Genomic DNA, 144,179 nt, shown 5'->3' with positions numbered 1-144,179 from the left:
TAAGTTTCATTACTGTATTTCCAAATGCCCACTGGACAGCTTTAGTGACTATCCGACAGGTATCTTATACTCATTATAGCTCAAACTCATTAATCTGTTTGCCTCCAAAAAGATACCCCTTTAAAATGTGATTAAATGGTATCATCAGTCATTTAGCTTCCAGAACAAAAATCCCTGATGCTAGCCACATATTAATTATGGTCAGCCCTCAAATCCAATATGCCACTAAATCCAGGTAAGCATAAATCCTAAATATCTATTCGATTTATTATCTTTGTACAAATCCATTGTTACCGTCATAATTCCCATGCTCATCATCCATTTCCTGAACTATTTAAATAGCCTTTTAGTAGATTTCCTTTTCTTCAGTGTCTCTTAACATTAGTTCATTCACATTCCCACAAAATTTATCTCTGTGAAATAATCATTATTTATTGCGTGACTTTTGGTGTTTCTCCTTTGCCTAGAGCTAAACTTCAAGCTTCTAAGAAAAGTATTTAAGGACATTTACGATCTGCTTCCAAATTTATTCCAACATTTCCTATTTTGACCCATTCATTTTAGCCATTCTGTGATTAAGCCCTCATTGTATGTAACTATTCATCCACACTACTTAATTTAGGAGATACACTTTCTCATACAAAACATAATAAACTCACTGTCCCTTGGAATCATTTTGAATGCTGTAATTTCATTCAAAACCATCCTTCTCTCCTTCATAATTAGCCATGCTTAACAGCTCTTAGTTATACATTAATTTACAGCACTTACCACAATGTGTGGCAAGTATGAATGTGCTTGCATTTTGTTTGTTTGTTTTACTTTAAACTCTGCAAAGGATAGGTGGAGTTTTTTATTTTATCTTCCCAGCTTGGGCACAATTGCTAACAGGTAAGAGGGACTCAATTCGTGTTTGTTGAATGAGTTAAATAAATGATAATTCTACTTTATAATCTCCATGTTTTACACTGTTATTTAACCATTATTAAAATTTATCATTCAATCAGTCTATGGTATCTGTCAGCAACTGTGCAAAATTCTAGCATATATTATCGCATTGAATGTTCCGCAGCAGCACTAATAGGTCAGATTTTTATATCCATTGTACAACATTTTACTTGCTAGGAAAGGGGGATTGAGTGTTTAATCCAAGGTCATACCGCTTTCTGATAGCAAAGCCTGTCCTCTTAGCCTCAATACTATACACTGTCCTCATAAATAATAAATCCTATTATGTTTCCAAGGATCAATTTTTCACATCACTAACTTTGATTCGAAAAAAAAAATGATCTAGAGGTGAAAGATTGAATAAGCCATTGAATAACAAACTTAAAATTTATAATCATTGCACTTATTTATTAGAAAAGCAACTTTTGTCATAAGTTAGTTAGCATTTTCTATAGATCTTGGATATGGCTCTTAGACTTTTTGAGCCTCAATTATACATTATCTCACAACAATTCAGAGAATTAAATAAGGTAGTGTAAACTGCAAATATTCATTACATTGGTTTTATTATTATCACATGGGACCTTTTTGTTAAGGGTTTTCATATCAGACAAATATGATTTTGAATTCTATGACTTAGGGCATTAACTTCTTCAAGTTTATTCTCCTCATTTATAAATAAGCATAGTGATAAATAACACTTACCTTGTGAAGTTGTTGTAAGGAGTAATTCACAGTTATTAAAGTTGCAACACATGTTAATGGATATCAAGTAAATAGTAGAAATATGTGAGCTTCTAAGTTGAATATTATTGCTATAGTGTCATAAACATTATTTTTTATTATTCCCCCTTACCCACATAATCTCAGAATTATTATCAACATAAATCATTCTTTATATACAGGAGAAGTTTCAAGTTTTACCATGGGAAGTCACCGAAAAAATTTTTTATAGGACATGATCAGATTTGTGTCTCTATAGAATCACTCTGGCACGTTCCATATGGTTTGCTATGTGAGAGGAAAGAATAGTGGAAGACCAGGATGGAAGCTATTGTAGTTCTCCTAGTAATAATTGACTGTGGTTTGTATTGGAGCGGTCAGAGTGACTATTGTGCTCCCTAGTCCCATTTTTCTGTTATCAGAGACGTTAACATATTACAAGTCCATCTTCTTGTAGGTTCTAGCCAGGAATATTAGGCAATAAAAATAAAGCCATCCAGATTGGAAAGAAAAAAGTAAAACTATCTTTATCTGCAGATAAAATTATTCTGTATAGAAAATCATAAGGAATCCATTAGGCAACTATTAGAATTAATAAATGCAGGATCAGCAAGGTGGCATGATCTAAGACCAACATACACAAGTCAATTTTATTTCTATCCACTTGAAATGGACAATCTGAAAATTTAATTATGAAAACAACTACATTTACAATAGCATCAAAAAATAAAATATCTAGGATAAATTTAACAAAAGAAGTGAGGATTTGCATACTGAATATAACAAAACATTGCTGAAAGAAATTAAAGACCTGAATATGGAGAGAGATCATGTGTTCATGGATTGGAAGACAACATTGCTAAATGGCTTTATCATTCAAGGTTCTCCAGAGAAATAGAACCAAAAAGAGATTAAGTGTATATAAAGAGATTTATTATACGGTGTTGGTTCACTCAATTATGGAGCCTGAGATATCTCAAAATTTGCCCTCTGCAAGCTGGAGATGTAGGAAAGCCAATGGCATAGTTCAAAGGCTTGAGAGGTAGAAAGGCAATGGTGTAAATTCTAGCCTGAGTCTGACGGCCTGAGAATCAGAAATGTTGAAGGCAGGAGAAGATTTATGTCCCAACTCAAGCAATTAGGCAGAGAAAAAGAATCCTCCCTTTTTAAACCTTTCTGTTTTATTCAGGCCCCAAGTGGATTGGATGATGCCCATCCACAATGGGGAGGGCAATTCACTTGACTAAGTCTACGGATTAAAATGCTAATCTCAGCCAGAAACACCCTTGCAGACATACTTGGAAATAATACTTAACAAAGTATCTGGGCATCCTGTGGACCAGGTAAGCTGACACAAAAAATTAACTATCACAATGGCAACGCTAACCAAACCGATTTACGGATTCAACGCAATCCCTTTCAAAATTCTAGCTGCTTCTCTTAAAGAAACTGACAAGCTGATTAAAAAATTCACACGGAATTTTAAGGGACCCTGAACAGCCAAAATAGTCTTCATATAGAACAAAATTGGAGGTGTCACACTTTCCAATTCCAATATTTACTACAAAGCTACAATAATCAAGACATTGTAGTACTGGCATAAGGATAGATACATAGATCAATAGGATTGACTTGAGATCCAGAAATGAAGGGTTAAATGGTTTTGGACAAGTGTGGCCAATAAATTCAATGGAGAAAAATAGTCTATTCAGCAAATAGTCTTGGGGTGACTAGATACCCACAAGTTAAAAAGCAATTTGGATTCCTATCTTACATCATATACAAACATTAACTCAACGTGGATTATAGGCCTAAGTGTAAGAAAAACCTGGTAGAAGACAACATAGGGAGAAATTTGTATGACATTGTATAGACCATTAATTATAATATAAGGCAACAAAAGCATGGCAACTAAATTAAAAATAGATAAAGTGGACTTCATCAAAATTAAAAATCTCAGGACTGGCTCTGTGGCAGAGTGGTTAGTTTTCGCCAGTTTGAATCCTGGGCGTGGACCTACACATTGTTCAGCAAACCATGCTGTGGTGGCATCCCACATGGAAGAACCAGAATGACATACAACTAGGATACACAACTATGTACTGGGGCCTTGGGGAAATAAATAAAATAAAGAGGAAAATTGGAAATCTATGTTAGCTCAGGGCCAATCTTCCTAACCAAAAAAAAAAAAAATACAAAAAAATTAAAAATCTCTGTTTTAAAGAACATTTTTTAATGAAAAGACAACCAAAAGAAAGAAAGAGAATATTTGCAAATAATATATTTTATAAGGGACTTGTAGCTACAATAGATAAAGAACTCTTACAATTCATTAGCATTCAAAGAACTCAATTAAAAAACGGGCAAAGGGGAGTGATGTCAACAGCTTGGCAGTGTGAGTCATTCTCTTAGTCTCTCCTCTTTAAGTTACAATCAATAGTACATCCACAGCCCAACAAGGGATCCCCTGCATATCACACCAGGATGCCTGAGAGATCCATACATCTGTATATCTGAAGGTGAGTAGACAGATCTTGTGGAGGCAGAAGAACCAGAGGAACAGTGGTAGTAGTTCCCAAGACTGGAGACTCCAGGAACTGTGGCAGAACCTGCCATTGGAGGCTCCGGGAATTGTGGAAGCACTCATGACCAAGCACCTCCTCCTCCAGCAGTGACAGCAACCCCTGCAACAACAGCTCTCCCAGCAGCAGGGGCTATCCAAGACTCAAGTGACCCTGGCCATGGTAGCAGTGTCTGTGATCTAAGACTCCAGGAACCACGGCACTCCCTGAGAACAGAGGCTCCAGGAACCATGATGGCACCAGTAACCCAGGTCCCACCCCACTTCTATAACTACAGCAGTGGTGCCTGTGACCCTGGTCCACTAGCAGTGGTGGCAATGCCTACAAACCCAGCACTCCAAGTAGTGGCATTGCCAGCATAAGGTAACAGCAGCAGAGGCAGTGCACATGACTCTGGCACTCCAACCACATCAGTGCCAAAGCCACAGGGAACCAGGCAGCTGCATCAGTGAAACCCATGACTCTGGTCCCCCCAGCCACAGTGGCCCCTGCAACGCTGACTCCCTGACCCATGGGAGAAGCACTGACACAATTAACAACCATGGATCCAGCAAAGGCACCCATGACACCAGCTCTTGCCCTACTCTCCCTCTTACCCTGCCACAGTGGTGGACCCTGTGACCAAGGTAAGCCTAGAAGCAGCAGAGGCACTCATCATCCTAGCAAATCCAGTTATGATGCCTGCAATTGCAGTGACACTGGCAGCAGCAAAGCACAAGTGACCTCTGAGGCACAAGTGGTGACAATGAGGGCACCAATGACAGCTCTGGCAAAGGAAGTGGAAAGTGGAAAGTGCTGACTGTCAAACACAACCAGAGGCAGGTCAGAATCAAAGTAAACAAAGCCTTACCTAAATAAGAAAAGATTTTACTCCTACAAATGTGCTGGCAGAGGAACAATTTATCAAGAACTATGAAAAATTATGATAACATGATATCACAATATAAAATGACAATTCTCAGGGCCGGCCCCACGGCCCAATGGTTATATTCAGTGTGCTTTGCTTCATCAGCCCAGGTTCATCTATTGGGTACACACCTACACCACTTGGCTGCAATGCTGTAGTGGAGACCCACATACAAAATAGAAAAGATTGATATAGATGTTAGCTCAAGGCAAATCTTCCTCAAAAAGAAAAAGAAAGAAAGAAAGAAAAGAAAATGACAATTCTCCAGAAACCAAACTTAAAGTCACAGAAGATTATGACCTAACTGATAGAGAATTTGAAACAGCTGTCTTGAAGAAACTCAACAAGGTACAAGAAAACTCAGAAAGACAGTTTTATGAGCTCAGGAATAAAATTAATAAAACAAGGAACACTTTACCAAAGAGAGTGAAACTAAATAAAAACCAAGGAGAAATTCTTTAGCTTAAAACATCAATAAATGAGATAAAGAATAGAGAAAACAGCACTGGAAATAGAGAAGGCCACATGGAAGAGAGAATTAGCAAGCTGGAAGATAGAAACTTAGAAATAATTCAGATGGAAGAGGAGTGAGAACTAACATATTTTAAAAATTAAGAAACTCTAAGAGAAAGTCTAACTCTATTAGAAAAGCAATATAAGGCTAATGGATATCCCAGAAGGAGAACAGAAGGAGAAGGGAACAGAGACCTTATTTAAAGAAATAGTAGCTGAGGACTTTTCAAACTCGGGAAAGGAAGTGGATAATGTCCATGAAGCTAATAGAACACCTAATTATCTCAATACAAAAAAAAAAAAAAAAACCTTCTCCAAGACACATTATATAAAACTGTCAAAAGTCAATGATAAAGAAAGAATTTTAAAGGCAGCCAGGAAAAAAAAAAAAAGACAGTAACCTACAAAGGAACCCCCATTAAGATATCAGATTTCCGAGCAGAAACTCTATAGAACAGGAGAGAGTGGAACGACATATTCAAGATATTGAAAGAAAAACTGCCAGCCAAGAATATCCAGCAAAATTATCCTTCAGATATGAAATAAAGGCTTTCCCAGACAAATTAAAGCTAATGGAGTTCACCACCACCAGACTTGTCTTACAAGAAATGTTATAAAGAGCTCTTCTTCTACCAGAAACAAAAAGGTAAAAGTACACAAAACTTTGAGTAAGGTGATAGGTAGACAGACAGAACCAGAAAATTGCAAAAGTATTACAGAGTTGGGTGCTAAACACTTAATTATGGCATAAAGATTAAAGGGGGGGGGCATTCAAAACAATTAAACTTACCTCAGTATGGAAACAAACTCAACAAAAAAATGGGTAATTTGTGACAACAAAAACATGAAAAGGGAGGAGGAAACAGACAGAACTTATATAGGCAAATAAAGATAAGGCACTATCAACAGAAAAAGGACTATTTTGTCTATGAGATCTTTTATAAAAATCTCATAATATCCACAAAGATTTATAGTAGAGACATGAAACATAAAAAATTAGGAAACTTGGAAAAACATAGAAAACTACCAAACTAAAAAAGCATACAGAAATACAAGGGAAAAGAACCAATGGAGATATAGAGCAACCAGAAAACAAAAGATAAAATGTCATTAGTAAGTCCTCATATATCAATAATCACAATAAATGAAAATGGATTGAATTTACCAATCCAAAGGCACAAAGTGTCTGGATGGATAAAAACAAGACCCAAATGTATTCCATCTTCAGGAGAATCATCTCAGCTCTAAAGAAAGACATAGGCACAACGTGAAAGGGTGGAAGATGATATTCCAAATAAATGATAGCCAAAACAAAGTGGTGTGGCTATGCTTACTTCAGACAAAATAGACTTCACGCCAAAAAAGAAAACAAGAGACAAGGATGGACATTGTATAATGATAAATGGGACAATCTATCAGGAAGATATAACATTTATTAATACGTATGCACTCAAGATAGGAGCACCAAAATATGTAAAGCAACTTTAACAGACCTAAAAGAAGAAATTGGCAGCAATACAATAAAAGTAGGTAATTTTAATAACCCACTTACATCAATGGATAGATCATCCAGATAGAAAGTAAACGAGGAAACAAGAGCCTTAAATGACACATTAGAGCAGATGGACTTAATAGATATATATAGAACATTCCATGCAAAAGTAGCAGAATACTTGTTCTTCTCAAGCACACACAGAATATTCTCAAGGATAGATCATATTTTGAGACACAAAACAAGTCTCAATAAATTTAATAATATTGAAATCATATCAAGTATCTTTTCCAACCACAACAGTAGGAAACTAGAAATAAACTACCAGAAGAAAACTGAAAAACATCACAAACATGTGGAGATTAAACAGCATGCTACTGAGAAACTATTGGAACAACAAATAAGTCAAAGAAGAAATAAAAAAATATGTGGAGACAAGTGAAAATGACAATACTACATATCAAAATCTATAGGATGCAGCAAAAGTGGTTCTAAGAGGGAAGTTTATAATAATACAAGCCTACCTCAAGAAACATGAAAAATCTCAAATAAACAGTCTAATAATTCATCTAAAGGAACTATAAAAAGAACATATGAAGCCCAATGTCAGTAAAAGGAAGTAAATAATAAAAAATTTGAATGAAATAAATAAAATAGAGACTAAAAAGATAATAGAAGAAATCAATGAACACAACAGCTGGTTCTTTGAAAAAATAAAATGGACAAAACTTTAGCTTGACTCACTATGAAAAAAATAGATAAGGCTCAATCAAACAAAATCAAAAACAAAAGAGAAGTTGCAATGAATACCATAGAAATTCAAAGGTCCGTGATAGACTAATATAAACAGCTTTATGTCAACCTGTTAGAAAACATAAAAGAAATTGATACATTCTTAGAATCATACAACCTTCTAGGACTGAACTATGAAGAAATAGAAAATCACTAATTAGTAGACTAATAGACCAATCAATAGTAAGAAAATTGAAACAGTAATCAAAACCTTCCGAAAAACAAAATTTCAGGACCAGACAGCTTTTCTAGTGAATTCTGACAAACATTCAAAGGACATTTAATAGCTATCCTTCTCAAACTATTCCAAAAAATTCAAGAGGAGGGAATACTTCTTAACTCATTTTCTGAGGCCAACATTACCCTGATACCAAAACAAATCAAGGACAACACAAAATAAGAAAATTATAGGCCAATATCTCTGATGAACATAGATGCAAAAATTCTCAACAAAATATTAGCAAACCAAATACAGCAATACATTAAAAGGACCATACACCATAATCAAGTGGGATTTATTCCAGTGATGCAAGGAAGGTTTGACATCCACAAATAAATCAATGCGATACAACACATTAACAAATTAAAGGGTAAAAATCCTCTCAATAGATGCAGAAAAAGCGTTGGACAAGATTCAACATCCATTTATGAAAAAAATCTCTCAATAAAATTGGTATGGAAAGAAAGTACCTCAACCTAATAAAGGTCATATATGACAAACACACAGGTAAAATTATAGTCAATGGTGAAAATTGAAAACTTCTCCTCTAAGATCAGGAGCAAGACAAGAATGCCTACTCTTACCACTTTTATTCAACATAATATTGGAAGTTCTATCCAGAACAATTAGGTAAGAAAAATAATTAAAATTCATCCAAATTTCAAGAGAAGTAAAGCTGTCACTATGCAGATGGAATGGTTTTATATATAGAAAACCCTAAAGACTCCACCAAAAACTATTAGAAATAATAAATGAATATTGTAAAGTTGCAGGGCACAAAAATCAGCATACAAAAATCCATTGCATTTCTATACACTAACTATGAGAAAGATAAATTATGAAGCAATTCCATTTACAATCTACAGTTACAACAAAAATAATAAGATACCTAGATTTAAGTTTAACCAAGGAGGTGAATGATATGAACAGTAAAACATGTAAGACATTACTGAAAGAAATTGAAAAAGATGCAAAGAAATAAAAAGATATCTCATGCTCATGGTCTGGAAGAATTAACATTGCTAAAATATCCATATTATCTAAAACAATGTACATATTCAATGCAATCAAAATCCCAATGGCATTTTTCACAGAAATAGAACAACAAATTCTAAAATTTGTATGGAACCATAAACTACCCCGAATAGTCAAAATACTCTTGTTGGGGAAAGTACAAAGCCAGAAGTATCACACTCCCTAAATTAAAACTATGCTACAAAGTTATAGTAACCCAAACAGTATGGTACTGGTATAAAAACAGGTACAGAAAGAGATATACAAATCTATGGAACAGAATTGAGAGCCCAGAAATAAATGCACGTATATCTGAACAACTAATTTATGACAAAGCAGCCCAGAACATATAACGGAGAAAGAAAAGTCTCTTCAATAAACGATTTGGGGGAAATTGCACAGTCACATTCAAAAGAATGAAACTAGACCACTATCCTACATCATACACAAAAATTAACTCTTAATGGATTAACAACCTAAGTGTAAGACCTGGAACCATAAAACTCCTAGAAGAACACATAGGCAATATTTTCTTTGACATTGGTCTTAGCAATACTTTTTTTGATATGTTTCCTTAGGCAAGGTAAAAAAAAAAAGCAAAAATGGGACGACCTCAAACCAAAAAGCTTCTGCACAGCAAAGAAAACCATAAGGAAAATGAAAAGACATCCCACCAAATGGGAGAAGATATTTGCAAATCATATATCTGATAAGGGGTTAATATCCAAAATACTCAAAGAACTCATACAACTCAACAACAACAAAAAGACAAAACCATCCAATTAAAACATGGTCAGAGAATCTGAATCAACATTTTTTCAAAGAAGATATACAGAGGGCCAAAAGGCACAGGAAAAAATGTTCAACATCACTGTTTACTAGGGAAATACAAATCAAAATCACAATGAGATATTACTTCAAGACCATTAGAATAGCTATTATCAAAAAGACAAGAAATAAGTCTTGGAGAGGATGTGGAGAAAAGGCAACATTTGTGCACTGTTGGTGGGAATGTGACTTGGTGCAGCCACTGTAAAAAACAGTATGGATATTACTCAAAAAATTAACAATAGAATTACCATATGATCCAGCTTTTCCACTTCTATTTAAAAAATACAAAAACACCAATTCAAAAAGATATGAGCACACTTATGTTCATTACAGCACTATTTACAATAGCCGAGATATAGAAACAATCTAAGTGCTCATCAACAAATGGATAAAGAAGATATGGTGTACAGTCATGCTTCACTTAACGACAGGGATACAGTCTGAAAAATGCATCATCAGGTGATTTCATCACTGTGTGAACATCATAGAGTATACTAAAGGTGAACAAAATTTGCCACCTCATAATGTACCTCTTTAACATGAAGATTACTTTAGAGTGATTATTTTTAAGAAACAAAAGACTCAAAAACTTTTCTTGTTATCTCCCCCTTAATTGCCTAAAAGAATTCAGATAAAATAGTTGTCTCAGGAAGTAAGCTATCACCTTAGCATAGCATGAAGTAGGTAGTAGACAGGGAAGAACCTGGAAAAGCCTGTTCGTTGGCCTCTCCTCTGTGTTCTTCTATTTCTGTGTGGCCAAACACTTGTTTTCCAAATGTGTGTTCCTTTTCACCTACCTGTGAATTGCCTTTCTTTCCTTTGAAGTCCCTGACTCTCCCCACCCTCAACATCATCTTTTGTCTTTAGCTGAGGATGGTTTTTAAGGTGAGGGCTTCAGCCGTTTTGGCAATTCACTGGGTTTTCCTCCCATGTATATGTTATTAAACTTTTGTTTGTTTTTCTCCTATTAATCTGTGTCATGTCAATTTAATTTTTAGGCTAACCAGAAGAACCCAGAAGTGTAGAGGAAAATTTTTTCCTCCTCTACAGTACTTTCACAAACCTAGATGTTGTAGCCTACAACACACCTAAGCTATATGGTACTAATCTTATGGAACCACCATTACATATGTGGTCCCTTGTTGACCAAAACATCCTTATGTGGTGCACGACTGTATATAGACAATGGAATTCTACTCAGTTATAAAAAAAGATAAAATCTTGCCATTTGCAACAACATGGATGAAACTTGAGTGTATTATGCTAAGGGAAAAAAATCAGACAAAAACAAATATGTGAGTATGATTTCACTCACATATGGAATATAAAAACCAAACGAAACCAAACTAAAAACAAATTCATAGAAGCAGATAACAAATTGGCGCTTATCAGAAGGGAAGGGAGGTGGGGAAGGGTGAAATGGATAAAGGGGGTCAATTGTATGGTGATAGATGGAAACTAGACTTTTGTTGGTGAGCACAACTGTAGCATTTACAGATTTCATATTATAAGATTGAACACTTGAAACACATAATGTTATAAACTAACATTATCTCAATAAAAAATAAATTAAATTAAATTAAAAATAGGCAAAGGATACAAATAGATACTTCTCCAAATAAGATATACAAATGGCCAGTAAGCTGATGAAAATATGCTCAGCTTCATTAGTAAATAGGAAAATACAAATCAAAACCATAATGAGACACCTCTCACACCTCCTAGGATGGCTACAATTAAAGATAGACTTTAACAGCTATTTATGGGGATGTGCAAAATTTGGAACACTCATGCATTGCTGGTAGGGATGGAAAAAGGTACAGACATTTTAGAAAACAGGTTGAGACTTTCTCAAAATACTAAACATAGAGTTAACATATATATAACCCAGGAATTCTGCTCCTAGGTGTATACTCACAAGAAAAAATGCCAAATGTCTATGCAAAAACTTGTACACAAATGTTCACAGCAAGATTATTCACAATAGCAAAAAGGTGAAAACAAACCAAATGTCCCTCAATTGATGATTAGATAAACAGAATATGGTATATTCATATGGTACAGTCATAAAAAATAATGAAGTACTGATATATGATACAACATGGATAAATCTCGAAAATGCAATGCTAAGTGAAAAAAGCTAGTCACAATGTATCACATATTTTATGCCTTCATTTATATGAAAGGTCCAGAATAGGCACATCTGCCAAGACATAAAGTAGATTGGCTTTGCCTTTTGGCGTAGTAAGTGGAGAGGGAGCGTTATAAGGCCTCTGTCTGAGGTGATAACAATTTTCTAAAACTATATTGTTGTTATAGTTACACAACTTTGAATGTACTAAAAACCTTTTTACTATGCGTTTTAAACAGAATTATATGGTATTTGGATTATATTTCAATAAATCTGTTTTAAAAACACAACAGAAGACGTTTAATATTTCTCATAAAACATTAGTAGTTTGTGGCTTCTTGTAGGCATTATTTCCAAATACTGAGATTAAATATTTATAGCAACATCTGTATAATTAAATTGCCAATATTAGTCAAAGATTGTATCAGAAATATTTTATTGGTATTTTTGGGAGAATGAATGGCAAAGAAGAGAGTTCAAATATCACTTTGCAGTGACACTACATCTTAATGCATTTAGAAGCTAGCCAGTGATGTGGCAGACCAAGTCACTGAAAAAAATAAAATTAGCGAAGGATTTTTCATTGCCACTGAGTAATGCACAGATATTGTCTCCTTGGAAACGTTGTTTTTTCAGTTGCAATTTTGACCAATGCAACTAGTCTGAATTATATATATATGACTTTACATTGTCTGCATGTATTAAAGGGCATAAAAAGGTATACATGAAAAAGTGACACAGTATACGAAAATAGTATATTATTAAATAAAAGGAAATAAAAATCGAGTCATAAATATAAGGGCTAGGAATGCCCTAAGTTTCTTTGCCGATGTAGTAACCTAAACATTGAGAACAAGGGTGTAAAACTTTGATAGCAATTTGACATTGCTGTGGCATCCTGAGTATAGACCAAGTTAGATTTTTTCTGAAATTATGTGGTGAGGAGCATGTGTCAATAGCCACTTATTAGTCAATCACAGTAAGACCACTATGCAACGTTTAATACTTTAACATTAGTTTATCAATAGTAGTCTCGATAACGGTAAAATCTCCTTGGAGTTTAGGGTTTTTTAATCTAAATATGTCCTGATAGTGCAGCTGCCTGAATCCAAATCAACGCACGGCTTTTCTCAGGAAGTCTTGCTCCTCCCTCCAGGACCTTTCTCCTCCCCTCCAAAAAAAGAAGCAACAGAACAGTGTTTAGTAACTTAGTCAAACTTGTAGCTTATTTTAAACTAATATGTTGTGATTTTTCTTTTATTATGCGAAAGCTAATCATATACACTTGTAGAGGTGTGTGTAGTGTTACCGCGTTTGTTTAGGAGATAATTTATGCTGAGAATCTTGAACTACAAAAAGAACCCATTGTTTTTATGCAAGATAAGAAACCATACTGTTCTTAATACTTTAATGATATGAATTCAACATTCAGATTTGCTTCATTGTCTATCTTTTGCACTTTTAATGATTCTAATACTTTTATGAAAGTAACGGATACAACCTATTTTTTTTAATGGCACGTAAGATCCAGAGACAAAAACAAAAGTTAGAAAAACAGAATTTCTCTAGATTATTATGTGCTCCTTAACTTTTAGCAATAATGTATTATCAAAGAGGGGGTTGATGGTCATGAAAGTTATCAATGAACACCTTACAAATTTGGTGATATATTTTGAATTTTGTTTCCCATTAAAATAACATTTATAGAAATTTTAATTTTTCTATGCATTAAAAGAAAATATACAGAAAATTTATGTATCCAAGATCCATTTCTTTTATTGAAAAGGTATACATTTAAATTTAATTTACAAATTAAATAGTTGTATTTGGCTGTTGACAAAAGTTTGAATACTAATTTTGACAATACAGCATTAATTTCTTCATTGTAAATAAATTATATTCAATCTATTTTTCCAATCCCATCAACATACATGTGTGAGAATTATTTCTCCTCATTGAATGTTATTAAAATAAAGCATAGAAAGTTTAGATATACATTGTCTCCTGTGAATACCATTGTCATCAGTCTATCCAAGATTAGATAAGTCAATGAACAAGAAGTAAGCTTATTTATTCCACTAAACTACTTTAAATATTGACACACAAAGTGTTTGTTCAAAGTGGGTACATCCATTTAATATGAGGAATCATTATTTGTTATAATTTTTAATTATAATGGCAGAAAGATGAAACGTTTCAGTATAATAGTGATTCACTGCATTAACTGCCTATGTGCGCTTGCGCTCTCTCAATGAATGGTGTTTACAGTTTTCTGCAACATTGTACTGATTGTATTTATTGAAATGGAATTTTCTCTTTGTAAAATCTTATAATAAAAAATTCTGCTGGCAATTTATATATCTTTTGTTTTTCAGCTCATGTTTTTGTATGTTACAATAAAAATGAAACAGATGGGAAATTTTTTTAAAATGGCTGTTCACCACAGATGTTTCAACAACAGTGCCTAAGAGGGCCGCTGCTCTGGCATCCTCTTGCCAGTCTTTCTCATAAGATAAAGGAGCAAGGATGTGCCCACCTGAAACCCACACCCCTCTCCAACCTTCAAGAAGCTGGGATCCTGACTTCCACACCAAAAAGTTCCCAGACCACTTGCAGGTCCTCTGCTAGCTTCTTTCCTAGGTCTGACCTCACAAGGTCAAATCACACCCCTGATTTGTGCATCCATCACCCTGAAAGTGATCAACAGGCAGACGTTTCAGGGACTGTTAACAGAGAGTGAATGTGTGGACAAGGATGTGTGTATGTGTGTGGGAGAGGGCGTGATACACAACCCACGTTGATAAGGCAAGTGGGACAAGACATTGGCCTAGGGTCAGGGCAGAAAGTTGTCTTTCCCTATATAGTCATGTACCTAAGGAGCACCTTGCCTCTTAAAAAAAATATTTGTCACCATAGAAGAATAGAACTTATTTTATTTAACAAATTTATTAGCTTAATTATAACTATTAAATGTTTAGACACGTGGAATGTGAGCCTTTATTCGTACCCCTGCCCTGAGTCCCAGAAAATGATCAGGGTAGATCTGACAATCACCATTTATGGTCAGTGTTCAGTCATTCATTCAGCAAATGTTTATTTAATTCCTACCATCTGTCAAGCACTGCTTGAAGTGCTGAGAATACAGCAGTAAAACAAAAGGTATACATTTCATAATATTAAAACAGCAATCAGAGGCATCCCCAAAAATAAAAGTTCAGGACCAGATGACTTCCCTGAAGAATTCTACAAAACTTTCAGAAAGGATTTAATACCTATCCTTCTCAAGTTATTCCAAAAGATTAGGGAAGATGGAACACTTCCTGACACATTCTATAAGGCCAACATGACTCTGATACCAAAGCCTGACACGGACAACACAAAAAAGGAAAACTATAGGCCAATATCGCTTATGAAGATAGATGTAAAAATACTCAACAAAATATTGGCAAACCAAATACAGTAATATATCAAAAAGATCATACATCATAATCAAGTGGGATTTATACCAGGGACACAGGGATGGTTCAACATCCTCAAATCAATCAATGTGATACACCACATTAACAAAATGAGGAATAAAAACTACATGATCATCTCAACAGATGCAGAGAAAGCATTTGACAAGATCCAACAGCAATTTATGATAAAAACTCTTATCAAAATGGGAATAGAAGGAAATTACCTCAACATAATAAAGGCCATATATGACAAACTCACAGCCAACATCATAGTCAATGGGGAAAAACTGAATGCCATCCCTCTGAGAACAGGAACAAAACAAGGATGCCCACTATCACCACTCTTATTCAACATAGTACTGGAGATTTGGGCCAGAGAAATTAGGCAAGAGAAAGGAATAAAAGGAACCCAAATAGGGAGTGAAGAATGAAACTCTCACTGTTTGCAGATGACTTGATCTTATATATAGAAAACCCTAAAGAATCCATTGGAAAACTATTAGAAATAAGTAACAACTACAGTAAAGTTTCAGGGTGCAAAATCAACTTACAAGAATCAGTTGCAGATTAACAGATTTACAGATTTACAGAAAGACAGCTCAAGAATACAATTTCATTTACAATCACAAGAAAAAGAATAAAGTATATAGGAATAAGTTTAACCAAGGAGGAGAAGGACTTATACGATAAACTTTATAAGACATTATTGAAAGAAATAGATGATGACATAAAGAGTTGGAAAGAGATTCCATGCACATGGATTGGAAGAATAAACATAGTTAAAATGTCTACACTACCCAAAGCAATCTACAGATTCAGTACAATCCCAATCAGAATCCCAATGGCATTCTTCATGAAAATAGAACAAAGAATCCTAAAATTCATATGGGGCAACCAAAGACCTCAAATTGCTAAAGCAATCCTGAGAAAAAGAACAAAGCTGGAGGCATCACAATCCCTGACTTCAAAATGTACTACAAAGCCATAGTAATCAAAACAGCATGGTACTGGTACAAAAACAGATATGCAGATGAATCGAAAAGAACTGAAAGCCCAGAAATAAAACTGCACATCTATGGATAGCTAATCTTCAACAAAGGTGCCAAGAACATACAATGGAGAAAAGATAGTCTCTTCAATAAATAGTTTCAAAGAATGAAAGTAGACCATTATCTCACACCATATACAAAAATAAACTCAAAATGGATCAAAGACTTGAAGGTAAGTCCTGAAACCATAAAACTGGAAGATAATATAGGTATTACACTCCTTGACATTGAATTTAAAAGGATCTTTTTGAATACCATGTCTTCTCAGACAAGGGAAGCAAAAGAAAAAATAAACAAATGGGAGGGACTTCATCAGACTAAAGAGCTTCTGAAAGGTAAAAGAAGCTAGGATCAAAACAAAAAGACAACCCACCAACTGGGAGAAAATAATTGCAAATTATATATCTGAAAAGGGGTTAATCCCATAATACATAAGGAACTCATATAACTGAACAAGAAAAAAACAAACAGCCCGATCAAAAACTTGGCAGAGGATATGAACAGAAATTTTTCCAAAGAAGATATACAGATGGCCAATAGACACATGAGAAGATGTTCAACATCACTAATCATCAGGGAAATACAAATCAAAACTACACCAAGATACCACCTTACACTTGTTAAAATGGATATAATCACCAAAGACTAAAAATAAATGTTAGAGAAGGTGTGCAGAAAAGGGAACCCTCATACATTGCTGGTGGGAATGCAAAGTGGTGCAGTCACTATGTAGTATGGAGATTCTCACAAAACTAAAAATAGAAATACCATATGACCCAGGTATCCCACTACTGGGTATCTACCCAAACAACTTGAAATCAACAATCCAAAGTAACATATGTACCCTTATGTTCATTGGAGCACTATTCACAAGAGCCAAGACATGGAAACAATCCAAGTGCCCATCGACTGATGATTGGATAAAGAAGATGTGGTGTATATATATATATATATATAATAGAATACTACTCAGCCATAAAAAAGACAAAATCATCCCGTTTGCAACAATGTGGATGGACCTGGAGGGAATTATGCTGAGTGAAATAAGCCAGACTGAGAAAGACAAACACTATAAGATTTCACTCATATGTGGAATATAAACAAGCACATGGACAAAACAGTTCAGTGGTTACCGGGAGAAGGCAGGTGGCAGGTGAGCACAGGAGGTGAAGAGGAGCACTTCGGTGATGACAGAAAAGAAATAATGTACAACTGAAATTTTATAATCATGTAAACTATTATGAACTCAATTTAAAAAAAAATGCCCATCTGTATCATGCTAAAATAATCTCACATATCACCATTGGTACACATATGTAAGATCATGTGTGGAGAGATTATTTTTCTTGCCACACAATTGTCTATTGTGGCCTAAACCTGAGACAAGTGAGGTTTTAAACATCCCCTCTTATAAAGAGAGATGTAATAGGAGCTGTAAAAACTTGGTTTCAGGCATCTCCCTTAACGCTCATTCAGAGGTGAGTGTACACAGACTGCTAACCCGACACATTTCTCAAACAAAAGCCTGAAAAAGAATCTGGAGTTATGGCCCAAAAGGGAGTTCTCTGGCTCCACCCACCTGCACACTTCATCTGTATCAGGCTAAGAGCAAAATAAGCAGGCTTCAAGAGAACTACTTGTAGAGATTTCCAGTGCCAGTAAAAAATGAAATTGGGTATATTTTTCTCAGCTGGAATTTTGCATGGACACTTGATTGGATAACAGATCCAATACTTATTGGAGCAGTAGGAGAAAGCATTTTTAAAAATGGAGATGGAGGATGCAATGGAGTAGCGCATAAGACGATCTTTTGGCATGGAAATGATGTGAGAGTATTCCATGTGTTAATTTTCCATCTGGGCTTGAGCTACCTTGCTGGCAGCTGGACAAGGAGACTATAGAAAAGTGGACTGCCAGGGTCAGGACTCCAGGGATGCCAGTAGGGTTTGATACAAAGCCAGAAATTCTACAAAGTCATCCAAACAACTCACAACTGCTCCTTCAAAGAAAACTATTTCTGTGCCTGCTACCTAGAGGACAAGAACAGTCCAGTCAACATTAACCCAGGAAGTAACGCAATCAGCAGTCAGCTGAATTGTTTAATGAAAGAACCATTGTTTTTCCTCTCACTTGCCTCCAAGCTTCCAATACCAGGAGAGTTTGCCTTAAAACTGTGGTGTATAGGGTGGTATTAAGCGAGAGCCAGGTCAAGTACAACACCTTTATTCCAAGATGGGAAGGAAATGGAGGAAAAAAGCATACCACATCCTCCTCCTTTCTTCAGGTGCTGAATAGACAAGTTGAACAAGAAGTGGTGGCGTCACAGACTAATTGCCTTGAGCAATTCAAGGGTGGGTTCAGAAGCATTTAATTGTTTAAGAGATGCAAACACCAACCACCTTGATCCAGACCTAGTCCCACCAGTAGAGCATGCCTACGACGTTTGCGTCATTTTTAATGCTAAGATCTCCTCTGCAGGAGGAGCTAAGGCCTTATTACCTTAACCTGCAGTGTTTGTGGAAGCGTGTTTTACCCACCTCTCTTTTGAATGTTCATTCCCCAACTGAAATAAAAGGTCCCTGCTTCCCTTTGTTTGGGGATACCATGACTTTGGAAATGATTCCACATGGCCTCCTATTTGCTGCAAATAAGTTCTACTCTGTGTGACAACTACTCTGGTCGAGAGTCTGATTTTATCTCTGCCAGGAGGGGAGCCCACCTTTGGTTCAGCAATAGTGGTGGTTGGAAATCTGAAAAACAGATTTGAGTTTGGAGTTTAAAACTAGATGCACTTTTATTAATTGAAACGGATGTGAATTTATGGAATATGCTCAAGATGTCATTAAATGGTCTGCTGTCCACTGAGGAAGAGATAGGTTGACATGATACGGTTAAGAAAATGAATGGTGAAAAAGAGAGTCTTCTTGTAATTATATTCCACCAAGTTGGGATAATTAGGTAATTTGGTGGATCTGCTGTGTTAATACTGACAAAGTGAGAAAGAAATTAATAACATAGAAATGGATTATGGTTTTGAGAATCAGATATCCTTGGATTTGAATCTTGGCAATCTAGCTTACAAATTTATTTAAGTATGAACACCTAAATTAGATGGGGAGGGATAGTGGTGGTGATGAGGAACAAATAACAAAATAACTGGAAAAATTCAGTTGAATAACTGTTATATATTAGATACTCTGCCATATTTACTATTTTATTATTATTGCTTATGCTGTTGTTCCTAGAAAATGAAAACAATCATCCCTCATTATCATTGCATAAATAACAATGAATCCATTTAATCCAAAACAGACATCAATAGAGTTTCTGTTATGTCTCTGATGCTGTACTAGGCGCTGTAGCTACAAAAATGACTAAAATATTTCTCTTGAAATTACAAATCTATTATTGGGTGGGAAACAACAATTTTGCCAAAAGAATTGTATCTGGTGTGATCAAATTGAGAACTGACAGAGGTAGACCTACTTGATAAAGTACAAATACTAGGTTCAGGGGTGGGCACGGTGGTGCAGTGGTTAAGCGCGCACATTATGCTTTGTTGGCCCAGGGTCTGCCAGTTTGGATCCCTGGTATGGACATGGCACTGCTTGGCAAGCCATGCTGTGGTAGGCATCCCACATGTAAAGTAGAGGAAGATGGGAGATGGTCATGGATGTTAGCTCAGGGCCAGTCTGCCTCAGAAAAAAAGAGGATGACTGGCAAATGTTAGCTCGGGGCTAATCTTCCTTGGGGGAAAAAAAAAAAACAAAACAAATACTAGGTTCAGATATAGATGAAAGTCGTTTCCTCCATATTTTTGCTTTCAAGTTATTATAAAAGCAAATCTTTTTATGCCAAATTCTTCTACACAAACATATATTAGATAGTAGATACAAAATGGTCATATAATCTTCTCTATAGCATCAATTATGTCTCATATATCTGTCATTTTATGTAACCAATCACACTAAATGGAGGATTCAGAAGAGGCAGATCAAGGACATCCTGGAGGCAGAATTCTATTAGCAAACGGCAATGTCTGAGCACAGGGCAGTTTAGGAATCCAACATCAGGATCATTCCAGAAGGTAAAAAAATTATGAAAGATTCTTATGCCTTGCTTTGTTCAAGGATAAGGAATATCTTCAAAATATTTTAATCCGTTTCCCAAAATATTTTTAATATAGTCCCTTATTTAATTAATGAGAGACTTTTTCTATAAGTAATGATACCCGCAGCTATAGTCATAAGAGATAAAGACAAGTACTTTGAATGATTCTCTCTCTGGATTTTCTGATAAAAGCTGGCTGATCACCCCAACCATAAAGTTTAGTTAGTATATGTGACTCCTCCTAAAATACAGCTTAATTTAAACGAAACCATATATAATACCACACTCTCCATGCTGAAGTGTAAGTTAGATTTCCAATGTCATAACAGGCAGTTCTCTGATATAAGTATGAAATAAATATTAGAAGGTTACAAATGACTGAGCTGAATCAATTTTATGCAGCAAAACCAAGATCCATCTATTTTATTATCCAAATTTCACAACCAGATGATAAAACTGAGATTAGGCAAATAAATAACCTCTCTAAAGTCATACATTTGGCTAACCCAAGAACTGAGTGTCTATGTGTGATCTTTCAAACTCTTATGACCTCACCATATCATTCTTCTTATGAACAGAAACTCCAAAATTGAGCAATTTTTGCATCTTCTCTAGATTTCTTCATTCCAGTACATACTCAAAGCCATGTTTCTAAAAATATATTTTGAATAAAGAGGCCTGTTAAATTCTTAAGCAAAAATAAATAGTAAGATAAAATTTAATTTAGAACTACTTTTGTTAACAGTATATATTCAAAAAATATTTTGCAAAATTTAATAATCAGCTGGTCTATAGTCTTGATCCTAGGAAGCGACTTATTCGTTAATAAAGGCAATTCTGATATCAAAATTCTGGGTTCCTTTAAGCCAGATCAAGAATGTCCTTCTGGTGGCATTTAGTCAGAGGTGCTTAGACTTGTCTAGGTAATAGACAGATTTTATTTCTTTGGCATTAGATAGTTTTTGCTACTATATTGTATAGACCTTATAATATAGAATTCAAGATCATAAACCTCACATATTTTAATTCAGCTTTGATTTAATTGTGAACAATCCACATTTGTTTGAAATGTCGATGAGTTAAAATGTTCCATGTCCCACTACAACAGTCAAATGGGACTATTTTCTTTCTTCCATGCCTTCTCACTAGGGCCCCGTTATGAGAGTTAGGCTCTATTTTATAAATCGTCACACCTGTGGCTTTAAATGTGCAGCAAGTTGCAGGGATGTAAATGATAGGCTTCGATACCCTGAGAAAGTGGTAGTACTATTCTAGCAGTGGTCTGTGTGTCCTGCAATGTCAGTGACTACATACTGAACAGAATTTTTCTACTAAAAATGAATAGCTTATGCTTCTTTCACTTTGGTCTTAAACAGAAGCTTTAGTTCCTGTCTCTTTTCCAAGTGTGACTTCAGTTTCTCCTTGATTCTGAGAACATTTCATATGATTCTAATAATGGGATAATGCCCTAATAATGATATCAAATAGTTTCTATTATTTGCATCCAGAGTACAGGTAGATACGTGGACCCACTTACAAACCTGCTACTCCCTATGTCTTTAGCATTGTCTTTACACACTCTTTCCCACCTCATGCCTATGCCCTAGCTATAGTGAGATACTTTTTATTTATTATTCATCTTCTTTTATTCTCACACCTCTACGCCTTCATACGTTCTGTGAACCTGTAGATTTCTTTATCCCTCTGTTTGCTCTGGTAATTTCTATTGACCGCTAGCACTCATCTCGCTTAATTATCTCTTTCATTTACTATATATTTGCTGAGCACCATTTACCACCATCTATTTTGTTTGCTGTTGACTTAAAAGTAAAGAGCATATTTCCTGTTTTTTTGAATTTTTATAATCTGAATGTGACAACAGTCATGAAAAAAAGCATTTAGATTTCCATAAAGCTTTTGATATTATGGGCTATGAATAAAAGAAAAAATGACTAAAGTGGGATGAAAGGACAAAGGAGGAAATCTATTCAAGGAGAGTCTTTTGGGAACAGTTTCTGCACTCAGGTTCTACCTACAACATCTAGGTTATGTTCTCTACTCTGATCTTCCTTATGATCGTCCTGAGCATCTCTCCATCATAGAATTTAAGAAATGCAAGCATATTTTCTTATCTATCTTATTTTTCAACTGTTTATTGAGAGCAAAAACTAAGTATTATTTATCTTTGTTTCTTCAACCAGTAAAAAATTGTTATAGAACTACTATGTTATAATTCTTTATAAGAAAAGTGTGTGTATGTATATCCACATTCACATCTATCTACACCTATCTCTCCCTTCTTGTTCTCTTTCCATATTTCCAGAGCAAGATTCAGAAAAATACAAAACTTAGACAATTTTGTGCTGCTCCATCAATATTAGCAGCATTTCTTTCTATATTTTGTGGGATGCTTTCAAATATTGGTAGATGTCCTCAGGCCATTCTTCAAGTAAGTGGCTGTAGTCTTTGGGATTAGAAAGCCTCAGGTTACTCTAGCCAGGGTTGACTTCAAGGCCATGTGACTTGTGGAGTTGCACAAGGTCCTGCCCTTGGACAAGTCTTGAGCTTTCTTTCATGTTCTATAACCACTCTCTTGGAATTCTTAATTATTGAGCAAAGGGCCTTGTACTGTTATTTTGTATTGTATCTCTCAAATTACATAACCAGTCCTGAATTTCTGTCTATTACACAGTTTGGAACCACTTGCATTTTCTCCAACGTGATTCTGTCCTTTGCTCTATGAGAAAGCAGAATGATGTGAAGTTTAGTGTCTCAAGCTGCTCATTTTTAACTTGCCAGTTGCGTATAACATTTAGTCACATCATTGGTCATTTTTATTTGGTGGCCCAACAATAGCCATCTTTCATGGGAACTTCTCACCTATACATCATTGCTCAATCTGCAATTCCTTTCAAATGCATTTCATGTGAACAAACCCCTTCTATTTGTCAATCAGAAATCTAACGTGATTTTCTATATGAAGTTTCTAAGTTCTCTGCCTTTGTACACCCAAATGCACCCATAGTATTGTATCTATCCTTATATATTTTACAAAAGCAACGTTTTTTGTGTTTCATTATTATTTGTGTGCAGATATCATCGTTGTTAACTTGATGATAAAGTCCTTGCAGATGCTGTCTCTGTCTTACTTAATCTTTATATTATCAAGAGCACTTGGCATGGAGTTTTGTACATAATATAATGTTAATAAATATATCAATAAAAATTTGTGACCCCGGTGGATGAAAAAAATAACCAACATCATTGAGTTATTACTTTTGCATGGGATGTGAAATGCAACTTGTACTTGATAATTTTATAGCAGACTAGTCAGCATAGATATTAAAAAACAACTCAATGATAATTCCTTACTTTAAGGCAACTAAATTGTTTAACAAAAATGTCACTATGTCCCAAAACCTATTTCTTAAAATTATTTTACTGAGGTCACTTTGGTTTTTAACACTGTGTAAATTGCAGGTATACGTTATTATATCTCAGCTTCTGTATAGACTGCATTGTGTTTGCCACCGAAACCTGTTGTTTAATAAAGGTATTTCTCTAATTTTAAGGACAAATCTGCTGTAATAATGTATAAATGTATACATGTATAAATCTTTGTGTCTATCTTTCTCCAAATCCAACGTGTATTTCCTTCTCTCTCATACTTTATTTAAGTTATATTACAATAGCACTATTTTAATAAAGGGGAATTTCCATTTATTGATTTACTTATGAAACTAAAGTTTACTGAGTGCCTATTAGATGCCAGAAGTACAAAGGAATATTTGGTTTGGATTTATGAATGTCATAGTCCAAAAACAGTGACACATATATCAACGAAAGAAGTGATGAGAGAGCTGTGAATTATACAGAGTAAATGTATCACTACACATTTAATATCACAAAGACCATAGTCAGTGTTGAAAGGAGGAATCAATAAAGACGTTATAAAGGAAATTGTGGCTGAATCTTGAAAGATCAAGAAATTGTGTATTGAGTATTTACTCTTTGCTTTGCATTTTGCTAAGCACTTTCCATGTCATATTTCATTGAAGTCTCTCTAACACCACATAAACTAAGTTTATTTTTACCCTCTGATTTTTAGTTGAAGAAATGGGATCTCATATAGTTTAAATAACCTGCCCAATATTATTTAACTGGTCGATGGCAAAACTAACATCCAACCAAGCTTGACGCTCTCTGAAATCCACATTCTTAACTATTACATGCTATCCCGCCTCATGCATTCCAAAGGGAAATTTCTGTTTTCTTTTTTTTTTTTTTATTGTTGCTTTTTACCCTCAGAAGACAAGAGAGCAAAGTATTCAAGATAGTAGGAAAGTATGCAAATACATTCAAGTAAGTATGGAAAAATTATCTGGTTTGTGTACATACAGGAAAAGATGTGAGCAAGGATATAAGTATATGTTTAACTACTTAACTTGAAGCTTTGTTTTTCTTTTTATGACAAGGTAAGATGCACAAAATATCCAGCACAATGCTTAGCAAGTAGGATTTACTTTAGAAGAGATTATAATAATTATGTAATAAAAAATAGAAACAATGTCTGTCAATAGATGCATGTCTGTCAATGGATGAATGAATGAAGAAAATATGAATAAAGAAAACGTATAATGAAATATTATTCAGCCTTAAAAAAAAAAACAGAAATCCTAGAATTTGTGACAACATGGATGAACCTGGAGGGCATTATGATAAGTGAAATAAGCCAGACAAAGACAAATATTATATGATCTCACTTTTACATGGAAATTGAAAATGTCTATGTCATAGAAGAAGAGTAGAATGGTGGTTACCAGGAGCTAGGGGTGGGAGAAATGTGGAGATGTTGTTCAAAGAGTGCAAACTTTCAGTTATAGGATGAGTAAGTTCTGGGGATCTAAAGTACAGCATGGTGACTAATTAATAATGTTTTATATACCTGAAAGTTGCTGAGAGTAGATCTTCAGTGTTCTCAAAATATGGTAACTATGTGAGGTGATGAATGTGTTAATTAACTGGATCCTGGTAACCATTTCACAATGTATGTGTATACCAAGTCATCGCATTATACACCTTAAATATATACAACTTTTTCTGTCAATTTTACCACAGTAAAGCTGGAAAAAAATAACACAAGCTTTCCCTGGTATTTGAGCTCTTACAACGTACCAGGTACTGTACCAACTACTTTACTTATACAAATTCATTGAATCCCCACAAATCTGTATGAAATAGTGTGGCAACCATTTTACAGAGGAGAAAACTGAGGCACAAAGTTATAGCGTTGTTAAGTAGAAAAATCAATATTTGAAACTACATAGTCTGTTTCTACAAGCCACTTTCGGAACCTTTAAACTATAATGTCTCTCAAATGAGTATTTGTCATCATTATTCTTCATCCATTTTTTTTAAATCTTACATATTTCAATAAATTAGTTCTTTTTTTCCTCTCCTTATTGATCATCATTCTAATACAGGAAAGTGTGCTTAAAAGAGGGAGCTTGATGAGAATGATGTAGAATTGAACTAAATGTGCTGAGGATATACTCAAGAATTACAATGCCATATCGATATACGCCTTAGGACAGAGCATGTGAGAGGTAATGGGTCTTTGAAGAAAAAGATGATTTGATGTCACGATGCCAGAGGTAAAATGATTTTTAAACAAGCAAAAGGCATGAGCTAAATTATCAGCAACCCTGACAATTAAATAATGAAGGCAATGTTTTTTCTATTAATACAGATAAGAAAGACACATAAAGATAAAAATATATCTGGTTTTCATTAAGGCATTGCTACTCTAAATATATGTTAATGCCCAATACATCTATGCAAAGAAGAGACAAATGTAAATGGGAGATTATTTTACTGAATATCTAATAAACGTTCATATATAATGTACACAATGTATAGACACAATTATATTAGTTTCACTGATAATGTTCTGTGAATTCAGGAAACACGGCTGTGTGCACGTGTGTGTGTGTGCACACTTATGCATGCATTATGTCCTATATCTGTTGATTTTCAGTATAGTTCAGTATGGGATTATTTTTGTTATAAACACTCTGCCATAAAAAAATGATGCTGAAAGTTCATCGTTAAATCTCCTTTATATATTGAGTAGTAGTGATTTACACCATGCGATATTTGCATCAATGTAAAAAGCTCAATGCACTAAATACATGTTCCAAGTTTGGTTTCAAATGGTCTCCCTCACCACTACCTGTCTTAAAGGGAAAATTCATGGAGACCAAATGGCCTCGGCTGGCTGTAAATATTTTATGAATTCAATTTAATTGCAGTCATGTTCAACAGTTTCTTTTTGTGAAGGGGAAGAAAAGGAGAGGTGCTGTCACCTTGTTTAGAACTCAGTGGCTTTTTTATCGTTACTATTAAACTTTTCAGACATAATTATCTCCCTGTTTTAGAACAGATGAACTCCTACAACTTTTGATCAGAATTGTTAAACATTCACCTAACCTTCCCCTGCAAGGCTTAAAGAGGACCTGGATTCAAAAGAACAAAGAATCAACACATACTCCATTGAAAGCCCAGTAGGTTTCAAAGTTCTAATAAGCACACAGTGCTGTGTGTTAAAGATTTTCCTACGGAATTTATTATGTCACTTTTAATGAAAGAAACACAGAGACTAATCTTTCAAGCAAGAAAACAAAATGTGATATGCACATTAGATGGCCTTTACTTAATGGTATATCTATAGTTTAATTTTTCCAACTGCCAAAAGTGTATTTTCTGCAAAGAAACTATTTTGTTCACGATCATTGCCAGCACGAGTTCTTCTTTTCCAATAGTGTCCATGTTTTAGAAAAGGTTTATTCAAGATTCTTTTGGACTTAGGAGAAATTTAAAAATCCTTCTCTTATTTCATATTTTATTCCACCACAAAAATCTACTATAATTAAAATAAAGATTTTAAAAATTATGTTGTCAAATTAAGATGTATCTCTCGGATGTTTTCATGAAAAATGATGCTATACTTTCATAATTAGATTTGTTTTTAATTATTATATACCAATGCAATAGCAAGTATTATGTAAATTATCTAATTCATTCTGCTTCTATATTTATTCCTTGAAATGACAAGATATCTAATGAAGCACCTTTTTTGCTAAATAGAATATGTTTTTATTTTTGTCCATACACATAGGTATTAAAAAGCAAAATAACGTAGATCTACTCATCTTAAATAGATAAATTGAAGACTGTAAAGGGTAGCAATAAGAAGTTAGAATATCAGAATGAAAAATCGATTTATTTTTAGTTAGAGCACTTGACCAAATGAGATAACCTGGTCAGAAACCCTAAGAGAATTGAAAGTCAGAACATGGAGCAAGTTTCCAGGATTCATGGACACACTAGTTATGGACCAAGGCTTTGGAGTCAGAGAGACCTGGTTTAAAAGCTTCCCACTGTGCTTTCCTGGATTAAACTTATTTGTCTGATTGTTTGATTAAGAATTGTTTGTCCATAGGACAGGAAGTACTGCTCGTGTAGTGATGGCTTCTGTTTTGCTCATATGACATTTAAGAAATGAGCCAGTGCTAAGAATATCATAAAGCACACAAGATATATTTGTTGAAGAGCTCTAGCTAAAAAAGATTATTTGGAATCTGGACTGTTGAAACAACTAGGACATATTCACATCACACAATCTGTGATATACAAAGGTAGAAATCTGTTTTGTGTCATCTTTTTCTAATATAACAAAACAATTGAGGCATTTCAGTATCAGAGATGGAAATAAAGATTTCAAATTATTTTAAGGATTTTTTGGGTTTTCCCATTCTCTCTTGATGCAAAAGCTCTGTGTTGCAAGCCATTCTACTTACAATCCCCTTTTAAGACATCATATTTCCAATTGACAGGGGATCTAAAACTAAAATTCCCTGGCACATTGGTGTAATTGGCTTTTTAGAAAATCTATAATGTAAAAGGTGACATTTCTTGCTGTGAAGATTTACGAGCACATATATATCCAGAATTCTCACATTTTGTCATGTTTCCTTGTTTGAGGACATTTATGCTCTTTTCATTTTCTAACTTTTTAAAATGTGTATAATGCTTTCTTGTTACATAGAAGTTTATTGCAAACCCTACTGAACAGTGGTACCTGGAATACGGAGATAGTCTTATTCCCAAACAGCCTATTTTGTAGTTGTACTTTCTCCTCTCTATCAAATTTTGGAGCATTTTCTTTAAGCAATTTGGTGAGCTGGACATTCACATTTTACCAGACATGATGGATTTTTTTTTTACCTCATATTTGAGTTTGAGTGAAAGAAGAACTGAATATATTAATATTTGAAATCATTCAATTGAGAACAAGTTTGTTGTTTTATTTGTTCTTTAGTAGATTTTATTACCTTCTGTCTTATGAGGAAATGTGTACATTAACCACAGTTATCTCCCTAAGATCAGGCAGGCAGCTCACTCTTGCTCAATATTTCTTTTGTTCACTGACTCTTTCAATGTTCCAGGTCCCCTTTGAAGAAACATCAAAAATGTCTGAAGTACCAAATAAATTTGCAGTTGGCATGGAATCTCAGAACTTAATTGATTCTCTTAGAAACGGTTTATTTTTCCTTTCATTGGTATTTTAAAAAAGAGTTACAAGAAACAAAAAGGAAAAATGACAACTAACACTTAATGAATCTAAGACAGGAAAACACATAATGCCAAATAAAACTCCATAAAAATGCGACATCAAACAACTAATTATTGTTGTATTATTATTCTTATTGTTGTTAGTGCTGTGGAGTGGATTCCAACTCCTAGCGACCCCGTGTACAGCAAGCGGAACCCTGCCCGGTCTCTTTGTGCCATCCTCTCACTTTCTGGTGCTGTACCAGACAATGTTCCGCTGCTATTCAGAGGGTTTTCAAGGTCAATTTTTTCGGAAGTAGGTGAGAGGTCCTTCTTCCTAATTATTATTCTTATGAATATTTATATACTACTTGCTTCCAAAGAGAAATTTAGATGGCTAAAATGTTGGTATAATATCCATGAACATTTTTTGTTGAATTTAATTTTTCCTCTTTACAAATACTACACTTATTTGTGTTGATAGGCTTTGCACGGTTTGTAAAACACATCAACTGATATTCGTAGCATGATATCCAAATATGAAATTTAAAAGTAAATTGTACTTTCTTTCTCTATTTTTCACTTTTAAGAAAATGAATTATTGAATTAAAGAATATTTATAAATGATGTAATGTTGAAGTCATTTATTTCCTATAGTCTCCCTGTGTTATGTCCAAGAGTTTTGATAGTGAGTTTTTTTTAAAAGAGAAGAGAAAATTTTAAGAATAATGAGTCTTTTTTTTGACAATATCTAGATATGGTCAGAGTTTTTTTTTTTTTGTTCAACTTCTTCCCTCTCCCCCAAAATCAGTAATTTTAATCTTACAAAACAGAGATTTGATAATTGCTATCGTCTTAGCTGAAGATGAGCTTACTCAAATAAAATGTGCTGATATGTATACACTTTGAAACTTAAGAATGTCTACACTAATTAGACTTGTCTATTGATTGTGAACAATTTAGAGACAGACGATTCGAGATAAGCAAATCTTATTCAGTTCCTTTAAATCTTGGTCTTCCCAGGTTAGTCTGTGATTAATTCTTGGTTTCCAGAACACCATATGTTCTTGATTTTTTTTAATTCTTCAGTGACAATCCCTCTCAGGCATCTCTACTGGATCTTCTTCTTTTTCTTTACCTCTTGGTGAAGGACTTTCCAGAACTAACTCAGACCTCTTGTCTTGTTGTTTATTTCCCTCCCCTTTGTGATTTTGTCAACTTTGAAAGCCAGTTGTATGCAAAAAACTTCCAAATTTGTATTTGCAGCACAACCTGAATTCCACACCAGTCAGCTAACTGCTAATCTTATACCTATAATTAGATGCCATATAGATATCTCTAATTTAATTTTCCCAATACCAAACTTCATACATTCAACTATCCCTCAAATCTGTTCCGCCAAAGAATTGCAATAATCATTTATTGCAACTCCATTCTTACAGTTGCTAGACCAAAGTCTGGAATCCTCCTGACTTCCCCTTTCACCTATATCTCCTCTTCAAGCAATTATGACATTCTGTTAGCTCTACTTTCAAAATAAATTACAAATTATATCATTTCTTAATTACCTCCATGGATACCAGACATGTAAGCACCATAATCTTTTCTTTGGACTATTGTAAAAGGCAAAATATCTTCCCATCATCCACTTTTACCTCCCTACAGTATATTCCCAACACAGTTGTCAGAGTGATCCTTCTAAAATCTTTATCACTGGCTGTCATTTCTCTACTCATAAATCTCCAATGGCTGCTCATTTTCCTGAGAGTAAAAACAAACAAACAAAATTGGAACAGCTTGCAATGTTCTGAACAATTTGTTCTATCTTAGTGCTCTGATCTCAGCTCCTACATTTTCTTGAGGTAAGCTGCCCTCCCTATTGTTTTTGGAACATCCCAGGCATAGAAATTTTGTTCCCTCTGCTTGGTATGCTCTTGCACTATACACTCACATGAGAAACACTTTCATTTTCTTCAGTTTTCTGCACAAATCTCAGCTTCTCAATGCAGCTATCCTGCCAATACTATAAACCCCCTTTCTCTGTTCTGATCCTCTTTTCTCTGTTTTTTTCTTTTTTTCCCATAACATCACTTATTCCCTTCTTACAGACCACATGAATCACTTAAATGTTATGCTTACTTTCACTGTTGGTGTCAACCCATTTGAAGTTAAGTCTGATGAGGGCAGAAGTTTTCATCACCCTATTGGTTTTTCCCTCATGCCAAAACCAGTGCCTGGTATTTATTAGATACTGAATATATATGAGTTCAATGGATTAATGAAGGACTTGCTGAAAGCATTTACAAAGTAGACTATTATCTCTATTGAATGCTTCCTTTCCTATAGATATATTGTTCATAACACCTAATGTAATGTCCAGTGTAGTCAAGCCTTTGCATTTAAGCATTATTCTCAAATGTCTATGAAAACATATTACCTAGGCAGTGTAACACGTCTCCTTATTATCATGTACTAATATTTTGTTATCTTACTGCCATAAATTAGAGTAGGCAAACATAGTGAAAAAAATACTACTAGGGGAGAACACTAGAAATATGTTAATGCCACAGTGTAATAATTTATCTCATCTCAATAATCTGAGCAGCACTGGGATACACACAGACACACACACTCACACACATATATGTATACACACTCATGCTATAATGGAGTAAGCTCCAAAAGCAATTGGATGTGTGAATATAAGTTATAAGCCCTTAATATCAGGTGGAAATAAAATTAGTAACTTCAAAATCTGGAGTGTCAGAAATATTTGAAGTCAATGAAATAATGGAGCCTTTACAAAATGAGCACATTAAAATTTTGCCCACTCACTCACGCTATTTACTGAAAAGATGTCACCAAGAAGCATTTTCTACTGAGATGAAATCCACAAAAGCGTCTGCTTTACTCAATTGAAACATGGGTAAAATCAATATATTTCTAGAAATGATAATTAGGAACATAATGCACATCAACAAATAAGTGAAAGCACTTTGATTCCACGGTGATATTTCAAAATGTAGTAGCTTGAGCTCAGTTAAATTACATACAAATCACTAAACAGAAGCGGTCGAGATAAGACTGAAGGGGCAAAGTAGCACACTTACTAAAATGACCCATAACCAATTTGATCAAATAGCTTTTCTCTATTGAGATATTAAAGTGTTGATTGGATTGTGTCTAAAGTTACAGCTATAACCTCACTTTTTTGCAGTGTGTTCTCATTATAGCACAGTACACATGTAAGAGATGTAGCATCTCTGTGTAGTAAAATCGATATTCATAGCACATTTTTAGGCATAATCAGAATTAAAAAGTTGAATACAAAATAAACTATAATTAGCAGGGAGTTTACAATTCATCACATTTTTGAGAAAGTATGAGAAAAGATAAAATGTCATGTAAGTTAGATGTTAATGTTAAGTTAAGACTACGTAGAGCTAACATGCACTAAAAATACTCTGATAAACATTTTATATACATGATCTCATCTAATCTTAATAACATACTCAAAGAGAGGTCTATTATTACTCTTATTGCATGCACAGATGAGAATATTAGGCTTAGAGGGAGTAATAACTTGCCATGATAGCATGTTTTAGAAGAGCTTAGATTTAAACCTGGTAATGTGGCCACTACGTTGCAGCGACTTAAATATTTGTTCCAGAAACTACACAAGGTCAAAAATATTTTTAAAGCAGAAAAGATCTGTCTGCTGTTTTTGAAGGCAGATAAGAAAAATCTATGTCTTCAGATCTGAGGAAATGATGGAATTTGGGTGAAAAGCAAAATCTCTCAGCGCTCAAAAAGAGTGAGAAATTCAAATCAGAATCTTTCTAGACAGTATGCCTGTAATGAAAAGCATCAAAGCTACTACAGAGTTTTAGGACTGCAAAAATTGATAAAAACAGAATTCTGGTTGGAAGGCATTATACCAGGAAATCTGCCTTTTGTCACCAATGGAAGGATAAAATTAAAAATGATCAATACTGATGGAGGAATAGTGAAAGTTTAATCACGAATTGTAGGTAACAACTGTTTTTTAACTTTATATTAAACACTTTATGCTAATAAAATTCACATTTTGCATATTCTTTGGATACATTTTCAATACTTCCACAACTTCACAATCTAATGTTCTCTGGAAATCTTGATTTTTAACTTTATATATTTGATACAATTATGTTTAGATATCCTTTTTATAATATAGTTATAACATTTACATAGTTATGTCTTTATTCTCTTTTTGCACTAACTTATGATGAAATATTTTCTGAAAATTCATTTTTTGTGGACCATTTTGCTTTTATTTTCTTTTTACTTAATTTCTTGTAAGAGCAGATTAAATAGAAAACTCAAGTGTTTGGTGACACTACTGAGTTGTGGATAACTTTGAAGCCTTTGCTCTGTGGCAGATAAGGATCTACATAATACAGTGAAACCACCGTTGCTTAACTTTTAGCAAATCTTTAGAGGCTATTGAATCCTCTAGTTAGATAAAGCGTTAATGTAAAATTTTAGAATGTTGGAGAAAAATACAATTCTATGGGAAAAATATAGTACTGCACTATCTGCACAAAATGTTGGCTATCTCAAATAAACCATGCTGTCAAAGGAAGACCATACTAAAATAATCCCCTATATAAAAGAATACACACAGCAAGAAATGCCCATTTATATAAAACAGTAAAAAATAGGAGGAGTGACATCATTGGATGTGGAAAGGAAGCAATAAAATATTCTCTTAGATTTTCCATTTGCATAAATTATCTCACAGAATGTCCCCTGTATGGTGATGGCTGTGCATTCAGCTGTAAGTAAGTTAACAGTTATCACTACGGCAAAATTGTGCCATTTGTAGTTATACAACACAGAAGAAAAATGACTGAGACGTACAACACTAGGCATTACTAGGAGTAGCAATTTATTACTTTATCCATGAAACGACTTGAAATAATAGAACAATAAGATAAGAGGGAGCTTAAGATTGGTTTTGTGAGGAATTAGGAAATTGAATGGAATCCGTAGAAACACAATGATGGTTAGTAAAAGAAAGAAAGAAGTGAGTTATGGGGAAGAGCTTAGATATAAACCAGTGTTTGCAAAATCTTTGTCAGTTTAGTTTTCTAAATATAATGAAACTTCTGTGGTGGTCTCCATTATAGAAGAAGATCTGGCCTTGACTGATGTTTTAGACCCAAATGAGTTTAAACACAGATGTGGTGACTTTCCACGAATAATAGCATTCTATAAAGCATATTCAAAAAACTATAATTTGTGTGAGATATGTGTGGCAATTGCAAGTGTGAGAAACTTATATTAACAATGCCTGTAGTGAAAATGAGAATGAGAAAATTCACACTGATTATTTTTCTAGAGGTAATTCATCTGCCAATATTTTTTACCCATGACGCTCTCAAGTATTTCTGAGTCTAAGCAGTAAGTTTTATCCCAGATGAGGGTATACAGATATTTAAAATGTCATTTCAGAGAACATTAAATTGGAGGAAGACCACAATTACAGTGGATAAAGGTGAGAGAAGTTTTGCACATTTGCATGTGTAAATATTTATTAAAGAAGAGAAACTAATTTTGTTTTCTTAGCAATAGCATTAATGTTTAATGTCTTCATAGGTACATGATCTATGATTATGATATAATAATTTCAATGTAAATTTATGCTCAGAAAGTTTGAGATAAAGGCAATTCCTAATTTAGGGGGTGCTGGAGAATACAATATTACATTAAAAAACATTCTGAGTTACTTGGGAGAGGCCAAAATAAGTACGGCCATGATTGAGTTCACAGTTGAGGAAAAAGAAAAAGGTGTTTCAATCAAATGTAGGCAAGAGAAGACAATTGCTCCAAGTTCTTAGGAAAGATAATGGTATAGATAATAAATTATGTTCAAATTATAAAAACAACACATTATGTAATGACAACTTATTTTAAATACAGTTAAAATAGTCAAATAAAGGAAGAATTAAAGATATATTTGTCAATATATTGTCAGAGAAGCAGACACCACTCTAAGCATTTGAGAAGGATTGTATTGAATAAAATTAGGCGTAAAAGTTTTGCAAAGAATATAAGTGAAAAAAGCGAGGTAATCCAAGGATGAGAAACTGCAGGGAACTGTACACTCCCTCAGGGAAGAAAAAACAATAGGAATGCTGCCAGGAGCCAATGATCCCTGCCACTGAGGCTTCTGGAGCATCTGTGGGTGCTGGGGCAGTTGGAACCAGACTGCAAGAGCCAGAAGTCTGTAGTCCCACTATGCTGCCCTGGCCTGGCAGTCTAAAATTGCCCAGAGTTTTTCCATGATTGCTACCACAGAAGCCTGTCTACCGGCACTCTGCTCCTGAGATTAACGATTGTTCTGCCACTGTCTGAACCAAGCCTGCTGGAACTATGCTGCTGGCTGAACTGCTGGAGTTCCTTCAGCTCCTCTTATTGGCATCATGTTGTCTAAGCAAGAAGCTACTGTTGCTGGTACTGGACAGATCAGCAGGACCAGAAAGGAAAAACACAATTCTTTCTCCCTTCCTCTCACCTTCAAATCTTCCTTCAGTGCTTCGTATTAGCTGGCAAGGACGTATGGGAAATGTAGTTTCCAGATTTCTACTCTCTGGTGATACAGATGGGAATATGTAAAGGCAGATATGGAGATGAGAGCCAAAGACAAATAGCAAACACATTGTACAGTGCTTTATTACATTTGTGAGTTTGAAACTAAATGAGCAATCTATTATAGCATTTGAGTTGACTGAAATGTTGTCATCTCTAGTAGGCTAGATGTCATGGCTGGCAGAGAGAGAAATTCTGTGGTACAGGGTGAGGAAAACAATTCAGCTGTACATAAAGTTTCTCAAGAGTAAAGGATCAATAGCCTGAGAGACTCAAGATATTCACTATGAATTCTAAAGGAAATCAATCTGAAGAACAGAGCAGAACAAAACAGAAGACAGACCCAGAGGATGAAGAAAATGCTCCTGGAGTTGAGTCACACAAAGCTGATGGTGCACTTACTGGGCTATGAGGAGGTCGCGTGATTAGAGCAAAGCCTTGTCGATTGAGGTCTAGATTATTCAAAGCTTTGAAAAGCCATAGAAAAAAAATTAACTGGAGATCCGGAAATTACTTATACAAAGTAGCTTTATTAATACTCTGCAAAATGGTGGTTCTCATCTTACCTGCCCCGTTAATTCCTGGCATTCCCTTTACCTCCTGTTAAAGTATTTCATAGATTATATAACTTACTTATCTCTATAGATTAAAAAAAAATTCACTATGAAGCCATAAGAAGTGTAAAGGAGAAATAACAGAAAAGGAAATCATAATAAGATAAGATGCGTTTCATATGGAATAGCTCAGGCATGACGGCAGTAGGAGATATAACAAAGATATATCAAAGCCCCCTGTGTTATGTGTCTCCTGTTTGCTGCTCCATATCCACCCTTCCATACCATGCTATATGCCCCACAAGAATGACTGGCACCTTAAATTTAGAATTCCTGGATTATTCTGCTATTCCCATCCCCCCTCCTGAAACCCTGTCCACATTTTTGTAAACTTTGAAAACTTTTATTAAACCCTTTTTCAGTTCCCTACTTTTATTATTCCATCTGTCCTTGCTGTGTCCTGACAGGTCTATCTACTATTGTATCTACTTTGAATGAACACACTTGGATTTATGACAAGTAAGATGATAGGAAGCTATATAATAAAAAATATAGAAGGAGATTATAGAACAGTGGCACAGCTGAAGGCAGACATAAAATTTAATATTAAAATAACTAATTATAGACTAGTCTTATTTTTATATCAGAATACAAATAGCTAAATATCCATAATTGACATAAAGATAAGATTCCAAGATATTGCATATTGTGACAGTGGAAAAAGTGAAGATGTATAATACCTCACAAATGAGTTGGATTTTCTTTATTTGCATCAAAATAATTGCCTATGAATTCATGATTAAGTATTAGAGTATACAGTTAGGATTTGAGATCTTATATGTTGACAAATACATTCAGATTTCACACAAAAAACAACCTTGAAGAACTTTTACATCTTAGGCAACAGGGAATCGAGGATGGACTGGCAAAAGGAAGGGCAGAGCAGGTCATGGAGTGGGTGTAGCATGGATTTCTGGAGAGAGTTTCTGCATCAGGACAAAAACAACAAGCAAACCGAAAAACATAGAGATATAGTCAAGACAGCAAGTGCTAAGCTAGATATTTAAAAGTGTTTACTATTAAATAACTAGTTACATTTTGGAATAATATTTCCAAAATGGATATATTATCATTTGATATTTAAAAAATAATATGTAAAATGGTTAAATATGAAATATTTAAAAATAACCTCTTTATTCGATTATTAGAAAAATCATGTTATAGATTTAAAGTGTCAGAAGGTTCCCTAGTACCCACTACACTTGAAGAAATTGCATTTTTTGTATTTGTCTATCTGCGTTAAAATTAAAAGGAAAATACGTTGCAAAAAGTACAAGCCTTCTATAATAGCCAGCAATAACGGTGAATTTCCCTGCACATACTAGTTCTCACAGTATGAGCCCAAACTCATATTTTGCATTATGCCATTTCCAAGCTTCTCCCTTTCTGTTGCTGTTACATAAGTTTAATGGAGGCTGCCCTAGTGGTATGAGCTTTTTCCCCTTTAAGTTCAAAAAGGCTAATTATAAGCTATCAGCTCACTAAGCCCTCTATAGCTCTTAACAGAGATATAGATATAGGAGGGAAAAATGATTAGCAGTTACTCCACATCACCTCAAAGGGAAATTTGTGCAGTTTAATTGGATAATGTCTGCAAAGTGTTTCAATTCCCAGGAGAAAATAATACATAAGCATATGGAGGAAAAGGCACCACAGTAAAATTATACTATGTAGGTAGCAATAAAGGTAGGTTGTAGTCTGAATTCTGACAGACTAGCAATAGGATACTGATATGAATTGCTCTAAATCTCTCTTTTAAATGTTATCAGCAAACACTCATATAACTGTGAGCTATTATGGAAAGTATAATAGATTGATAGCAGCAGAGGAGGGCAAGTGCATGTCCTTGCTCTTTCGTTATCAATTTCAGGGCTGTAAGATTGTTGTGGAAACTCTCCGAACCAGCTTCCTCAGCTACAAAAATGATGATAATAATTCCTTTCTACCTCACAGGCTTTCTGTGAGGATCATATTTTTAAAAAGTTAAGTGAAAGTACTTGGAAATCTTTAATGTGTTCTATAAATGTTTGCTAAAAAAAAGTTTTCTATAAATTGGATAGCTCAAAACAAGAAATGCAAGTGTATTTATTCTAAAAACATTAAAATGCCTTCAGTTTATGTGTATCATTTTTTTTTTTTTTGAGAGAGAGAGAGAGTCTGTGTCCCAGTTGGGAATTTAGAATTACATTTTCCAAGTGTATTTCTATCCCCAATTTCATCATTGCTTCACAGAGAATGAAGATGATCTTTTCTGCTCTTACTGATCTTTAAATAAAGAGATTCAACATATGAGAAACAGATTGGATAAGACAAGGAAATTTCCTAATAACAAAATCAGTCTCTTCTCCCACCTCCATCCCTATCACACACGACTATTGCTTGAATACTGCAAATTACTACCGTTAGTTGATCCTCTATGGCTAAAATCACTAAGAGCTCGGTTATTTTTACACACAAGTTTGCTGGTAACAAAAACATATTACCATCAGCACTATAGTTTGAATTACTCTATTAATTTCAATTAAATACTTTCACAGTTTTGGCTTTAACATCTGTTCCACAATAGCAGCGATTGTTTTTGTGTTGTTCACTATCATACCTCAGGCTACTGGCTGCCTTTTAACACTGCAGTTACTAATTAAATACATGTTGAGGGGCCAGCCCAGTGGCATGGTGGTTAAGTTAGCATGTTCCACTTCAGTGGGTCAGGGTTTACTGGTTTGGATCCTGGGCACAGACCTACACACTGCTTATCAAGCCATGCTGTGGCCGCATCTCACACAGAAGAACTACAAGGACTTACAACTAGGATACAACTACATACTGGGGCTTTGGGTAGGAGAAGGAAAAAGAGGAAGATTGGCAACAGATGTTAGCTCAGGGCCAATCTTCCTCATGGAAAAGCATAAAAATAAATAAATATTGAATGAATGAAGAAAGGGTCTGTGTGATCATTTCATACCACTAGCACAGTTGCTATCTAGTCCCAAATTCCATCATCTGTTACCTAGAATACTTTAATAACCACCCAAATGGTCTCTGGACCTCCACCTTGGATTTGTGACTTTTGATTTTTTCCAGTTATTAAATCTTTCTATAAGAACTTCTAAGTATCTCCCATTAGTCTCATATGCTCTTACCTATTCTTACTTATATTGGCTACTTTCATTTCTCTTCACGATTCTTTGTAAAATGTAGATATTCTGTGCTATGTCTTCTAGTCACTAATCCTGTGTTCATTTGTATCTAATTACCCATTTTGTTCTTCATTTCAGAAGTATTGTTTCTGTTTTAGAAAAAAAACCTTGCTTGTTTTTTATTGATTCAAATTATCTGTGAAGTTATACATCCATTCATTGTTTTGTCTGACTTTTCTCGTAAATATTAACCATGGTTATCTTGCAGTCAATTTCTGCTAACTGCAACATCTGAATCATCATTGAGTCTGCTCTCCCGACTATCATTCTCTTGATTAACTGTCATATTTTCTTGCCCCTTCCCATGTATTATAATCTTTATCAGTCTTTGTGTATAAAATGCAATATAGAGCCCCCAGATAATGTTATATTCCAACAGAGAGAAGTTGCCTATCCTTCTGTTAGGAAGACTTGGTGAAATGCAAATCCTCTGAACCCTATAAGAGATGAGCAGGATTGTGTCTGACAGCTCCCATCTCCATCTGATCTGACAGTCTTTTTAAGACATGCCTCTATTGGATTTTTGGTTGACAGCATTGAAAGGTTTAACTTCGAAATTCTCAAAGACTGTTCGAAAATTCTTAAATATTATATTTGAATTTACTTCTGCCCTATTCTTTCCTTCCTCTTCATTCTGAGAGTGGAAAACACAGCTCTGCTATTCAGATGTTTCCCAGCCCATTTCTCAAGACCCACACCTTAAGCAGTTTCAAAATACGGCAAATGATTGAAGGAAGAACAGCTATTACTTCAAAAGGGCCCACACCCTGGTGGACTTTTTGGGGCGGGGTGTGGGTGCTAGTAGCACAGCAAGACCGCAGCAGGAGATTTCACATAGTATAATCCCAAGTCCAACTTCCAGACACCTCTGCATAGTTAAAAACTAAGCAAATTTCCAATGGGGAAAACAGGTTGTGCCTTTGATTTGCCTCAATTTTCCAATCTCTTGCTCTAGGAACATACAGCCACTAAAACTTTTGGTATCTTTTCTTTTGTCTGGGAAAATCTCTCCATCTGAGCCAACAAAATTCTCTTTGAACCCAGATATACAAATTTTCTAAGAAGAAAAATAAATAGAAGGCATACGTCAGCTAAACTTGGGAAAGTTTTCCTCTCCTTGTTATTTTAGTTCATATAGTGCTTGCTACCACAGCACCCTGATGCAACAACAACAAAAAATAAATGTGGCTGTAATTTAGTTGATTTTTTCCCCAGTTTTTTCGTGACAAAATTAGCAGCCACCCACTGATACTACCTAAGTAAAATAATAACTTCATATATTTCATTTTGTTATTTATTTATAGTTTATTTTTCGAGGGGCAATTTTCCACATAAAATATACAAATATCACCTCTCTTTTAAATAATTTAAGTTGGGGGTCTTGCCTATAATAAGAGTTATTACCAGAAATCACTTTTTATGACATATCTATATGGTAGGGCAAAATTAGTGAACATCTGCTCTTCTTACCGCCCTGTGAATTACCCTCCTCGCCACTGAAGCATCAAGCCCTTTCTCATTCCTTAGCTCAAGATGGCATATATACTTCATTTTACCTTTTTGTCTCTGAACACTTCATGTATATGGGGTCTCTGACCTTTTCATGCACGTAGGGTTCCCATACATATAAAATTAAATTTGGTTTTCTCCTACTAATCTGCCTCATGTCAATTTAATTCTTAGAACAGCCAGAAGAAACTAGAAGGGTAGTGGAAAATTTCTTCCTTCCCCACACAGAAAATGGAATATTACTCAGCCATAAAGAAGAATAAAATCTTGCCATTTGTGACAACATGGATGGACCTAAAAAGTATTATGGTAAGTGAAATAAATCAGACAGAGAAAAACAAATATGTACGATTTCAGTTATATGTGAAGTTAAACAAAACAAAACAAATGAACAAACCAAACAGAAACAGACTCATAGATACAAGAAATAAACTGGTGTTTACCAGAGTGGGGAGGGGTTGCAGTGAGGGCAAAACAGGTGAAGAGGATTAAGAGATACTAATTTCCAGTTATAAAATGAATAAGTCATGGTTATGTAATGTACAGCATAAGGAATATAGTCAGTAATATTGTAATAACTTTGGATGGTGACAGATGGTGACAGATGGACACTTATGGTGATCATTTTGTAATGTATATAAATATGGAAGCACTATGATATACACTTGAAACTAACAGGATAGTATATGCCAATTATATTTCAGTTAAAAAAAACACTGATAGGAGTCTGCGTGTTGAATGAATAGAACAAAGTTTCTAAGAAATTAAATAAACTTTCTTAAATTGTAGGAATCCAAAATTTTTTACTGTATAAGCTCATGGTTTAGCTTTTAATGTTTTATATCTGTAGCTTTATATGTGTAGAAGTTTATAACTTTAACTCATGATTTTTTATGTATTTTTTCCATAATAGTAATGTCCATTTATGAATTTGACTTGTAGATATCTGTGTCTGTAGGTTCTCTCATAATAATAGTGATAGTATGACAATAACAACAAAAATCACACACAGATCATTTCCTCTGTGTCAGGCATTATTCAAAATGTTTTACATGTATTAACCGAATGAATTCTTACAACAAATTAAAATATAAATACTAGCATTGGTACCATTTACATCCGAGAAAACTTGGGAACAGAGAAATTAAATAACTTGCTCAAATATACACAATAGTTAGTAATTGGTTATGATGGATTTCAACCCAGACAATGTTTCCAAATCCTGTACCCTTACACACTGTGTTATATTTATACTCAAAACACGTAACCTAGATTATGTTGATTTTGAAGGCTTGAAAAGCAGGGATTACCTTTTCTCACCACTGCATAAGTATTCCAACTTGTTATCTTTGTTTTAGCTGGTTTCCCCTACTCAAATGTCTTCTCTGCATTTCTACATATAAAATTCCTACTAAACTAACAAGACCTAGGTCAAATTATATTTCCTTTATGAAGCCAAAGCCAAGCTTGCAACACAACTCTTTATCTCTTTGATTATAAAATGTTTTCCATTGTTGTAAATGCTAAAATACGATCTTGTATTTTAATGGATTTATGTGTGTTTATGTGCATATATGTGTGTATATGCAATAGATTAGAAATTCCTTAAAAAGAGGAGTTTCATTTTATTCCTCTTTTTCCCACATAACATAGTATCCCTGAAATAGTAATAGTACTAATTCGATAAATATTTTAAATTAACAAGCACAATGGCTCTTTACAGAATCTGTGAAGAAGACTGCTGTGAATACATATGTGCACATACTTCTCTGGGAGCCAGCCATTTCTAAGAACTTTGAGTATATCCAATTACAGAAACATAGCTTGCTGGTGGTTTTATTTTTGTCATACGCGCATTTCTATGCTTTTAATTTTTACATGGTATTACCTTATGAATACACAAGAAGAATTGTATGCCAAATCTCTAGTTTCCTATATAAAACATTCTTTTACAAAAATTTTAACTTGGTGGTATCTCTTGGAAGTGAATAATAAAGAAGTTTAATTGTAGGTCATTCACTAAAAGTTAACTAAGTTGAATTAGCTAATCAGATAATATCACTGATCTCCTCCGACTGGTTGATTCTTATCGCAGCAAGGTATATGGATTAAAAGGTTATTCAAATTTAAATCCAAAATGAAAGGTTTTAGAATGATAATAAAGGCAAAAATAAATATAAATGAGAATAAAATTGCATTGTAAACTGTAAAGCTCTCTTTGAACTTGGAGCACTGTCATTTTCAGTCATCTTAGAAGATATATTGCTAGACAGGACAATAGACCAAATATAATCTTCTGTTATCATGTCCTATACTCTGACAATTTTGCTTGACCTTTTCATATGTATTTACTGATCCAATAAATTTTATATTATCGTCATTATCTGGATCCCTAATTTTTTCTAGGACAGTAGCAAGTAATAGTTTGGCATTGTTAGTAGTACTTAACACTAAGCAGACATTTGAAACAGCCCATGCATAATTTCCCCTTGTCTAATTATTTTTATCCTCCTCAACATGATATATTTTTAATGTATTTTTATAATCCCCCTGTACACCTCTTCCTGGATATTGGTACGAGAAAAGGACATTAAATGTATTCCCATAATCAGTAAGATAAAAATGGAATTTTAAGAAGTAGACTTACATGAAGTTCTGACCTATAAACGTGACTTGGGATTTTTATTTCCCAGTTGTTGATGTGAATTAAATTTAAAATTATAACAGATTATAAAATTTACAGTTTTCTCTCCTGTATAATTAACTATGTAAAAACTCAGAGACTAGAGCTATTCAAGATACTTTTAGAGTAGTAAAACAAGACTCAGGCATATTAAACACAAGTCTGAACTCTGTTAACACTGCTTTGTTGGATTAGCTGGAATAAGAAATATTCTCTTTGTCTCTTATTTAATCTTCCGTAAATCAGTCAGTGTATACCCTGTCATTATTCTATACACGTAATAAGAAACTAAAATGAAACCTTGTGAAAATAGCAGTTATGCAGAGTCTTGTACCACTGACTAAGAGGTGAAAGACAAAGGACAAATAAACACAGACCAAAAAAAAATGTGCATGTACATATACATTCATTCTAAGAGTCAATATGAAAAATTTAAGGAACAGAAACATAATAGACAAAAAAACTTGGATACTTCTTCATGGAGGATAAATAGATAGCCAATAATTTAATAAAAAAGATTGTCTGGAATATAGTCTGAAACTTGGAAATAAACCAAAGAGATTATTGGATGCCCCTTAAGCGCAGAGCAGAACTGTGTCTGCAACTTTAGTGGATTTACCATTGGCTAAGTGATTTTGTAAGTCTATAGGATCAGAAGTTAACTTACAAAGTTTAACTGGAAAATCTTCAAATATTTTCTGGCACAGAGAAAGATGATCCAAAAGATTGTTGTTTACTGTCCTGTTGGACATGAAACAGTTTATATCGACCTAGTGATCATCTCTCAATGTGTATTTATTGCACTTTGAACTGGTTTTAACATTTGACCTTTGCCCTTATTAATAAATTATTTAAATAAAACTTTTGAAACATTTTCATCTTATATTTGCAGCTTTAGATGTCCCACTGAGTTACTTTAGTGGACTCGTCTAATGGAGTCAAGCAATTTTTATTGCTTAAGACGTGACCTCACAGGCCACTGCAACCCAGGCACGTCTTTTCTTTCTTGGCTTCCAGAGGAAAATCCAAGAAGCAACAGAATCCACATTTTCCTCATTCTTTGTTTCCTCTTTCCCTCCCTACTCTTATGATTTTCTGCTTTATTTTTTTTATTTGTTTGGTTTTTTTTTGTTTGTTTTGCCAAGAAAGATTATCCCTGAGCTAACATCTGTTACCAATCTTCCTCTGTTTTATATGTGGGTTGCCACCATAGCATGGCTGATGAGTGTTGTAGGCCTATGCCCGGGATCAGAACCCCCGAACCCAGGCCACCAAAATGGAGCATGCTAGCTGAACTTAGCCACTAGCCCATGGGGCCGGCCACCACTGTTTTTATTTTTCTCTGCTGGCTCATTCATGGCCAATAACTTATTTCCCAGTGGTAGCATGACTCAGAATTTGGTTTTCAGTCTGATAAGTTGGAGCTATCTATCAGGAGAATGATGGAGATCTATACCCTACCAAGTAAGAGGTCACAGAAAATCTAGTTTCCAGTCTTTTTTGTTTGTTTTTTCTTTGCCTAGTTGTGAACAGAAATCGATTAACAAAACATTTGTGCCTAATTAGGAAAATAGTTCTTTGATATCTGGAACATTGAGTTTTTGTGTTTCTGTTTCTACTTTTGACACGTGACTGACATTGTAGGAATGAAACTACAAGCATTCTACATTTGTTTGTCTCTTTGTCTACAACTCAGACAATCTTTTACCTCTGTCAAATAAAATGTTAGTGCAAAATGATAATTTAGTTTTTGTTAAAAAGATATGTTGGTTTCAGAGCTCTTAATTAAGATGAAGTAAAAGGTAAGACTTTATGTAACATTTCCTTCATACAATCTGTCCAGAGAGCAGAGATTGTGTATCTCCCCAGAAGAATAGCTTTCTCTGCTTGTGTCGACTTTATCACTCCCTTAATTATTTACAAAACCAAAAAACAGAGAACAAAAGTTTCATGCTTATCAAAGGACTAAGTTTTCTAACATGGATGTTCTCTTCATCTTTTTATTTGAAATGAATTGTCACTTGTGATTCTTAGTCAAGTGGTCACATCTCCTCTAACAACTGTCTTGATGCCATCTTTCCAATAACTGATACTATATTTAGAAAAAAGAAAAAAGAACTTTGCACCAAAAACTACCTTTCAAATTTCCCAGAAGCCCTAGAAATCACAAAGATTTGTTCTTTCACTGTGTAAAAAGAGATGCTAGGAATGTTCCATATGTATTGGGCATATATTATCTCATCACTATTGGAGAAGCTGAATGGGAAGAATTGTGAAATCAGAAGACACAATCAGCCTTTCCTCACTCAGACTTGCAAGGTTAAATGTTCTTAGCAGAAATGCTTCAGAAACTGTATACTTCATGGGAGGGCACTGGATATTTCCCATGTGTTCCCTTGTATACACTTTGTTCTTACCTCTGAGGAAACATTGATCATGACTGATGAAATAGTTATGCATTGTGATTCAAAGATAATTTTACGCTCCTCCATTTTGATATAATTTGTTACTGAAATAAATTAACCACAACCATTTATAATTGTATCAAGCAGATTTCGGCTTCCCTATATAGTCCCTATGTATTCCTGCTATAGTTTGGAAGCTGTTTTCACAGTCCCAGAGCTCTGAGGAAAGAATCGCGTCAGGTTCTTTGAAATATCCATACTTCAGAGAATAGACACTTGGCACAGGCTACCAAGCTGGCATTGTTTCTACAACTTTTGACTGTATAAGTGATTTTTGTTTAGGATTTTAAGATTTTTAGTTCAGAAACAGAGACTGCTGACCCAAGATCCAGAGAGGCAAGAATTAATTACATAAAACTCAATGAACTAATGAGAGAAATGCCATGTTTGTTATTTATTTGGAATATTGGTGGCAATGTTTTTATTGTTTTATTGGCACCTGACATTCAGAACCTCAGTTTCACAGGCGATAAAAAAGTTTATAAACGTCAGCAAATTTTGAGGACCTCAAAAGGACTGCAATTCATACAAATTTAGAAGTACTGAGGGTAAAAACATGTAGAGAGAGTGTTTTATACTTGGTTCTCTAGCCTCAGTATAGAAGAATAAGTAATACAAGATTTTCAAAGTACATTCTAGATTCCTTATGAAAATTTCCAGATGAAAGTTAATTCTCTGGCATTGGTTTGCTCAACATTACATTATCAAAGAAGTCTATGTAATTAATTAACACTTTTGATGAACTCATATATGCAATAATCTGACCAAATATTATGAGATGAGTCTTAATATAATTAAGATTAATCTTTGGAGATTATCATCAAAAGAGCAGTGAGACACTGTCAGAAAAGTTATCTGAAGCTTGGAAATGAAAAGATTACTAGTTATTCCTTTAGGACATTTCTGGTCTTGCACTTTTGATTGATTTTCTGCTGACCAGGTTATTTTGCATTCTGTAAGAATAGATTTATTTTGTAGATTATAAGATACAAAAACTTTCTGTCTGATGGAAAAGATAAGTCTAAAGATTATAACATATTGCTCTAAATGACATCAACTAGCTTTATATCTAAATAAACAATTTTATCCTAACATTCTTTTATTAGATTGCCAAGACTACCTGGCAGCTCAAATAGACTTTGAAGTGGTTTTAACACCCAACTGCTTCTCTCAGTAATTTCTGAAAAAAATAAAATATTTGATATACATCCACTATATAATTTCATGAGTCACTTTTTTTAAGCTTTTAATATTTTATTAAGGAAATGCACATTAAAACCACAATGTCACAGAAGAACACAATAAACAATAATGGCCAAAAGAGGACTGCAAACATCAAACTCAGTTCATGGGAGAATAAATTGGTAACCACTTAGGAAAGTGTTTGGCAGCATCTACTAAACCTTAACCTGTAAATTTATGACCTAGCAATTCCACATATACGTATATATTTATGTAGGTATGTATATGAATATATAGTGAATATCCAAATATTCAACATGTATGCAAGTATATGTTCACCAAAAGAGATGTTTATAGTGACACTACTTGCAATCTCCGAAAAGTGGAAATTATCCAAATATCCATCAAGAGCAGAATGGATAAATTTTGCATACATTTACAAAATGCATTGTATAAAGTAATGAGGATAAATTAGCAACTACATACAATAATATGGATAAATTTCACAAACATGATGTTGAGAGAAGCCAGATATAAACAGAGAGTCTGTAATTCCATTTACATCTAGCGCAAAAATAGTTAAAACTAATCCGTGCTGTTAGAAGTCAGGATGATGGGGTGAGTTGGCTGGAAAATCTCCATTAAGGGAACTTTGAGGGTACTGGTTATTTCTTTGGTGTGTTTAGTTCAGATGTAAAATTTTAAAAATTAAGGCAAGTACAAAGTGTATATTGAAATCACCAGCCCACGCAACAGCAAAATCAAGAAGTGTTAGGTCGTAAGGACAGGAGTGTTTTTCCTGTTGTATAGGTGAACAGAATATCATGGTTCTATGAGAAAAGGCTTTAGGCGAAATATTCACCAACAACAGGTAAACCAGTAGAAATAGAGACCTTAAACTGAAGTATGGGTGACAGAAAGGAAACTGTTTATAATTTGTTTTAACTTTCCAATCAATTCTCATTAAATTGTGGATTCCTTAAGGGAAAGCACTATATTTTCATGCATTTTATTTCATTTTTGATGTTTCTATACCATGTTTGTCTTTTAAGATATTTATTCTGCTTATAATAACGTATAGGCTAGAAGAACAATAGTAAAATGGCTAACATATATTCATTTTGTAGCATGTGTCAAGTACTGTAAAAATTCAACTTAAGTGGACTAGCTCATTTAAAAATTTCAGTAAATATTTGTGAATGGTTTTAGAGTGTTTGTGACATGTAAAAATAAGTTTAAAGCTGTTGCAGGTAGCTATGAAGGCTTAATGATTTCAAAGAGCTCTCGGGCTCTTTTGTGTCTTTCTGTTCCACAATCTTATTGGTTTCCTTGGTCAAGTTTTCAAGATGTGCTTTGTTCCTCCAACCATTGTATAGGCAATCCAGATGGGAGAAAAATAAGATAGAGGGGGAAAAGTCAGAGCACTGTGTTTCTTCTCTTTCTTTTATCACGGAGGCAAGAACTTTCCCAAAATATGAGCCAAGAATACTTTCTTACTTCTCTTTGGCAAAAATCAAATCACAAGTTTATGCCTACATAGTATCACCATAAGTGGTTTAAATCAATCACAGATCTTTTCCTGGATTAACAGAAGAATCTGGGGGTATTATAAATAGGAAGAAAGGGATCGGAAGCAAACACTGTTGAGTAAGCCAAAGATGATATTTGCTGCACAGATTTATTCCTGTGCCAGATTTTTTAATATTAGAAAAGTTTAACTTAGTTTTAAACTTTTATAATATATTTTTTGAATTTGATCTATGTAAATGTATTAGCCAAATCAAATCATCGAAATTAACACCACCAATAATAGGATAAAAAAAAATCCAAAATCCAGTGCTACGTTATAGGATTCAATGAGTAGAATACAGCATCATTTTGCATTGTTACTGCAAAAGATGTATGATCTATATCTAATTATGAAGAAACATCTGACAGGGCCAATCTGAGAGATATTCTACAAATGGCCTGTAATCAATAAAAAGGTCAAGATCATGAAAGACAAAGAAAACTGAGAAACTATTCCATGTTAAAGAAGACACAAGGACACGAAAACTAAACACAAAAATGATTTTGGCTTGGATATTTTGTTTATAATGACATTATTGGGAAAATTTATGAGGCTTTGTTGGCTTTATTATATCAATATTAATTTCCTGACTTTGATGCTTTCATTGTGGTTATGTAGTAGAATGTCCTTGTACATAGGAAATAAACACTAAAACATATTTGAGAATGTTGTGGCATCACGTTAGCAACTTTCTCTGAAATAGTTGAGGAAAAAAGTGTTCTTTGTGCTCTTTTTACAAATTCTTTTCATAAGTTGGATTTTGTTTCAAAGTAAAGAGTTAAAGAAAAAAGAAAAACAAAAGGGGAAACTCCAAGCCTGCTCCTTGAATAGGTTTCGACCCTGATTACCACTTGCCAGCACAGAGATTCTGAATCAAAACTAAAATACAAACAAAACAAGCAAACCAAAATTGGAGAGAGAGAGATCACAACTCATGAAACAAATATGGTCTAGCAAAGTAAATGTAAAATATGAAACTTCTGCATACTAAAACTTTTACCTCTCATCCCAGTTGGCAGGTTGTCTTTTGTTTTTTCATGGTTCCTTTGTCTTGAAGAAGTTTTTTAATTTGATGTAGTCCCATTTGTTTATTTTTGCTTTTGTTTCCCTTGACTTAGCAGACATATTAAAAAAATACTGCTGAGACTAATATCAAAGAGTACGCTGCCTATATTTTCTTCTGGGAGTTTTGTGGTTTCAGATCTTACATTTAAGTCTTTAATCCATTTTGAGTTAATTTTTGTGCATTGGTGTAAAATAATGGTCTACTTTCATTCTTTTGTGTGTATCTGCCTGGTTTTCCCAACATCATTTATTGAAGAAACTTTCTTTTCCCCGTTGTATGTTCTTGGCTCCTTCATCAAAGATTAGCTGTCCATAGATGTGTGGGTTTATTTGTGGGTTCTCAATTCTGTTCTGTTGATCTATGGGTCTGATTTCTGACAATACTATGCTATTTTGATTATTATAGCTTCATGGTATACTTTGAAATCAGAGACTGTGATACCTCCAGCTTTGTTCTTTGTTCTCAGGATTGCTTGTCCAAAATATATAAAGAACTGATACAATTAAACAGCAAAAAACCAAACAACCCAATTTAAAAACTGGGCAAAGAGGGGTCAGCCTAGTGGTGTAGTGATTGAGTTTGCGCACTCCACTTCAGCGGCCCGGGGTTTGCGCGTTCAGATTCTGGGCGCAGACCCACACACCACTCATCAAGCCATGCTGTGGAGGCATCCCACATACAAAATAGAGGAAGATTGACACAGATGTTAGCTCAGGGCCAATCTTCCTCACCATAAAAAATAATAAAAATAACACAAGATGGGCAAAGGATCTGAACAGACATTTTTTAAAAGAAGATATACGGATGACCAATAGCACATGAAAAGATGTTCAGCATCACTAATTATGAGGAAAATGCAATCAAGACCACAATGAGATATTATTTCACATTCATCAGAATGCCCATTATTAAAAAGACAAGAAATAAGTGTTGGAGAGAATGTGGAGAAAAGAGAGCACTTATATACTGCTAGTAGGAGTGTAAATTGGTGCAGCTATGGAGACTCCTCAAAAAATTAAGAATAGGAGGTCAGCCCGGTGACACAGTGGTTAAGTTCACATGTTCCACTTTGGTGGGCTGAGGTTTGCTGGTTCGGATCCTGGGTGCCGACTTATGGACTGTTGGTCAAGCCATGCTATGGCAGGCATCCCACATATAAAGCAGAGGAAGATGGGCATGGATGTTAGCTCAGGGCCAGTCTCCCTCAGCAAAAAGAGGAGGATTGGTGGCAGATCTTAGCTCAGGGCTAATGTTCCTCAAAAAGAAAAAAATTAAAAATAGAACTAACATATGATCTAACTATTCTACCTCTGAACTTTTATCCAGAGAATATGAAAACACTAATTTGAAAAGGTATATGTACCCATATGTTCACTGCAGCCTGCTTATAATAGCCAAGACATGGAAACAATCTAAGTGCCCAGCAATGGATAAATGGAGAAAGAATAAGTGGTGTATATGTGTATGTATGTATGTACATATATATATGTATACATGCATACACACACACACACAATGGGATACTACTCAGCCACAAAAAAAGATGAATTCTTGCTATTTGCAACAAGATGGATGGACCTCGAGGCTATTATGCTAAGTAAAATGTCAGAGGAAGAAAGACAAATAGTGTATCATTTCACTCACATTTGGAAAATAAACAAACAAACAAACACATAGATGTGGAGAAGAGATTGGTGGTTACCAGAGACGAAAGAGGGTGAGTGGAGGGCGTAATGGGTAAAGGTGAACATTTGTACGGTGGTGGATGGAAACTAGACCTTTGGTGGTGAATGCAGTGTAATGTATACAGCAGTTGAATTATAATGACGTACACCTGAAATCTATATAATGTTATAAACCAATGTTACCTTAATAAAAAGTAAATAAATAAATAAGGATAAACAGAAGGCTTTAACATGAAAATAAACGAAAATAAAACCTTCACATCTCATGACATATGGTTGATGTCCATGAAAGTGTTACCAAAAATAAAACCACAGACTCCAAATTTAAGATATATTTTACTATTTACTTAAAAAAACAAATTGCACAAGAAAATTATAAACATGCATATAAACAAGTAACTAGGAAACCTTTCCTTCCACATTTTTAACTCATTATATTTACAGATTTTCTTTTATATATCGGTGCAACCCAAAATGCCCTCCTAAAATCGCCTTAGGGTCAAGAAAGAAGAAGGGATCTCATGGAACGTGGTGGGTGAAGAAGACTTAGGATGCTCACCAAGTGAGGAGTGGTATGTTTTGTAGTCTAATTTAGCAAAATTTTAAAAAGCTGTTTGAAAGGAACTTGAATGGCATAATGTAGAGATTTCAATTTTTGTCCAGTAAAACATTAACAGTCTATCATTTCTCTTTCTAATTACTGATTTGCAATGATGACTTATGGAGGAACTAATTTCTTCATGAGAGCAACTTCCATTAAAATTGATCTTACAGATAAAATGACAAAGCACATTAGGAAACCCACAGACATGAAATAAATTCAAAAGTTGTAAGAAATGAGAATATTAAAAGGGAAGGAACCACACATAATAAAAGCATGTGAAAGCTATGCTAAAATAGTCTGTGATTAAAATGTTCAAAGATTAAAAGAAAGGAATAGAATAAGATTAAGTGAGTGTGAGTAATTTATCCAAGGTCACACAGCTTCAAAGGGCTAGATCTAAATTCAAACTCAGATAAACAAGACTCCACAGCCTCTTCTTTTTTAGTTTTTGTTTTAATCTGTGTTACCTTGCCTCTTTATATTCTAATACTAGTTGGCTAAAGCATAAGACTCAAAAGACGTTTAATCGGTTCCATGGCCCTTCTAAATCTGACGCTCTCATGTACTGGCTAATAGGCTTGGGGTGGTTACAATCTTTCTGGGACTCAGGCTCATAATTCATATTACCGGCCCCATAGGGTAAAAAGGAAGATGAGTAAAACAGCGAATATGAAAATACTCTAAACTCAACAAAACAACAGAAAAAAAACTCAGTTGTTTTATGGCAGATGCGTGCACTCAAATAAAAAAAATCTTGATTAAATGTAGATTTAAGAGCAATTCTTTCCTTTCTTTTCTTTTTTTTTTTTTTTGAGTAAGATTAGCCATGAGCTAACGTCTGTGCCCATCTTCCTCTCTTTTATATGTAGGACGCCTGCCACAGCCTGGCTGGATAAGTGCTGAGTAGATCCATGCCTGAGATCCAGCTAACCAGGGGCCACCAAAGCAGAGCATGAGAAATTAACCACTACACCACTGGGCCAGCCCCTCCAAAAGAAATTCTTGGAAAACAAAATATTTTTTCTTTTGGCAGTCAATTAGCATTTTCCTTGTAGTGCAAAGAAAGTGCACATTGGAACTGCTGATCTGGGGGCCTGGGTATTGACTGGTACTTTAGCCTTGTTTTTGACCTCTGTTATTTTGCATTTAAGAAGTAATTACGGGGCCACCCCATGATGGCTGAGTGGTTAAGTTCTCACCCTCCACTTCAGCTGCCCAGGGTTTCACCTGTTCGGATCCTGGGCACAGACCTACACAAGGCTCATCAGGCCATGGTGAGGTGGTATCTCACATAGCACAACCAGAAGGACCTACAACTAGAATATACAACTATGTACTGGGGGGCTTTGGGGAGAAGAAGAAGAAAAAAAGATTGGCAACATATGTTAGCTCAGGTGCCAATCTTTAGGGGAAAAAAAACAATTAAGTTTTAGACCTTGTGACCAGGTATGAAATATTTATACAGATTATAAAATCCCTCATCGTCAATATTAAATTCTAAAATTTTCTTTTACAAAGTATAAAAGCCTTTAAAAATGCCCTTTCACAGCAAAATCTGACTTGACTGAACTTATTTGGTAGAAAACATAATTTGAAACGATATAAGACTATTTGTACTCTACCTTTAATATTTTAATTAAAGTTTTTATTGAAAAATTTAATATACTTAATTAGGAACTGCTGTCCTAGCCCACGCTGAGGACAGTATGCATTATCATATAAACTGTATTACATTCCAAAAATCTGAAAGTCTCTCAGTTGGAAATATATCTGACCCAAAGTGTTCCAAAAAGAGATCAGTATAAATCAAAAAGTCAATATCTTTAAAAGTCTGTTTCTAAGTCGACAGGAATTAAAGAAGCTCTCAATTATTATATCACTATGGCAAATGAAATATCTGCAACAGAAATGGTGTAATTCACTATTATGTTTATATGAAGCAGAATATATCCTGCAGATGAATTCTTAAAATGGGACTGACTGAGGGACTGCTAGTAATTATTGTGGAAATGTAATTTTTGTTTCTAGATTTATAGGAAACTCTAAAAAATCCAGGAACAAAGGGGTCATCATAAGTTTAAGTAACAGAAAGGGGAGGAAGAAATGGACTGTATTTAGTCCATACACTAGCATTAACACCATTTTAAGGGACACGCTAATTTGTCCTCTGTGTGAAATACTAAATCAACCGGTTTCTACTCTGTAGGCGATATAGATAAAGTCGCATGTCTGAAGGGGAATGACAATGATTATAAACCCCAAAGGCCTTTGAACTGGTACTTAATATGATACATAGTGAGGACAGTTTATAAGGATTTGAGTATCTGAAATTTTTTATTCTGGATTCACTTTATTCAGTGTTTTTCCTGGGAAAACTTCTGATGGCCACTTAAATAGTAACAATTACTCTAATTATACTTAGAATATAGGATAAGCACAAAAGGCTAAAACTTTTAAAAAATCCTTTCATATTTTTATAGTGGGAAGTGGAAAGGCTATCTACACCTATCTGTTACTCAGAGAACTCTCTCGTACATATCAGGCAATATTCAGTCAAGATTAAGAATTTTGGATTCATCCGGGTTTGGATTAATATGTTTCCACGTTTGTAAAATAGACTTGGGTATCCTGTATGTTTGTTGTGTGTAGCAAATGAGATAATTCATTTAGAGTTCATATAACTTACAGTACCAGTACTACTTACTACTACTATTAATAATATATATATGGTAAAGTATTTTTCAGCATATTATGACTACATACCTACCTTTTACTAAGTGTTTGTTCCTTGTCAGACAATATGCTAAGTCCTTTATATGCAACATCTTATCTAATTCTCATAACACTATGAGATAGATGAAATCATTGAAGCAATGTTATGGATAAGAACACTCATATTTAAAAGTGTGGGTGTGAAGTCATCAAAGTTGGTTGTATATTAGGCTATCTCATCTACATACTGGAGAATTTTCACAATAATGTCTGCCTCTTTAATAAGCTAGACTTCAGAGACGCTCCCTGTTAACCAGTAGTAGATAATCACTATCAAACTTACACACTGTGGCTTTTCTATTCCAGACTCATGTGAGCCTTGTTTTATTATCAATTGTTTAGGTACAGCACTCTTAGCCACATTAATTACATATTAGTAGTTGATGCCTCCCTGGAACTATCTATCTTGATTAGATTGGATGCTTTCCTAATTACCATAAATTTCCATTTACACGCTGACATATACCTCCAGCTCCTTAAATTCAGAGTCACTTACAAAAGGCAGAGATAATCTGGATCATAGAAAAAGGACATTTTATTAATTTCACGGTGTCTCTCATACCATAGGTGTTTCTCAAACCTGACTCAGAGAAGGGCAAATTAACAAGGACTTGAATTATAAATTCTCTAGCCTGCTGAAATTGTTCTCCTATGTTCCATGAACAATCTACAGCTGCATTTTTGTCTTATCCAGAGGCATTATCTCTAGAAACTTTATATATAGTGTGAGGATTAGTGGCAAAGGAAAGGCTAGTATGTGTATATGGCAAGACTATTCTAAATAAAATATTAGCCCCCAAAATGGGTCAAAAGTAAAGAAAGTATAATTATAGAATCATTTTGGTCAGAAGAAGAAATGATGAAAGAACAGACAGGAAGGGTTTAAAAGTTGTTTGTATACCTGAGTTTATTCTAGCTCTGTTTTGAAAATAGATATCTTGATATTCATTAATAATATTGATCAGGGCACAATAATGATTTTTAATATTAGGTTTCTGCAGCATTAAGTTCCCTGCAACCTTAAATATCACTTTGTTTGCAAATGAATATTAATTGCACTACAACTCTTTCATTCTCGGAGCTCATGGATCTTAATGATTCTTCTCATGCACTAAGTATAGTTAGCTCACAGCATTCTATGCAAAGTGATGAATAATTATTTTAGTTTATTCTTTTATGATCACTTTGATGTATTCTTAACTACGCAAGTAATTTTTTTCCCAGAAGTTTCTGCACACGAGTAATGATAAGATCACTTACATTTTAAGTGTAAAAACACTGTTTTGAGCAGTTTTTTTTCCCCTCGATACTAACATAATCATAAAGAAAAGAAGTATTTTGTGCTTTATGTGCAATAGCACTTTGATGCATGCTTTCACTAATCAGATGACAAGTAATTCTAGGTCCATTACCTATAAAATTTGATCTGTCTCTTAACTTATTATATATAAGCTGCATTATCTTTCATTAAAATTACAATTTGGAAACTGATATGCATCTATGGATGTTCTTCTACCCATTTTCATTCATTTAGGATATTTATTGGGTGCTTCATTCAAAGCATTGTGCTAGGAATTTAATGATGAATAAGGCTTGGCCTCCTATTTGGGGATATTTTTTGCTCAATTATATGCAACTTTCTCAAACTTTCTCAGTACCAGTTTAACATTTTTGACTCAGCAAAAGTTTAGTGCAACATGAAAATATGGATTATATTGTTCACTCTCATGTAGACTAAGTATACACACATTAAGTAAAAACAATCCAACCATTCTCTTGAATAGTGTTTCATGTTGTATTTTTATCTATAGAATTGCCTTTATCTCATACTTCGTTTCCTACTTAATTGTTAGGAAAAAAGATTTTTTAAAAGGTTGCATTTTAATTATTATGTGTCAACCAAACAAAGCAAATGGATTAATTTTCATTGTTCATATTGATGAAAGCTCCCTATATGATTGCTTCAACTTGCCCAGTTGATAAATTTATATATATAATATGCTATATTATAATTAATATAAATTAATAATTTTAATAATTATTAATCACGCTAATATTGGTGTTAATATGTGATGTATACATATTGTATATTAATCACAATATATATAATTAATGTATCATATATAGTTGTATTATTATTAACATAATATATACATATTATGTATAATATATTATATATGTATATGTACACTTCATTAAAAGCCACATTGCAATGCATGGTTGCCATTCTGAATATCATCTTCTTCAAATATTTTTATTAAAATATATTATATTCCAGAATCTGTAATAAATTACAATGAAAATTAATGTTTTATACTTTTAAAGTTTTTAAAATGCGACTTTTAACCAACAGTAATATATATGACATTTCATAAACTGCAGATTGAGCTAATTACATTTCAAAAGAAAACAAAATTCAACACTAGTCAAACATGTGATTTTGAAAATTCACTTCTATTAAGGGTTAACTCTAGTTAAAAAAGAACTCAAGAGGGTGAGAGGGACATGTGACATCCATGCAATTACTTACATCCTACATTTTAGAAGGAAGTCATTAGAAGAAACAAATGACCTTAACAGATTTAAGTAAGTTTTTATTAATTTAATACAGAAAAATCATTAACTGTAAAGAGCTAAAGCTTTTATATGTAACAATAGATGTATACAATATTTTTTTACCCCAATATCAAAAATATTGCTTAAGAGACTTAAGTCAAGATTCTTTCATTTCTTACTTTATCTTAAGTGGTTTCCCTTCCCTGCTCACAATTTGTTTTGAAATGAAAGTTGTAGCTGCAGGCCACTGCAGCCTTTCCAAACATCATGGACTAGATGTTAAAACAACTTTCTTTCAGATGCTTAATCAGAGCAGTGGTTCAATAAGTTGGAGTCGTTGATGTTGTTTTTTTAATTTCATAAAAATCAAATTGACAAGCCCTGTTTGATATCCTTCGAGAGTTTCTCCACTTGTTTTTCTTCTCTACTATTCTCTACTAAATTTCTTCTCTACTATTTGCTACTAAATTACACTTTCCTAAACGTGTGTAGTGTGTTTATTTCGATGATCATTTGCTTGACAACCTTTACCTCTTGGGTTCACAGTGTTTTACAAAATTAAAATAATATGAATTTTTGCTAAACTATTACTAATTTGTCCTAGAGTTATAATAAAATGGTGCCAGATCTATTGATTATAAACACACACACACTTACTTACAGGCAAGATTCAGTAAACTATTTGAATGCATATAAATGTGCTTAGAAAAAAAATAACAGCTGCCATTAAAGGCATTCTTGGCACAAATGTTGCACTATCTTCTATAGTTTGTAATTAAACTCTAAACAAAAGATATTGCAATCAGTAAGACAGTAAAAAACATATTGTATGGTGGCCTGACAATTGCTATATAGAGCATTACTGGGAACCGACTCAGAATTAAAGTGTAGAAAATTTGACTCCGGAATAATATTTACATTTAACATACAAAGTGTCTGGAATGAAGATTAATTTTGAATACTTTTTTGCATGAAAAGCTTAATATTATGGAAATAAAATGAGAAAGATTTTAAATCAGATTTGATCCTCAAATAATGTGCAGTTTTTTGGGATTTTAAGGCAATCACATTTATTTTTAGAATTCTTCAAAGTAAACTTTCTATCACCAAGGAATAATCCATGTGTATGTATCACTATAACCTTCATATTTCATTGTGCCTATAAATAATTTATTTCATGATAAAGAATAAAACACACACAAAAAAGGGGCTGGCCCTGTGGCAGAGTGGTTAAGTTTGTGCACTCTGCTTCGGTGGCCCATGGTTTCACTGGTTTGGATTCTGGGCACTGACATGGCACTGCTCGTCAGGCCGTGCTGAGGCGGCATCCCACATGCCACAACTAGAAGGACCCACAACTAAAATATACAACGATGTACTGTGGGGATTTGGGGAGAAAAAGCAAAAAAAAAAAAAAGAAAGACTGGCAACAGTTGTTAGCTCAGGTGCTAATCTTTAAAAAAGAAAAAACGAATAACACAGGCATAATCAACAATTTTACTATTTCAACAGAGTGCCATATGACTGCCAGCTCCACATTTGTTCGCTTACGAAATCTAATATGTACTAGCAAACTAACTTTAGTATTTTTGTGTGAAATATAAACTACTTCAAAATGTGCACATATAATTGTACAGCTCACTGAATTTTCATAAACTTTATACCTGCGTAACTTGTAAGTATATCAAAAAATATATATTATCAACACCACAATATCTCATTTATACCAGTGGGAATTTTAATACTGCTTATTTAATCGTATTGATAGAGTTATTGATAGATAAATAGAATTTATCCGGAGCTTTTGTATTAGAACTGGCCAATATTTTTCCATTTCTTTATTCTAGAGACACTTAAGTAATAGTATCTCTGCTATTTAATATGTAGGAACTTTGTCTATTTTGGAAGTTGTAAGTCTATGTGTGTTGCTGATCCTTTGTTCAAAGTTGTAGCTTTGCAAATAGAATTGGCTGAATGTCTATATTTGTATGTAGTTGTAGAACTTTATATGGTAGGAATTTTTTTCTCTGATAATTGGAATAATTTATCTGAAAATTTATCTGGAAACTGGGTTTCAGATACTTTCTACATTTTAAAAAAAGGTTAATATGGCTTGTTTTCAATGCAGAATTTCTACATTTAGTTGACAAATCTGTTGATTGATATTTTTAAAGAAAATCATATAACTTAGATTTTCTCTGTTTTGGTATAGAGATACATTCAATATTATTTTTAAATGTTTTAATATAATTTTTCCAATATTTTACATGCTTAATAATAAGAGTAAAAAAGTGCTTTCCTTGTTGTTCATGCAAATTTTAGAATAAACTTGTTGATTTCTTAAAAATGTTCTGGGATTATGTTTGGAAATGCATCGAATCTGTATATGAATTTGGGGAGAATTGACATCTTATCAAGGTTCTGTCTTCCAATCCATAAACAAGGTTTATCTACATGTTTATTTAGGTTTTTCTGTTTCTTTCACCATTGTTTTATAGTTTTTAACAACAAACTTTGCATATACTCTGTTGGATTTATAACTGAGCATAATTTATCACAATCCCTCTGCCTGGTTTGTTCTTTCCTGATAACCTAAATAAAAAGTCAGTGTCCACTCTCTCAAAACTACACATCCCTTTTCTCTGCTTTGTTTTTCTCCTTAAATCTTATGATTACCTAACATTGTATATGTGTGTGTATGCCCATGATATTTTTTTTCTATCTCTTTCTCCCATTTTTATATAAAATTCTCTCAAGGCAGGTCTTTGTTTGCCTATTTTTTACAGTATGTAGGAGGTGGCCTGAAATGTCATAGTTCCTTGATAGATATTTGTTGAACGAACTAATGAGCTGAGAAAGGGCAAGACAAAGCAGAATTGTTCAGGGCTCATTCAAGAGGTTGGAAAAAATTAATGAGGAGAGATCAGGGTATATCTTGGAGTTTAGAGTGTAGTATCACAGTACAAAAATAGCACTGTAGCATATGGAGTGGTGTCAGTGTCTTCGTTTTGACCAATATATTTTATTTACACTTGAAATGCATCAGTGTTTGGAACAAGTGTGAGCTGTTTATATCTGCATGACCCATGACTGCTATATTTGGAAACAGGGAAATGTATGAATGGACAATCATGCTGAAATATAACGATGAGGGATATTAAAGACTCAGCTCAAATTTGGCTGAACATGCAGGTTGTTTTTAGAGCATGCAAAGCCAGGAAAAATAAATTTAGAATAATGTCTAACATCCTGAAAACAATATATCTTGGAAGCTTTCTTCTACAAAGACTGTGTACTCGTTCAAATAATTGAATTTGATTTAGGCAAATGTATTTGGCGAAATTATTCAGAAATGATTTTCAGAATCATAAATTTCATTGTTGGAGTGAACCTTAAATGATGGCTATTCCACAAACACCTTTTAATCCTATCAAAATTTGGGACAAAATAAGAATCCAATTTACAATAATAATAATTAATGCTTACACTGCAGATAGTTCAGACTCTGTTCTAATTCCTTTACATATACATTATTAATCATTTATTTCTTACTATTTTCCTGTTACACAGAAATGATTATTATTATCACTTTATAGATGAAAAACGGAGGCAAAAAAGGTTGAATGACATACCCAAAGTCACAGTTAGTAAATTATTTACTTGTTCTTAAATATATAAAAATTTAATTTATCCCAGCATTTTTGTAAGCCTAGAGCTATTTTAAACATTTTCCTTCATGATACGCTTGCGTTTTCCTCAATTACATGTCCTACTCCCCCTTTTTATATAACTTTTTCAACAAAACTTGTACAGCTATGTACATTTATATGCTACATTAAAAAAGTAGCTGCATTATTAAAATTACAAGTTTGTGAGCTTCTCAGATTTGATTTTTTTCTTTTCAGAGGGTAAAGCCATGAAATAGTATATGCATATATATATATATATATATATCTACATCTATATCTGTATATCTTTCTATGTATCTATATCTATCTCTCAATCATCTATCCTATCTATCATCTATCTATGTGTATTAGTCAGAGTTCACAAGAAAAACTAAACCAATAGAATGTATATATATAGAAAGAGATTTATCGTAAGGAATTGGCTCATGAGATTATGGAGAATGACAAGTCCTAATCTGCAGTATAGGCTGGCAGGCTTGAGATCCAGGAGAGTCAATAGTGCAGATGAAGTCCAGAGGCATTCTGCTGGAGAATTCCTTCTTACCCAGGGGAAGGTCAGTCATTTTGTTCTATTCAGTCCTTGAAATAACTAGATAAGGCCAATCCACATTATGGAAGGCAATCTGCTTTACTCTACCAATTAAAACTTTAATCTTATCCAAAAATAGTCTCACAGACACTGTGAGAATAATGTTTGGCCAAATATCTAAACACTCTGTGGCCCAGTCAAGTTGACACATAAAATTAACAATCATAGTCTACCAATTATCAACTTAGCATCCATATGTATCTCCAAATAAAGACAGTAACAAGGTCATACTTTTGCCTAACATAATACAACTATGCTGTGTACAACTGAAAACACACTAACCCAGTCCTCAGAAGAGGATGAAAAGTACTTGGATGACGTTTACTCTTTTCCATGATGTCTTATATTTCAAATACTATAATATAAAGTTAACAACACTAAAATACTATGATATAAAGTCAATACATCTTATATTAGATGATAAGGGGATAATAAAGGAATGAAAACAAAGAGATAATATTTATATGCATATATATCACACACGCAAACATATTCATAAAAAATAAGGAGGAAATATTCATTATAATTACAGTTCTCATTTCTGTAGCTGGTCACGTGGTTATAGCTGGTATTTATAACCACTTGCTTCCACTACCCATTCTGCATTCCCTTTGTCTTCAGCAAGCACCTCAGGTGATCGTGGTCCTTTATTGGATGAGGTGACCCAAAACTTCATTCTTGAAGGGTTTGGATCATTAATAGTCCACCTAAATTGGATTGTTGGAGTCTTCCATCAATTTTAATCATAGGGCAAGGTAATACTAAGAGATATATTAAAGTTTCTCCTATATTCCAGACATACTCTTCCTTACCTCTATTGTGGAGGAGCAGCCCAATTTCCCCTGAGTAGTCATGATCCATCACCCAAACCAGCACAGCAAATCCCTTCTTTTTCTATTGATTCAGAGACGTGAGGAGTCAAAAATGGCTGGGTAGCAGTCTTAACTTTCAATTCAATGGAATCGTTGTTGTGTCTCCTGGAGGGAAATTCCTCACTTGGGAACTAAGACCTCTGGGCTAGCAGAGTATAATGGTATGGGGATAGGAAGTAAAAGTTTTGCTAGTGAGGTCACTAGGGATAAAACTGAGTGGTGTCATTCCCATTTCCACCCCTTGATTCCTGGATCCATGAACCTTAGGTATAGAAGAAACATCACCATATATTGGACACTGATTCAGAGCATATATTATCTCCTGTAGAACCTTGTTCCAGCCCTCCAAAGTAATGTTATCTAGCTGGTGCTATAACTGAGTCTTCAAAAGGCTGTTCCACCAATGAATCAAGCCAGCTACTTCAGGATGATGTGAAACATGGAAAGACTGGTGAATTCCATGGGCACTGGCACATTGTTCCACTTTCTTTGTCGTAAAGGGAGTTTCTTGGTGAGAGACAATGCTGTGTGGAATACTGTGATAAGGCATATGCATTCTGTACAGCCTGGATGTTAGTTTTAGAAGAAGCATTGTTTGCAGGGAAGATAAATCCACATCTACAATAAATGTCTGTTCTAGTAAGAACAAAACACCGCTATAACGGAAGAGGTCAAATGTAATCAACTTGTCACCAGGTACCTGGCTGAACACCCTAGGGAATTGTGCCATATCAGGGACTCAATATAGACCTCTTCTTCTGGTAGATTAGGCACTCATCAGCAGCTATCGCAAGGTCGATCTTGGTGAGTGGAAACCCGTTTTGCTGAGCCTACATGTAATCTCCATTCCTGCAACCATGGCTACTTTGTTCATGGGTCCACTAAATGATGAGATGGGTGGCTTGGAAAAGAGGTCAGGATCCACAGGACAGGTCATCCTATCCATTTGATAAACAAAATCCTCCTTTGCTGAGGTGACTCTTTGGTGAGCACTGACAAATATCTTCATGTTTTTGTCCATTCAGCGAGTTCTGTCCACATACCGCTTCCCTAGACTTCCTTGTCATCACTTTTTCAATCATGTTCCTTCCAAGTTCTTACTCTACAGCCAAGCCTTGGGCCACAGCCCATGAATCATTACATAATCATATGTCTGGCCATTTCTGCTTGAAGTAAAATGACAAAGCAGGTGCACCACTCAAAGTTCTGCCCATTGGGAGGATTCTCCTTCACCACTGTCCCTTCACAGATATCCCAGAAAGGGGATGCAGAGCTGCAGCCATCCACTTTTGGTTGGTACCTGCATATTGTGCAGCACCATCTATAAACCAGGCCTGAGTTTTCTTTTCTTCTGTCAACTGATCATAGGAAACTCTACATGAGACCATAGATGCAGGCTGGGAGGCAATGTAGTATAAATGAGGACCATGGGAATTTGGGTAACTTCTTCATGTAGCTTCATTTGTGATTTCAAGACCTTTGGAGGCCGAATCTTGGATATACCACCCTATTTGATGATGGGGTATTGCTGTGAATGCCCAACTTTATGACTTGGTGGGTCAGATAACATTTGATTCATGATGGACAGATCAGGTTTCATGGTAACTTGGTGGTCCATGGTTAAGCATCCAGTCTCTACTACGGCCCAGCAGCAAGCGAAGATTTCTCAAAAGGAGAATAGCTAACTGCAGAGGATCGTAGGGCTTTACTACCAAAGTCCTAAGGGTCTGCCCTGAGATTCACCCATAGGGGCCTGTCAAATGCTCCAAACAGCATTCCCATCTGCCACTGACACTTCAAGCACCATTGGATCTTTCGGATAACATAGCCCAAGTGGCAGAGCAGCTTGCATTGCAGCCTGGACTTGTTGTAGAGACTTTTCTTATTCTGGGTCCCACTTAAAACCACCAGTTTTTCAGGTCACCTGGTAAATGAGCAAAAGTAACACACTCTAGTGAGGAATATGTTGCCTCCAAACTCCAAAGAGGCCCACCAGGCATGTACCTCCTTTTTGGATGTAGGTGGGGCCAGATGCAACAATTTATCCTTCACCTAGAAGGATAGCTCAACTTGCTCCACATCACGGAACCCCTAGAAACTTTGCTAAGGTAAGAGCCCCTTGAATTTTTGTTGGATTTATTTCCTACCCCCTGGCACATGAATGTCTTACCAATAAGTCTAGAATAGTTGCTACTTCTTGCTCACTAGGTCCAGTAAGCATAATTTCAACAGTGTAATAAACCAGTGTGACATCTTATGGAAGGGAAAAGGGATCAAGATCCCTGAAAACTAATTTATGACACAGGACTAGAGAGTTGATAAATCCCTGACGAAGGACAGTAAAAATGTATTGCTGGCTTTACCAGCTGAAGGCAAATAGCTTTTGGTGGTCTTTATTAACAAGGATGGGTGTAAAAAAAAAACCAAAAAAACACTTGCAAGATCAATAGCTGCATACCAGGTACCAGAGGATGTATTAATTTACTTGAGTAATAAAAATGCATCTGATACAGTGGCTGCAAATGGCGTCTCCACCTGGTTAAGCTAGTGATAATCCAGTGTCATTCTGCAAGATCCATCTGTCTTCTACACAGGCCAGAAAGGCCATTTGAATGGGGATGTGGTGGGAATCACCAGACTGCATCGTTCAAGTCCTTCACATTGACACGAATTTATGCAATGCCTAGGAACACAGCATTGTTTTGGGTTTAGTATTTTCCTAGGTTGAGGCAGATCTAATGGCCTCTGCTTGACTTTTCCCACCATAATAGCTTTCACCCCACAGCACAGGAAACTAATGTGAGGATCCTGCTAGCTGCTCAACATGTCTGTTCCAGTAATGCATTCTACAGCTGGGAAAATAACCACAGGATGTGTCTGGAGACCGATCAAGTAAGAATTTGGTAGGTTCCCCATCAATCTCACTTCTAGCAATACCAGAATCAACTAGCCAATGCTGAAGGTCTATGCAAGTCGGAATGTTCTGATTGCTGCTATGACTCTGCTGTCCATTAGGGAAACCGGGACTACGTTGCCTTTGGCGAGTGCCACCACTTGGCCCCTACAACCCGAGGGTCCAATTACTCCCACTGTGTTTAGGTTTTCCAATTCCATGGCTGCAGTTCCCACTATAAAGTCTGGGCCACAGAGACAAGTGACCACAGAGCATTTCAAGATTGCTGGGGCTCCCTTCACAAATTTATTTCTTACAGTTTCAGTGAAAAGTGTGCCTTCTAGGCCTTCTCAGTGTGGGTGAGTAGGTTCTAAATGATAAATTCACTCTGACATTCCAACCCCCATAAGCCTTTGAATTTGTTCTCTACATTAAACTAAGTAAGGTCTGGAATTTCTAACTCACTATCAGCCACTCTTGGGTTCACGTGTCAGTCAACCAACCCGACTGTTAAAGCCCTTAACACTTAGAACATTAAATGCAGAATTCCTGCTCAAACAGCCCATGTCAATAAATTTGGCTTCATTCAACTTTATATTCCTTCCACCATTATCCTACACCTTCAGTATTCATTCCTACATATATTCCTCAAATTTCTGTCTGTCTAAACTTAAAAAATTAACTGTTTCTTTTGGACTATAGTGCATCTCTTAATGGGTCACACTTTGTACCTCACCTTTAGGGGCCCGCTGGGACTTGAGTCTGGTTATAGGTCTAGAAACAAAGAGTGGTGGTGGGATGGGTCCTGAAGAGAAGCAGAATTGTCCTGTAAGACAACTCTTCCATGGGAAGCCATTAGAGTTTCCTCAGATAATGCAAAGTTAATTCCCTCAGAGCGGGTTGCGGGGAGAGGCATCTTCTATTTGGGTGGATTGGTTGTTTCTACTGAGTATGGAGTGGCTGCTTCTACTGGCAAAGAAGATTCATCAGAATTTAGGGACTCAATTCCCCAGCTCTATTAGGTCTTCCCACACATCCGCATTTCAACTTTCAGGTTCTCATTTATTCCCAAACGTTGTCCTCACTTTAACAGTAGACAGACTTTAAGGCTGGGAATTTAATTTGTGTTGTAGTTCAGCAACTTAAAGGATGAGATTTTGAGTTTGGATTCTGTTCATCTCAGCCCTCTCTCTACAGGAGATAAGGGTTTCTTCCATGGCAGACACAGAAGTTTTCAGGTCATTTATGTGATTCTCAAGTTGGGAATTTGAGTCCCAGAGCTTGTCCTTTTCTTTCCCCCATTTTTTCCAGTGACATTAGGAGCAACCAGCCAATCTCATTAAGCTCAACTAGTTTGACAAAAAATATTTGAAAATATTGATCACCAAGAGCCTTGCTGCTTACAAATGTTTGATTGCAAGTACTCAATAGTGAAATTTTGCATATTTCTAGTGTTACCTTATGCCATAAACTATCAATGGTCTCTTTACAACTGGAAATAGAATCATTAGTGTCTTTAAAACTAATCAGATTAGAGACCTAATTCAAGAAATCCAAGAACCAATTCAGAAAATTCTTCCTATATGTACAAATTTAAAGGGCAGGTAACTCCTTTTCTACTCCTTACATCTTAGTGTTTCCACGGAGACTCCACTCAGGGTGCCTACTTCTCTTTGTTATGGAAGTTTTACCAACAAGCCAAAGAGCCTAGAAAGTTAAGATTAATTTTCCCAAGTTAGCATTTATTTAATTTTTAAATGCTGAAATACCGCATACAGATGGAAAATTCCAAATCTAACAATTGTTCACGTCAATGACTTATCACAAAATAAATACTCCTATTTAACCACAATTCATGTTGTTAAAAAAAGAGAAAATTACCTAGGAGTCAGCCAGGTGGCATAGCAGTTAAGTTTATGTGCTCTGTTTTGGCAGCCTGGGGTTCACAAGTTCAGATCCCCAGGACAGAGATACGCACTGCTCATAAAGCCATGCTGTGGCAGGGTCCCTCATACAAAATAGAGGAAGATTGACATAGATGTTAGCCCAAGGGCAATCTTCCTCAAGCAAAAAGAGAAAGAGTGGCAATGGATGTTAGCTCAGGGCCAGTCTTCCTCACCAAAAAAAGCCCCCAAAATAGAAAATTACCAATATCACAAAATCCTCATTTTTCCCTTTACTAACTTCTTCTAATCCTTCCTTCCTCCCCAAAGGTAACCATTATTCTGAGCTAATGGTTACTTTTTCATTAAACTTCTACTTTGTGAGAATTGTAGACTCACATACAGTTAAAAGAAATAATACAGAGAGATACAGTTCACCCTATACTCAGTTTCTCCCAATGGTAACATCTTGAAAACTGATGGTTTAATATCACAACCAGGATATTAACATTGATAAATGCACATGTAGTTAGATATTGCCAAATTTTCCTCCATTGGTGTTTTACTGTTTTTCACTCTCCCAGGGTATGAAAGTGCTTGTTTCCCTACTGTCTCACTAACACAGTTTTATCTCAAGTGTTTGAATATTTCCAAAGAAAGAGTTCAGAAGTGGAACCACAGTGTAATTTAATTTGCTTTTCTTTTATTGAGAATGATGTGGAGTTTACTTTTGATGTATGTAACAGTCTACAATTATAAAAGGAGTATGTTTTATGGCTATGTTTATTTAATTTATGTTTATTAATATAATTTATTATTGATAACCTATATAGGTAATTAATAAAGGATCTTGAGTCAGAATGGACCTTATTCATTATCTTGGTATCTTTTGGCTCAAATATCTAGGACACAATTTTTTATACACATATTAATGATATCCAATGGTGTTGTAAAAAGTAAATCTTTTGACACTCAATCTCCACGTGGATCACTTCCTTAAAAGTACAATTATAAATGTGATCAATAATACCAGGAGTCTCATCATTTAGTCCTTCTCATTTTTGTCCTCTTCTGTTCTCATGAAACCTTCCAGATAAATCAACCCACAGTGTATTGATATGTCGGTATGACAAAATTACACTGTAATTTAAATTGCATGGGATTAGATGGTAGGTCTTGATGTATAGTTCCATTAATGTTCAAAACCACTGGTGGAATATCAAGATGTTATTAAAAGCTACAAATGTGTAGGACCAGAAAATATAGAATTCCATGACTCCAAAATTGATATTAAAATATAGCAGCTTGTGGAAATATTTGTATAAGCTTATATGATTCAGAGTTGAAAAGTAGTTGTAATGATATTATTCCAAAAACAATTCAGGGACATGTTAGGAAGCATTACACCAATTGCTTTAACATTCTGTTATGTTAAAAGTTTTGGCAATTTTTTAAGCATTAACTAGAGAAATATTTGGGAAAACATCCCTTGATTTAAGCTTGTGTGTATTGCCCCATGTAATGAAAGTATAGACCTTATTAATGTATTTTAAATCATTACAGCTTCTATTGCCCCCGAATCTCATAAAGATATTTTTCTTGAATGTGAGAAAAGTTAGAGTTTAAAAGTCAATTTTTAGAAGAGTAGATGAAGAAAATGGACAGTTAATATTTACTATTGCATTTGTTTTCAGAATTTTTCTTCTACTCAAGGATAAATATTTTATACTGTTTAGAAACATGTTAAAATGTTTTCTTTACAGATTCGGAAAGATATCTGACACAACTTTTAAATGGCATATAGTAAAGCAGGAGTCTTTTATTTGTTAAGGAATATTGAATCCAATATATACCCCATTTTAGCAGTCACGAAGAAATGTTCCATTAGATTTTAGCCACTTTTGAAGAAAGTAAGCATGATGATTACTCACCTTCTTACACAGAGGGTCATGGAACTGATTGGCCTATGAAAACTTTTTCCAACACTTGACATTTTCAGCAATATTTCCTTCTTTAATCACTGCTTTTCTCTTCTCTATATAAATATATGATTGTGTTATATTGATGTCTAACTTGGAGCCCAGATGTTATTACAAACTGCTCTTTTCTTACATATAGATAATTGTTAATGATAAAGTGGAAAACTTATGTCTTTGCAAAGGAAGGTGAAAGACATTTAAGTGATCTAGTAAATGGAGAGCTAACTAGAATTTGAGGAGAAAACAAATTTGTCTTCCTAGAATTTTTGCTCTTAAATTAGTTATACAGAAGAAACGGTCATTACCTACAGATTAATGTTAACATTTTAGACATAGTATTTCTTAAAAATCTTCCTAGATTCTACTTAATTGCCTATTTCAGTATTCTTTAGTATTCAAATACACCCAATTAATTGAATGTTCTAGAGTTAAACGTAAACTTGTTAGTTTATGTATCTCACCTTCTGTTACTTAACCGTCTCTCTAGTCTGTCCTTTAACATCTCTATTCCCTTATTTCTATTTTATTTATGTAGCCAATACATTATTTTGACATTTGTAAAAGGTAACTTGCCAAAAATAATTTACAAATTTTCACACTTCTGCACATTTCATAGTAGAAAAATGTCACTCTTCAATGTGTAGTCTCTCTCTGAATTCTCCTGTTACGTTTCGAGAAATGCATTCAGATTTGGATCTAAAAATATGTCATCAATATTTCCTGCTCAGGGATGGATGAAGGCATGAGAGAGGCTGTCAGTTTTCTATTACATATTGGTAAACATATCCTAGACAGGGCAACACATCATGCTTCATATCTAATACCTCAAGTCTCGTATTTTAGCAGCAAAAATCATAAAGTTGATTAACGTCTTCAGTTCACTTTACATCAACCTAAAAGTATAAAAGACACTCTTTCAAGGTAAATTTTGCAAAGGAAATATCAAATAAATAGGCAATATTTGATATTTTTTGTAAAAGAAAATTTTTTCAGTGAATGTTTCTTTTATAAAGTAGGCTTTGTTAGAAATAAAACAAATTAATTGAATTTATATTAACCAGTGTTTGTTCAGTACGCATCAGGCATTTTGATAGGCACATGGCATACATTATTACTTTAACCATTACACTCATGAAAGTTATTGAAGTCCCCTTTACACAGATAAGGAAACAGAGACTTACTTAAGTCCACATAGCTGGTGGGTCAGAATCAGAGTTTGAAATCAATTGCATCTGTTTTGCAAAGAAGAGCTTCTTTACGTTCATTACAAAAGCATGAAAAACATAGAGCCTCCTAACTACCAGGGCAAATTATCACAATTTAGAAATCACCACTTCTCATTTATTGGTTGTGATTTTTCCAGGTTCCCCTCTATGAGAAATTAATTGACTTTTTCAGTTCTTTAATGATTATAAATACTGAATTTGGGTGGCCGGCCTGGTGGCATAGCGGTTAAGCTCGCACATTCCACTTCGGTAGCCTGAGGTCCACTGATTCGGATCCCAGGTGCGAACATGGCACCGCTTGGCAAGCCATGCTGTGGTAGGCGTCCCACATATAAGGTAGAGGAAGATGGGCATGGATGTTAGCTCAGGGCCAGCCTTCCTTAGCAAAAAGAGGTGGATTGGTAGCAGATGTTAGCTCAGGGCTAATCTTCCTCAAAAAAAAAAAAAATACTCAATTTGGCAGTGCTATATAACTCCTCTCCCCCAGTGTATTTTTCCAATTTATGTTGTTTTGTTCTTGCTATATGTATTAATGCTAATTTAAAATAGAAGAGAGTAACTTTTTTGCTACAGATAATAATGCCATAAATCCTGTGAGTCACATGATTTTACATCTGGTGCTATCATAAGTCAGATAAATAATAAATATGCATCTAGACATACCCTTCTAGCGTATAAATCAAAGTTTGTATAAATTGGTAGGGTGTTTGGAATACATGATGGAATGTATAGTCTTCTAGGATACGAATTCACTGACTTCATCTAAGAATTCAAACATGGGTTGTTTCAAGGACTTAGCTGTTGTCTCCATGGTTGGATTAAGAAGACTTATATGTATATTGGTATAGCAAAAATGATAAGTAGCTGACTTTATCTACATAAATATATCTTTTTCTGCTTTCCAGAGAGAAACAAACACAAATGTTGCTAAGGGGAAAGAAGAATTTGGGAACTAAATTAACCTAGATAGTTTCCTCCGTCCGTTGCTTATATTCAGGATTTAGTCATCTATCTCTCTCACTCTTCATATTTAAATTAAGGAAACAGATTATGTAATTCCTAGCTTTGGACAGAATGGCTTACTCATCTTTGAGATTTCTGTTAAAACACTTTATTCATATTCATCAAGACATGGAACATTTCCCTGCACATTTTACTTCTGACAGACCATAGATTCATAAACACCAACATAGATCTCTGATCATCAACAGGACTAGTTCAAGGTAAAATTTTGAAGTCTTAAAGCATTAATTGTTAATTCTTATATTTTCTATTTCTTTATCAATTTAATTGATCCTTTCCCCTCATATTTTTCTTGACACATTCTTTAATCATTAACATTATTATAAATAAAATGGTAAGCATCTGATACCTTAGTTAGACAAATTTTTGATACATTTGGAAGGAAACATTTGAATTTTAAGCTTTCAAATATATGAGCTCATAAGAAAAGGCTGTGTGACCCATAAATGCAATTTCAAAACAAAGAGGACTTCTGAGGGTCTAAGGATCCCTTCTGCTGGCCAAAGTCCTGCATTACACCTGACTCTGGCACTGCAGTAACCTGCTGTTACCTCCTAGGAAGAAAAGGGAGTGGGTGATATTGGATGGAAAGAGGTGCTCACTTATATCTTCTAAACTATTCCTTCTTCTTTGACTCAGGCAATGACTTAAGTGATAGAGACTTATTTTCTAGGGACTAGCAGGCAAAGAGAAGGAGATTGTAAAATTCTTGACATTCTACATTGGATAGTTCAAACATGGATCTTCCCACTCTTGTCATTCCATTTCCCTACTGTTAACTTCAACATCTTTCTTTACGTTCATCCAAGGTTAGATTCAGTGATCTAGCATCTGTTTTCATTCTAAAGTTGACCCTAATATACCATGCTATTCAAGTAGACATTTTGTTCAATAATTATTTGTAATAAAGGTAGTCAGAAGAGTAAACTAGCATGAGGAATAGGACAATCAAGATGTGAGATGGGGGACAGGACATTGTATGAAGGATTTTCAATGTGTGTGTGTGTGTGTATGTGTGTGTATCTCATAACAATGAGAAAGAGAGAGAGATGTTGTTGTAAAATTGATAATGACAAATGGTAAAGAAAGAAACAAGATTTATTAAGCACTGATTACGTGCTAAGGGCCATGGCAAGTATTTTACACGTATTATTTATTTAGTCCTGGTAGCAATTATATTAGATAATCATTAATATTATCTTCATTTTACATGGAAATCAAGGTATATTTAGTAAATAACTTACCTGAATGTATACAGTTAGTAAAGGGAAAGCAATATTGAAACCCAGGTCTGACTCTTGAGACCCGACCAAAGTCACCAGGTTGAGTTAGATACCCTTCCTGGAATATCCATAATGCCTCTTGTTTTCCTTTTTGAGATACCTACATAGTAATTGTCCTTTAATTTTTCCGTCTCACTCCATAGACTCTGATTAATGATTAATAGAGAAATTTTGTTATATCTGTATATTAAAACATAAAAATGCCTATTAATAATAAATATTCAGTATAAGTCTTTTAATCAAGGCAGGGATAAAAAGACACTGTGTTTATTGACCTTATAGGTGTGAATAAACTTGATTCAAGATAGACTATATGTTGAAATTCCTGACATTTAAGCAGACTTTACTTTTAGAGAATTGTATTTTTAAGTTAAAAATATATGGCACTACATGTATACTTCTTTTGCTTATTCTACTCTCTGTATAACTCCTTGAACATTCCCTTTCCCCATATTTCACGTACTTGAATAATAGAAAGGATGGAAATTATCCAGTAAGTGTGTTCATATTTTTCTTATAAAAGTAAATTCAAAAATGTGAAACAAATTTAAAGTTCTTATACTAAAGTCATGTAATAAAGGTATTTTTTATGTCAAGTATCATTTCTATTTGATAATTCAACTTGATAATTCAATTTGATAATGACATTCACATAGGTCTAAAATGTGAATTGATAACTATAAAAACTGTTGCTGAAGAAGTGATTCTCCTTAACACAATTCTTAACTTTTAGACTTGATAAAAGAGTGACAAAAAGCAGTACTCAATTTTCATTTATCAGTAATTTATATATGCAACCTGTCAGAGGTAAAACGTTTTGATAACAAAGGGGTTCAGAACAGCCTCCCCAAGATGTGCCAGTTTGGCATGTGGAAAATTTTGAGCTAAAGGCAACAAAAAGCCTGCAGGCCCAAGAGAAACTTTTACCTCTCCCTTAAAGAATTTAAACTGGGGGTCTTGCCCATAACAATAGTTATGACCAGAAATAAATTTTTATCACATATCTGTGTGGCAGGGCAAACCTCCAATTACTGAACATCTGCTGTTCGTATTATCCTGTGAATTACCCTCCTACCCTTTGAAGCCCAGGCCCCTAGCCCATTCCTTGATTCAAGGTGGAATAAATACTTCATTTTACCTTTCTGTCTCTTAACTTCTCATGTATGTGAAGTCTTTGACCCTGTCATTTATGTGGGGTTCCTGTACATACAAAATTAAATTTGATTTTCTCCTGTTCATCTGTCTCATGTCAATGTAATTCTTAGAGCAGTCAGAAGAAGCTATAAGGGTAGAGGAAATATTTTTCCTTCCCCACAGTTGGTGCAGCTGGCAGGATAAATTCCCCTGGCTAGACTCTGCTCCCCTTGAGGCTGTCGCAGCTGAGAGAATCTGGGACACCTGACAAATGCTGGCAGAAGGTAAGAGTTCTTGTCCCATGAGTCTGCTGGATCTCTACCTACTGCAGGGTCTATTGGAGGTGCCAGTGGTAAGGGTCTTTTTTTTTCCTTTCCTAAATTTGGATTAGTAGGAAAAATATTTGTGAAATTAGTTTCTTGGGCAAAAGTGACTCTGGTAAAGATTTGGGATGAGTACTCTTTTTCTGTTGATTCTGTTCCTCTCAGAGATGGTCAACACTTTCTTTTGTTTCCATCAGCTGGGGGATCCACATGCATCTGCGGTCAGCTGAGTAGGCTGTGTATCCAAGCTTAGGGAATTTAAACACTCTATTCTGTTGAAAAGGTAGAGAAATGTGATTTCCTCTGTTTTGGAATGGCTGTTCGAAAATAGGTCCCCTCATAGTTATTGCCTTTACTTTCTTAGGCTTATCCTTGGAGTGAACTTTTTGGATCTTGGGAGTGTTGCATCCTTTGTTCTCTTCTTTGGGGACACTTCTTGTATCCATAGTTAAGCCATTAAAAGGCTTATTGGTTTGAGTTGCTGTTAAGGTCCTACTCATCAATGGCCAGACAATGGATCCTTTGAATTGTAAAAAGTTCTATATTAAAAAAAAATAGTTAGAGAGCGCTCATATTGGCATAATAGCTAGCCATTGAGACTCCCCTAATAAGATAGAAGAGACAGAAATTAAAACAAAAATCAGTCTACTCAGTCCTTTTCCTATTTGCCTTCAGACAGTTGCAGACATTAAAAAAATAGGACATTGGAAGTACAATTGTCTAGTAGTTGAGAAGAAAAAGGAGAAATATATAGATATATATCATCTAGACTTAGGGACTCCATAACAAGATAAAAGAACAGAAAATTAGACTTAAAACAATAATCCAATGTAAAACCCTCTTTGTAAAATCTGGCCCCATCTGCTTGTTTTAACTTTCTTTTTTTCCCACAAGATTTACAGAGAGCACACCACCCTAATCTCTAAGGGTATATAGGTATACAGTATACTAGCTGACGGCCGGGAAATAAATTTACTAAGACAGGCAATAGGGCTCGCCTTTCTGGACTCTATGATCAGGCTCTTCCAGCTTTAGGCCTTCCTATGCAATCTCTTTTGTGGATATATCTTAGATGCTCACCCAGAGAATTTGTGTTCCTGGAACAATAGCAGATCTTTTGAATTATAAAGCCTTTTACCTCCACTTCCAGAAGATTCTACCAATTGTACAAAGAATTAGAAAGATCAATGGCTATTCACTAGTGCCCAGCCAAGAGAGGTAAATGAAATTTCATGTGGACGTTTTCTGTCCAGATCCAGGCCCATTGGTTATTGACCCTTTTTCTCCTAGAGATAGCTATTGCCTTCTGCTTGTCTCATTTTGTGTTCTAACGGCTTGGTTTTGCCTGCTTGAGACATCCAGGCTGTCAGTTCTTTCTTTGGCTATCTTTGGGAGTGACTCTGGATCTTGGGAAGGTAGTAACCTTCAATGATGCCACTTGTGTCCATGGAGTTGTTTAATACTTCCAGAAATATTTACTGTTTCTCCTGGCTGAAAATTAGCAAGATGTTTAGAAGGAATTTTTTTAGGAGCTCTATAGTTAAAAATTGACCAAATTGGAAGCTGATGCTCAGAGCCTGATAGGAATTTTTTTATAGGCCTTCTTCCCTAAGTTAAAATAAAACTATGTACCCAGAGGAAAAAAAAATAGGAATAATATAGTTGTAAGGTAGATTAACCTGTGATGTCATTTAAGTTACAACCTAACTTCTGAGGAATTACAAGATTGGAAATACAGTTCCAGAGGCAGTTCAGATTCCACCCATTCCCTATCACCAGTCCCAAAAGCCTCTCCTATTTATCTCAAAATGCCTATAATCTCTTCAGGAAATCTTATCTAGACCAATCCACAATTCCTAAGACTGAAAACAAAAACAGACACAATTGGCTATAAAAGCATCCTTGCCAGTAATCCAGCATGTTAAGAGTCTTCTCCACAAAGATTAGCAGAAAAAGTCCTTAGACATCTAAGCAGAGAATCTTTATTCCATCCACCAGAAACATAGCTTGAATCCACCTCTTCTTTTATAAACTAGTGAGTTGTGCATTATCATGGCTAAAAATTTTAAAACAAAAACTATTTAAGGTCTCTGCTTGTATGTGTCTATGTATCTATGTACATCTTTGGATATATGTTATATATATATGATATTTTTCTACGCCTGGATTATATTAGCTAAATTAATTTCTAAAAGAGTTCTACTTAATTGGTTTAAAATAAATGCTCATATAAATTATTTCTAAATGTAATAGAAATTAACTCTAATGTTTTTCAAGTTAATATGATATAAAATAATATTTGGTAAATAAGAGCTTATTTAAATTTGTTGCTTTAATTAAAATAGACATGTCTTCAGAATTATCAGCATCGGTTATAATGCAGACATGCAACTAATAACCTGGGTTATTTGTCAAGTAAGTTCACATTACCTCTGTTAGAAAATTTGTCTCAAGACAAAAAAAAAAATAAGATAATAGCTAACTGCTTTAATGTCTCATGAAATTTTCATAAGTATCAAATATCTAAGTATAATTGCTAAGAACAAATGGATTATATACATGTTAATAAAATAAGGATTCTTAGGTGCAATAATTATGTTTTATGATATGTGTACTTAAAAATAGCTTCCCCAAATCTTTTTGGTAACTAGAAACTTTATAGTTTTGCTAAATTAAATTAAATGATGGTAAATTCATCAAATATTTAGATCATTTCCAGATAAGATAAAATAGTAAAATATTATTATTATTAATTATTTATTTTTCATTTCCTATTGCAGAGAAACTAAAGATAAATTTGAGTCTGTTAATAAATGTCATGTACCACATTGAAAGATTGCACTACAAAGAAACATATATTTCTAGAAATTATATTTATTTTCAAATTTGTTAATCTAAAGAATACAAGTATAACATGCAGCTTATAATTGCTTACTTCTTTTACTTACTAGTTTTTACTGGAAATTAAGGTTTCTGAGGGTTAAAAATTCCAATTAATATATTTAAGGAAAACTACTAAAATAAGGAAAACATCTTAGTATAAAATGTGTGTTTTCATTAAAAAAAAAAGGTGAGGGAAAGTACAGGAGAAAATTTGAATGTGAAAAAATAAATTGTAGAAGCATTATGGAAAAGGACCCTGAAAAATAAGTTTTATGCATGGTCAAGCTGGCTAAGACTGGAATGAATTCAATTAAGTAAATGAGTTATAACTTGAAAAGCTGGTCCAAAATTAGAGTTTGGTTTTCTCTCTGTTAAAATGGCAAGGTTTTCTTGGACTTGTAAGTGTGCTCTTGATAATGAGATTATGAAAGCTTTTTCTTTATTTTTGAATCATCTGCCTTAAAAGCAGCGATTTTATATTTTACCAAAATAATTTCCTATGCTAGTTTGTTCAGGTCTTTGATTTCAAGAGCTAAGTTTTACTTACAACTATTTAATTTTCTATATTTGCCTGTGAAGTCTTAAATTGTCACTGTGGTTAAATGGATAACTCAGTATTTTTTCACAATGACTTATGATCCTATTTGACCAAGCGTTTTAAAACTTTCTGAACAATCTCCACAAATCAAATTGTAAATAAAGTCTTTTTTACATGGAAATAATTTGAGGTTTTCCAGAGGGGCCTGGAACACTTCAAAATGTTTGTTTTCTCTGCTTATAAGAGAGATGTGAACTAGTTAGACTTCTTTGGTATATTAAATTACACGAGAAGTATTGTCAAATAAATGATGATAAATCTGCTTAGGTTATATAATATGGGTGAATATTATTAATATGAGCGTTCTAGAAATCATATAATTTTTTTAAAATTCTGGGATGTCCTGTTATAACATTATTATTTATAATTCTAGTTATTATCATAAAATGTTGGTCATAAAAATAACCAAGCTTCTTTGTCAATTGCATTATAATGTTAGGTCTTTTGTCATTTGTAGTCAGTTATTGTTTTACCCTGATGCTTTTACAAAAGTGCTTCATCTTCAAGAAGATTCATAGAAAGGACTTTTGGACAAGTATATGTTTCTGGTAACTTTCAGATCATTCCAATTTAACTGGTTAAGAAATCACAGAACTTTAAAGGAAATGGCTTCCATAATGGCTTCATAAAACTGCTAACAAAAGATCAAGATCAACAAGAATTAATTATATAGGAATGAATGAACTGATAAATATTATTCTAATTTTTATGACTTTTTGTCTGAGGTATTGCTGTTTTTTTAATCCTTTGTTTTCCAGATAGGAATTTTTTTTTCTCTTAAGCCAACTATGACTATAGCAATCAGTAAATTATACCTTTGGAAACAGGTTGAAATAGTCATCTTTTTCTCTCTATCTGATTCCTCCAGGATTCAGAAATTTAGTGATTACTCTTATTTTCATGGCAATACAGTTATTGGCATAATTCAATAAGAATCTGTTCTCCTTGTAACAGGGCACAACTAGAAACTGAGTATATTGCCAAACTTTGACTGAAATATATTTGAGAGAATGTGCATAAACTCAGATATTACTAGACAGCTTTTACTAGACATTATCAGGGACCAACATTGACTTTATGGAGCCGGTGAAGCCCCTTGGAGATATCAGCCTGATACCTTGCTTATAAGGTTCCAAACAGAACCTGGCAGGTACAGACACCTCAGGATATTTTGGGAACCTCAAGAAGACAAGAATTCCCTCAAATGTATGGGTATTGCAGGTGAGTATGATGGCAAGTCCTTGGCCTGATTTCCTGGCTTTGAGAGGTCTTTAAAGTTCAATCTGGAGATTCCTTATGAAAGGTTCCAGCAAAGCAGATTTAAAGGACCCCGTATGATCGATTGTTATTCTTTCTGTATGTATGAAAATAATAGGCCAAGGTTCTTGAAACTAGACTTATTTTACAAACAAATTAGTTTTACTGTGATTATCTTTGATTGAAATGGGGGTGATTTTAGAGAGAAAAATTGTGCTTCAATAGAAACCATAACACACCTTCATGGTATTAGATTCTAGTGCTGTTCATAGTCTTTTCAGGTTTTGCTTCCTACGTGGAAACTAAACTGGATCCTGAATTCTTCCAGTTTCCTTCAATACTTGGTTACAACCCTCCAAATTAACATATCCAATTTTCTTCCACCTTTTCAACTGCAATCATTGAAAATTAAAACTGGTCTTTTTCCTGAAGCTCTCCAAACTGAACCTTAACCACTTGACATAAATTTCAGAGAAATTACCACAATGGCTTATGCATGGACAATCTTTTTACCCATTGCTGTATGGGTCACTCAGAGATGTTCAAACTGCAAACCAGGAAAATCTGTCAGATTGCCACTGCTTGCCCTCATTCTATCTGAAAATAATTCAAGATGAATATCTAGAAACCTCCGCAACTTGTTACCTTCAGAACTCGGAATCTGGGATTACAGTCCGCTCCAATCATTAACCATTGTTTTTCTTTTGTTTCCATAGAAATTCTCTTATTAAATACTTGATTTCTTGTGCCATAGGCCTAGCTTTGGGAGCCCACCTGCATCGCCACCTCCTGAAATGAGATATAATTGTTTAACTGAATTGACCTGATCTCAGAACAGATTGTTCAATAACATGGGGTACTCTCCCAGCCCCACTTCTGGAATGTGAAACTACTCATGAAGTGTCAAAGGAGGGACTGAAGGGGTTCAGAACAGGCCTTCCCATGATGTGGCAGTTTGGCATGTGGAATATTATGAGCTAAAGGCAATTGAGACCCTCTGAGCTCAAGAGAAACTTTTACCTCTCCCTTAAAGAATTTAAATAATGAGCTATTACGATAAATAAATTTTTATGATATATCTGTGTGACAGTGTAAACCTCTAATTACTGAACATCTGCTGCTGTCATCCTGTGAATTACCCTCCTCTCCTCTGAAGCCTCAGGCCCCATCCCGTTCCTTGGCCCAGGATGGCATGAACACCTCATTTTACCTTTCTGTTTCTGAACCTCTCATTGATGTGGGGGTGTTTGACTTATGTATGTGTGGCTCCCAAATGTACAAAATTAAATTTTGCTTTCTCTTGTTAATCTGTTTCATGTCAATTTAATTCTTAGACCAGCCAGAATAACCCAGAAGGGTAGAGAAAAATTTCTTTCTCCCCCAGAATAGTTAGCATAAAAGCTAAATTATTGATAGATAGTACTACACTAATGTCTGCAATTTAATATACCTCCTTAATTAGGTACCACCATACAAGTGGATCTTCTTAAATACACATTATTCAGATTAAGTTGGAAAATTTTCAGAAACTGCTTTCTGAGCTCAATATTAGAACCAGCTTTCTATGTAACTTTCATTACAAAAGGAAGACACTGGGAAGTTATAAAATATAAAGCATATTTTACCAAATCTTCATTAAATAGGCAAATATATGTAAATATTTTCTACACAATATTGATGATTGACTCATGTTATATGAACAGAAACTCTAGAGAACAAAATAGAAATAGTAAATTTTTAATGTTTTCTAATTGACTGTAAAAATATTCTAGTCATGTCAATTATGAGCTGCATGAAGCTAATTCCCATATGTTTATTTACAAATTTAATTTCATAATACCAATTAGGTATCATCAAATTCATTTACACAAAGTTTCATGCAATTCTTAGGTAATAAAAATGTTTTTTTTAGACTCGATGCTTCATTATGCCACCTAAGGCATAGGGGTAATTGCTCTGCAATGTACTGCTTTTTATTCCATTATTGCCTAACAATTAGCCTATCCCTCCTGGCTAAAGCTGTCATTTATGCCACAAAATAGCAGTAGATTAATTATAGCCTTCAGAATTAATCACCATGAAAATTGTGGGTGATGTCACTCATCATGCGCTCTCCCCTCTGATCCCTCTGTCACACTCATGCCAACTACGACCGATGCTAAGAAAACAGAAAGTGGAAAATTAAAAAAAAAGATTTGATTTTCAAAATATACCATTTGCCCTATTTTATGAAACTCTTCACTGAATTTTCTCTTGTTTTTAAGAACAAATTTTCTATTTTTATTTTAGCTTTTAACAGCAGCCATGCCCTCATACCCAAATAACCATCTCTTCTCATTTTTCTCAATTCTAACATAGCATACTTTCAAATTGCCATTCCTCTTTGCCATATCTGCAACATAACAGAATACTGTAACAGAATACCCAGGAGCTCCAAATACCTGTTCAGGGATTAAAAGCTTCCCTGCTTGTCTTTCATTAATGTTTATGTGAGGCCAAAACACACACAAACATCAAAAATTTATGGGGCAATATATTGTACTGGTTAAAGGTACATACTCTGGAGTCAGACATGGATTTGAGTCCCTCCTGCCTACTTACTAACTACATAAATTTAGAAAAGTTAGTAATTATGCCTTAGTCTCCCTGTAAAATGGGGCCATTATGTTTACTTAATATAATTGCTATGAGGAATAAATTGAGCGATATGTATAAAGCACTCGGCATGGTGTTTGGCACATAATCAGTACTTAATAAATCTTAGTTAATTTGGAGAAGACAGCTTAATATGTTGTTTAAAGATGTTTATGATCCTAATAAAAATGTTTAAAAAACTTTATCAACATCCTTGGCTACCATGTGAAAGGCTGACAGAGGGTAACAATATTGTGATACCTTAGAAATTAGCTATTTTTTAAACATTTTTTGTTATGAAGATAACTCTCTTATCAGTAAATTTTATCCTGTTTGTCATCATTGATTGTTATGAGAAAATTTATGTTTTTAAGTTCTTCAAAGTTGTATACCGCATAGCAAAACCATTGGATAGTTCTTAGCAAATACGCAAACTAGTTGAGAAAACTAAATGCATATAAGAACCAATGAAGAATGTAAACTTTGAAACAAAAATTCAAATACTCATACTCTAGAGACAATGGTTAAGGACTAAGTGGATGTCGAAGTGATGAGTAACCAATCAAGACAAGATTTTAAACATAGCTGTGCAGGATAGGCAGGATAAAGATGCAGACTCATTCACAAGTAAAAGTTATGGATACAGATCTCCAATTATAAATATAACTTAGAAAATTCAAACTGATTAAAAATGTCACAAACTTATCAAAAATAATTTATTATATAAAATTTAAGAAAAAGGGAAAGAATACCTTGGATTTCTCTACCTAGACCGTCATTGAACTTCGTATAATATTAGCCATTTCCTGGCATCTAACTATGCATACGCAGGTAGAAAATGGGTAACAAGATACACATTACATATGAAAATGAACCTGTAATAGAGATAATATTTTATTAAAACTATTAAGTAAAATTAGACTTATTTTTCTCTGTATTTAAAAAAAGAAAAATTAACAATTAAAAATTGAAGGAATTTCTGAACATCAGATAAATAATTTTCACCATGAAAGACAATTTCTGAAAAGATTATTGTAAGATTAAAAGAAGAGATTGTGGAAAACAGCTAAGAATACAAATTATTTAGTTCATTTTTTAAAAATTTTAGACAACATTTATCGTTATTGATTTTAATGGATTAGGATAGTTCATCTTCTAAATTTTTTCTCTCTTCTTCATTCTTCCCTGCTTTTGTTTCAAGAGTTAAGTTATTTCTCTCTCTCAAGTTTCGACTTTATCTTTTGTTCTATATGACATAATTAATAGCATAGACTCTGGGGCCAAACTGTTAAGATCCAATTAGAAATTTGCCATTTATAATTGTGTAACATCACTAAGTCATTAAACTTTTCTTAGTTTCTCTGTCCATTGAACAGAATAATAATAGTATATCTGCCTCACAAAGTAAGCCCTATGAAATAATTAACTGCTGATTTAATTATTATGCTGGTTATTCTGTAACCATAATTAGTGAAATTGTTTAGCATCCCTCCATTTGAATAAAGTCTCTGCTTACCTCTGGTCCTTGCATCATGGCTTTGCTGTTCTTAAATTCTTGATTTTGATTTACATCTTCATTTTGTTGACAGCATCTCAAGTGTTGTATATGTAAATTCTTTCAAGTTTGAGAATTTCTGCCTATTTCTGTTATACTTGAACAACATCTTAGCTGGATATAATAATCTTGGTACACCTTTTCTTACACTCTGAACTCTATAGACATTATTTTCTGATATTGACTATTACTGTGGAAAATTTGAGACTGGCTCATTTTTACCTTTTGCAAGTGATTTCCTCAGTGTGTTTGGATTGCCAAAAGTATTTCCTTGCCTCAAAATTCAGTAACTTAACTCAGATTTGTCTTAGTTTTGAATATTATATAAATAAGAAAATTCATGAAACTGTGCTCTCTGTATCTGCAAATTTAGTTTTCACTAGACAAAAGATCTGAACAGACCATTTTGGGAAAAAAATACAAAATATTAAATAAACATAAAGATATACTCAACTTTACCAGTAATCAAGGATGCAAATTAAAATAACATGAGCTTAACCAAATATTAAAATTGTTATAATGTTTGTTGGAGTTTTAAGAGACCAATTAAAACATCTTTTCTTTCCTACCTGAAGTCTGAACAGGAAATCAAATGACAGATTTCAAGTATTCAACTAAAAGACTGCTAAAGGCTTAAATGAAAGGCATGGTTTGGGTGCATAGCCAAATGGACTTATTAACACACTCTAAATTGGATAATCTTGCCCACCTAGTTACAGGCAGCACTGATCAAAGGCAAGTCACATGCAAAGGAGCAGAGCCTGTTCCACCACGTCTTTCATGTAGCTCTGAGAGATCAGAATTCACTGTCTCTGCATGCAAACAGATCTGACAAGAAAGATCACAGGAGTATGCTTGGTGGGTGCCTTCCCCAGCACTCAGAAATTCTCCAGTGTAAAGGATAATTAATGTAACTGAAATACTTTCACATGAAAAAAGTGAAAGGTCTGAGAAAAGTGTATCTTCATTAAAAATGCCAAGTATCAGTGAGAATATGGGGAACAAGGGGCTCTCAAAAACTATAAATAAGAGATCTACCTATAACCAATTTGGAAATATTTAATGAAGTTGAACATTCGCATACTTGAAGATCTGAACTTCTCTCTCTCTCTCCCTTTCTCTCTATCTCTTTATCATTGGAGAAGGTCATCAAAAGGACATGGCCACCTGTTGGATCATGGGGCTTGGGGTGCAAAAAATTGTTACATATTTTAGGAATCATTATCTCAAACTGCTTTCTCTTGCATCTGCTTATATTGTTGCTGTGGCATCTGCCTTTAATGCAACCAGATAGCCACCAAACAAACTAAATGCTAATTAAAGCCCCTTGCTGACCACTCAGGGCACATTGTGGAAGAAGAGGGCATGCAAGAATGTAAGGGCCAGTCAAGAGGGGTAGAATGTTAGAGGAGGTCATCAAGAGGATGTGACTGCTGGTTGATTCGTGAGCTGGACTCAGCTGGACCTGAGCAATCAGAAGCTCCTTACCCCACTGCCTGTCCTTGGAATGTCCATTCCACCCACCATTCCCATAGCTGGAGCTGTTTCAAGAACACAGCCTTGAGAGAGTAAGGTGTTATTGAGACCATCTGGACAGCACACATGACTGAACCCCCTTAAAGACGCTATATAAACTTAGTATTCTGGCTGGAGGATATGGAGATCCATTCATCTTGCGACCTCCCAAGACAAGCCTCATATGTAAGTTCCCTTTCTTATTAAACTTGTCACCTGACAATCTGTAATGGTCTGCTTCTTTCTTTAGTCTCTCCTTCCCATCTGTATACTGGAACCAGTTAAGAATTTCACCCCAGGAACTCCTGGGTTTGCAAACTAACATTTATATACATGTATACACACACATATATAATGTACATACACATATGTACACATACATGTCTGCACAAATGTGTGTGTGTAGACTACACTGCTCTGATAAAGTAACCTGAAAACAAGTGACTCAAACAACATAGATATATAATCTTCTTTCACATAGTAGTCTGAAGTTAGCCAGGAAATTTAAGGTAAATAGAGAGATCTACTCCATAAGATATTGCAGTAATTCAACCTTTGACCTGGATTGCTTTCATTTCCCCCATCTCAGATCCCCTTAGAGCATTGTCCAATAGAACTTTCCAAGATGATTGGGAATGTTCTCCATCTGCACTGTCCCTTATGGTAGCAAATTTCCACATATGGCTATCAACATGTGAAATGTGGCTAATACAGCTGAAAAACTATAATCTTAATTTTACGTAATTTTAATTCAAATAACCAAACATAGCTAATGGCTAACTATAGAGGTAGAGTGCTATAGTAATCTTCTGTAATGGAGTCAGTCACATCCACTTTTGCACCCATGTTTACAGAAAGCATAGAAGAGAGATATGTAGGCCAGTTAATTTTCTTTTAAACAGTAAATTTGCACGTATTACTCCAGCTCACTTTCCATGGACATACCCAGCCACAAAAGAGATTGGAAAACCTATCTCCAGCTTTGGGAGCTATGTATGTTGTAAAAATTATATGATAGTGGAAGATCATTCTGTTGTCCTAGTATTTGTTCTAGAAAACTTTTTTACTTAAACATGAGGAGACACACCATTTTAAGATTATTACATAAGTAAGAAAACAGATAAAAATGTAGACAGAAAGCTCATACACTAATTTCAGGATATTGTTTGTGAAGCTAATTAAATCATAGAGCAAAAGTCATCTCAATAAATAATATAAGAAAAAGGCATGTGTTCAAGCAGATAGCTCCAATACACATAAAATTATTGTTGCCTGGGTTTCATGAGATCATAATATATTTTAACCTATTTTCTCTAACCCTGACATACTATGCTAAATGCTGTTATAACAGAATGTGAATTAAAGTGACGTTTCCCTCTAAATTTAGCAATCTCCATAACTTTATTACTTTCTGACTCTTGTGACAACCACCCTGAAAATGGTTCTGAAATATTCAAGGTCTCATGATCCTATGTGTCAATATCACTTGATCACTTACTAATTGAGGGAGTAAAAGAAAGAAAGCCTCTCTCCGAGAGAACACTAAATAATACACAAGCATAAAAAGACATAGCATCTCAGATAATCTCTACACTATCAGTTGACAATGACAAAGAGGTTGTCCAGAGACACACATGGCTGCTGAGATTTACTTGAAATTGTCCTTTTGCTTCCCACTGGGAAAATTCTTTACCCTCCATCACAAATACCTTAATATGAAACAATTTCTAAAGGCCCTGAAGTAAATAGAGATGGATATCTAACTGGTACAAATCATATAGACCCAGAATAGTAAGAACTAATTAAGAATACCATAGCACAGCTACATTAATATCAAGAACATTTAAACACAAAAAGGTAGATTTTTAAAAATCACATTGCATATTAATTCCAAAAGAACCATTTCATCAAAACGCAAACATATGCATAATAATAATTTCATAGAAGTGTCATTCTCACTCAAATCTTGATGTATCTCAATTTCCTTAGTAATTCCCAGACCCTTTTGGTACATCAGGAGATGATTTTATTACCATACAAAGCAAATATAGAAAATTCAAAATTTTGGGGGCAAATATCATTTGGTTTTAAAGTACCTTATTCCTGCACCACCACTTTTGCCTTTTATAAGTAATGACATTTTGTTGTAGGTTTCCTGGTAATAGGGTGGAAGAAGTTTCTCAATTATCACATAGTCTTTTACTGCATGTTAAATAAACTTCTCGAAATTTATATTGGAATATAGAAGACGATGTAACAATGGTTTCAAACTTTTGAATGAAAATTAATTCCAACTAAGAAGTCACTATTCAGCCAATCTGTTAATCAACTATGATTAGAATAAAGATATTTTCAAGCACGCTAGTTCTCAAAGTATTTATGTTTCATTCTTTCCTTATCATGATGCTAATAAAAAGTATATCAACAAATTTGTGGCAGAAGACCAAGAAAAAGATTTCTGGTATTCAGAAGATAGGTGTTATAGAACAGAAGAGAGGCAAAGGGAATTCTGAGGACAATGATGAAGAAAAGCCCCAGGAGGAAAGATGATTCCAAGAGAGAATTCTCCAATGGGTTGTCTGATGTAATTGCCAGCACCGAAAAGTAATTTTCAGTTTTATGGGAGAGCTTGGGGAAAACTAATGTAAGTAAATAGAAAATCATGTCCAAAATGTGGGATTATTAACTTCAGGGAAAATAAAAGTACGTACAAGAAAGAATAAAAATTTCAGTATACACAGATTCAAGTGGAAATTACAGTGTCAAGATAATGTAAACACTGAATATCACACTAAACGAAAGATGTTATGTGGCTAATTGGGAAATGCATGTACGTCTGTTGTGGGATGAGAAGAGGAAAATGTAGCATAAGGAAGCAGAATCATTATTAGACAATATCTAAAATTGGATGGAGTAGGGAGTACAGGAAAATTAAGAACAGGTTGTTCATAAATATTAAATCCTCCTTAGAAAATGTCTAAAATTAACAAGATATATTAAAAATATGTTATTTGGAAATGTGGAGAAAAAATCATCATAATCATACAAAAATTTAAAGTTATTTCCTTTTGGGAACAGGAACTGGAGATAGAGAATGAGAGTTAGTAAAACTCTGATTTTTTTTGTTGTTGCCATTGTTAGAAGTTTATAGCAGTATTTATCTTCAAACAAGGAGCAGGCATCATTGGACAGAAATAAATATCAGAATTAAATAAGAGCTTACACAAATATGATAAATTATGAATATAAGTTAAATCTGGGTGGTATTTGCATAGATGTCTCTTAAAATATACCTTGTGTTTTTTTTCTTTTATAATAACCTATAAATTAAGATAAGTATATAAAATACATCATAATGCTGGGCAGATTCACTGTGTAGAAATTGTTGACAAAAAGACAACCTAACAATTGGGAGAAGACATTTGCAAATCATTTTCTGATAAGGGGTTAACACCCAAAATATATAAAGAACTCATAAAACTCAACAACACAAAAACAAAGAACTCAATTAAAAAAATGGGCAAAGGGAGCCAGCTCCAGTGGCTTAGTGATTAAGTTCAGTGTGCTGCGTTTTGGTGGCCTGGGCTCAGTTCCCCATCGCAGACCTATACCACTGATCTGTCAGTGGCCATGCTGTGGCAGCAGCTCATATCCAAAAAGAGGAAGATTGGCAGCAGATTTTAGCTCAAAGCAAAAATTCATCAGAAGAAAAAAATAAAAAAGACAAAGGATCTGAACAGACATTTTTCCAAAGAAGATATACAGATGGCCCACAAGCACATGAAAAAATGTTCAACACCACTAATTATTAGGGAAATACAAATCAAAATTACAATGAGATATCACCTCATGCCCGTCAGAATGGCCATTATTAAAAAGACAAGAAATATTAAGTACTGAACAGGACGTGGAGAAAAGTGAGCTCTCATACACTGCTGGTGGGAATGTAAACTAGTGCAGACACTGTGGAAAACGGTATGAAGATTCCTCAAAAAATTAAGAATAGAACCACCATACAATCCAGCTATTCCACTTCCAAATTATCCAAAGAATATGCAAATACTAATTTGAAGAGATATATGCACTCCTATGTTCATTGCAGCATTATTCACAATAGCCAAGATGTGGAAGAAACTCAAGTTCCCATCAACAGATAAATGGATAAAGAATGTGGTGTATATATATATATATATATATATATATATATATATATATATAATGGAATACTACTCGACCATAAAAAAGATGAAATTGTGGCATTTGCAACAACACAGGTGGACCTTGAGGGTATTATGCTAAGCAAAGTAAGTCAGATGGAGAAAGCTAAATACCATACGATTTCACTTATGTGTGGAAGATAAAAAAACAACAATAAGGGGCCGGCCTGGTGGCTCAGTGTTTAAGTTTGTGTGCTCTGCTTTGGTGGCCCAGGGTTTCTCTGGTTCAAATCCTGGGCGCGGACAAGGCACCGCTCATCAGGCCATGCTGAGGCGGCATCCCACATGCCACAACCAGAAGGACCCACAACTAAGAACATACAACTATATACAGGGGGGATTTGGGAGAAAAAGGAAAAATAAAATCTTAAAGAAAAAACAGCAATAAAAACAAACACATGGATAGAGAGATTGGCTTGGTGGTTACCAGAGGAGAAGGGGGAGGGGGAAGGGCAAAAAGAGTAAAAGGGCACATGTGTACAGTGACAGGTGGTAATTAGACTTTGGGTGGTCAATGTGAGTGTCTACACAGAAACTGAAATATGATGATGTTCATCTGAAACTTACATAATGTTATAAACCAATGTTACCACAATCAAATAAATAAATAAAGTCACTTTAATGGAAAAAAGAGAAATTATTGAGATAGTTTGATCTAATTGCATTTTATAGGAAAACATATGACAAATCTGTACATGTAAACTTTAAAAAAAGTATAGCTATGAAATTTATACTCTTTCATTTGAAACAAAGTGCCCCTGTTCATGTCAAGAAATATTAAATCCCTGAATTAAAACTCTTGAGTATGTTATATGATATTTGGAAATATATTTTCATATCAAGTTATTAGACCAATTTTTTGATTCATTTATATTAAATAATTGTTTATTACCAGATAAGGGTAGAAATCTAGAACAATTTTTTGATGAGAGAAAATATAACATAAATGTGCTTTAAATAGATCCCATATTACTTTTCTGTAATCTGTGAGTGAGAGCTGGAGACTTGCCACTTAGAACTATTAGAGCAAGAAATAGCTATTACAAATTTCGCTAATTAAAACTCTGCATGTCCTTCTTTCACTTGATATGTATTTATGAAAATTTAATACAAAGATGAAAAAACAGTACTTTTGCCTTAGGAGGTTACGGCCCAAAGAGGGAGAGAGATGATCCATAGGCAACAGTGGGATATGATGATGCTATAAAATAGCCTTGGTCAGGATGGAATGGAAGCATATAGAGAGAGTTACCAACCTGGCATCAAGAGTTCAGGGATGTTTTAAAAAGTATTTGATTTTTACCTGAATTCTAAAGAGTGAATAGATGTTAACTTGAAAAAGATCACTGAAAGAGTCTTCTGTTTTTGTTACAAGTCATTCTTCATTACAGTCTTTTTTATTTCAAATTTCTGCCATTTCCGCTTCATACTGCTTTTAGATATTTCAAGTATTTTTAATTAAACACACCTCAAAATTTACTTTGGAGGCCTATCTGCACATTGTATCTGAAATTGGCATAGGACATTGGCTCAATAGTTTGCTAATCAGATTAGTCCAGTGACTGCATTTGATAATTATATAATAACTTGAGATGAGTGGATAATTATAATTAACTATTAATATTGAAATAATGAAGCCACAATACAGGTACTCAATTAACTATCCTAAACTGTTTATAAAATAGTCTGGATAGAAAGGTAAAATTTTTTTAAGGCCTTACAGCTGAGAAATATCTATAAATATAATATCTTAATGCTTTTCAAATACTTGTTGTTTTCCCTATCATAGACCTAAGTTTAGAGAATAGAATACATATGTATATTTGTGTGTATATATATATATTCCCAAAATATATATATTTATGTATATATATCTCTCCAAACATCCCAAGTAAATTTGCTGGAATCTGCAGGTGCACATATATACAGAGTAGATTATAAGATAACAGAGATCTTGTTTACTAGTGTGTTCCCAGTGTCCGTCACATTTCCTAGTATCTTAGGATTTCTTAGTATTTGAGTTTGCTTGGATGAATAGATATAAAAATCATTCTTTCAAATTCAGTTAGTTATCTTAACTATTCACGGTCCGAGCAGACTGAAATTTTCCTCCATTCAAAAACATTCATCATGTCTGAATTTTAACGATGTTAAAATGGAACACTTTTAGTCTCATTTTCAAGTGAGGAGCTGAGATATATATATATTTACTTATATTTTTATATTTATTTATATATATTATATGTAGTATGTATATTTAATTTTATATTATATATATATAATTCTGAAGTGAGACACACGACCACCTTGAAGAATCAGTTTTCCATGATTAACTGATGACCTAACTCCAGCCTCTAATAACTAAGCTTAGAGAGGCAGAGCAGTGGAGAAGTTGAAGAATAGAGGAACATTCTCGAAGTGCAATGCTTTGCTCCCACCTTCCACCATTGGAAAATACAAGCTTTGCATTTCATCTAACTTTCCAAAAGATAAGATTTAAGGAAACTACTTTGATAGCTTAACATTTGTAATCCAGAGTTATTGAAACTCAAAAGTTTGTTTGTGACTCATGTTTAAGAAATATAGATAGGGAATTACTAACTAATGTGCTTTCTGATGCCTTGATGAGAAAAGTTTGATTCTGCATTGGGTTTAGCCTACGTTCCCAATGTTTGTGTTAATATAAGCTGCCATGGAACAAGTGTGGGTCATATGTGAAAGAACCGAGTTTCAATCATCTTGAATCATGACTATTGGGCTAATTGGACAGGCGAAGAGAGCCTCAAAAGAGAGTAAAACAATGCCTTCTCCCAGGCTGGGCAAGAGGACTTAAGTGATCAGCTGGAGGAGAGACATCAGCAGCAAAGGAACTGCAGTTGGGAGAACCCAGAGGAGTGAAATTTGCATATCCTACCTTTGTAGCGCAAGCCAAAGTGTATGTGACGTCTTCAGTCAGCGTCCCATTTTCAGTGAAGGTTAGTGATCTTAATTTTTGAAATTAAATGCATGTAGTAAGAATGATTTAATGTACCTATTCAATCATTGGTGATTAATGGCCCACACTCTTTTACACTGATATTTGTACAAAAATATTGCTTCCTACATGTTTTAATATGAGAAATACTCAGTCTGAACTGATATCATCTGTAGCTTACACAAGTCCTATATTGTGCCATAGTATACCATTGTTTAAAATTCTTCAATGTTCCCCTTATCAACACAGAATAAAATCCAGTTCCCTACAAAGTTCTCTATGATCTGACTTCTGCCTTTTCCTCCAGTTTCTTCTAATTCTCGTTTGTCACCTTGACTTTTCAAGTGCCTCCCCAAATCCTAGCTCTTGTATGCCGTATTCCATTTTTATATTTTGCTATCTTTATATCACTACCCTCCTAACACCTTCTTCAAAATTTACTGTGATACCTCCTTCTGTTTTTCATCTTAAATTCCACTGAGACTTTTCTAACTACACAATAAAAAGATATTTCAGTCCTCCTCCAGTTATTCCGTTTCATCCCTTTACATTTTTTTTAACAGAACTTATTCCACTTTATGATTTTTACTTCGTTTTTCTGCATGCTTTTGTTTGTTTGTTTTCCCCACTAGAATATAAATGATGAGGGCACAAATTCTCACTATATGGTTCATCATTTCTTCACCAGCATGCAGCACTGAACAGTCACTTTATAAATGTTGAAGTAACAGAGAGGAGGAGTGAAGGAAGGAAGAAAGAAAAGGAAGGAGGGAGGGAGAGGGAGAGAAAAAGAAGGAAAGAAGGAGGGAAGGAAAGTGGGAAGGATGGATGAATATATGAGCTTAGAAAGCTCTGTAATACTTTGGTGATAGTGCCAAAGCAGAAACTATTAGGAAATAATAAAAAATAATAGTTTACAAAAAGCCAGTAAAATGATAAATATGCTTATGAAATTCATCATTTCCGATGTCAGAATAATTTTTTCCAAACCCTATATCTTTCCAAACTATTTTTGTGAAAAATAATTTGAAATAGAATTATTTAAGAATAAGAATTAATTACCTTTTATAGATGGAGAATGTGAGATTGAGTGGACTAGAATTCTATTTTTTCCCAGTGTGTTTATACAAATGCCTTACATTATCTATTCTCTGATTATATTCCAGACATTAAAAAATCTTATACTAAATATCTTCATTCTCAATATTTTTAACTACATTTTAAACCTTAAATTTATGTACTGAGGCTTTTCTACATTTCTTTAACAATGATCCATCAAGTATTAATGTTGTTTGTAGAAAAAACCAAAATACTGTGATTTTTTTTCTCCTCTTCTAACAAGTTTCATTGTCCTAAAAAGCATTAGTCAAAGAGGCAACTGCATTTGCTTTTAATAATTCCATTGATGTCTTCCTTAAGCCTGAAATTTGGGAATGTACATTGCATGTGGAACCTTTATCTGTGCTGTTGTTTTCATAGATTAAGTAATTAACATACAGAGGCCCGATTTACCAAAGGTGTTTTAGAAGATAAAGCATTTGATTTGGTTTTAATCCAAGTCTTAACTGAGTCCTACAGGGAGTATCTTTGGAATCATAAAAATTAAAAAACATCACATTATCTGTTTATATACAATTATATAACATTATCTGTTATAAAAAATAAAAAGAACTCTGTCCCCATTATAATAGAGAAACTAGGAATACTAATCAATCATAATATTCTATATTATCCATTTATAAACCATAAACAGGCAAAGCACTTCTTTTCAAGCCATGTGAAAAGAGTTTATTATTGTGTCATTAATATAATATGCTTTGTGTATATTAATATATTATACTTGATAATTTGATGAGGACTAAGATATCACATTAAATACAAAATATTTTGAATGATAATTTTTAAAACACTGTGCGAGCTCCAGAGGAATTATTTGATGCAGGATATGTCATCAAATAGGTCGGAATTTCCTTGCGTAAGTAATTTGATTATAATTAGGGCAACATAATTGGCACATATTATTAGCAGAATATGAAATTACAGGATACAGAGAAGGGTAAGATTAAAATGAACTGTAATAATATGAAAAGTTTTATGGCAGAGTTGGCATGTGCTGAATTTTGAAACAGATGTAAGATTTGAAATGGTAGAGATGAGAGGAGAGAGCAAGCTGAGCCTGAGAGTGTGAGCACAAGATACAGCCTACTGAAAGACACCTCTCTCAGAGTCTGAGTGAATTAAATCTTAATAGTGAATATTGCAAAAGTGATTTTTTAAACCTATAATGATTATGACCTTGTACAAACGACACAAAAGTGATTATTAATGACAAATTATAGAGGCAATATTAATAGTATTGTTTTACTTGTAATGCAATTATCAATGGTGATTCAGGCTTAACAATTAAACCAAAGCTAAATTATATTGATTTAACTAATACTAATGAAAAACTGTTAATTTATTCTTAAACACATTTTATTAAATTTCTATTATGGACCAGTGGAGTGGAACTATATTAGGGACTTGGAGCTCAAAGATGAGTAAGGCATATTACTCAGCTTTAAACACACTACATGGTCTGTTACTCTGTTAAGAAAGGCATTTGCATACACATGTACACTACAACAAAATATAATGCTTTCAGAGACAGATAAAGGGGCTGGGTCAAGAGGAGGATATTTGCATGGTTCCAAAGTGTCTGCCAACAGATCGCTAATTAATTGCAAGGCTAAATAAAATAGTAACAATAGAGTGGAGAAATCAGAAAAACTTTGATTAGGGTGATCATAATTAATAGAGGCATATCATGTTTTCCCAGTAAATGATATCTATAAAAGGACACAACATTGCTTATGTAGTATAATAGCCTAGAATATTATACCCACATTAAAGAAGAAATATAAAGAGGCTGAATAAATGGCCCCAGAATACACAGATAGACAACATCTGTTGAAAACTGAGCAAACTTGAGGTAGTTTATAGTTTTAACATTGGATTGTGCTACATTATAAGCATCTTAATGTAATTTTCTGCTATAATAAATTTGAGTACAGAATATTAAAAAGAAAAAGAATACACAGGTAGAGAGTATCGTGACTAAAATGAAAACTCAGGTATGAGTATCTCCAAATCTGTGTTCCTAACTACTACCGGCAGGGAAGAGAATGAGCCTTCCCTTTTAAATAGAATTCTGTAATATTTTTCGCCTCATTTTGTTCCTCATGTTTATTACCTTTTAACTTCAAAATCCATAGTTTTTCTCACTTTTCATTTTCTTTCTTTTGTTTTCTTTTTGAGGAAGATTAGCCCTGAGCTAACTACTGCCAATCCTCCTTTTTTTGCTGAGGAAGACTGGCCCTGAACTAACATCCAAGCCCATCTTCCTCTACTTTATACACGGGATGCCTACCACAGCATGGCTTTTGCCAAGCGGTGCCATGTCCGCACCCGGGACCCGAACCAGCGAACCCGGGCTGCCGAGAAGCGGAACATGTGAACTTAACCACTGCGCTACCGGACTGGCCCCTCACTTTTCATTTTCAATCCTGTAAGATTGAGGGCAACCAGGGCCTCGGTATTCTTGGTCTGTCATACTGGGTGCTAGGTAGAGGAAATGAGCCCCCTATCTCTCGGCTGCACTTGTCTGGAATTTAACCTCTGCAATATGATCACCAGCGTTTCTCATGTCCCCCTGCAATTCTCTGTTGCAGAGGTTAAAAGCCAGGCAGGTACATCATAACTTTTACTATATGATTGGCTAGAGATTCTACCTTTTCATCCTCCTTCATTATAGCGCTGGAAGAAGGCAATATTAAAATTTAATTTGTCTTAATTATATATCAACTGTGTTTTCCCTGGATGAGGGCCTTCTTGGTTGAGTACTAAGCACCTATTTTAGTACTATCTTTAGAAATCTTGAACTAATCTTTCAGCAAGACCAAAATACCTGACTGTTTTCCAGAAATCTAGGAACTCAGCTAATTACTTTTTCAGATTCCCCATTTCCACTACCAGTCTATATCTCCCTATCTTGACATCAATGATTCTTGACATCAATGAATGTCCATGATATCCATTCATCCAAATATCTAACATTGAACCACAGATGTTGTGATCCTTGACTCTTTCCACTCGATCATCCCTAAAAACCTTACCAAGCACCAAATCTTGTAGATTCTACCTCTAGACTACATGAATTTGTCTTTATTCCAGTGACTGTTACCTAATTTAGGTCACGATCTTCTGTATCCACTTTTTATATTGTACCAGAATGAGGTTTCTAATCAGAAGGAAAGACCTTCGAGTTAGTTCTGAATGAGTTAGTTCGAGTTAGTTAGTTAGCCTTTCCTTTAGTTTCAGCTCTTGAATATTGGACCCTTGTTCAATCATCCTCAAACAAAAATTCAAGGAATTTATAGGAGTATATCTATATTGGATTCGAGACAAATAAGTATCTACCCCATGAACCTATACTTTACAATTTTTTATTAATTACATAGCCAGCTGCCAGAATTGTGGAGATACAGTTAATCTAGAAAATTGGAGCTAATTAATTCTAACACTGCAAAATCTAAAAGCCCAAGTAATCGTAGAAATGATGGTTTCCCTAACTCAAGCGATCCTTATCCATTTAGACTCATTTTTTGATGATTTCTTTCCAAGTCCCAGAGTTACTGGGGCATCAATACCTGCTGAGCTGTTGCCATGAAATCCATATTGCTGCCTATCTTGTATCCTTTACTAAAGATAAGTACTAAGTGAAGCTTCTTCTGCCTTGTGAATTTAATTAAGAAATTGACAAAAGATCACTGTTGTTAGTCAACCAGAGAGGGTGATATACTAACATTTAAATTTCATTTTATTGTACTTTCTTTTTACAAACACTTCAATATCTCCCTAATGTTATCAAGGTAAACTCTAAACATTCTAAAACATCGCTTGCAAGAATTTCACGATTTGGCCTATGCTGATTTCTCTAATACCACTTCTTGCATCAACAGCATGTTGGTTTAAATTCATAAATTCCTTCCTCACAGAAAATATTTTGGAAGTAATCCGTCCCTCCTCTGCAGTACAATATCACTTTATAGCTTTGTCATGTAACTTCTTCCGTGTGTGTGTATTATCATTTGTTTACCCTTATGTTATACGTTATAAGATCCTTAGAAAGATAAAGGTTTCATTTTTTCTTCATTATGGCATACTCACCTTGTACAAAGTAGGAATCGATTAAGAAGGTATAAAGTAAGGAAAATATCATCTAAATGAAAAAATATGCAGTATGTTACACTCACTTTAGATTCCTTTCAGTAATTGCTACATTGCTTAATAGATAGAATGCTAAGGAGGGGAGAATCAAAAAAGGAAGTTGTAAATAAAATTAATACAGAATTTCCACCTAAGAAAAAAGTGAAAGAGAAAGAATTCTAGAATCAGTGGTCTTTTTCTAAATGTAAGTTTAGTTGTCAAAATGAGATATAGGTAATGCATTTAGTTTCCTATACTCTAACTTCACCAAATCCCATAATTCCAGAAGTGTAACCAGCAGAAATCAAGAAAACAGGAGAGAATTTTTTCTGTCTCAGCAGTGTATGAAGAGATTTAAGGTGCACTATTCAGCTTTCGTTTCTGCTCCAGTGCGACCACTCAGGCTAGACTTATTTGTACAGTTGCCCATTATCGATAGGTTTCTCCACAAATGTCTCTCCAGTCCATTTATTTTTCAATTGTCACAGAGCGTCTAGAGCTCACATTAGATTTGCCATTTTTCAGTTATGGCTAAAACATTGAGTTGAAGGCTGTTTCTTTTTCTCCATAAGTTTACTGTTTGTAAAACTCTGTCATTTATAAACAACTCTGATGACAAATATCTGATCATCATGTTCAGATTTCTCACTGAGCTGTTTCAAGACAAGTGAGGTCCTGTACTCTTTATACATAGAATGAAAATTATAGAAAAGCATTCGACAGAGTAGTACTTTTAAGAACAATAGATATACTAGAACACAGACATTGCCAATTCAACTGCAACTTTGTCACTAGAAACTCATAAATACAATTCAGCTTTATTTTTTTGGAAATAAATATTAATAGAGAAACATATGGGTAAATACATTTTGCACTTTTTCTTCTACAATAATAGCATAGCAGGAATTTTGTTACATCCAGCTCTAATTGTTTTATCGATATCCTCAAAATTTCTTATTGTCTAACTTTTGATGAAAGAGGCAAGGCAACATTTTGACCTACTGATTAGTACTAAGAAATTTTCAATGTCTAAGTATTTATAATTTATCAATTATATGATATTTGGTATTATAAATTTTGACATTTATTTATTGTTAAAATAGTTGCACATCCTTAAAATAAAATGAAAATGGTTATTTATTCAATGCTTGCAAACATGGAATAGCATAAGCCCATAATAGTTGCACAATGAATACTTCTTTAATAAATGAACACTAATCCAAAATATTGTTTTCTACAATGTACTCGGAAAGTGTGATGTTCCCTCAATACTGTAATGCATATCTCAAGATCCTGTGCTAAAAGAAATTAAAATTATAATTTTATCACATCACCTATAGTGTGAGAATAGTTGCAAGTAAAGTCAATGTCAGTGCAAATGGTGGTCTCACTATTACAGACCAATAAAAGGTGATTTGCTTTTAACTTAATTAAACAGAAAGAATTCTCACACTTTTTAATGCATCAATACCTTTTGCTCCCAAGAATGACCTGGAGTAATTCCTAGATCTCAGACTGCCTTCCAGATCATCAGAAAAAGGATGAACTAGAGCTAGTGTAGTTTTGATGTCAGCATCTCATTAACTGACTTTTGTAATATTGTCATTAGGTCAAGAGGTTTGGCCATACACCATCTGTCTTTTTATCTACAAAGGTATAGGAATCCAGGAAAATATGCAGCTTTTGTGAAATACTCTGCTGCTAGTGCGGAAGAGGTTGATATGAAGATGCTAAATACTCTAGATATCATTCATATCAATCGAGTCTGAAAAATACATCTTAGTAAGATTTGAAATCTATTGCAACTGCTAGTATTATTTCCAAATTGCATTAATCCTGTCAACTGTGGTATATATAGATGATTATACCTCTAGTTCAAGTCTGTTCTCACATTAGTGTGTTTACTGCAATGAACATTTAGCAGTTCAGGCGGCCAGTAAAAGAATAATGAAAATTGTGCATCCTGAAATTGCGATGTTGCCCAAATACATTTTGTACTTCAACAATTCAATTGTGTTAATGAGATGATTCCCTTAATACATAATGTAGTTTATTGTTGTGCATTTACTTGAAAACTAATATTTTTTTACTCTTCTGAAATTGTTTCTGTCAAGGTAACCAACATTTCACATATTGCCACATGCAATTGTGAAATCTCAGTTGTAAATGTATTTGAATTATAAGAAGCTTTTGACATGATTGATTATACTCTGTTTCTCTCCTCCCTTACTCCTTTACTGCTCTCTGCTCTTCTCTTTGATTTTTTTTAATTTTGGAGTCTTTACATGGCTCAGTCTTTAACCTTTTCTCTTGGAGACCTCCTCCAGTCTCATGGCTTTACATATTGTCTCATACGTGTATATTGTTTTTTGTTTCATTGAAATCTTTGGTGATATCGAAGTTATTTAGCACCTTGATGTCAAAACCTCAGTGCATTTACACAGCTCAGGTTTCTTCCTTGCTCACGTAAAGCCTACTACTTGTTTGGGTGACTCTCTGAACAGCTTTCTTCCATGGGTAGGCTTAGAATCCCGGATCATTTTGATCTTAAAGAACCTCCACATTATCACGTCCCACAGTTCCCATGAGGAGTTGAACTCAGCCAATTAAATAATCCTACCTTCAAGTGAAACAAATTATTTCCACTCACATTTAATTGACCCAAGTGGATCACATGGCCACGCCTAACTTCTAGTTGATGGGGAAATGAAAGCTTCTGTGTGCCTAGAACTATAAAGCTAGCTATTGATGAATAGAAGAAATGCCTGTCAAAGATGCTTCTGTCATAGAGGTTTCTTTTATTAAGATTTAATATGTTTTATATGTAAATTGCTCAGAACAGTGCCTGGCACAAATTAAACAGAAGTATTTTTCAGTAATTCTTATGACTTGGGACAGACAATCCTATCTCTTAGCTGAAGAGTTGAGGAAATAGTCAGGATACAATTCGAGGTAGTGAGTCAGTAATAGAGCAAAGAGCTATGAGACAAGAAAGGAAGCCGGTAGGTTAGCATCTGTAAGGGAAAAGCACTTAGAAGGACTAACTCTTAGGACAGAGGACATGTCTGAAGTGGTGGCTAGAGAAGAAAGGAAATTCGAAAAGATGTTAGCTGCAAAATATAATAGAATAAAGATTTTTTTCTGACAATCTAGGTGCTATAGCTAAATCCATTAAAACTAGACGTTATGGAGAATTATACTATTGCATTCTGCAGTTATGAGATAGAGAAGAATGGCAAACTTCCATTAAGTATTGTAAAATCTCCATTATTAATATGTAATTATGCAACAATTAGAAAAGAGATCAACAGAGACAGAGATTCAAATTACTGTCTTTATGAAATAAAAGAGGAAATTCTACTTGCCACCTTCGTCTTCTATTCTGCAGATAGGCGAAACTTATATCTTCACTCAAGGTTATCAACAATAAATGTTTGCTGATAAGTGTCTGAAAATAACTCACAAGGGAGATGGATAAGAAAATATGGTTAAAAATTTATAAAAATTAATAGTAGCACAATGAAGATAAAACAATATAAAATTACTAGTTGATTACATGAATGAAGAAAGATCTTGTGTTAATGTCTTTACCTCCATTTGTATAGATACCATGAGACATTTATCTTTAGAGAGCAAAATGTTCAAACCCAGACATATAATCAAGATAACCCTGGAGGTGGAGGTAGTTTTAATTTTGAGAACATTTGGAAAAGGGAGGTAGATGGTCAAACAGGGAGACTGCATTTTTGAGAGAACAAGGTGCAAGAAAAAAATGATAGTAAAACAGGCAGTTTCTACCTTCTGTGCTCATAATTTCCCTAAGAAAAAAATCACAGACCACTAATGCTGCCACCACAGCAATTATTTTAAACGTCAGTAAGACAAACCAAACCAGAGTTGAAATAATTCCTTTGAAGGATAATGATCCTCAGTTAAAGGTGGTATAAAGAAATTTTCAAAATTGAATAGGAATAGAAAAGCTGTTAAATGGAAATTCATTCAAGTCTATCCAAATCCTTGTTTCTTTCTCTTTCTTCTCTTTGCTTTTTCTTTGCCATAGTTGCCTATCAGCATCACATCTCTTAAAAAAGCAATTTAATTTTGAGATCATTGTAGAATTGGATGTAGATATAAGAAATACGAGAGAGATCCCCTATATTCTTTGCCCAATTTCCCCCAATGGTACCATCTTACATATCTATAGTACGATATGACAACAAAGAAACTGGCATTGATATAATCCAGCCATCTTATTTCTTGTGTCCTTTTTACAAAACTTCAACCATCTTTGCTTTCTGGTGCAGCAACATGATCAGGGGTCATCTGGCACACTTGGTCCATCACACCTGAAATTAGCCACATTTCTAAGGAGCCCAAATTCTTTTCAGTAATAAATAGTATTAAAGACAAGAATCTAGGCTCTAGGGTCTTCACTGATGCTAGACTGTCATGGCTTCTGAAACTTTCCAGTGCTCAGAGTCAGCAAACGTGCATTATTAAGAAAAATAAATGAGTTCATAGTGATAGTTTCTCAAATATAAGATTACAGGATTTTGTTCTTGCTGTTGCTTCTTAATATCTTTGGCTTTGTATTTATTTTCTCTTTTGCTGATAATCTTGGGTTATGTTGTCATTTATATAACATGTTTAACACATTCTTGTATGTTTTCTATTGTTTCTATATATTCACATTTTAACCATTCTCCATTCTGCTCTTTTTTCCAAGAGGCTGACCTAACAGACTTGCTCTCTGGCTTTCATTTGGGTCCAGCAAATGGAAGTAGCTGGAAAGAAACTGAAGAGTTGAAGGTGTATAAAATAGAGATATTTTTCCTCTGATTCTTAGCTCATAATTCCTATGAGGCAAATCTTGCCACAGAGGTGTTTCCTGGGGTTGACAGCAGCTATGTCCTCCTCTCACCTTTCAGGTATAGTGGGTAAATGGCTTTCTGTTGTTGCCCATCACAAGGTACTGCTCTAATCTTTGTTGTGTTTCCTACGTCTATACAGCTTTGTAAATTGTCCCATGATTAAAAACTTCTGAAATTACCCAACTTAAATGTGACATCTTTTTTTCTGCTGGAACCATGATCAATACAACAGAACAGCCCACAAATTCAAAGAAATGAATATTTATTTAAATCCTGCTATATTCCATCACTTGCTCCAGGTTTTTGGAATTGAAAAAAAAGAGACATAAGGGTGGCATAGTGGCTAAGTTCACGTGCCCGGCTTTGGCAGCCTAGGGTTCATGGGTTAGGATCCCAGGTGCTGACCTACACACCACTCATCAAGCCATGTTGTGGCAGTGCACCATATAAAAAACAAGGAAGATTGGCACAGATGTTACCTCAGTGATAATCTTCCTCAAGCAAAAAGAAGAAGACTGACAACGGATGTTAGCTCAGGGCCAATCTTCGTCAGAAAAAAAAAATGCATAAAATATGTCTTCTGCCTTCAAGAAACCAATAGGTTAGTTGGTAGGACAGACAACAAATAATTCCATGTAATACAATAAATTTATTATAGAACTTCAGATAAGCTTGGAGGTTTTTGTTTTTTTGTTGTTGTTGTTGTCTTGGTGAGGAAGATTGGCCCTGAGCTAACATCTATTGCCAATCTTCCCCTTTTCACTTGAGGAAAATTGTCACTGAGCTAACATCTGTGCCAGTCTTCCTCTATTTTGTATGTGGGACTGCTACAGCATGGCTTGATGAGTGGTATGTAGGTCTGCGCTTGGGATTTGAACCAGCCAAACTTGGGATGCTGAAGTGGAGCATGCAAACTTAACCTCTATGCCACCGGGCTGGCCCCCAAACAAGCTGTCTTGAGAGAACAAAATAAAGCTGCTTAATCCATCCTAGGAACTCAGTGAAGACTTCCTAGTAGATATGTTATTGAGCTATATTTATTAAACTTTTCTTTATGTAGAGAAAGAGTATTTTGAGGGAAGTATATAACTTGTTTATTTTTATAATATACACACAACCTAGAAAGTTTATTGTACATAATAGGTTCAATAGATACATTTTGAATGACTAATTGGTTATATAAGCACAGATAATCAAACACTCAAAAATAGGACATAGTTGTGTGTGTTTTTTAAACCTAACTGAAAAAATCCTCAAGTTTTTCTGCATACTTTCTAATAAATTTTACTGTCTTCCTCTGAATTCAATATCAGGACACGTAACAATAATTTCTTTGTGCCCTCGTTACTTTTATCTAAGTTATATTTGAATAGTTTTAATGACTGTTTGCAAGATTGGCAATGCCTATTTAAATACCAGTTAAATTTTACATATGGTCCATGGAAAGAAGAATCAAGGAACTCAAGGTTAGGGGGCTGGCCTGGTGGCACAGCAGTTAAGTTCGCATGTTCCGATTCGGTGGCCCGGGGTTTGCCAGTTCGGATCCCGGATGCAGGCCATGCTGTGGTAGGCGTCCCACGTATAAAGTAGAGGAAGATGGGCATGGATGTTAGCTCAGGGCCAGTCCTCCTCAGCAAAAAGAGGAGGATTGGCAACAGATGTTAGCTCAGGGCTAATCTTCCTCAAAAAAAAAAAAAAAGAAAGAAAGAAAAGAAACTCAAGATTAAATGGGGCCAATCTTAAAAATAACTAAGATCAACAAAATGGTTAATGATTGGACTGTCCATGAAGCATCAGCCCTGCAATGGCCACAGGCCTATGGTTGAATATCTTTATTTACTGGAACATTATTTTCTTTGGAAGCAGCCAAATCCATTTTATTTCAAGGCTGACATTTCAGAAAATGTGCAGAATTTGTAAATATATCCAAGCCTAATCAGATCTATGGAATAGATTTGTCTACATTATAAAAATTTGATGTGCAATCATTAGAATTGTATTTCAGATTAACTATTAAGGTAGAATTTCAAAGCTTTTCTTTCAACATAGCACATTCATAAGCAATTAAGTTTTTATTTTCTGAACAAAAAGTGTCAGAAACATCACTGCAAGTATTGCTTTTTAACTGAAGCTGAGAACTAATTTAAATCACAATTTCATATTACAGTTATCAATCCATTGTACATCTTGCTTAAAATATCAATAGTGTTTCTAGAATAACATCTTAGTTTTCCCATTCAAGCTCTTAAAACTTTCAAGCATAATTTGAGCACAGTTATTGATGAAAAAAAAGAAAAAATTTTTGACCCAACAACCAAGGGAGAGAATTTCACTAATAATATGGAGTAATATCCTTTGGTCCCATACTTGCCTCCACTCCAGCTTTTATTAGAGACATTAAATTATCATCTTAATAATGGCAGTTTGCTGAGAATTGCAATTTATTAAAATTCCATTTTGCTATAAAAACCCAAAATATATCTGAATACATTGGATGCAAAAGGCTATATATATATGGGGTTTTTTGCAGGACTTGCAAGCTACTTGTATAGCAGTGATCTATTGTGAAAGACTTGTGTGTGTGTGGGCACCTAACTTGAAATCTCAGCAAACTTAAAAAGTTTCATATCAACAAGGGGAACAGAAGAAACCAGCCAGGATGACATGGCAGGGAATATGTTTTCTGATCCCAATCCACTCTGATTCTTCAGTTTCCTACCTCTTCCTCCAAATGACTGAATGCAACCAGAAGCTGGAGAGCAAAGAAGCACACTGATACAGTTAGTATAGGAGCCAAATCTAGGAAAAGGGCAGGGTGGAAAACGGATGGAGAACGCATCTAGAAGGGCAAAAGAAAGATATTCAGCCTATATATCTAAAAGGAATTTTAAGTTGACACATATGGCTATATGTTAACTAAAATCTCTTTCCTATGTACCCTGAGCACGCAGGTGAACTATATTTCTCAAGTTCCCTTCATGTGGCCTGTTATGTTGCCAGATTGAGCAAAAACATTACAGGAGGTCCAGTTAAATTTGAATTTGAAATAAACAAATATATTTTCTAGTATAAGTATGTCCCAGGCAACATTTAGGACATACATAATTATACCAAAAAAGTATTCACTGTTTATCTGAAGATCAAGTATAACTGCGTGTCCTGTATTTTATCTAAGAAGGCTAGATCAATAGGAAGTGGATGGAAGTGATATTAGACTAATTTGCTGTTAAGTAGCTTTCTGTAAAATAAGTAAGTTAATGATACTAGTAGTAATAACAATTTGCATTTGTAGACTTTGCCCAACTCTGTGGTTTAAATAGTCTCACTATGGGCAATTTCAAGCCACCAATATGAACTAACACAGAGTTGGAAGGAGACACGCACGGTTGGCTCTCATGAGCCTTCATAAGCCAAATTCAGCACACCATGGAGTATACGTTACTTTCAACCCTCCCACTTGAAAAAAAAACCTCATACACAAGCTTCCATCCCCTTTTTCCTCTTCTACGTGGCAGAAATGTAATGATATCCTTAGGATAACCTTGGGAGCCATGAGAAGAAGATAGCAAACATCCACAAAATGGAATGTGCCTTAGTCCTATGTCATCTCTTGGAGGCGAGCTGTGGGATCAGGCACACCTGCTTTGGAACGTGTGATGTGAGTAGAAATGAACTTTAATTGTGTGAAGCCACTGATATTTTGAGATTTATCCACTAGAGCAGCTAGCATTTATCATATAGATCATGACCTAACTAAAAATTTCACTATTCTGTGCATTATTTAAAATATGTACTAAACATTTATTAAATGAGAAGCATTGTACTAGATACAGGAGATACAATATTTGTCTGAGTTTAGAAAGTTTAGAGGGTTTATAAGCTTAAAAACATCATAGTAATTACAAAAAAAAAAGTTAAGAAAGTGCAGCGTTTTGGAAGCATAGTGAAGAATTGAATGGCAGGATGCTTAACATTTTGTGTCTTTCTACTTTCTGTTAGGTATACATTGAATGCTATTCTCCCTTTTCTGCCTGACAAATTGTTGTTCATTATTTAAGGTCTATTCAAACATTATTTCTGTGCTTTCTAAATATATTTTCCTTTACGTTTCCTATTTTGAGCAAACCTCACCTATAGCTCTCTTGTAATTATTTCTTTCCATATTTATACTTTATCACTGGAAGTTGTATTCATTTAGTTCTAGACTCTTATATATTTACCTTTATTTTATCCTCAGTGCCCCTAAAATGGTTATGCACATAATATTTAAGAATAATCTCTATTGCCTCTGTTTTGTATGAAATTATTTATTCCGGATTTCTAGTTATATAGCCACAGTTGTCTTCATGATTATTCCCAGGAAGGCAGATCTCCTTTAGAAATAAGTTTCCATGTGTCTGGCTATGGTTTGTCAGATTTTCTGAAACATATTTCCACGTTACCCTTCCTGTCAGTACCGGTGTAAGTGCATAGATGTGGAAATAATCCATATAGTTATTGAATATAGTCATGTGGAAGCCATGCGTTTCCCTTTAGATTGTACTTCAGAATATAGATTGCTTCTTATTTTGATTCCTCCCAAGACCCAGCATAGTGCCTTCTGCATTTAAAATACCAAATAGTATTCCAAACAACCTTTCCCCATCTTTTATGCAATGCTATGCTAACATAATCAATGGGGTAAAGTTCCACAAGAGCCCATGAGAATTGTCCATTGATGCTAGTCACATTTTGCAGAGGCTGCAAGAATTTGCTTTTCTCTGTGCTCTATATCAGTACCTTCCCCAAGTTTCGGATGGTACACAGCTTTGATTGCTGCTCTCTAGACTGTTCCATCTGCTACTCTCTTATTTCCCAGCAGACGAGCCACTATACTGTGCCACTTTAATTTCTGCTTTAGTGCCCTTAAACTGCTTCTCCGACTTACCAGCCAGGCTTTAGCTCACCATAAAGCACCTGCTAGGGAATTCGGCTGCCACGCATGTGGCCAGCCTGGTGATTGTGAGATGTTTTCAGAAATAAGGTGAAAGTGCTTGTGGAATTGAGGTCAAAAACCTCCTCCATTTTTCTTGGCAGTTAATTGACTGTGTTTTTCAAGTAGAAATGTGAGTTATAGTATGCTATTGTTCACAGAGTCGGGGTCAGAAAGCAACAGTTCTGACACTGAAATCTCTAGCTTCATTAAAAGGTCAAACTAAGGCGACAACCCACGTGCACAGGTTTATGGTGCTGTAGTCCTGTTAATGGCGGGTGTTTATTTTGTCAAATTAGGGTATAGGTTACAATGTAACCTATCACCCACTTCAAGCGCTAATTCTTCAGCTCACGTGCTCTTCTTGTAGGGCTTCTGCACAGATCCCAGCCCTGTCTAGTTCAAGTTACCCCGGTCACTCTTTATGCTTGATTGAGCTTTGTGTATAACACCACCTATAGAAGGCTGAACATTCAATTAAAAAATAAATTTTGCTTTTATCAATGACAGAGTAAACTTATAACTGATGGAATTAAATATAAATATTCTGGCAGGATAAAATTGTGTATTTATCATGTTTACATATTTTCAACCCAAAGAAAGTCACCTTTTCACAACTCACGATTCTCAGGATTAGTTATTGTTTCTTTGATATTTAATAATAATATTTATATTCATTAAATATTGAAAATAATTATTCTCTTATTGAAATGTAAGCAAAACCTAGTTAGATGCTTTATCTCTATTCCTCATACTTTGTGGAAGGAAAAAAAGGAAACATTTCATCTTTAGCAAGCTCTTCTCCTGAACATAAATCTAAAAGACTCTTACGTTTTTTTCAGATATGGGCTTTTATCTTTAATGCTATAGAAATCCTACTAACACAGAAGCCCTCCAAGTCTATAATCATGGTTTAAAAAATGGACATATTACACCTGAGGGGTTTTTCTCTTATTTTCTTTTTATTTTTTCCAATTAAAAGCCCTGTGATTGTTTCTATATCTTGCTTAATGCATCTTCTATACAAAGAAAATTGTATTCCTAGAGTTTAGTGTTAGCCCTGCAGACCAAGAGGAAGCTGACATTTTTCAAGCCTGTGATGACTTTGTGCTAGGGTATGGTAAGCTGTAGGTGCCCGCGAACAGCAAGGACATTAATCTTCTAAAATGGTTGATTTTCCAACATTATTTTTCATATGGAAATTCTTTCTTCAAGTAATTCTATGTAAAAGTATAAAAATGAAAAAATAGGTAAAAGACAAGCTGCTCTATTTAAAGGCAGTAAAGATACAGAAGACTACAGGCTGAGCCCCTTACTAACATTCCTATACAAACCTATCAGTTTAGTGTGATATATATGTGTGTATATATACACACGCAAGCGTGTATATGTTCTCTCTCTCTCTATATGTGTGTGCATATATATATATAATGTAAATTCAAATACAGAGCATGGATTCAGAGAATTATAAAATAACATTAACAAAAAGTAGCTATTCTAAACCATCACTTTTAAAAAGTAATCATTTCATGAGAGAGAAAAAATGATTTGAAAGAAAATAATAGAACTTTCAAGAACACAAGTTCAAAGATAGAAGTCCATAAATATGGAACAATTATAGGTTTAGGTAGACATAATACTTTCACCTTTGATTTTAAAACTCATTATTTGGATCAGTGGAAATAGAATATCAAAGTAGTTAGATGCTATATGATTGTAGGCTTTATTATATTGACTACTTTCAGAACTTTCCACATGATATAAAGTATTTTTTAAGTATCTACAATGTGACAGGAGCAGAAGATACAATTTCTCTAAACCTCACAATAGGTAAAATTTTGGAGGCAAAGTACAGACCATTAAATAATCTGAGAGGGGTTAAGTGACTTGCCAACAGCCAAGTAACCAGTATATATTTTAGCCCAAGTTTAACTCTTAAGTTTAACTACTAAGTCTTACAATTATGTGCTAATTTGTGGCATTTCTCTATTGCTGTTTCATGTCAATAAGACTATATGAAAAGGTCCATATATATCTCTCAATCGCCGTAAGGATTTGTTTAATACCCAAAAGGGTAGGGTTAACAGTAAAGAATTAAAGTGTTCTCATGAGAATTTATTTTTACAGATATTTTCTGCATTCTGTGAACAGTCTTTTCACTTTATTCACAGTGCTCTTTGATGCACAGAAATTTTTAATTTTAATAATGTTCATTTTCTCTTTTTGCCTTTTATTGCTTGTGCTTTTTGTATCATATCTAAGAACCCAATCCAATCTAATCCCAGGCTATGCAGATTTACAACTATGTGTCCTACTAAGAATTTTACATTTTAACTTTTATTTTTATATCTTTGATCTATTTAGAGTTAATTTTTGTAAATGGTATGAGATAGCAGTCTAACTTCATTCTTTCGCATGTGGATGTCTGGTTGTCCCAGAAGCATTTGTTACAGACTATTCTTTATTCATTGAGTGCTTTTGGCACGCTTGTTGATAATCGGTTGACTGTAAACATGAGAGCTTATTTATGTAAGAGTAGACTTCTGGACCCTCAGTTCTATTTCATAAATCTAGATGTCTATCCTTACACCAGTACTGCCATGTCTTGATCACTGTAGATTTATAAAATGTTTTGAAATTGGGACATGTGAGTACCCCACCTTTGTCCTTATTTTTTAATTGTTTTGTCTACTCACTGTCCTTTAGTATTCACCTGTATTTTAGTGTCAGCTTGTCTATTTCTGTAAAAAAGGTAGCTGAATTTTGACAGGAATTGTGCTGAGTCTGCAGATCAATTTGGGGATATTGGCCCTTCCACAATATTAAGTCTTCTAATTTATGAACACAGGTGTTTTTCTACTTTTTCACATCTTTGTAAATTTATTTCAAGAAAGTTTTGTAATGTTCAGTGTACAAGTCTTGCAGTTACTTAGTTGAATTTATTCCTAAGCATTTTATTCTTTTTTATGTTATTCTTTTATTAATTTAATATTTATTTCCCAATTGTTCATTGCTAGTGTACAGGAATACAGCTTATTTTTGTATATTATTCTTGTATCTTACAAATTTGCTTAATTTGTTTATAATCTCTAGTAGGTTTTTGGTGGATTCTTTAGGGTTTTCTTTTTTTTTTTTTTTTTTTTTAAGATTTTATTTTTTCCTTTTTCTCCCCAAAGCCCCCCGGTACATAGTTGTATATTCTTCGTTGTGGGTTCCTCTAGTTGTGGCATGTGGGACGCTGCCTCAGCGTGGTTTGATGAGCAGTGCCATGTCCGCGCCCAGGATTCGAACCAACGAAACACTGGGCCGCCTGCAGCGGAGCGCGCGAACTTAACCACTCGGCCACGGGGCCAGCCCCTTTAGGGTTTTCTATATATAAGTTCATGTCATCTTCAAATAGAGACAGTAATTTCTTATAATAAGGAAAAAGTAAATAAGATGTCAACACAGAATGAGCCAAAATTACAAAAGGCCTTGACAGCCAGGCTGGATAGACCTATTTATCATGTATCAAGTAGTGTCAATTGAAACAAATTGCTTTGTTTATGAATCTTTGTGTGATAAAAATATCATTATGGCCATTTAACATGTAAGGAAATCTGAGGCATAGAAATTTAGGGAGCTTGCCAAAAATTACATAGCTGCCATGGAGTAGAACCGAGATTTTAATGGAAATCCTTTATTCTATAGCCAATAAAATTACCATTCTGTAGTTCTGACTCTAAGTGGTTTCCTTGTTGGTAGCTTACAATCAATATCAATTTATAATATTTTTCACGCTCTGCATATTTCATTATCATAGTACTCTGAAGTGAAGAAAGCAGTGGTCAAGTCAACTTCATGACAGTACTGAAAAAAAAATTAAATCTAAGGAACTCAATAATAGAGAGAAAAGCAGGCCCTTAAGAATCATTAAGTAAGATAAAATTTATGAACATGATATATGAATGAAGAATTGTTCTTTATTGACATTTCGTCAACATGCAATAAAATATACTGGTCTTAGCTGTTCAGTTGGATTGATATTTTGACAATTACATACACCTGAGTAACCATGCCCAAAATAAACTATAAAGCTTTTGCATCTTCCTGCTTCCAAAGACTTCTAGCTCTTCTTCTGGGCGATTCCTTACCCAGTTAATTTCCTATTTTCCCATCCCTATTCCTATCCCGGTACTCTCCAGAACCAGTACATGATTTTGATAATCTTAAAAATGTTTTAAGTTTGCCTGTATTTGGATTTCACGTAAATTGAATAATACTGAATATACTTTTTTCTGTTTGGTTTCTTTCTCTTAACGTGATGTTTTTGGGCCGTTGTGCACGTTGTTGCATGTTTCTTTTTTTATTGCTTATGAATTTTCCATTGTATTGGCTATGCCATCATTTGTTTACTTACCCTTCTGTTGATGGAAATTTAGATTGTTTCCAACTTGGATACCATGAATAAGTGTGCTATACGAATTCCCGTACAAGTTTGGTTTTATTTTTCATATTTGTTTTCCCTTTTCTTGATAAACAGTTATCTAAAGCAGTTATATCATATTGCATTCCCATCATCAAGGGAATGAAAATGCAAGGGCATGCGTTCCCAATTGCTGAACTTGAACTCCTTCTTATGTGTTTAACGCCATTTGTATTTGATGTGTTGACATTTCTCTTAAAGTCTTTGGTCCACATTTTCATTGGGTTGTCTATATTTTTCTTATATTTTATTCATAAATATTCTAGAATGGGCCCTTTGTAATTATATGTGTCGGAAATACATCTCAACCTGAAGTTCCCTTTCCTCACATTAAAGTCTCTTTCTAAAAACATAAGGTCTTATCTAAACTACTTCTTTTTTTATTAGGTTTTTTATTTCATGGTTTGTGTTATATGAGTCTGGCATTAGAAAGCTTCCTCTGGATCTGGCCTGGTGGTGCAGTGGTTAAGTTTGCACTTTCCGCCTTGGTGGCCCAGGGTTTGCCAGCCCGGATCCCGGGTGCGGACTTATGCATCACTTGTCAAGCCATGCTGTGGCAGGTGTGCTACATATAAAGTATAGGAAGATGGGCATGGATGTTAGCTCAGGGCCAGTCTTCCTCAGCAAAAAAGAGGAGGATTGGTGGCAGATGTTAGCTGAGAGCTAATCTTCATCAAAAATAAATAAATAAATAATAATAAAAGGAAAAAAAAGAAAGCTTCCTCTACTCTGAGGATATAAGATATTTTCTATGTCATGTGCTAAAAGCTTCATTACTTATCCTGAAGTGTATAATTTATCTTTATTGTTTGTTTAGTATGATTTGGAGTCAGTTTTCTTTTTATTTATTTCTTCTTTTTTAATAAGGACAAGTTATCTTGATACAATTTATTTAAAAATATTTTACACAGTTTATCTTTGCTCAAGTATCCATATATGTAGGTCAACTTGTGGGTTCTTTATCAACTCACTTTGTTCCGTGTTTGTAGTTGCACTGATGTACTGCCTTGATTGCTACAGCTTTACAAGTATTGATATCGAGTAGAGCAACTCCTCCAGCCTTGTTCTCCTTTAAAATGAAAAATTTTGGCCTTCTGCATTTCCATAGAAATTTTAGAATCAGAATCCAGTTACACACGCACACCTGTGCATACACACAACTAAAAATGCACAGACATTGCTGGAATTTTTATCGGAATTGTATTGGAACTATGGATCAATTTGGAGAGAATTACCATATTAATAATATTGAAGCTTTCAATTCATGAATATGACTTATCTTTTCATTAAATGTGATCTTTTTTTAAATTGAGATATTGTTGACATAAAATATTATATTAGTTTCAGGTATACAACTTAATGATTCGGTATTTCTATATGCTGTGAAGTGATCAGCACCATAAATCTAGTTAACAGCCATTACCAAACATAGCTACAAATTATTTTTCTTGTGATGAGAACTTAAGATCTACTCTCTTAGCAACCGTCAAATACGCAATACAGTATTATTAACTATAGTCACCATGCTGTACCTTACATCCCCCAGAACTTATTTATTTTATAACTGAAAGTGTGTACCTCTTGACCATCTTTATGCATTTTGCACACCCTCCACCTCCTGTCTCTGGCAACCATCAATCTGTTGTCTGTAACTATAAGCCTGGCTTTTTGTTTGTTTGTTTGTTTGGATTCTACATATAAGTGAGGTTATACAGTATTCATCTTTCTCTGTCTGACTTATTTTACGTAACACAGTGCCCTCAAGGTCCATCCGTGTTGTTGCAAATGGCGAGATCTTCTTTTCTGTGGCTAAATAATATTCTAGTGTGTATATATATATATATATATATATATATATATATATATATGTAGGTTGTTTCCATGTCTTGGCTATTGTAAACAATGCTAAATAAAGATGGGGGTGAATATACATTTTCTAGTACATGTTTTCATTTTCTTTGGATAAATACCCAGAAATGGTATTGCCAGATTACCATGTAGTTCTATTTTTAATTTGTTTAGGAACTTCTATACTGTTTTTCCATGGTGGCTGCAGCAATTTACATTCTCACCAACAGCGTACAAGGGTTCCCTTTTCTCCACATCCTCATCAACACCTGTTATCTCTTGTCATTTTGATAATAGTCATTTTAACAGATTTGAGGTAATACTGCTTGTGATTTTAATTTGCATTGTCCTGATGATTAGTGACATTGAGCATCTTTTCATGTACCTATTTGCCATCTGTATGTCTTCTTTAGATAAATGTGTACTTGGATTCTCTGCCTACTTTTTAAACAATTTATTTGTTTTTTTGTCATTGAGTTCTATGAACTCTTTATATATTTTTGATATTAACCTCTTATCAGACACATGGTTTACAAATAGCTTCTCCCATTTTGTAGGTTTCTCTTTCATTTTGTTGATGGTTTCCTTTGCTGTGCAGAAGCTTGTAAGTTTGATGTAGTTTCACTTGTTTATTTTTACTTTTGTTGCCTTTGCTTTTGGTGTCAAATCCAAAAAACCTCATTGCTAAGACCAACGTCAGGGAGCTTACTGCCTATGTTTATGGTTTCAGGTCTTATACTCATGTCTTAAATCCATTTTCAGTTAATTTTTGTGTATGGTGTAAGATAGTGGTCCAGTTTCATTCTTTTGCGTGTGACTGTCCAGTTTTTTCAACACTATTTGTTGAAGAGGCTGTCCTTTCCCCATTATATATTCTTGGCTCCTTTGTGATAAATTAATTGACCATATATGCATGGGTTTGTTTCTGGGCTGTTTATTCTGTTCCATTGATCTATGTGTCTGTTTTTATGCTTATGCCATACTGTTTTGATTACTATAGCTGTGTAACATAGTTTGAAATCGGGACTATGATGCCTCCAGCTTTCTTCTAGTTTCTCAAAATTGCTTTGGCTATTCAGATTCCAGTTCTGAAATTTACTAGTTATGTGTCCTTGGGAAAATCACTTGTCCTCTCTGTGCCTTAGTTTCCTCATCTATTAAATGAGATGATGATTGTTCTTATTGATATGCTGCTGTTGGATATAAATGATTCATTTTTTCCATGGAAAACAGAGATGAGTCGTAGGGCCTTTAATTACTATATAATTGTTTGCTAGTATTATTACTGTTTTGAGAGATTTGGATGAGTGGAAATGAGATGCTGGGAAATTTGTGGCAATTTGACAGTGTTTCCAGTGGAGGTAGAGAGAGAAGCTTAGGCTAGCATGAGGACATTCAGCATATCATTTGGCTGGGGGAAGAGGTAGTTAAAGTAAAGAAAGAAATAATGGAACCTTAATTCAAATGTGTTTCCCATCATAATGTTTCTTCAGTAGATAGGTCTGGGACCTCTCTAGAGTCACTTCTTCCCTATTAAAAGCATAGCTGCTAAATCAATAGAGCAGACCACTAGTGTCTATGAAAGCATGATAATTATCACTCTTACATGCATTATTACAAGTATATAATACATGAGAAGGCTTTTTCATAAATTGCAAAAAGCTATACAAATGATATTAGTACCAAAAAGCCTGCTTTGGTGGGCGCCACTGGTTATTTCTTTTATGTTTTAGAGACTTTTCTTACCTCTCTGTAAATGTGTAGTTAAGGCTTTCATTTCCCCCACAGCTTTCTATCTACACTGATAGAAAGTTGTCTCTTGTTTCTGACCTCTTTCTTTCTGTCTAGTCCCTTATCGCTCTCTGTCTCCTAGACATCTCTGCTTCCTATCACATCAAATTCACTATGCCTAAGACAAAATGTCTGATCTTTCCTTAAGCCCTCTTTTGCTTCTTTCCTCTCTCTGTTGAAGATATAACGTTTTATCAGTATTTAAACACAGTCTGAAAAATACTAATCCTAAACATACAACAATGTGTGTACAGATGCTTTCAACCACATCACAAAAATCTGCAATATTTTTGCTACTCTTAATGCAAGAACTTTATTAATTTTAATAGTATCACTTGAGCATATAAATAAAAAAGCGAGATAAGAGTAGTTTTATCCTTTCCCACTGTAATAGATAATAGTTACTCTAGTCTTTGAAATATATTACCTGAAAAATTCACCTTTATAATGACTATATAAAATTTGATACATGAAATACTAAAGTTTCAAAATATATAAGGAAAAGATACAGCAATTGAAATTATTGAGACAAGGGAGAAAATTTAGGCTTGTAAGGTTATTATAAGAAAATTCTTAAGAGACACTTTTGAAAAGAAAGGAAATCAAGAAAAAAGTTTATGAGCCAATATTTTACTGCTCTGTTTATATTAAGTCAAGAATTTTTGGTCTTTTAAGACATATTAAGTTTTCAAAACATCACTTACTTCCACAATATCCTAGTTAATATATATTGTGTTGTCAAATTTTGTCAATCCTATTGTTCACTTTGAGTTCTATAGCAATCAGGAAAAAAAAAAAAGGAACAAATCTATCTCCCAAGATGTCAAAAAATCAAAGTTTAGGGGAAGTAATGCCTAAAATTTTATGTTTATCTTAATTTTCAACAATAATCTTGTTTATTTAAATAGTATGGTATTGGCACAAAAACAGACTCACAGATCAATGAAACAGAATAGAGAGCCCAGACATAAACCCATGCATATATGGTCAATTAATTTATGACAAAGGAGGCAAGAATATACATCTCCATCCCTTTCTAGAATGGGAGTAAATATTTTGATTATCATTCGTTGCCCCATAATCCCAACATTGTGTGTTGATGTGTGGGGGCAGACAACTGTTCCCTTTACTTGTATGTCTTTATATTAATATAAACTGCACCCAAGAAGGCTCAACAACATCTGGACTTGATTCAGATGACGAGATACTGAATTCAATGAGATGGAATTTGGGTGGCGTTGGCAGGAGTGAGTGTATTTTGCATATGGGGACCAAAGTAAATACTTTGCAGCTGGTGTTTGGACTGTGGTAGATTAAGGACTGCAAATTCTTTGACATTTCCTCCTCAAAAGGGGTGGTCTATGTACCTAACAGTTAAATCTATGTGGGCTCTGTGACCACTCAGCCATTAGAAATTGGTAGAATTGACCCACTGCCAATTTATGTCCCCAGGCCTCAAGATCCTGGGAGCTGACACTGGTTCTGCAGCTCTGAATCATGCCACATGTTCTCATTTCCCATTATGGTGTTATAGAACCCTGTCATGATGCTACAAGGATCCAGGTAGCCTCAGAGAGAGAGTCTGGTGGAAAGGAATGGGGGTCACTGGGAAATGGTCAGCTCGTGGTTACCAGATAAGTGAGGGAAGAGTCTTAGAATTGGATCCTCTAGTCCCAGATAAGCTGCCCTAGGTGGCACCACGTGGAGCAGAGATGAGCTTTCCTCATCATGTCTTGCCCAAATTGCAGATTCCTGAACAAAATAAATTATCATTGTTCTTTTAAGTTACCACTAATTTGGGAATGATTTGATACACAGTAAAAGATAACTGTAACAGGAAGCGGGGCATATGGAACAGAAGATAAAATTGAGAACAAAAGAAGTGGGGCAACTGATAAGGAATATATTCTAAATGGATTTTTTTCCAATGGAAGAGCTTCAAGAAAAATGAGCCAAAACCAGAGCCAGACCTAGGAATGGATTCCACAGTAATGTTGAAGATGCACAGGTAATAAAAATAAAGGTGCCCATACAAAAGGAATACATAGCACTCTTCTAGCAAAGAACCAGAGGAACTTTGAGAATAACTCTTAGAGACCTGAAGATTTGCTGTCTTCTTGCTAGTGATTAAGGCTGAGGAAATGCAAGACTCTTGCATGTTATATGCCTACTACAGATTTGATACTCGCTGTTGCTCTTCATAGTTATTAACACATTTTCTCTTTCTGTTTTTAGGAAGATTAGCCCTGAGCTAACATCTACCTCCAATTCTCCCCTTTTGCTGAGGAAGTTTGGCCCTGAGCTAATATCCGTGCCCACTTTCCTCTATTTTATATGTGGGACGCCTGCCACAGCATGGCTTGATAAGCATGAGTAGGTCCATGTCCAGGATTCAAACGGGAAAACCCCGGGGCCGCCAAAGCAGAGCACATGAACTTAACTGGGCTGGCATTTATAAAGACCTTTTCTTAAATCAAAATCAGCATATTAAGATTGCTTTCAAGTATACAGCAATAGACTGTCATTTCTCTAATATCCTTCCATGGGCTAAGTGAAAGCTCAATGCCTACAGTCATTCAGTGTCCTTTATGCAAGAGCATCTCTGACACAATTGTTAAACTAGCATTCCAGACACGGTCTCTTTTCTTCACAACTGACTATCATATTAAGTGCTCTATAAATATTTTTATTACATTCATTAAGTAGAGAATTTGAAAAATAAGACCACGATCACTTAGCCTTTATATGTGTATGTATATATGTTTGTATGTGTGCGTACGTACATATTATATATATATATATTACACATTACTATATATGTATGGTATATACTGTGTATATATATATATATAGTGTGTGTATATATATATATATATAGTGTGTATGTGTCCCAATTTCGATTATATCCTATAACGATGGTACAGCATAGTGGTTAAAGAGGCAAGTCTCTGTGCTCCATATATATGGATTGGAATGACCTCAGCCCTGCCAATCTTCAGTTGTGTGCCATTGGGCAAGTTTCTCCACGTTCAATTCCTTAAGCTGTAAAATAGGCATACCTGTAGTACGCGCCTCAGACATTGCCTGTGATAATTAAATGAGGTAAAAGATAAAATTGCTTAGTGCTGTCCTGGGAACTGTCTTCAATTTAAGTTAGTTATTGTTATAATTTTTTCTCCATCTTTGAGTTCTAAAACGTGGTTCTTCTCCTTGCCAATTTTGCATCCTCTTTTAAACTCCCTTATGCTTACCTCATAAAGACAAAACTAGAATGCCATGTCTTTTAGTTTACATTCCCTGTCAGCAACTTTTGTGTTTCCACTACATGCTTTCTTCCATACACCCCAAAACCTAGGGTCTTAAAACATCAAGAAACATTCACTTTTAAACGAGATTGGACAGAACTTTCTCTTTTTCTAATAGCTCTCCAGAGAGTAAGCTTTCCTAGGAGTTAGAAATATAAAAACAGGATCATTAGCTTTATTATCTTAACAATCACTGATTCCAATCGATCCATCCAGTTCAATTAAAATGTCAGATGAAACTCTGGTTTTGATTTTTGGTTTTGTTAGCACTATTTACACATGTATTTATTTCAAAATGAACATGGTTGTCTGCAAGATTTTGGCTTATTAAAACTTTTTAAAAAATATAGTCACAAAGTTCTCACTAAATGAATTAAAATACCTTCCAATTTAGATATTTTGCTTGTTCGGGATGACCATTTTCACTGTACACAGATGATTAAATCAAAGATGATAGGCCTGTTCTGAAAGGGACAGGGCCACAGTTTTTGTTTTTTTCCTGAATGTGAATCCCAAGATTCTAATTATTATATTATTCATTTAATTTCTTCCCAAATTCTTTAAAATTTGACATGTAATCCCTACAAATTTTTTATTTTGTTAATTTATATCTCATCTTTGACAAAAATTCTTTATTAATAAGTAAGAAAAATGCTTAAATTTATTGCTATTTCTTAGATTTTTGTAGGCAGTGGGGGACTCTATTTTTCCCTCTTGGAGTAAGGTCTATGTTAATATTAGGTATTAGATAACTTTAGAGAAATATAACAATGTTCTTTTGCCTCTCCCTCACAAAAAAAAATCTAAATGTAAAAATTGGCTTTAAAATAATTTTATCTCTTTTTCTGAGTATTAAATTCTGCAATTTATTTATTTCTGTTGTGGACAGGTGCAGGATAATTAGCAACTTTGTAACTTCCAGCTGTTTTTGTCATTGTCACTACTTCATTCAGATAAGAATTGTTTTTTGCAATTATCTCTATCTCGTGACTCTAGTAAAGCATGTTTACAATTCTAACATGTGTTAATGGTGGCAATCTTCTCTAATAATCCCTTGCTTCTGCAACTAAATGCTACTTTTAGCAATGCTGTCTCTCCCCATGGTGATGGTGGAGGTAGGAGGGCCTAATGCTGGGCAGAGACGGAGTGTCCTGTGCAACACCCAGGAGGCTAGCAAAGGTCTTTCAAAGTCCAAAGTTATCTTTCTCTAACACAGATGTAACAGTTACTATATTCTTTATTATTTTATCAGCGTAATTTCTTAGGAGGCTTTGTTGAGATTGAGAGTACCATGCATGAGGAATTGAAATAAACAATATAAGCACAATATGTCAATTTCACATTGGTGGGAAGAATGTTTGTGGTTGCACGTTACCAAGAAGCTGCTCATTTCCTAAGTGGTCACTATGCTTCCTGGAGTTAAAAAATAAATACACAGGGGGCCAGCCCGGTGGCGCAGTAGTTAAGTTAGCATGTTCTGCTTTGGCAGCCTGGGGCTCACCAGTTCAGATCCTGGGCGCAGACCTATGCACCGCTTGGCAAGCCATGCTGAGGCAGCATCCCACATATAAAGTAGAGGAAGATGGGCACGGATGTTAGCAAAAGGCCAGTCTTCCTCAGCAAAGAGAGAAGGATTGGCAGCAGATGTTAGCTCAGGGCTAATCTTCCTCAAAAACGTTAATTAATTAATAAAATAAAATAAATAAATACACAAACACGCTTATTTAAATAATTTTCTCCAACTTTTTGAAAAGTTTTCTCAAGAAACACAGAACTTCAGCTTATTGTAGTCTTAAATATGTTTGTATTATGATGTAATTAGACACTAAACTCTGTTAAAGAGCAAAACCATGCAGTCTCAGGCTATGTCATATCAGTAAAAATTTTAAAAAATACATCATCATGTAAAAAAAATTACTGTTGTTACGCAAGAAAATTTAGTTAGGAAAATAAGATAAAGGACATCTAAGAACTCTTAAAATAAAAGCGTCTATGGTCAATAACTGGATAGTAGGTTTTTTGCAAACCAAGTCTCTAAGTCCTTGCATCATCTAGGTAGGCCAAGGTGAATTTCAGGTTATTTGTCTTAATTATTTAATGTCGCTGTCTTTCCCTGGACCATCAGTAAATATGGAAAAGGAATCTGTAGGTTAGTTCACTGTTGACACTGAGGGTCTATCACAGTATTTACCAGAGTATTTGATAAACATGAAGCAAATTTATGCATCAACGTCCAGCGGGCAACTGACGTTTTGAAAAGGTGGTAATAAAAATGCAAGCATACAAGTTCTTTTCCCAGAACAGAATAAAATGACAAAATGAAAAGAAAAATACATGAATATTTTATTTGCCCCGAACTAGTGGACGTTGCCAGCCAAATACAACAAGTGCTGAGAAATATTGACTAAATAAAGTTCAGATTGGACGAAAGTGACAAAAGATGAACTATCAAGTGGTTTCGTATATTTAATACATAAATTTTATTTATTTACATTACTAAAGTGAATTCTGAAAAAGCAGCACAAATGTTCAAGAATACACCCACTGTTTCTTTTAGGCAAATAAGAAGTCAAGAGATCTTTCTTCCTTCATAAATAAGAAAAAGGGGAAAAAAGGAAACAAAACTTTTTCTGGAGACAGTCAGCTAGTAAATAGATTTTGTGAACCAAGCAATCTCTGTGGAACCTCACCACTTCTCAGGGGATGCCATCAGAAAGCTCAGTATTTTTTCCACTTTTTTTTCTGAGGACATTCTCAATTCTTTGCTTTAATGAAACCTAAAGCTCCTCTAAGTTTAACCTTCATCTCTATGACTGAGATCTGGGAATCTAATGTATAACATGGTGACTATAGTCGACAACAATGCTGTGTATAATTGAATCTTGCTAAGAAAGTAGAACTTAAATGTTCTCTTTGAAGAAAGAAAAAAAGCTTTATTTCTAGCCATTTTATGTTTATCCATTTATTTTTGTGTGCTACATATAATGCAGTGTTGAGAAGTGCAGCTGACGATATTCTTGTTTTACTGTTTCCAGAGTAATATCTTCCAAGGTCATGTTAATTCCCTTGAAGCTAATACAGTTCAAGTAGAGTTATCGTCAAAACCTCTTCACTGTTATTATCTACTGATCTCCTCTCTTCTTCACCTGGTCTCTAAACCCTAAGCCTCATCACAATCATGAGGAACTAGAAAATCCACAAACAATTTTTCAATGATTGCTATATTGGATAGGCATATACTTCATTGGGAAATTGGGAAACTTTGGCAATGCAAAGGAGGGCCTAACCAGATAACACATAGAAAGAGGTACTGTCCCTAGAAATACCTAACCATGTTCCAGCACTTTAGTATGTAGTAAGGATATTGTAGTGAACAAGACAGTCAAATATTTTACCTTCTTGAGGCTGGCCCCATGGTATTGTGGTTAAGTTAGGTGTGCTCCACTTTGGTGGCACGTGTTCGGATCCCAGGTATGGATCTACACCACTCTGCAGCCATGCTGTGGTAGTGACCCACATACAAAATAGAGGAAGACTGGCACAGATGTTAGCTCAGAGCAAATCTTCCTCAGGAAAAAAATAAATATTAAAAAATAAATTTTACCTTCTCAAAGAGTTTGTTCTAGTAGAAGAAACAGGAATTAAGAGAGTAAAACTATATGGATTATGTTAATCTCAGTGTCACAATTCATCTCTTCTCACCTTACAATAAACACTTCAATAATTTTGAATTTTTTTTTAATGTTATAAACCATGTGGTGCTTTCTACCACTTCCAGACCTTCCAAAATCCTGAATCAAGAACTTTGTCATGAACTTTCTTCTTTTAAAATTCCTAGATAATCCGTTTAATTTTTGGTTTAACTTTATTATTGAGAAAGGAGCACATATTCTCTCAGGAATATTTTAGATGCCTTCTATTCAATTCTCCATTTTTTCTGAGTCAGACTCATCTATCTGCATTTAAAGATTGAAACAATAATGGCCAAGATTTTCAGCCTGAATTTTTCCTTCCTTCCTTTCTTACTCTCTTCCTTCCTTCCTTCCTTTATACATTTAGATTACTATCTATAAAAAAAACACTGCAAATAATATATTAGGTACAGACAGTCCTCAACTTAACAATAATTCGACTTACAATTTTTTGACTTTACGATGGTGCAAAAGGGATATACATTCAGTAGAAACCATACCTTCAATTTTGAATTGTGGTGTTTTCCTAGGCTACCAATATGGATATGATACTCTCTCATGATACTGGGCATGGGCAGCCAGTTACAGCTCCCAGTCAGCCAAGCAATCATGAGGGTAAACAATCCAGATGTTTACAACCATTCTATAGCGAGACAATCATTCTGGTTTTCACTTGCAGTACAGTATTCAATAAATTACATGATATATTCAACACTTAATTATAAAATAGGCTTTGTGCTAGATGCTTTTGCCCAACTGCAGGCTAATGTAAGTGTTCTGAGCGCAGTAAAGTTAGGATAGGCTAAGCTATGGTGCTCGGTAGGTTAAGCGTATTAAATGCATTTTTGACTTTCAATATTTTCCACTTACAAAGGTTCTATAGGGACTTAACCCCATCGTAAGTCCAGAAAGATCTATATAGATACAAAGACAAATAATGCCATACCCTAGTTCCTCGTGAGGGAGTGCCTGACAGTTGACAATCAATGTATCTTGTGGGGAATAAGAATAGGAGAACACTCCATGTCAAAGGGGCATTGAATCAGCTGCTTGCTGTCCTTTACATAATCATATAAGGGGAGAAGTGACAGAAACGTTTCTATGGAACAATACAAATTTCTACTATTCCTCAAGAATATACTTTAGGTTCTATTCTTTTTTGGGTTACATATTTTTTGTCCTCTTCTTTACACAGCTCATCATAATAGCACTTATTGCATGGTGTTGCAAAGGGTTGTTTCTTGTACTTTACACACACTTTATGAGTGAAGACACTTTGATATCCCCATTCCCTAATATGATGTCTAATTTACATAAGAAGAACAAAATTTTTGATGAGTGAATAAGTCACCAGAAATTTTAAAATAAAAAGATGAGAAAATTTAACAGATTATTAGTGGTATAATATTAAAACACTTATTATATTATTTGATTTTCTCATATACACATAACACTCATAAATCAATAAGAAATAAAATGACCCTCAATACAAAGAGAGCAAAGGACATAAACACATCATTCTCACACCCAAGATGAATTACTTGTGAATAAATATGAAGGTAATAATAGGAAACAGGTAATATTTATTGAAAACTGACTATGTGACAATCAATGCACTAAGTCCATTATATGCATTTATATTATTTATACCAAAACCACGCTATGCGGTAATTTTATAAAGGCGGTAATGTTATAGGGGAGGAATTGAAACTTAGAAAACTTTTTGTTAATTACCCTGCTTTGGGAAGGGGGAACTTTACGACAGCATAATGTATTCTATTTTAAATATTGTGCAAAACTTAACTGATTGTGTTAATTTGGTAGGGCTGTCATGCAAAATGCCACAGACTGGGTGGCTTAAACAACAGAAATTTACTTTCTCACAGTTCTGGAGACTGGAAGCCCAAGGTCAAGGTGTTAGCAGGTTTGGTTTCTTCTGAGGCCTCTCTTCTTGTCGTGTAGATGGCCACCTCCTCACTGTGTCCTCACGTGGCCATCCCTCTGCCTGGGCCCTAATCTCCACTTCTTGTAAGGATTAGGCCCCACCATAATGATTCTGTTTTAACTTAACTCCCTCTTTAAAGGCCTTTTTTCCAAAAAATTACATTCTGAGGTACTAGGGGTTAGGTCTTCAACATATGAATTTTGGGGGAACACAATTCAGACCATAACACTGATGGAAGACTGTGATAAAATATCCATTGTCTGTTTAGAAGGATAGTGTGGTTCAACAATTCTAAATGAATATCTGTGTGCCATGTACTCTGTTAAACATTATGAAATACAGAGATAAGTAAGTCATGGTTCTTGATTACCTTAATACAAATTATAAGTCCTCCTCCAATGATGATAAAGAGAATTCAGGGCAATATTCTTAACTAGCCAGCTAAAGAAGGGAATAGGCATGTGGGGAGACATCTTGGTACTGTTGATTTATAAATTACTACTTTTGACTGATTAGACATGATAAATAACTAGTGAAGAGAGTGCTGGGGGTGAGGAGGAGGAGGATGTTCCATTAGGGAGATCAACGAAAGACACAGAAATGAGAAACTGAATGGTGTTGTGCAGATAACCATGAAAATAAAATGGCACAACAATCTTCATTAGTCCGTAATCAGCAGATACTCAGGAAAGGTGTATCTCTGTCCTAGTTTTATTTGCCAAAATAGTCTCTTAACAGTTTGTCACTTCAACATACAAAAACACAGACTACCAATATCTTAGGTTTTTTGGAATTAACGAACATCTTGGTACGGTATTTTGAAACACTCAAGGAAACTATGCTCTAATATTAAGAATAATTAATCTATATATATTTCTTTATGACTAATCAGGGTATTTTTACTAGCCCTTATGACCCACAGAGGAAATATAACTACTCCTTCTCTGCTTTTTTTCTTTAGTAGGAAAAAGCTGATTTACCATACATTATAAAATTTACTTTCTTCGTGGGATGAAAAATTGATTGAATCAAAATCTCATTAAGATTCCGGTTCTGTTTCTGTATTGGAAATCCTATTTCAGTGGAATTTAGCTAGTAAATTTTGTAGAGTAGCTAATGATATTGATGATTCTGAATTTGTGATTGCATACTATGTTGGGTATTTTAATTTATTTCTATTCATGACCACAATTCTTACCCTTGGTCCTGGAGAGCTTGTCACAGGGATAATAACAGGAAAGATTATGCCTAGATGAGCATGAAAATTTAAAAGAACATCTGACCTTATTTTTGATAGACTGCTTGTAAATAAGAAGACATGTCAGAAAGAGCACCATGAGAATCGTTAAGGACAACTTCTAGAAGGACTTGATTTGATTTCTCTTTCATGGTTGATACTTATCTGTTACAATAAACCTATAAATGATCAAATAAAATAAGAGTTAGAAGATGCCCATTTAATTCTAATTACAAGAAAATAAACAGAAAAAGGTCCTAGATGGGTCTAAATATATTTGTTTAAAAAAGTAAAACTTGAAACTAAAGGTAATACACATTTGAAATAATTTTTACCTTTGGCATACTCTAGACTCTAGAATGGGAAGGAAAAGGAAAATATAAAGAAATCTTACCTTAAATTGTTTAAAATAATTTATCTCTTATTAAATTAGATATAAACATTTAAAAAATTAGAAAATAAACCTTAAACACCAAAATATAAGGAAAAAATGAAAAAGAAAAGACATCTGCTCATGGTCTAACCATGGAAATACAATTGTTGTTAACATACTGATGTCTCAATTTTACTTATATTTATAAAAATATTTATAAAACTATTTATATCACATAAATTTTATTTATAGGAATATTGTTTTAAACATGAAACACATTTACATCTTCTTAAGCATCTTTCATATGTCTAGTTTTCAGAAGCAACTCCATGGTATTTCTTGTTCTTATAAACATCAGCATTAATAGTTTCATAATGTTCCAGATGATTTTATGTTCTCTATGTACTATTTAAAAAATAATGGTGATTTTACCTGTATTATAGTGTCTTGGGCTTTGTATGAAGAAATCACACATTAATTTGACTATGTTTGCCATATTTATATATTATAGTTGGAATTATTTTTAGATATTCTAAGTATAATTCATTCTTTTAAGAGGAAAAATTGAATTATCAGATTCAATGGGTCTACAGAACTAAATGAATCCCTCTCCATTCCCATTTAACCTACGCTCACATGCTGTACTTAGGCTTCTCAATGTGTGTGTGTGGGGGGTGTGTGTGTGTGGGGGGGGGGGTGTGTAGTATGTTTGTCCTGTTCTAGTGGTTTGTCCTGTGAGAGATCCAACCACTATTCCCAGAACTTTCACCATCATGTGGGAAGAGCCACCTCCTTAATTTGGACCTAGATTTACTCTCTAACAATGATATTTCTCCTAGATCTCAAAATATCTGGGGATTTTCTGAGCACTAATATTAAAACTGATAAATGATTGGCATATTGTCTCAGTTAATGTACACATGTGCTATCTACTTTTCCATGATAGGCAACTTCAGGGATTCTAATAACTATACATAAATGGAGAAAGCATATTGTTTGCATTATGTTGTTCTAGTGATGAAAATTAGAATTTGAAGCAGTTGGCGTTTATTATATGATCTGTTCCTTTCAAGTGCTTTTAAGTTTTTAATGGTGCCCTTATTTCGATATGAATATTTTTAGTACTTTGCTGTTTGAACTAATTTTTAGGAGTGTTAATTCTCTATTTGGATGCCTTTACTCACTCTTTAATTTTAGGCTTATTAGCTAGGCCATCATCTCTCTTCCTCTGTTTTCCTCAAGATTCTAGCTGAAAGCAAAAAGCGGAATATAGAATAGAGGCTCTATACTAAGACTAGGTCATATTTTTCCTGAGGGAACAAGATCCAGGGCAGGACGCTATAATTCTAGAGATGAATATTTAACCCAAAGGTTGCCTTGCAGTCACACTGTATCCAAAACAGTCACGACACACTAAAAATCTTATGACATGTTTTCCTTATTTCTCTTAGCTTACACTTAGTTGAAATAGAGAGTAAATAAAAGAACAACTACTCTACATTTCTACTTGTTCTAGATCTTTTATAGATCTATTAATATCTCCTCTAACCTCCAAATAACCAAAAACTCCATGAATGTTCTAATTTTCTTGAAGTAGGAAATTACATTCGATCAGAACATTTACTTCTACCACAGTCATATGGTTTGTGTTGATCACATTTAGGATAAGACACTAAAAAGATTTTGTGTGAGACTTCAAATTCATTCATTTACATTGCTCTTCCTTTTTTTTTCGTCTTATTTTGATTAATACTCTCTGAAATTGTAAAGCACAGAATTTGCACTGGATATATAGTTTTTATTGAAGTTTCAAAATATGTGTATACACACACACACACACACTACACACACACAAACTGTTATTTATCCTTTACTTCATTTGGAACCTGTTGTTCCAAATCATAGCTCTGCCACTCGTGGGAAAGAGCTAGTCCCTTCTATAAGGGAGAAAAGCAAGCCCACTTCTAGTCGTCATAATGAATTATTAATGATCTCTTAAAACGTTTTGTAAAATATCATCACTGTATGTCAATCATCATTTGCATAGGTATTGCTGAGCAGTACATGCGATCCTGCTTCTGAAAAGCAGGAGTTTTCTGTGTGATAGGAATCTGATCTGCAGCCTATATCTATCAAACTATACTGGACGAGGCAGATTACTCAACTTAGTCTCTAAGATATCTACTTAATGGTATAAATCAGATTAATAATGTCTACTATTTATTTTTGTGACTGGGCAATTTAATTGAAAGTTTCTTTATAATCACACAAAACTCGTTGAATGGGGTGTGTCTTAGTAATGAGAATAAATCTGAGAATTAAAAAGTCTACAGATTGACAGTGAGACAAGAAAATAATATTTGATAAAAAATCAAGTAAAGTGTCAGACTCCATTTGGCTGACTCTTCAAATTATATTTAAGTAGGTTGACCAGCTCTGAGTTGTATAGGCCTATGTCGGAAGAAGTGAGTCAGACTAAATCATTTTCACTATCTTTATCAGGAACTGGCAGGTGCTCTGAATCTGTCTTATAATTTCCTTTCTTGAATATATTTACACAAGATAATATTGAATTACAACATTTTTTCACAATTGATTAGGGAAAATGTCGTCAAAAGATTTATCTTAAGAAACACAAAATGATGAGGTGATATTTTCCAGGAGGAAAATCCAAGCAAATAAAAGTTATGACTAATGTTTTCAATGGATATATTTTTAAAAAACTACTTTTGAACTCCAACTAGCATTTAAATGGAAATTCTACAAACATCAAGTCAGAGACTACCAAAATGACTTTTAAAGCTCTGTTAACATTGTCAGGAAAGTAGTTAGACAAATGTTGCTCCTCCTTTCTCCATAGGTCCACAAAAATCTTAAAAAGTTAATATTTCCCGATGTTTTTGAGATTGTGTGACAGGAAAAAACCCCGTGGGTGCAGGAACTATCTGTGGCGACTGCTGCCTGCCATCCTGATTGCAACATACAGTGTTCCTGACAATGTTTGTGTTGTTCCATCTGTATGCTTTTCTTTCTACAAACGTTACCACCCTCCAGCCTGTGAGAGGCAGCTGGTCTGTAGGACTTTTGGCAAAAACACTTAGCTATCCATACTGTACCAAGAATACAAATGTTTGTACCACCACAATGACTGAAGCAAGAGTTGCATCTGGAAGCATTCATCAGAAAAGCAAATACAGATATTAAGGCAAAACAAAATCAAGGATTATATCCTCCTCTTTAAAACATAGGAATAGTGGAAAAGCACACAGATATGAGAAACAGAGGACAGAAAAAGTTATAAGAAAGCTAATGTTGATTCTAGTTTTGTCATTTTCAGTTTCTTAGACCTTGAGCAAGCCACTTAATCTCTTTGCAAAATACATAAGAAAAATACCTCCCAGGTGCCGGCCCCGTGGCTGAGTGTTTAAGTTCATGTGCTCTGCTTTGACAGTCCAGGGTTTCACCAGTTCGGATCCTGGGTGCGGACTGAGCACTACTCATCAAGCCACGCTGAGGCGGTGTCCCACATGCCACAACTAGAAGGACCCACAACTAGAATATAAAACTATGTATTGGGGGGCTTTGGGGAGATGAAGAAGAAGGAAAAAAAAATGATTGACAACAGATGTTAGCTCAGGGCCAATCTTTAAAAAAATAAAAAATAAAAAAAATACCTACCATATAAATTTGTAGTGAGGCAACTTCTAAGAAACTTTTAAGTGCAAGACAGACCTACTTGTTGTGATTTATGGTTACAGTCATAATTATTAAAGATTCACCTGTTAACCCTCTTTTCCCACTATGGGATGCTCTAAAGCATAGTATATTCTAATTTACCAAGGGTTTTGTAATAGAGTATGTCAGTGCTGAAATGTTTCCCCAGCTCAAAAGCCTTTAATTGTCGAATGGAGTGTATCATAAACTTCTTTACTTAGCATTTGAGATTATTTATCACGTGGTAGAGACATGTACTTGTGTATATCTAACTTCCACTATTTGCCTTTTGCTTGCTCCTTTCAAACCATATTGTTTTCTGTTCTCCAAATATGGATTCCCACCTTCACATATTTTCTTCACAACTTCCACCTTCAGGTAAAATTCCCTTCCAAGGTATCTCTCCTGGCCACCATTCTATATATCATTTTCCCAATTTTTTTTCACAAAGCTTCTCATAGTCCTCTAATCAATTAATTTTTTCAACTGAAATATTTTATACATTTGCTAATGCACTTCAGTGTGGATGAAATTTGTTTATACAGGTTAATAAATATATGCTACATAACTAGTATATGGAAAGTATCTACAAGGTACTTGTGAAAAATAAGTGAATAATCAGCTGACAGTTGTTTAGAAAGTTAGATATTTAAATAAGTAAATAAAATTTTATGGTTCATAGATTATTACATAGTTCATATAGAGATGCGTATTCAAAATCTATTTTTGGACTAGCTCAATGTTTCTCAAAGTGTGGTCTTAGGAACACCTCATCAGAATCACAAGAGGCTCTTGATAAATCAGACTCTGGGTCCCTGTTACATACGTCTTAGATCAGAATTTGAGACATAAGAGGCAGGGATCTCTCTGTGTAACCACTTTCCATGTGATTCTTCGGCCCATACATATTGGAAACCACTGTTCTATCACAGATGTGATCACTTTTACAGGGTGACATAGCAAGTGAACCCTAAGCGAATCAGGTGTTTTGAGTCTCGATTTGAGGTGGGTCTCACTATGATGTGCTGATGCTACATATTAATGACTTTTCTGTCTGTATCTTACTTTCCTAGCTGGATGAATTATGTTTCCTTTTACGGAAAGTAGAGAAGTTTGTTCATCTTCCCCAGCGACTTGTCTGGATTTCACTCAATGAGCAATAAAACGTCTAAAAGTGAGAGCACCGAGACCTAATTCTGAAAGTGAAGGGATACTGACTATCTATGTGTATACACATGTGTGTATGTGTTATACGCATACACACGCACTCATACACATAAGGCATGTGTCTTTTTGCTTTCAGTTGATATTTTAATAAAAAATTAGGTTACATTTATAAGTAAACATTCCATGGTTTTTGGTGCTATTTTAAATGTCACTAAAAATAATGAGTTACCAATTCCTCATTGCTAGTGTCTAGAAATAAATTTGAGTTTGGTGTACGGACTTTGAATCCTGTGCTTTTACTAAACTCAATCATTAGTGCTAAACATTAAATTTCTTCTGTAGATTCTTTGGGGCTTTCTACTTAAATGATTATGTCTGCAGGTAAAAATGGTTTCATTTCTTCCATTTCAATATGAATATCTAATATTTCTTTTCTCCACTTATTGCAGTGTCTAGGACCCAACCCCATTACACAGATGGAAAAACTGAGGCAAAAGAGGTTAGGTAAATTGCTAAAGAATACATGGCTGAAAAGCGATGCACTGGGAATTTGAACTTGGGTCTAGCTGACACCAAAATCTTGACATTCAACCCCCTAGGAACCGACTAGAAACAATTATCTTTTTTCTTGCATTCTCCAGTTATAAATCCATACAGAAATCATTGGAAAAATGATTTTACTAATGAGCCATTGGTCTTATGTATTTTGTAAACATTTAAACAAAGTTTTGAGTGATTCATCTTGAAAAATTAAAACAAGGCCTTCAGATTTTACCACTTTTTATCAACTTAATATAAGACTGGAAGTAAAGCATAACTTTAATCAAAATGAGCATAATACAGAAAAAGCATATGATGAGCTCCATAAATTAGTAATAAATGTAAAAATTGAGTCGTTGTTACAGAGCAGAAGTATAAAAATATCCAGAGAGAGTTGTTTAGGAGTGTTCTGTAACTGTTTCTCTTACTGTACGGCTGGGTAAAATCCATGCAAATACATATGCAATTAGTTGGTCTGTCTGCTACGTCTACTCACTCATAATTACCATGCTCTTCCCTCATTACATTTTATTACAACACGTTTAACTGTATGTGGAAGTAAAGGGAAACCATTTGGTCATAAACAGCAAAATGCAGAAGTCTGAATTGAAGGCAAATTCAGTAATAGAAAAAGTTATGTTGTGTGAACAGACTAGAAATTTCAGATTCGTACAACATATTCACCCCAACATCTGTGCTGAATATTTTCTACATAAAAAAAGTTACTTTGAGAAATGAGAAATGTTTACTTTGAATATTTCACTACATTTAAACTATTTTGTATCAAATTAATAGAAGTTAAAACATTATTGCCTTGCTCATTTCATCATATTTAGTTTGATTTATGAAGCATTTTATTTGAGTAATCTAAAAATTATTTATTAGCATAATATAAAAGTATATATTCAATAATAGGTTTTTGTAATAACAATGACATAACTTAAAATTATAAATTATTTCTGTTTTCAATTAAAAAACATCCTCATACATAATCAGTTATAACAAGGTGTCAGATATATGTGTGTGTGTAATCAGAATTTATGTGTTTTGTATTGACAAAGAAAATATTTTGTGTGAATTAGTTTCTTTCAAGTGAACTCTACTAAAAATAATCTTGAGAGTGCTATATTTTTACAAAAAATACTGTCTTGTCTAAATCTTAAATCTGTTTTTAAATGACAAACAAAAGCCCTCAAAGTGACCTTTCATTGTATTCACTTGCAACCACCAGAGCCTTGAGTATTTTTTAGGAAAAAGCTCTTTTCTCCTTAATGGTTTATCTAGAGTAGATATCTGGTCAAGAGTCTAGAGGAAAATCAAATTACATTGAACTAATTCTTTTAGTAACACTCACTGGCAAATGTGTGGTAAATCTCTGATTGTTAATGTGTTTATATTTGTTCTAGTTATAATCGGATGATTTTAAAGCAGTCTCTGTTGATTTTAATTCCCAATTTTATTCTTACTGCAAGATGTTAGGAAAAAAGCCCACTAAAATGTATTCCAATACATGATGAGAGAGGCAGTCGCTTGCATTTGCTTGATATTGTATTGTATGGATTATATACAACCACATATGCTGAAACAAAAAAGGGGCAGATTTTAGAACATCTAAAAAAACTAGGCTCGTGCTGAAATAAATGGACTTCTATACTTACGTTTTCATCACTATTTCCTCTAAAATTTAGTCATTTGTTAACAATAATTTTGTGTGGATTGTGATAAGCTGTTGACAACTGAAAAGGAAAATAATCGATAAAACGAAAAAGAGGAAAACAATAGAACAAAACTAAATTAACAAGAGCCAATTTTTAAAAAATTTCTGCTTTCTGAATATGATCGCTCCTCAGATAATTATTTCACCCCTCAAGCAATCTATGCCATTTGAGATTTTTCACTATTTCCATAGAGTAACCAATGTGACCTCTTGGTCCTATCATTGTCTTGCTTAAAACTCTCCACTGGCTTCTTATTACAACGAGAATAAAAATCTCAACTGCTTGCTATAGCTTTCTTGACTTATCTTTTGCTGCGTTTCCAAGATCATTTCATATCTCTGACTTTGTGCTTCTCCTCATTCACAAAACTGCTTTTTACTGGGTTCCTTCAAAACATCAAGCTCTTTCCTACTTTATTGGTGGGAACAACTCTTCTTTCTGCCTGTTCCAACTGATCTATGCATAATTCCTTCCTGTCATTTAGATCTCAACTTATGCTTCACCTCTTCAGAGAAACTTCACCCACCATTGATAGTGAGCACTGTGGTTCCTGTCAGAACAGCAATTCCCTATTCTCTTGCAACTTAAATAAAATTTCCAGTACCCACCTGTATTTTATGGAAACTTAATCTCATCATAATTATATCATATTCTCACCATGGCCAGTCTTTTAGAGTTAGGAGTATGACCCAGTTAAAATCCATGTGGCACAGGCAAACATACACTAGGATTTTCATAGGAATAATTTTCTCAATATTAAGAGGAGACTTTAATTTTCTTGTTCTTTCTCTGTCTCTCAGCTTAGACAAATTCAAGGAAGAGTGTAGCCTAAGAAGTGTTTGACAGACCTACAATGATAGAAAGTCTACTCTAAGATGAACAGGATACTAAATCTGGGCCTTTTTTGCTATCTATCATTAAGCTGCTCATTCAGAGTAACCCTGAAGTCTACCCTGCCTTTAGAATTGCAGTCATTATTTTTGTTTGTTTCTTGCAGTTGAATGCACCCTTATTGCTATGCATCTATCTAAATTAATATCAATATCTTTTAGTCACTTTCTATCCAATTGTCCTGTTTGACTTTTCACCTTGCTGTAGTGCCTGGGCCTTGCTTGCTCAGGAGAAACCCCCAGGCCCATTGCAACCATGTGTCTTTCTTGCTTCCTTCTGGGCAGGCAGCCCAGCTTCAGGGATTTGTAACTATTTGAGCCTGGCCAGCCCCGATCGTCCCTTATCGCACGAGAAGAACAGAGCATCTTATGGGGACACAGAGCCCCTCCATGTGAGCTACTGTTCCTGGGAACGCTGGCCATACCAAGGACAGCCCTCTGGCAAGCATGCAGCCCTTGTTCTTCTGCCTAATTAAGCAAGCTTCTCTTAGGGGTCGGTTGCAGGCATATGCATACTTCTGTCCAGCTGGCTGCCACTAGACAAGCTCCCATAAGTAGGGTCCAATAAACCTATATGTCTCATCCTCAGTCTCCGGTCATTTATTCGGTCTCTTGGCATGATATCTTGCCACCCTAGCCCAGCTGGGCTTGTAGCAGAACATTTACATTTATGAATATCAGAAATTATATTTTGTTTAAATATTTATTTTATGCATCTTGAATATGAACATTAAAAAATAGGGTTGATTTCTATTTTATTCATTTTTGAGTCTCCTGCACCTAGAATAGTACTTCGCATATAGTAGGCAAAACATAATTTTTGTTCGAGAGGGGGCGGAGCAAAATGGCTGGGTGAGCTGACCCAGGATTCTCTCCCCTCCAAAATACAACAAAAGATTGGAAGAACTGAATTTCAGAGAATAAACATAATGCCAGCTCATTAGAGACCTACAATACCAAGAAGGCGGAGATCATAAACCTTGCTTATACCTTTGGAGGTGCTGGAATGGTAGGAGAGAACATCGCTCCCTTCCCTAGAGTCTGCGATCGCTGCGGTGCGGGTCGGGAAGGAGCGGGGCAGGGGCCGCGCGACCAGGGCATCATCCAGGACTCCTGCCGCTGATTCAGTGGAGACCCGCTGACGGGGGAAAGCTTCCGTCCGCGGGGACCCCATAAATCAAGGGCCTTGGGAGACCAGAGAACAGAACTGATCTAAACCCAGACCGGCGCGTGTGAGTAACAGCCCCTCCCCCCAGCAAAGCCAGTGGGCGCAGCCATATTGCCCCAAGGCGGAGAGCTCATAACACGCGGCTCTTGACCCCCATCTCGTGGCGACAGGCTGTAACTGCAACTGAATTCTACCACCATGAGAAAAAAACCGCTCCTCTACCATCCAGCAATTTATAAAAGCCCCAGACCAGAAGGAAAACAATAAAAACACAGAATTAAGTCCTGAGGACTTGGAATTAGGTAAACTAAGTGATAATGAATTCAGAGCAGCTATAATAAAAAAACTCAATGAGGTAGAGAGAAAGATAGAGAAACAAGCCGAGTTCTGGAGTTACTTCACAAAAGAGATTGAAATCATAAAGAAGAATCAAACAGAATTACTTGAGATGAAAAACACAGTGGACCAGATAAAACAGAATACGGATTCCCTGAATGCCCGTGTAGACAACATAGAGGAGAAAATTAGCATAATCGAAGATAGACAGGCTGAATGGCACCAGACAGAGGAAGAAAGAGAACTAAGAATTAAAAAAAAATGAGGAAAATCTCCAAGAGATAATGGATTCAATGAGGAGTAAGAACATAAGGATTATAGGAATTCCTGAGAATATGGAAAAGGAAAATGGAGCAGAAAGTGTGCTTAATGAAATTATTGAAGAGAACGTCCCAAATCTAGGGATCAATGGAGAAATGTGTGTAGAGGAGGGTTTTAGACCTCCTAGATTTGTCAATGTAAAAAGACCTACTGCAAGGCACATAGTAGTAAAGTTGGCAAATAGGAAAGATAAGGAGAGAATACTCAGGAAAGCAAGGAAAAAAAAGAGAATAACCTATAAAGGAGCCCCTATCAGACTGTCAGTGGATTTCTCTACAGAAACCCTACAAGCTAGGAGAGAATGGAGTCATATATTCAAAGCTTTAAAGGATAAAACCTTCAGCCAAGAATACTCTATCCAGCAAGAATTTCCTTCAGATATGAGGGAGAAATTAAATCCTTTCCAGACAAGCAAAAGTTAAGGGAATTTGTAACTAAAAGCCCTCCATTACAAGAAATCCTCAGGAAGGCTCTCATACCTGAAAAAAGAAAAAAGGGAGAAAGGGGACACAATCCACAGACTAGGGAGACCGATGGATAGAACCAGAACAGGATAGCAAATATTCAATTATAGCATTAGGGTAAAGGTAAGGAAACTACCAAAACAAGGACGACCTTAGCACTCTAACTACAAATTAATAAGACGAGTTGGAATAAAAAATGAAAATAATTATTTAAGAGGGGAAGAGCAAAAGGTCTAAATCAGTATTGGTCAAGTAGGTAAGAGACCACCAGAGACTAGATTATATTATACACGAGATTCTAAATACAAACTTCAAGGTAGACACTAAAATAAAGTACAGAACAGAGTCACAAATCATAAATAAGGAAAAATCTAAGAAATCCAGCATAAGAAATTGCAGTATTAAATGGGTAGTTTAAAGCAAACAGGAAAAGAAACGCAGGAAAACAAGATAATGAGCGACAGATTAACAGCATTAGGTCCACATGCATCAATAATCACTCTCAATGTGAACGGATTGAACTCTCCAATAAAAAGACACAGAGTGGCAAAATGGATTAAAGAACACGATCCAACAATTTGTTGCCTCCAGGAAACACACCTCAGCCCCAAGGACAAACACAGACTCAGGGTGAAGGGGTGGAGGACAATACTTTAAGCAAATAGCAAGGAAAAAAAGGCAGGCGTTGCAATTCTCATATCAGAACAAGTGGATTTCAACATAAGACAGGTAAAGAGAGACACAGAGGGACAATATATAATGATCAAAGGGACACTTCATCAAGAAGAAATAACGCTTATAAATATCTATGCACCCAACACAGAGCACCAAGATTCATAAAGCAACTATTAACAGACCTAAAGCAAGATGTTAAAAACAACACAATAATAGCAGGGGACCTCAACACCCCACTCACATCAATGGACTGATCATCCAGACAGAAAATCAGCAAGGAAATAGTGGAGCTAAATGAAAAACTAAAACAATTGGACTTAATAGACATACATAGATCACTCCACCCTGAAAGAGCTGAACACACATTCTTCTCAAGTGCACATGGAACATTCTCAAGGATAGACCATATGTTGGGAAACAAGGCAAGGCTCTACAAATTTAAAAAATTTGAAATAATAACAAGCATCTTCTCAGATCTTAGTGCTATAAGGCTAGAAATTAATTACAAGAAACAAACTGAGAAAGGCACAAAGATGTGGAGACTAAACAACACACTACTGAACAAGCAATGGATCATTGAAGAAAATAAAGAAGAAATAAAAATATACCTGGAAACAAATGAAAATGATAGCATGCCATACCAACTCATATGGGATACAGCAAAAGCTGTATTAAGAGGAAAATTCATCACAATACCGGCACATCTTAACAAACAAGAAAAATCCAAAGTAAACAACCTTAAAGCACACCTAACTGAACTAGAGAAAAAAGAACAAATGAAGCCCAAAGTCAGCAGAAGGAGAGAAATAATAAAAATCAGAGCAGAAATAAATACTATTGAAATGAGAAAGGCAGTAGAAAGGATCAATGAGCCAAAGAACTGGTTTTTTGAGAAGATAAATAAAATTGACAAACCACTAGCCAGACTTACAAAGAAAAGAAGGGAGAAAGCTCAAATAAACAAAATCAGAAATGAGCGAGGAGAAATAACAACAGACTCTGCAGAAATACAACAGATTATAAGAGAATACTACAAAAAACTATATGCCAACAGAATGGATATCCTAGAGGAAATGGATAAATTCTTGGACTCCTACAATCTCCCAAAGCACACTCAAGAAGAGGCAGACAATTTGAACAGACCAATCACAAGGAAAGAGATTGAAACAGCAATCAAAAACATCCCAAAGAATAAAACCCCAGGACCAGATGGCTTTCCTGGGGAATTCTACCAGACTTTCAGAGAGGATTTAATACCTATCCTTTTCAAGCTATTCCAAAAAATTAGGGAAGATGGAACACTTCCTAACACATTCTATGAGGCCAACATCACGCTGATACCAAAACCTGACAAGGACACCACGAAAAAAGAGAACTACAGGCCAATATCACTGATGAACATAGATGCAAAAATTCTAAACAAAATTTTGGCAACCAGAATTCAGCAATTCATCAAAAGAATCATACATCAGGATCAGGTGGGATTCATACCAGGGACACAGGGATGGTTCAACATATGCAAATCAATCAATGTGATACACCACATCAACAAACTGAGGAATAAAAACCACATGATAATCTCAATAGATGCAGAGAAGGCATTTGACAAGATCCAGCAGCCATTTATGATAAAAACTCTGAACAAAACGGGCATAGAAGGATACTACCTCAACATAATAAAGGCCATATACGACAAACCCATAGCCAACATCATACTCAATGGGCAAAAACTGAACCCCATCCCCCTGAAAACAGGAACGAGACAAGGATGCCCTCTATCACCACTCTTATTTAACATAGTACTGGAGGTCCTGGCCAGAGCAATCAGGCAAGAAAAAGGAATAAAAGGAATCCAAATAGGGAGGGAAGAAGTGAAACTCTCACTGTTTGCAGATGACATGATCTTATATATAGAAAACCCCAAAGAATCCACTGGAAAACTGTTAGAAGTAATCAACAACTACAGCAAAGTTGCAGGGTATAAAATCAATTTGCATAAATCAGTAGCATTTCTATACTCCAGTAATGAACTAACAGAAAAAGAACTCAAGAATACAATACCATTCACAATCGCAACAAAAAGAATAAAATACCTTGGGGTAAATTTAACTAAGGAAGTGAAGGACCTATATAATGAAAATTACAAGGCCTTTCTGAGAGAATTGGATGACGACATAAGGAGATGGAAAGACATTCCATGTACATGGATTGGAAGAATAAACATAGTTAAAATGTCCGTTCTACCTAAAGCAATCTACAGATTCAACGCCATCCCAATCAGAATCCCAATGACATTCTTTACAGAATTAGGACGAAGAATCCTAAAATTCATATGGGGCAACAAAAGACCCCGAATTTCTAAAGCAATCCTGAGAAAAAAGAACAAAACGGGAGGCATCACAATCCCTGACTTCAAAACATACTACAAAGCTACAGTAATCAAAACAGCATGGTACTGGTACAAAAACAGGTGCACAGATCAATGGAACAGAATTGAAAGCCCAGAAATGAAACCACACATCTATGGACAGCTTATCTTTGACAAAGGAGCTGAGGGCATACAATGGAGAAAAGAAAGTCTTTTCAACAAATGGTGCTGGGAAAACTGGAAAGCCACATGTAAAAGAATGAAAATTGACCATTCTTTTTCACCGTTCACCAAAATAAACTCAAAATGGATCAAAGACCTAAAGGTGAGACCTGAAACCATAAGGCTTCTGGAAGAAAACGTAGGCAGTACACTCTTTGACATCAGTATTAAAAGGATCTTTTCGGACACCATGCCTTCTCAGAGAAGGGAAACAATAGAAAGAATAAACAAATGGGACTTCATCAGATTAAAGAGCTTCTTCAAGGCGAATGAAAACAGGATCAAAACAAAAAAACAACCCACTAACTGGGAAAAAATATTTGTAAGTCATATATCTGACAAAGGCTTAATATCCTTAATATATAAAGAACTCTCACAACTCAACAACAAAACATCAAACAACCCAATCAAAAAATGGGCTGGAGACATGAACAGACATTTCTCTAAAGAAGATATACTGATGGCCAATAGACACATGAAAAGATGCTCATCATCGCTGATCATCTGGGAAATGCAAATCAAAACTACACTAAGATATCACCTTACACCCGTTAGAATGACAAAAATATCTAAAACTAATAGCAACAAATGTTGGAGAGGTTGCGGAGTAAAAGGAACTCTCATACACTGCTGGTGGGAATGCAAACTGGTGCAGCCACTATGGAAAACAGTATGGAGATTCCTCAAAAAATTAAAAATAGAACTACCATACGATCCCGCCATCCCACTACTGGGTATTTATCCAAAGAGCCTGAAGTCAGCAATCCCAAAAGTCCTATGCACCCCAATGTTTATTGCAGCACTGTTTATAATAGCCAAGACGTGGAAGCAACCTAAGTGTCCATCAACAGACGAATGGATAAAGAAGATGTGGTACATATATACAATGGAATACTACTCAGCTGCAAAACAGAACAAAGTCATTCCATTTGCAATAACATGGATGGACCTTGAGAGAATTATGTTAAGTGAAATAAGCCAGCAAGAGAAGGAAAATCTGTGTATGACTCCACTCATACAAGGAATTTAAAATTATGGACTAAGATCAGTTTAGTGGATACCAGGAGAAAGGTGGGGTGGGGGGTGGGCACAAAGGGTGAAGTGGTGCACCTACAACATGACTGACAAACATTAATGTACAACTGAAATTTCACAAGATTGTAACCTATCAATAACTCAATAAAAAAACATAATTTTTGTTGAATAAATAAATAATGAAAATGGCTGGAATCAGTACAGTAAATTTCAGCATCAATTTGGTTATATCAGTTTAATTAAGCTGTGTCCCCTTATTCTTCACAGAAACCTAGAGATCCCATTGAAATCACAGATCATATTAAGCCCCAAAGTTTCACCTGTATTTAAAACGTCTCAACCTAACACGTATTAATTGACTCTATTCATTTTCGTTTATCTGAGTTTGGTTTATGCTCAACTCTGTCAAACAGCTTTTTGCCCATGGCTGAGACTTAGCCTCAACTCTGACATCTGTGTTACCAGTCTTAATCCCTTTCCTGAGTTACCCTAACCATTGAGTGCTCCCACATGAATGCCCCATAATCAACTCAAACTCACCATGGATATTTAACTTAAGACATTTTGCTTTTCTATCCTTGGTCTCAATTTTTACTCATTGGAATTTTGAATGTAAAGACTTGAGCCAAAATCTCCATCTTGGACTATTAGGTGAGGATGACCTAGACAGTTTTGAGGAGAATTTTTCAGATATTTTGTAAAATGTGCCTCAGTTGGGAGTTAGCTGATGGTTTTCTCATGCTTAGACTGGGGTTATGTATTCTGGGGAGGAAGATGGTAGAGACAGGTGCCATTTGTGTCACATCATATCAAGGGTACATACTCGTAACATGATTTTTCACAGTTGATGTGAATGAAACATAATTTGACTGAGGCAGTGTTTGTCCAGTTTCTCCACCATAAAATTATTCCTGTATCCCCTTCTCATACTGTATTCTTTGGAATGAAATCATTATGTGCAACCCACTGGGGTGTCATTTTTTTCTAGGTTCTGTCAGCTGATACAGTAAGAAAATGTATGGGTGTATATGAACATGTGTATATATACGTATCCATGCATATTTCATATGTAACCACATGTATCTGTATTAAGCTAAACATGAGTACATACTGATGTCCTTAACTGTAACCCATTACCACATGGATCATTCTAGCTTTCTCCCCTTGCTTATCTATAAACTCCCACTTCACCAGGGAGAAATCCAGCTTCCACCATCCATTTACTTAATTGTTCAATTCCAATATGCATGAATGTGGTATCAGAATTATCAACACACAATCCCTTGGGAGAGAACATTATCAGGTAGTATACAGTATTATGTACACTCACTTTTGCCTTTAGTCTTGCAGACTCTACTTGTTTCCAAAGTTATTTAGGAGAGCACCATTTTTCCCCCTTCCCTCCAGTGAGGTTGCTTGCTACATTTGTAATACAGTTAGATTATTTTGTTACATTCTAAATTCCATCCTAGGATCCTTTGACCTTCTAATTTTTCTTTACTTTGCATATATTATGGTTCAATCTTTGTGTTATAAAGTTCTACAGGTTTTGATAAATGTATTGATTTTTGCATTGCATTTTCTTCTTCCCCTAAGTGTTTTTTTACTTGAATATTTGGTCATTTATTATTAAATATTTTGTTTATACCTAAGTCAATAAACTATGTTTCCTTTAAACAGTAACCAAGTTTTTCACCACATGGTAATAACTCTGGACACAAGCTTTCCTATAGCGGGTTTAAAATACATTATTATTTTCCTTGAGAAGATCTTTAGTCCACTTAGTCTGCTTCGCTCTCTCCAGCAATTCTTCATATTTGAGGCAAAGTAAAAATCCCCAAAGCATATTTTTTCTAGTTGTCTAGTACTATACCAGATTAAATGAGATATGTCTTCAATTGACAGATCTTAGTAGTAGAAATGTTACAAAAATATGTAGAAAAAACTCAGAATATTTTTAATAAATAATCTCTGTGTAGCTATTGCTTACCTTAAACAATGAATATATTCATATAAAGGTCTGCTGTAAATAGTTTTTCAATGAAAACACATTCCCAATATATTTGGGAATTTAAAGTGTGTCTGCTGACTATCATTATGGACTGTAAGACTATCTTTTATACCAATACAAAGTTCCATATATCGAGTTTACTTAAGCAAAGCATAATTATACAATTTGAAAAGTTATAGTTAAGCTAATACATAAAATGTGTATTAAAATTAATTTGAAAATTATACCTAAGAAGGAGGAGCATTCTAAAAATCAAGCTTACAAAAAATATATTTTTCAAGGATATGTTTATAAGACTAATCAAGTGTTATTGTCAACTTATTGATTTACTTCTGAGTATCTTTGGAGAGTAGTTTTAACACAAGTGGATAAACTGTACCAAAAAGAAAATAAAAACATTGAGATTAGTATGAGTAAAATTAAAGCTTCATGATAAATGTCAATGCCTATGAGAGTGAAATTATTACTTAAAAATTATTAAATATGGATTGAGCTATTACTAATGTGTTAGACACATGTTCCGATCCTGGTAACAGTACAAGGCTCCCCCCTCCCACCCTAAACACACCTCCAACAACACACTCCAGCCCTTGAGTGTGCTAGGTTTGATCAGGCAAGGAAAGTACAAACCCAGCTGAAATATACAGCTAGAGTTGCTAAGGAAGAACTAAAGGAATTACGTGTTTGCACTGTTCTCCTATTGGAGTTTCCAACAGCATTCTGCACAGAGACTTTCTCCCTCGACAGTGGTGTGGTAAGAACCAGCACAGGACAGTTTCCTGCTTGAGAAGTATGTCTGGATATTCTCCTCTTTCCCATTTTCAACAGAAAAAAAGACAGTGGAAAGAATCTAGTTAAGCTGGCATAGAGAAAGAAGTTATCTAAACATCTTCCATTTTGGTCTTTTCTTCCTTTTTTTTTTCAGCTGTAGCAGTGAGGTAAAGAAATCCAAGATCTATGAAATCTACCGTAATATTCTCAGCTGTATAATGCATACAGATTTGTGTGCGATATATGGGTAATGTGGTAAAGGGGACCAAAATTCAGAGCTAGGATTGCTGATGTACCAAGTTTGTTAGTTGGAATTGGTTGACAATTCAAGGATTGAGATCCCGCTCTTGTCTTATGTATTTTTTAATTATTAAATATTTTAATGTTATAGAAAATTACAGTGTATAATAAACCTAACATTTGTTTAACTGTTATTCAGTTTTATCAATTCTGATAATTCTTCCACATTTTCTTCAGAACATTTCCATGAAATAAAATATTACTGCAATGATTGAAAACTATACATCTCAACGTTGCTTGCAAGAACTAATAATTACCTACTTTAAATTTGCTTTTTAATATACCTACAC

The sequence above is a fragment of the Equus asinus genome, chromosome 20 (genome assembly GCF_041296235.1).
Source record: "Equus asinus isolate D_3611 breed Donkey chromosome 20, EquAss-T2T_v2, whole genome shotgun sequence".
Taxonomy (NCBI): Eukaryota; Metazoa; Chordata; class Mammalia; order Perissodactyla; family Equidae; genus Equus; species Equus asinus.
Note: the sequence above shows the minus strand (reverse complement) of the source record.